General features: G+C 33.0%; 9 protein-coding genes across 21 annotated transcripts in view; 5 read left to right on the top strand and 4 right to left on the bottom strand.

The window, feature by feature from the left end:
- Positions 1–10,082: 10,082 nt before the first annotated feature.
- Positions 10,083–14,842, top strand: LOC126682257 (E3 ubiquitin-protein ligase RSL1). Of its 2 annotated transcripts, none has more exons than XM_050377864.2 (4): positions 10,083–10,265; positions 10,393–11,058; positions 11,639–12,399; positions 14,204–14,842. In XM_050377864.2, the coding sequence occupies exons 2-4, from the start codon at positions 10,645–10,647 to the stop codon at positions 14,583–14,585; spliced, it is 1,557 nt and encodes a 518-aa protein (XP_050233821.1). In that variant the 5' UTR covers positions 10,083–10,265; positions 10,393–10,644; the 3' UTR covers positions 14,586–14,842. The 2 variants fall into 2 exon arrangements, with proteins under 2 accessions (XP_050233821.1, XP_050233820.1); XM_050377863.2 differs by having other exon boundaries at positions 10,450–11,058.
- Positions 14,843–18,974: 4,132 nt separating this feature from the next.
- On the bottom strand, positions 18,975–25,110 carry LOC126682298 (uncharacterized). The gene has a single exon (XM_050377914.1). It carries the CDS (start codon positions 24,576–24,578, stop codon positions 19,191–19,193), a length of 5,388 nt encoding a protein of 1,795 aa, XP_050233871.1. The 5' UTR covers positions 24,579–25,110; the 3' UTR covers positions 18,975–19,190.
- On the top strand, positions 22,353–57,138 carry LOC126682302 (metal tolerance protein 10-like). 2 transcript variants are annotated; one of them, XM_050377935.1, is made up of 7 exons: positions 22,353–22,356; positions 53,291–53,496; positions 53,578–53,690; positions 54,476–54,721; positions 55,163–55,243; positions 55,613–55,843; positions 56,650–57,138. In XM_050377935.1, exons 2-7 carry the CDS (start codon positions 53,304–53,306, stop codon positions 56,995–56,997), a joined length of 1,212 nt encoding a protein of 403 aa, XP_050233892.1. In that variant the 5' UTR covers positions 22,353–22,356; positions 53,291–53,303; the 3' UTR covers positions 56,998–57,138. The 2 variants fall into 2 exon arrangements, with proteins under 2 accessions (XP_050233892.1, XP_055961961.1); XM_056105986.1 differs by lacking the exon at positions 22,353–22,356 and having other exon boundaries at positions 53,206–53,496.
- On the bottom strand, positions 29,017–31,129 carry LOC126682301 (O-fucosyltransferase 23-like). Of its 2 annotated transcripts, XM_050377932.2 has the most exons (3): positions 30,989–31,129; positions 30,603–30,653; positions 29,017–30,487 (listed from the first exon to the last, which is right to left on the bottom strand). In XM_050377932.2, the coding sequence occupies exons 1-3, from the start codon at positions 31,000–31,002 to the stop codon at positions 29,215–29,217; spliced, it is 1,338 nt and encodes a 445-aa protein (XP_050233889.1). In that variant the 5' UTR covers positions 31,003–31,129; the 3' UTR covers positions 29,017–29,214. The 2 variants fall into 2 exon arrangements, with proteins under 2 accessions (XP_050233889.1, XP_055961960.1); XM_056105985.1 differs by having other exon boundaries at positions 29,017–30,653.
- Positions 57,139–61,814: 4,676 nt separating the features above from the next.
- On the top strand, positions 61,815–67,572 carry LOC126682303 (metal tolerance protein 10). Of its 3 annotated transcripts, none has more exons than XM_050377936.2 (3): positions 61,815–62,051; positions 66,358–67,028; positions 67,106–67,572. In XM_050377936.2, exons 1-3 carry the CDS (start codon positions 61,874–61,876, stop codon positions 67,448–67,450), a joined length of 1,194 nt encoding a protein of 397 aa, XP_050233893.1. In that variant the 5' UTR covers positions 61,815–61,873; the 3' UTR covers positions 67,451–67,572. The 3 variants fall into 3 exon arrangements, with proteins under 3 accessions (XP_050233893.1, XP_050233895.1, XP_050233896.1); XM_050377938.2 differs by lacking the exon at positions 61,815–62,051 and adding an exon at positions 65,777–66,030; XM_050377939.2 differs by lacking the exon at positions 61,815–62,051 and adding an exon at positions 65,777–66,021.
- Positions 67,573–73,791: 6,219 nt separating this feature from the next.
- LOC126682304 (uncharacterized) lies at positions 73,792–80,720 on the top strand. Of its 3 annotated transcripts, XM_050377942.2 has the most exons (4): positions 73,792–74,218; positions 74,471–74,968; positions 75,610–75,646; positions 80,423–80,720. In XM_050377942.2, the coding sequence occupies exons 1-2, from the start codon at positions 73,917–73,919 to the stop codon at positions 74,958–74,960; spliced, it is 792 nt and encodes a 263-aa protein (XP_050233899.1). In that variant the 5' UTR covers positions 73,792–73,916; the 3' UTR covers positions 74,961–74,968; positions 75,610–75,646; positions 80,423–80,720. The 3 variants fall into 3 exon arrangements, with proteins under 3 accessions (XP_050233899.1, XP_050233898.1, XP_050233897.1); XM_050377941.2 differs by lacking the exon at positions 80,423–80,720 and having other exon boundaries at positions 75,610–76,298; XM_050377940.1 differs by lacking the exons at positions 75,610–75,646; positions 80,423–80,720 and having other exon boundaries at positions 74,471–75,258.
- Positions 80,721–99,304: 18,584 nt separating this feature from the next.
- On the bottom strand, positions 99,305–113,017 carry LOC126682299 (putative cyclin-B3-1). Of its 5 annotated transcripts, none has more exons than XM_050377919.2 (29): positions 112,690–113,015; positions 112,573–112,621; positions 112,436–112,469; positions 111,942–111,999; positions 111,792–111,822; positions 111,595–111,694; positions 111,266–111,323; positions 111,088–111,136; positions 110,904–111,003; positions 110,599–110,653; positions 110,423–110,471; positions 110,238–110,337; positions 109,617–109,674; positions 108,458–108,509; positions 108,301–108,358; positions 108,128–108,160; positions 107,987–108,038; positions 107,768–107,816; positions 107,590–107,683; positions 107,038–107,095; positions 105,659–105,952; positions 105,467–105,556; positions 102,911–103,000; positions 102,643–102,804; positions 102,457–102,516; positions 102,005–102,103; positions 101,570–101,748; positions 99,746–99,898; positions 99,305–99,676 (listed from the first exon to the last, which is right to left on the bottom strand). In XM_050377919.2, the coding sequence occupies exons 1-28, from the start codon at positions 112,702–112,704 to the stop codon at positions 99,763–99,765; spliced, it is 2,262 nt and encodes a 753-aa protein (XP_050233876.1). In that variant the 5' UTR covers positions 112,705–113,015; the 3' UTR covers positions 99,305–99,676; positions 99,746–99,762. The 5 variants fall into 5 exon arrangements, with proteins under 5 accessions (XP_050233876.1, XP_050233874.1, XP_050233873.1 ...); XM_050377917.2 differs by having other exon boundaries at positions 111,106–111,136; positions 112,436–112,496; positions 112,690–113,014; XM_050377916.2 differs by having other exon boundaries at positions 99,305–99,637; positions 112,436–112,496; positions 112,690–113,014.
- Positions 113,018–132,620: 19,603 nt separating this feature from the next.
- On the top strand, positions 132,621–136,252 carry LOC126682959 (bZIP transcription factor 12-like). Of its 2 annotated transcripts, none has more exons than XM_050378754.2 (4): positions 132,621–133,086; positions 133,360–133,431; positions 134,536–134,565; positions 134,643–134,811. In XM_050378754.2, exons 1-4 carry the CDS (start codon positions 132,667–132,669, stop codon positions 134,706–134,708), a joined length of 588 nt encoding a protein of 195 aa, XP_050234711.1. In that variant the 5' UTR covers positions 132,621–132,666; the 3' UTR covers positions 134,709–134,811. The 2 variants fall into 2 exon arrangements, with proteins under 2 accessions (XP_050234711.1, XP_050234710.1); XM_050378753.2 differs by lacking the exon at positions 134,643–134,811 and adding an exon at positions 136,053–136,252 and having other exon boundaries at positions 132,623–133,086.
- A 912-nt stretch (positions 136,253–137,164) lies between these two features.
- Positions 137,165–144,179, bottom strand: part of LOC126680935 (uncharacterized) — a 10,779-nt gene continuing 3,764 nt past the window's right edge. The window contains exons 8-14 of the mRNA XM_050376239.2: positions 142,690–142,876; positions 141,819–141,878; positions 141,435–141,689; positions 140,737–140,995; positions 140,453–140,658; positions 139,511–139,561; positions 137,165–137,907 (exon numbers count right to left, since the gene is read on the bottom strand). Of these exons, the coding sequence (XP_050232196.1) occupies positions 137,617–137,907; positions 139,511–139,561; positions 140,453–140,658; positions 140,737–140,995; positions 141,435–141,689; positions 141,819–141,878; positions 142,690–142,876 (1,309 nt within the window). The 3' untranslated portion in view covers positions 137,165–137,616. The remainder of the gene's footprint in view (positions 137,908–139,510; positions 139,562–140,452; positions 140,659–140,736; positions 140,996–141,434; positions 141,690–141,818; positions 141,879–142,689; positions 142,877–144,179) is intronic.

A 144,179-nucleotide genomic window follows, 5' to 3' on the forward strand; every position in this document is an offset into this window, starting at 1 on the left:
CACAGGACATGGTTGGCACACAAAGAAAAGTTCTGCTGCGCGTGGACGAATAATGTGATGCATTTTGGAAACACTATTACATGTAGAGTGGAGAGTGCACATGCTCAGATGAAGCAGTGGCTTAACTCTAGTACTGGTTCACTGGATACAGTGTGGACGAAGGTGGATATGGTTATAGAGTCACAGCTCAGTGAGATTCGGTATGTTATTGTTACATTTGATACTACTACTAGTGATACTTAATAATTGTAGTATTATTAACATAAATGTTATATATATTGGCAGGTTTACACTCGAGCAGTCAAGGCGGAATGTAGGCTCCCGGCGTCAGGGTTTTCCATTCAACTACTTGTCGTGCAAAGTCTCACATTATTGTCTGGATTTAATCGATAAGGAACTGAAGCGTATGATAGATTTGAGTACCGATGTTCATGATTGGTGTGGCTGTGTGCTGAGGTCGACACATCAGATTCCATGTGCATGTGAGCTAAGAGGAGTGATTGATTCAGGTGACACGAAAAACTGTTTTTCACTAATCATTAATATTTTTTATTATTAAAAGTTGAAATATTTGCGATTTATTATTATCAGATATCCCGATCAGTGTGAACAGTATCCACCCTTTTTGGATGAAGCTTGTTATTAGTAATGGGGTAGACACATCCAAACAGGCCGGGTGTGTTGTTGAGTCAAAGGATCACCACTATTTTTGAGAGATCGTTGGGGAGGTGATGACTCATGATCGCTCTGTGGTTCGCGATATATCCCTTATGATCCACGATTGACTCAGAGGAATCAAGTTACGGTGAACCCGAGGTGAAAACCGATGTCAAAGGTAGACCGGAGGGGAGTTCAGCCACCAGGCGGATCCCGAGTCGTTGGGAGTACAGTTTGAAGGGCTGTGGCCGTGGTAGTTCATCTCTAGGTCGGAGTTGCGTCACTCCTACATCAGGTGTTTTTTTATATACTAATGTTGTCAATATATTTACTTTCAACATATCTTTATATTTATGTTTAACAATATTGTTAATGTAGTTTCTTACAAATTCTATCAAGTTTTAGCACCTTATTCCGGAATTCATTTTGCCGTTCGTTACAGCTTGTACTGATGTGAGGGCGGACGAAAATTATGGCTTCCGTGTTGTGGTTGATTACATATACAAGAACCAAGAAAGTTGGGATATGGCAAGAAAGAACATTACAAACGAATTAGCTGGCCACCGTGAAATGTACAACCACGCTGGTATTTGCCTCGAAGGGATCGACCAGGCCATCGCATGTATCACGTGGGAAGGCGGTCATAACGAACCTTCACCTGCTCAAAAATTAAATAAGAAACAACAGGTAGCCACGTCCTGGGAACAGTGATAGCAGGATCGATACCAAAAGGTAGCCACGTCACCTGCTCAAAAATTAAATAGAAACAAGAAATTAGTACAACAACAACTAAGTAATTAAAATTTTTTATTTTAATTTACGTACCTCGTCCCCAGTAAGCTGGCCTAAACGAGTGCGTAATGCATAAACTCGGGTATCTTCTCTCTCAGAAGATGATACGCTCCAATCCAAGTGCTAGCTCGTGGAGAAACAGGATCGAGAATTAGTCGCTCACGGTAGGGTAGAAAGCATGGAAAGTACTCATAAATCCATGCCTGAAGTAGTGTCAAACAACCAGACAACCCCTGACAATCGCCCCTAGAAGCCACTCTTAGCTGCCGGTACAGGTGCACCATTGTAGCGGAGCCCCAAGAGTGAGAAGGCGCGTCCCCCAACCAATCCCTAACCTCCCAAAGGCATGCCGGTCTGAACCTGTGTCCACTCTTATCAACAAATAAGGTGCAAGCTAAAGTAAGCCAAATCCAAGCAATGGCCTCAGTCTCAGCCTCACCCGCAGCACCCCGACTACACAACTCGATTATCGACTCAATCAAAATCCCTCCCTGAGCCAGATGCCCCCCCAGAAGGAGCTAACAATCTATCTACACTGATACCTAAAATCTTTGCACAAGAACGCTGCAAATCTTACTTATCGGGTGTATCTTTAATCAAAGATCCCTCGACTGAAATGTGGAGTATATACCACACGTCATGTAGCGTAATAGTCATCTTCCCAAATGGCATGTGAAAGGAGCTATCAGGCTGCCAACGCTCCACAAATGTAGAAAGAAGCGGAACGTCCAGGTGAGCATACATAGTATCTGGGAGATGCGCCAAACCGGTAAGGTTTATCAGACTCCTAACCTCTTCTGAGGTTTCCTTATACCACAACACCAACTTCTGACAAACAGAGTATCTGTTCTGGCACTTCAGCATGCCTCTAAACTCCCCCTCCCATATCTTGGAAGCAACATGACAAAGAAAACTGGGAATCACAGTGCCATCACGGGGTCCACCCGACACTGGAGCACGAACGATCCATCCAATCATCAACAGGGTTTACCTAAGATCGTCTAGTCGACTCTGTAATTATGAATTCAATTATTAATACAAATTTATATTTTTATCAATATTCTCAAATTCACGTAAAAATTGAATTATACTTACCTACGGACGATGAATCAGTCCTCCGTCGGGAGGGAGGGCGGGGTGTTAGCTCCTCTAAACTCTGCGGATCATTATCACTCTGGAAGATATCGGGCCAACCATCATCTGAATCAGTAGTCCTCGTCTGGTTTCTCTCTCGTCGTTGTGAGGCGGCCACATTACGGGTCCGGATATGTCGAGCTCCCGACCCCTCAATATCCATACGTATCAGTGGACCCTTTTCTCTACTAGGCTGTCTCTGTATAGACCAATTTAAAATAATATTAGTTAAATAAAACTATTTGAGTTACATAACTAAAATTAAATTCAACTAATTAATTTATCGACTAAACTAACCTTAAAATACAAATGATACTTAATTTACCGATAAATTATATAATTTATTAACAAATTTAATACTAATAAACTATTTAATTTATTAAATATCTAATTTATAGAAAAATTATTTAATTTATTAATTATATAATTTACCAATTAATTATTTTATAATTAATTTAATTTTAGAATAATTAAAAAAAATGTTAAAAAAAAAATTTAAAAAAAAATTGAGAAAGGGACGTGCTGCAGCACGTCCCCTTCTGCTGCACTCCACTGTGAACGTGCTGCTGCACGGGTTCGTCAGCCGGAGAAGTGCGGCAGTAAGCCGCACGTCTCCGGTGGACGTGCAGTGTCCAGCCGGAGGACGCCGTCTTGCGTCCGGCTGGACACCGCACGTCCACCGGAGACGTGCGGCTTACTGCCATACTTCTCTGGCGGACGTCCGCCGCTGCGGACGCGATCTGGAGTTGTTCGGATTGCGTCCGCAGTAAAAACATTCAAAAAAAATCGAAAAAACATTAAAAAACCTGTAAAAACTAAAAACGATTACTAACTAGTTGTTGTCGTTCACTTTCCCGGTTAGAATCCGACATTTAAGCTTGATATAATGATTGTTGTTCTTCGGGTTTGAATAGAGTTGAGAGAGTTTGGTGTTTTAGTTTTTTATGTAAAGGATAAATATTTAGGGCGGTATGTAGTTAAATTGGGGTGGTATTTAGAAGACCAGATATTTTTTAGCGATTAGTGAAAAAATAATTTTAAATTCGAATCTTTGAATTTATAAGGCCGAAGGTACAAAAAAACCCTCGTAGTTTTTCAGAAAGTACAAGACAGCCCTTTAACTTTTTCTAGGTACAAATCGTCCCTTTAATTTTTTTTTTGAACAAAAAAACCCTTACGTCCAAAATCTCTGTTAACCAGTGACGTGGCACATAAGGAAAAAATTCAAAAACATTCTTAATGTTTAAACAATTTACTAATTTTATACAATTAATATTTTTTAACACATTTCACCCTCTTATTCATTTAAATATCAAAATATTTTAATATTTTATACATTATTATAAAATCATATTTATTTATCAAAAAAAATTTAAAATTTTTATTAATTTAATTAAAATTAATTAAATTTATTTAATGAGTTTTAAAATATTAAATAATTTTTTGCTCAATCCTTATTTTATCTAGAGATATATTGTTCCGAAATAATATCGTCCAAAAAATTTAGACTCCGCAATTCTTTACTCCCACTACCGCCCTCTCGCAATCCGACCCGCCGCCGGAGACACCAAGCTTCGTTTGAGATGAAGCTCGTCGTCTGAGCTTCGTCTCAGACGAAGCAGCTCATCTGAGCTTCGTTTGATGAAGCTCAACGTCTGAGACAAAGCTCAGACACAGAGCTTCGTCTCAAACAAAGCTCAGCGTCTCAGCTCTGTCTGAGACGTAGATCTGCGTCTGAGACAGAGCTCAGACGAAGAGCTTCGTCTCAGACGAAGCCCATCGTCTGAGAATCGTTTGAGACTCGTCTCAGACGATGGGCTTCGTCTGAGACGAAGCTCTTCGTCTGAGACGAAGCTCTTCGTTTGAGACGAAGCTCTTTGTCTGAGCTTTGTCTCAGACGCAAATAAGCTTGGTCTGAGACGAAGCTCAGACGTAGAGCTTCGTCTCAGACGCAGATCTGCGTCTGAGACGGAGCTCAGACGCTGAGCTGCGTCTGAGACGAAGCTCTACGTCTGAGCTTCATCTCAGACCAAGCTTATTTGCGTCTGAGACGAAGCTCCACGTCTGAGGTGCGTCTCAGACAAAGTTGCTTCGTCTGAGACGAAGCTCAGACGATAAGCTTCATTTCAGACGAAGTTTGCTGTCTCCGGCGCGTTTTCGGGAAGGGGCGGCGACAGTTCCTGACAGATGTGGGTGAAGGTGACGGCTATGGAAGTGGGTGGAAGGAGGAGAGGAGAAATTGAAAAAAAAAGATGTTCGCCGGAGAAAAGCGGAAAACATCAAAAGACCAACAATTAAGTGAAGCGGCATAGAATCAATGATGAAAAAAATTCCAAAAACAAACTTTATTTCAAAATAATAAAATTTCGAGATAAAATTCAAATATTTTTTTTAATTGTGTTTCGAAATGTTTAATTAGGTTTTGATTAATTTTATCGGATTTCGAAGTGTTTAATTAGCTCTATATTAGTTTAATTGAGTTTTAATTATTCATCAAGAAAAAATTGAGTTTAAATTGGTTTTAATTTATAATTTGATTTAATTATAGCTATTTAAATGAAGAAAAGGGTGAAAATGATTAGAAAAAAATTATAAAAATAAAATTGGTAAGTATTTTAAACATTAAGGCTGTTTTTGAACTTTTTCCTTATGTACCACGCCATCAGTTACCTGAGTTTTTGGACGGAAGGGTTTTTTTGTTCAATTTTAAAAGTTCGAGGGGCGATTTGTACCTAGAAAAAGTTAAATGGCTGTCTTATACTTTCTGAAAAACTACGAGGGTTTTTTTGTACTTTCGGCCAATTTATAATTAGTTTTTTTTTATGATTTTAATATTTTAACCAGTTCAAATTCAAAAAATAAAATATCAATTCTATTCTTAAATTAAGTTTCAAGCTTTATTTTTAAATTAATAATGTGTTAATATAAATGATAAAAAATCTTACTTACCTATAGAGCTAAAAAACCCTAATCTAGAAACATGAGATACAATCGCTTAATAACATTTTTTTTGAATTCATCTAATCTCATTAAATTAAATATGAAACTGTTACATTTATAAGAAATTCGGGATAATTTGAAAATTGAACCCGATGACCTGACATGGAACAGACAACATGCTGCCTGATTCGCAGATCTTACTTACGAAAATAAAAACAAATTACTAACTGTTTCGCGAATACCATTTTTATTTCAAGATCCCCTATTATAGGATTAATAATCACCATGACCTCTGATCTTTGAGGAACCGATCACAAAACTCTCTGATATTTAAAAACGATCACAAAACCTCCTGATGTTTGTGGGGGCTGACACAAAACCGCCTAAGTGAATAAATCGCTGGTTTTTTCAAAAAAAAAAGGTGATGTGACACGCAATTACTCGTTCCGAAAAAAAAAACGGTTGCACCTATCCCCTGCACGCATGTCTAACATGTGTTTTTGTGGTGTCAGTTGACTTTTTAAAAAAAAATTAAAAAATATCCAACCCAATTGAAACCAACCCAATTAAATAACCCAACCACCGGCCACCACCGCTGTCACCGTCCTCCGGCCACCACTATTCGACCCGGATCTGTTCTTCATCAAGAAGAACAGACCTAGAAACTTGATGTTTTAAAAACAAGTAGCCAATCTATAGAGTGTAGTTTTAGATTCTATTTACGTATAATCCCTGATAAGCAATAAAAGGTTGACTAAATGTAATCCCTGATAAGCAATAAAAATCTATTAACCCCTACGATTGAAAATTTTAAGTACCATTTTATTTTTTATTTTGGTTAAAAAACCACTTTGAAAGAAAACCACTATTTTAAACTGGCACTCTCCGAGGTGAGAGTGAGAAGAGGTGTTTTTGAGCCGAAATACGTAAGTTCAAGATATAAATGATCATGTTTTTTAATTTATGATTTTTTTGATATTTTGACACAAGTTCAGGCGTGAAAGTGATCCTTTTGAAGAGACACAAAAAAGGGTTTTTTTTACACAAATCCTCTAAAAGTGCTATGGTGTTTCACTTTTCCCTCACCATTTTGATTTTAGCAAAAATCTCTCAAAAAAAATAAAAAGTTTACAAAAATCTCATAACCCAAAATAAAAGAAAATGAGACAATATATTCCTTGGTATTTGTCAACATTTCATTGGTTTATGTTTGAATCAATCAAAATGGTGACACGTGGCAAATGTGGATTTGATTAGACAAACTAACCAACCGCCACTGACCACCGGCCAAATTCCGGTCCGACCGGCCGGACCACCGCGGTCAACGCCGGTCAACGACAGGATCACCGTGGTCAACGGCCGGACCACCGCGGTCAACGACGGTCAACCATAGTGGTGAGATTTTAAAAGGATTAAATAAAATACAAATTTGCTATTAGTAGGAATAGAACCCATGACCTCTCACTTTTTGTCCATGTGTCCAACCATCAAGACAAGACATGTTTGTTGTTTTTATTTACTCTTTAATATATATACATATACTCTTTAATAATGTATAAGAAAGCATTTAAACTAAATATAAACATATTAAAATGTTTGATTATAAATAATATATTATTATAAAATACTAATAAAATATTATGCTTGTTAAAATTTAATTTAATTTATTCTAATTAAATTAATACTAGTGTAAATTAAATATTAACTTAAAGTAAATTAAGTTAAAATAAATTTATATATTAATGTATTAGAAACACAATTAACTTAATGTCAACTCGATATAAACTTAAAATAAATTATATAAGTTAATTTAGTTGATATTAAGTTGGTTTTTAAAATTATAATAAATTACTAAAAAAATTGCTTTAAATTGACATGTAACCTTCATCAAGTTTACATTGAGTTCACATTAGGTTTACATCGAGTTGACATTAGATTTACATCGAGTTGATATTAAGTTACATTTCAAAATTAAAATAATTTACTTTTTTGGATTGACATTAAATTTATATTGAGTTGACATTAGGTTTGCATTGCATTGATATGAGATTTACAGTGAGTTGCATTAGGATTACATTGAATTGACATTAGGTTTACATTGAGTTGACATTGAGTCGTCATTAAGTTGATATTAAGTCGATGTTGAGTTGATATTAAGTTAATTTTTAAAATTATAATAATTTACTAAAACATTTACTTTGAATTGACATGTAGTTTACATCAATTTTATATTGAGTTGATATTAGATTTACATTCACTTGATATTGAGTCGACGTTGAGTTGCTATTAAGTTTAATTTATATTAAGTTTACATTGAGTTGATATTAGGTTTATATTGAGTTGACATTGAGTCATCATTGAGTTTACATTGATTCGACGTTGAGTTGACATTAAATTTATATTGGGTTGACATTGAGTCATCATTGAATTTACATTGATTCGACGTTGAGTTGACATTAATTTACACAAATCATTGCGAAAAATCTTAAATAATTTACTTTCAATATACAATTAATTTATTTTTAAAAGTATGAATTATAAAAAATAATTTTACTATTATAATAAAAAATAATTTCATTTAAAATTTATAATTATTTATCAAAATATTTACTTTGAGTTGATATTTAGTGAACATTAAATTTACATTAAGTTGACATAAATTTATATTAAGTCCACATTAAGTTTACTTTGAATTTATATTGAGTTGACATTGAGTTTAGATTAAGTTTATATTCAGTTCATATTAAGTTTATATTGAGTTGACATTGAGTCATCATTGAGTTTACATTGATTCGACGTTGAGTTGACATTAGGTTTATATTGAGTTGACATTGAGTCATCATTGATTTTACATTGATTCGACGTTGAGTTGACATTAAATTTACATAAATTATTGCGAAAAATCTTAAATAATTTACTTTCAACCTACAATTAGTTTACTTTTAAAAGCATGAATTATAAAAAAATAATTTTACTATTATAATAAAAAATAATTTCATTTAAAATTTATAATTATTTATCAAAATATTTACTTTGAGTTGATATTTAGTGAACATTAAATTTACATTAAGTTGACATAAATTTATATTAAGTTCACATTAAGTTTACTTTGAGTTTATATTGAGTTGACATTGAGTTCATATTAAGTTTATATTCAGTTCATTCATTTTAAATTTACTTTCGACTCATGTCAATAAAATCTTAGATAGTTTGCTTTTAAATTACTATTAATTTATTTGTCATTTAATAAATTATTTTTAATAGTATAAATAATAAAGTTAACATTAAGTTGTCATTGAGTTGACATTAAGTCGTTATTAGGTTCATATTGAATTTTCGCACACCACGGCGGGTCCCACCACCACGTATCCGATCACGACCACCTCGGGTCTGACCAACAAACCATTATATTGTTTAACAAGTGAAATATCTTATTAGTCTTACTCATGTATTAATAAAGAGTGTAAAATATAAATATACGTATATTTTATATTTTTACTGTGTAAATATTTATTAAATAAATTAAATTAGACTAATTTAGTAGTAAATTTAATTTAAATTGATATTTAGTTTATTTTTAAATTACACCATAAAAATAATTTCATTCTAATAAATTTATAATCAGATGTATACAATATATATACATTATAGAGCAAATGTTGACAACAATAAGTCTTTGCCTTATTGACAAAACACTTGGTCATTCTTATAAGAGGTTGGGTTCAAATCCCCTCAACCCCAATATGATGTTTTGTGTAATTTTTAATTATTTAATAAGTATTGGTCCAACCATTAAAAATGGTCAGTGGTCTGACCGGCGTTAACCGGTCTGGCTGTTGACTGCGGTGGTCCGGTCGTTGACCGGCGTTGACCGCGGTGGTTCGGCCAACAATGGTCCGGCCGGTGATGGTTCGGTTAGAAATGGTTCGGTTTATGTAAAATTAGGAGAAAATATTGAGTGGATTGCAAACACAATAGGTAAAATATATTATAGAGACAAAATAGTAATGACAACCATTAAAAGGTAGACATGAAAATAGACCTGTTCATGGGCTTGGGTACCCGGCCCGCCCGCCCAGGCCCGTCCTCTTAGGGCCGGGCTTGGACACCAATTTTTAGTCCCAAGCCGGCCAGAGCCCGAAAAAAGCCCGATTTTCTATGGGCGGGCTCGGGCTTTTAATATTATAAAAAAACAACGTAAGCCCACCCAAGCCCGGCTCGAGCCCGTAAAAATAGAGTATTAGGGCCGGGTTTGGGTAGAATATTTAAAGTCCGAATCGGGCTTGGGCGGGCTTAGGCTTGCCTTTAAAAAAGTCAAGCCCGTCTAAGCCCGGCCCGAGCCCGTCCAAGCCCGGGCCATGAACAGGTCTACATAAAAAGAATGTTTTAAAATTGAAGGATTTTTTTTAAAAAAAAATTGAGTTACTAACATAAAATTTTTGGGGATTCCATGTAATTTTCTCCACAAAAAATTGCAATGTATGATTAGAGAAGATTTTTTACTGTATTTTCAAGTAATGAGTAATTAAGAAAAATGAAGGAAGAATGCCAGCAAAGCAAACTGGACAGCGTTTGCTTTTTCTAATAATTCACTTACCAGACACATAAACACCAACAACAGTACCTTCTTCTCTCTCCTCAAATTATTTATTACTACAATTTTGTCAGATTAGGGTTTTAATACCCTTTGACTGACACCCACAAAAGAATCATCAGAGGATTAATTAGATTTCCCAGTCATGGTATGGAACCTTCATCTCCTGTCTTCAATTTATTTACTTTTTTTAATTCTACTATCTTGTAAGTTGCTGTTGCTTTAATACAAAAAATGGATTGGTGATAGAAGTAATTTTGATGTTTTTCTGGCAGATTTATTAGTTAAGTTCTAGAATTTGATTGATCTGCTTTTTGTTTGGGAATTTTTAGGGGCAATTGGGTGCTGGAATTATGAGTGTTTGATCGATTTTTCGATGGGTTTCGATTGGATTTGAGTTTTGAAGTAGCTCAAAGGAGTTCAAAGATTGGATCTTTATAAGGTGAAACTCGGAGTTGCAGGTTAATGCGTTGGCGGGTTTCGCTTAGAGTTTGATATATATCTTTTGTTATTATTAGTTGTTGAATATGGAGGATATTGCTGCTAATTGTGATGTTCCGGAAATCAAAATAGAAGACGATGAGGATGATTTTAGAAGTTGTTGTGGAGATGATTACGAGGAAGTTTTGAAGGTGTCTGAAGAGACAGTGAAAGGACTAGAAGAGCCAGTTGAAAAGCTTGATGAATTTTCCGTAAAGATGTTTTTTAAGGGGATATCTATAGCGGGAGTAGGGGACTCAGGTTCTGGCTTTTCTGGAATTGGTGTTATTATGGAAAGAGCAGCAACTTTTCCGGTAGTTCAGGTACAAAAGAAGCTGGATTTCTATGTTGACGAATCTATGGCTGATTACTTGGCCCTCATGGATGGCCTTGCACAAGCTCTACAACATAACATCTGCCGCGTCTATGCGTTCACTGATTCTCAATTGTTATATGATCAGGTGAGGTCTCATTTCAAGGGGTTTCTACATCTTTGTTATAAATTTTATGCAATTAGACGATAAGTTGAGGTGTTGTACCTGTGAAAATTTAGCTATGATCTTGCTAGCATTACAATATTGATTGTTTATTCTAGAAAAACAGTTTCAGTAGAGACCATAAGTTAATTTTTCCCTATGGAGTTTCATCTGCCCTACCTTGTCAAAGGTTGCAGGGCGATTGATGGCTGTGCAACAACTTCAAAAAGTATTTTCAAATTTGTATATATATATATCCTGCTATACATACGTGAAAACTCACTTATCTTCATAGGTATATTAATTATATATCATTTTTAATCCTTTCTTATATCAAATGCTGTTTTTCTAGTGATATTAAGTAATAAAATGATAGTATAATGATATATAAAATTCATGACAATACATCATTTTTAAGTGGGGTTCGTGCCCCATCCCTCCTCCTTCGCACGCCCCGCTATGCCTTGCATCAAAATCAACATCTTCTCTGTGTTGTAAATTTAATACCATTTATCTTCTTGATTTTTATTTTCTTAGTGGTAATAGTGATGTAAACTTTTGGTAGATAACACATGAGTATAAGGTTGAGATTCCCCTTATCGTTGCTTTGAGGCAAAGAATTCTTGAGCATGCTGGTAACCTGGAAGCCTTTGTACTAAAACTCATTCCCAGCGTTGATCTTGAGAGGGCATACCACTTAGCCCAAGTTGCAGTTGGGGTGCTTTCTTTTCCTGCCAGTGGAAGTAAATCCGTAGACAACTGTTCTATCTGTTGTGAGGAAAAGATATTGCCAATGATGATCACAATGAAATGTTCCCACAAATTCTGTTCTCATTGTATGAGAACCTATGTTGATGGAAAAGTACAGTCATCTCAAGTGCCAATCAAATGCCCTCAGTTAGGATGCAAGTATTACATTTCCAGCACTGAATGCAAAACATTTTTACCTCTCACATTGTATGATAGTTTTGAGAGAGCTCTTGCAGAAGCTGATGTTCTTCATTCAGACGGAATCTATTGCCCCTATCCAAATTGTTCTGTCCTGCTTGATCCCCGTGAGTGTCTGTCAGCTAGGGCAAGTTCATCAAGTCAATCTGATAACAGCTGTGTCGAGTGCCCAGTTTGTCAAAGGTTTATCTGTGTTGATTGTGGCGTTCCTTGGCATTCATCGTTGAGCTGTGAAGAGTTCCAGAACCTCCCACTTGATGAGAGAGACGCTGCAGATATTACCTTGCATCGCCTTGCTGAAAATAAAAGGTGGAGACGTTGTCAACAGTGTCGCAGAATGATTGAGCTCACCCAAGGTTGCTATCATATGACCTGCTGGTAGGTTGCACTTTTTCTAATTCTACACTTTTCTTTTCTTTTATTTTCTTTACATGTCCTGCTGTCTTGTGCTCTTTCTCTTTGTCCCAAATTTTTTATTTAAGCTATTTAGACAGTTAAGTCAAGAATTGATCTATTCCAGTCTTGAAAGCTTATCGGCTACGATGAAATCATTATCACTCTTAATACATTAATAACCATGGGAACTTTTTTTTTGAATTACTAACCATGTTAACCAAAATGACTTGTCAGATATGTGTTTAATTTATGTATAGGCGATATGTGAGCTATTAGTCCAATTTTTTGAAATGTAAATCATAACTTAGTAAAAGGAGGATTGATGTTACATAAGGTTTTCTCCATTATGCAGATGGAGCTGCTAACCTGAATTAATATACTAGTTTACCTTTTTTATATTGACTAAATTTCACTGCGTTCAATATGCGAGAGTTAAAAGGCAAGATAGCCTCCAAAATTAAATAGATCATTGTCCTGAAGGCATCTATCTTGATGCAGCGATTGTTACTTTTCAAGCTGCTTTGTCAATCACCATTGCGTAGCTTCTTTAGATAAATGACCTTACCCTAGAGGTTACTGTGCTGCCCTTGATATGCGCCATTTGATACAGGTGTTAATTTAAGGGTGTTGAGCTTTTGATTAGATCAAATGCGACATGATGTAAGAGTACATATCAAATTGAATCGAAAATCATAAAGATGTCTGAAAAACAGTTTGCTTAAGATTTAGTGAAGGACTTGAAGTTTTTGATTGTCTAGCTTCTCATCTGTGTAAAATAGCAGAATCTGTCAAACAAATTAGGATCAAGATGGATGACTGGCTTGTTTCTAGGGTTAGGAATGCCTGAAAAAGGGTAAAGGTGGCATAAATTAAGAGAATGTAGTGAGGTAAATTTTGAAAATCTTTAACTAGATATTTAGTGCAAGTTCAAGTATATCTAGATGAGATCTGCCTTAAAATGCCAACATTGCACGTTATGCGCAAGTGACAACCAGTTCTGGAAATTCAGTTCTATTGAATGAAATAACAGATAACTAGATAATACACTCTGGCTAAGTCATTTAATTCAAAATAAGGGTGTAGAGCATTTGAAAGTTCAGTTTCTATGACTCTAAAGGACTTCAATAGTGAAGAAGTATTCTTGCAGTAGATAGCCTTGCATGTGTTGAATCACATGCTGGCATGTTATTAGACTGAATCACATGCTGACATGTTATTGTTTGTGTCATTGCTATCAGTTTAGCAAATGGGAAATTGCATGTTACTATTAGACCAGCCTGTATGCCTCAGCAGCTGCTTGTTCATGTTCCTAGTGAAAACTAAGAATGGAATGCTGATAAATTTTCTTGGACATACATCGAACTATCTGATGATATGCCTTCACTGATTTGGATTGTGGTCTATTAATCTATAAACTTCAGTTACTGGCATAAATACACTTTAATCTTTGACTCTTTCGAGATTAATAAGTAAAGAATAGTATTATTTATGTGATTGACTTCTTATCATTTTCAATTGATCTGCCAGTGTAACGTATGTTTCACGGAAATTTTCGAGCTCTAAGTTTTCGTGTTTCGTTTCCGTTTCTGGAAATATTTTGAAACTCGAAACCCTATATTTATTGAAAATGGAATTTTTCTGTTTTTCATTTCAGCATTTTCTATTTCAAATTTTCCATTTTCGCTTTATATAGAGTGTAACAATTGCATGGACATTGATGATGATATAGTGGATAATGAAATTGTTACCCCATAGTTTGAAGGTGGTATCCTGTTTTGTTTTCCAGGTGCGGGCATGAGTTCTGTTATTCTTGTGGGGCTGAATATAGTGACGGACAACAGGGTTGTCAATGTGCATTTTGGGATGAAAATAACTCGGATGACTTGGTTAGCCAGTCGTTCCAAGAATCAGAACAATGGGCATGGGAGACTTTTAACTCACTACCCATGCTCATGGATGCTTACTCGGACCAGGAAAGATCACAGCTGGCACTGATTCAAAGATTTCTTGCCGGGGGGTTCAGTCTGAGTGATCATCACCCATATCAATCCCCTCCTCGCTGTACAGACTCATACGCAGATGCCATGAAGGATCTACATCAGCTTCCTTGGCTTGAGAGATTTGTGTCGGTAATTAGTGACGATTACTATGAAGATTTTATCCAGTGAAGGCAGCTAGTATAGTGTTGTAAGGATTAGGAAAAAGTTGCAAATCTCCACTACAATGAGAGCTTCTCGCTCTACTTACTCCATTTCTATTGATGTGGGAGTGCAGAAATCGGCACTTCTTTCCTTTGTAAGTCTCTTCTTAAAAATATGCATGAGATTGGAAGGGACTTGGTGATTGCTATGTCCTGAAAAGAAAATTAAAATAGATAAAAACACTTATCATATTGAACTGAAAGAAAATGAAACAGAGTTGTTCATCTTTGGTGTCTTTTTTGTGCTTGCATCTATGCAATAAGTAGTGATACAGGTCGATCTTTAAGGGGTCGCCTGTACTGTTTTTCCTGCACAAGTAACAAATATAAGCTCAAAGGACCTCAGGCTTGCTCAGCCTGAAAGCCACTCCGATGCTTAAGTCAGAGAGGGTTTTTTGGTAGGTAAATGAATGTAAGAGTATTTAAGTCTGATTTCTGCTTACCCTTCTCAGCATTCGGTGGCTTCCTTTTATAATGAGTTTAAGGCGGTGGTTATCTGGTAAATCGTGGGTTTGCCCCACGATTATTGATAATGGTGAAGGCACGTTCCCGATTATCCCGGGTAGTGGGTGTCAGGGAACGGAGTGGATGAGGTCGCCTAGATGGCAGACCTGGATGAGTCCGCCCGAGACAGACATGGGCGATGGGAGATTTGGAGACTCGTTGGGCGAGCATAGCATTCGTTAGGCGATGCTTGGAGTTCGAATATTATTAGGTCGGTATCAGATGTCCCCCCCTTATAATCTTGCTAAGTCAAAGACTTGAAGCGCCAATTTTCAAAATTCGAATTTCCGAAATTTTCGAAACAACTTGAATTTCAAACGTTTCCTGCAACGGTTACGAATCTGAAGCGTTTTTTGACTATAAAAGAACGCGACTTTTGGTTTTCCATTGATTATTTCGAGGAGTTTCCTGCTGTCAGGCATTCGAGTGTATAAAAGAGGTACATATTCTTTAATTAAAAGTTTTTTACTCTTAATTTTTCTCTCTGATTTTCTGTTAATTTTTCTCTCTGATTCTGTATTTCTGTTGACGTATTTCTCCAGCCAGGTTTTCTTCGAGTTACATAGCACCAGACTTTCTCTTTTAATCAGTAAGTGGCTTAGCTATTTTTGTTTGTCTTCTTGTTTCCTTCTTCTTGTTTGCCTTCAGATAGTATAGGATGTCTACATTAAGGATTTCAATGTCTTCCCCTTCTTCTTCCTCTTCTTCTGAGAGTTCTGCCAGTGACCCTACTTACCCTGCTCCTCTTGCCACCCTTGTTGAGTTGTCATCTGACGAGGAAGGGTTGTCTCAGAAGGTGATCCCTGATAGTGAGGAGGGTGTTGATGACAGAGGGCCAGAGGGCGAGGTTCCCCTTGAGGACGTTGGTGGAGATGAGGGTGGAGATGGTGAACTGGGTGATGACGAAGGAGACGAGGAGGATTTTGTTTTTAAAAGGCGTAAAGTCTCCTCTGGGACATCTTCTAGTAAGAAAAAGCCCTTGTCTGAGTGGCCTATCAGTCTGGGTCAAGAAGCCCTAGTTTGGATTAGGGCGAGGTACGAAATTCCCCCTTTCATCAGCCTTCGGATTCCATCTGAGGGTTCGGCTGTTAGCCAGGTCTTGAAGGATGATGAACAGTTGCTTTTTGTTGACGATTTTGAGGCGGGTTTGAGGCTACCACTCGACCTCTTTACCCAAGAAGTGTTCGATAATTTTAAGATCCCCTTGGGTCAACTCCATCCTAATGCCCACCGTCACTTGACCGGAGTTTTTATTCGTGGTCTCCAACTGAAGAGACAGGTGGGCTACGAGATTGTTAGGGCGATCTATTCTCTGGGGAGGAAGAAAAGCGACGAGTTCTTCTACTTGCAACCCGGGAGATCTCCCTTCACTGGCCTTCCCAATTCTTTGAAGCGGTGGAAAGGTAACTTCGTCATCGCCAAGAAGAAAGGGGGTTGGGGCTCCATTCCGAACGTTTTTGTGGAAGGGCCCCTTAAGTTGGAAAAGGCGAACCTGAGCGAGGTTGATAAAGAGACGTTGCGTTTGCTTCGAGGTGGCGCTAAGGTGCACGTAGTGAATCTGATAAATTCCTACTTCGGCTGGGACCAAAGTGTCGCCTCCAAGAGAAATAAGAGAGTGCAGGGTGAAAAAGGGGAAAAGAGGAGGAAGAGTGAGGACAAGAGGGAGACATCGCCCGATAATGGAGACGAGTTCCCTGATATGGGCGAACCACTGCTTTCTTCCCCTCTTAATATTTCTTCTATGCCTCTTAGTCCTTCTGGTACCTTGTTTGTACCATGAAGTTTTTATTCCCTTTTAATTTTTGTGAAGCGTTTTTTGAATTTTCTTTCCTTTGACTTTTCAGTGCCGAACTTCAAGGAACTTCAGCAGAAGGTCATGGAGGACAGGAGAGCTCGTCGAGAGGCTCGAGAGAGGGAGGCCCTTCCCCAAGCTGATCCCAAGCCGTCTTCTGAGGCTAAGAAGGCGCCTGCTAAGAAAGGAGGCGATGTTTCTTCCACGGCTGGAGGCAAGCCACCTTCTTCTCAGAAGGGTGATGATTCTGCTCCCACTCCTAGAGTGGTGCTGCCGGGTTTCCAGATAAAGGAACCTGTCACTGGCCCTCCTCCTCCTGCTGTTCCCTCTTACACTGGTAAGGGGAAGGATAAGATGGAGGTTCCTGCGAAGGAGAAGCTTTCCCGACCCCTTCCTCCGGCTCCCCAAACTGCCCCGGCTGCTTCGACCGGCAGCAAAAGGCGAGCTCCTTCTTCAGGGGGCGAAGATACTGAGGGGGAGGGACCTTCGATGAAAAGGCCTAAGAGGGATGTGATGGTGACTCAGGTCGACCTGCTCCTTCAGAAGTACGGGGCCGATGCCACTGTACGTTGTCCTGCCGTTGCCCACGACATCTTCCGGGGTTCCTGCTGCCCTTCGGACGTTGACTACTATTTGAAGAGGCCGGACCACGTACTGATGGACGATTGTTTTTCCAACCTGGCAAAGGTAATAATTTTCTATCTTTAGCATTTTGCCTTCTTCTTCCCGTGATGGTTATTTTCTAACTCAGTTTTATTTTATGTTTAGGTTGCCTATGCCATCCGTCAATACCGCTCCAACCGTCTTAACGACGATGAGATGCAGGTGAAGTTGAAGACGGAGTACAAGCTGCTGAAGGGAAAGTATGACTCCCTTCGCAGCGAACATGGCGGGTGCACTCAGAAGCTGGACTCTCTTCGTGCTGATGTTGATAGATTATCCAGGGAGAGGGAGAGTGCTGTGAAGCAGCAGCGTGTGCTGTCTGAGGAGGTCGCCCGCCTTAAGAAGGAAAATAAAAATCTGGCGGCAGAGGTGGTGTTGAAAAGCACTGATTATGACGATCTCAAGAAGGAGTTCGACACCACCGTCACGGCCCTTAACGATAAAGTCTCAGTTGCTGAGAAGAGGCTTTATTTGAAGCGAGGCAGGCTGATTCGTGAGAAGGAGAGGCGTCGCCGTAACACCGCCCAGCTAGCCAATGATCTGACTGACTTCACTGAAGCCATCGTGGGTACCTACTTGGAGCGTCATCCTGATGGGGACGTTGAATTCTTATATGGCTTTCCCGAGGGGGTTAACAGTGAGAGTGAGCCAGATTCTCCTCAGGACTTGTTTGTCTCCATCAAGTCTGAAAATGGTGGAGGTGCTGCTGAGGTTGCCGAACAGCCTGCCCAAGGGGTCCAGGAACCTGCCAAGGCTGGCGAGAAGCCTCTTGTTCCCGGTTTGGGGGGTAGTCCTGAGGAGAAGGACTTCGGCTTGCTTATATCTTCGGAGCGACCTTTTGCTGCTCTGGACTTATTGGATCGGCCTTCTGACCTGGAGTCTATCCTTCCAGGGTCCGATCCTCTTAGCCTTGCCGATGTCCCTTCTCCCACCCGTTCTGGCAACATTCATGTCGATGCTTCTTCTTCAGCCAGGCGGGATTCGCAGGAGGGGCTATCTGTCCCCAATATTTTGGATGGGAACAAGGAGGCTGCCCCGGAGAAGGTTGAGCCAGAGATCATCAAGCTTTAGATTCCCCTTTTTTTTTTTTTTTTTTTTTTTTTTGTATAGGAAGAACTTTCCTTTCTTCTTTTTTTTTTGTTATGCACTTTGTACACTTGTATCTTTTCTTTTGTTAGGAATTTTATTTTCCTTTGTAATTTCTGTGGGGCATTTGCCTTCTTTTTAATATATATCTTTTTTGCCTTCTTTATTTCTGAGACAGTTAGCTTCTATGTTCTCTTTATTTTAGGCGATATATATATTTGGACTGTGTATTTTCCTTTTTTGGAATGAACTCGTCAGTTCTCCTCTTTGGAAATATTTTAAGTAATCAGCAACTATGGTAAAGAGATGATATCTGTGGAAATTCCTTGTCCGAGCAAGGGTAAATTAAAATACTTGCATAAATTCAAATACATTAATGTGATGAAATATCACTTGTAGAAATTGAAATAATGCTGTGATTAAACATCACTTGGAGGAATTGAAATACAATATTGAAACTGAACACTGCTTGACTAATTATACTACTTCTTAAAGTAACTAATCATGTTTGATGGCGACCCATTGTGACTAAATTTTCCTCAAGTTGTTGGCGTTCCATGTCCTTGGTATGATTCTTCCCATGGAGTTGGTGAGTTTAAATGTTCCTTCTTTGATGACCTCGCTGATGGTGTAAGGTCCTTCCCAGTTTGGCTGCAGTTTTCCACTTCCTGCTTCTCCTTTTTTGACTTCGGTTTTTCGCATGACTAGGTCGCCTAGTTTGAATTTTCTTTTCTTTACATGGCTGTTGAAATGTTTGGCCATCTTTTGTCTGTAGGCTTCCATCCTGATGTCTGATCTGTTGATTTTTTCAACCAGGAGATCTAGATTGTTCCTGAGCTCTTCTTCGTTTTCTTCTAGGTTTAGCTGGTTGTCTTCTGTCCTTGGCGTGGGTGCGCCGATCTCTACAGGGATTACAGCCTCCGTTCCATAGGCTAGGGCGAATGGAGTTTCGCCCGTTGATTCTCTAGGGGTGGTACGGTAATTCCATAGGACACTGTAGAGTTCTTCTACCCATCTTCCTTTGCACTCGTCTAGTCTTCTTTTTAGTCCGGCCAGTAGGATTCTGTTGGCCACTTCGGTTTGCCCATTCGATTGTGGATGGTAAACCGAAGTGAACCTTAGGTCGATCTGATACTCGGCACAAAACTTTCTAAACTTTGCTGAGTCGAACTGCTTTCCGTTGTCTGTGATCAGCACCTTCGGTATTCCAAACCTGCACAAGATAGATCTAAAGAAAAAGTTAGTTATGCGTTGTTGTGTGATTTTTGCCAGTGGTTCCGCTTCTATCCACTTGGTGAAGTGGTCGATTGCCACTACTAGGAACTTCCGTTGTCCTGTGGCCAAAGGGAGAGGTCCCAGGATGTCCATACCCCACTGGGCGAACGGCCATGCACTGCCGATGGGTTTCATTTCTGAAGCTTGCTTTCTTGGTACCAAGGCATGTTGCTGGCAAGGCCAGCATCCCCTTACTAGCGTTGTAGCTTGTTCTTTCATCGTGGGCCAATAATAGCCTTGTAGCAGTGCTTTCCTGACCAGTGTTGATGCTCCGTCATGTGCTCCACAGGTCCCCTCATGTAATTCTTTCATGATGTACTCCCCTTCTTCTTTGTTCACACATCTTAGCCAGGGATGGGTGAATGACCGTTTGTACAGCTGGCCGTTGTATATTCCGAACTTTGATGAAAGTATCACTATCCTTTTGGCTTCCTTCTTATCCTCGGGGAGTATTCCATTAGCCAGGTATGCTGTGAGGGGGGACATCCAGGTTTCTTCCCCTTCTACCATCAGTACTTCGCCTTCCTCAATTTCTTCTTGAAAGCTAGGCTGTCGTTTGATTTCATGAGGAATGTTTCTCATTGAGTCGTAATTCTTTGTTGCTGCCCACTTTGCCAATTCGTCTGATCTTCCATTCATTGCTCTGGGTATTTGCTGTAGCGACCAGGATCGCCCATTATTGGCAAAGAAGGTTTTGGCCTGCTTGGCGTACTTCTTCAACGTAGCTTCCTTTACTTCGAAGTTCCCCGAGACTTGGTTCACGACCAGTTGTGAATCACTGCAGATCTGGACTTCGGAGATGTTGAGCTCTTCGCATAGTTGCAACCCTGTTATCAGCGCCTCATATTCCGCAACATTGTTGGAGGCTGGAAACTCGAGTCTTGCTGAGTATTCCATTTGGATTCTTCCTGGTCCTTTGAGCACGACTCCGATGCCTGCTCCTTCTCCGCAAACTGCTCCATCGACGTGCATCTCCCAGGGAGTCGTTTTGTCCTCCATGGGTTCTTTGAATGTTAGTTCAGCGAAGAAGTCGGCTAGTGCTTGTGCTTTCAGTGCTTTCCGAGCTTCATAGATAACGCCCAGACTTCCTATTTTGACGGCCCATTCTGCTATGCGTCCACTTGTCTCTGCCTTCTGGAGGATTTTTCGTAGTGGTTGGTCGGTCCGTACAATGACTTGGTGCCCTTCGAAGTAATGTCGGAGCTTGATGGTGGCGGTGTATACGCATAGCGCCAGCTTCTCCAACTTCGGGTATCTCAGCTCCGCATCTCTGAGTACTTTGCTGATGTAGTAGATCGGGTATTGTTCGCCTCCTTTTTCTGACACCAATACTCCTGCTATTGTTTCGTCAGAGCAAGAGATGTATAAATATAACACGTCGCCCGGATCCGGTCTCGCCAACAGTGGGGGCGAGGATAGGAAGCTTTTCAATTCTTCAAACGCCTGCTGGCATTCTGCGGTCCATGTGAAGTTCTTGATCTGTTTCAGGGTTTTGAAGAAAGGCAGGCATCGTTTTGCCGAGCAGGACATGAACCGTCCTAGAGCCGTGATCCGGCCGTTGAGCTTCTGGACTTCATGTATGCTCCGTGGCGGTGTCATCTTTAAGACCGCTTCGATTTTATCTGGGTTAGCCTCGATACCCCTCTGAGAGACCATGTACCCCAAGAACTTGCCTGCCGGTACTCCGAATACGCACTTTTCCGGATTGAGTTTTAGCTGGTATCTCTTTAGCGTCTCCAGGACTATCTTCACATCTGTTGGGTGGTCTTCAGCTCGGATGCTCTTGATAATCATGTCATCCACATAAACTTCCATGTGCTTTCCTATCTGATCTCTGAATATTGAGTTCACCAGCCGCTGATATGTGGCTCCTGCGTTCTTCAGACCGAAGGGCATCATCTTGTAACAAAATAATCCCTGGTCTGTTATGAAGGCCGTCTTCTCCTGATCTTCAGGTGCCATGGGTATCTGGTGATATCCCGCCTTGGCATCTAGGAATGTATAGAGGGCGTGACCTGCTGTGGAGTCTACTAACTGATCAATGTGTGGAAGTGGGAAACTATCTTTGGGACATGCTTTATTCAGATCTGTGAAGTCCACGCACATTCGGTAAGTGCCATTGGACTTTTTTACCATCACCACATTTGCTACCCACTTGGGGTAATAGGCGTCTTTGATCACGTTTGCTGCTTTTAACCGGGCGATCTCTTCTGCGATGGCGAGTTGTTTTTCGGGCGAGTGCCTTCTCTTTTTTTGTATTACTGCCTTCGCGTCGGTCGCTATGTTTAACCGATGACATATGACGTCCGGGTCTACTCCGATCAATTCGTCTGTTGTCCAGGCAAAGGAGTCTCCAAGCGATCTGAGGTTTTCGGTCAGAGATCGTCTGATTTCTTCTTCTAGCTCATCTCCCACTTCTATCTCCTTTCCTGGGGATAATTCGATTTTCTCAGTTCGCCCATAATGCTCCGCCCTTTCCTTCTTCTCTGGAGGTTCCATTGTTAGTACTGGCAAGGTTATATGTACTTTCCTGAGAGCTGTAAAGTATGCTTCTCTGGCTGACTTTTGGCATCCTCTGACTTCGGCATCGCCTTCTCTGGTTGGGATTTTCATTAGTAGGTACCTCATGCAAATGGATGCGCATGTATCGTGCAAGAGTGGCCTTCCGAGAATTGCATTGTATGCGAAATCCATATTGACCACCATGAATTCTGCTCGGATCTCTTTGTAGATCTCTCCATCCCCCAGTTGGATGTTTATCTCCAGTGATCCTTCCACCTGTACAGATTTGCCTCCTAGTCCCACTAGTGGAGTAGTGACATGTGTCAAATTTTCTTTCTTGAGTCCAATTCTGCCGAACACCTCCATCGTGATCATGTTTACCGAACTTCCCGTGTCTACGAGCATCCGAGATACCTCGAAATTGTTGAGTCGCCCCTTGACAACTAGGGCGTCCTCATGAGGGACTGATAAGCCATGACTATCGACCTCCGAAAAAGATACGCTTCTGAATTTCTTAGCATTCGGTGCACCTGGGCTAACCGAGTAGACTGTTCTTGCAGCTTTCTTCCTTGTAGTATTGCTGTCTCCTCCGGTCGATCCGCCCATTATTACATTAACCACGCCTGCTGGCTCTGGTCTGGGTCTTCTGGCGATTTCTTCTTTCCGCTCTTTCTTTCTCTCTGATTCCGTCTCTCTGGCTTCGGTGTCCCTTTTTACGAACTGGGAAAGGGATCCCCTTTCTATCAATTTCTCTATCTCCTCCTTCAGGTGCCAGCATTCATCTGTGGTGTGGCCGTTGTCTCTGTGAAATTCACAGTATTTGCTATTGTCTCTTTTGCTGGCTGATGCAACGTTCATCTTCCTTGGCCATCTGACCTTCTCTCGGCTGTCTTTTACCCAAAACAGTACGTTGGTTCTGGTTGTGTTCAGGGGCGTATATCGCCTATCTTCGTCTTTTTTCCTTTTGTTTCTGAAATGGTCATTGCCTTTTTCTCCGAACCTCTTTCCTATGGGCGATCTTTCCCCATTTCTTCTTTCTGCAAACGTTCGTTCTTCTACCCGTCCGAGGCGATTCTCTATTTCTCTCTGGCCATCATCCACCCTGATCTGTGTATGTGCGATGGTCATCAGTGTGGTAAATGATTTTGGTGATTTAGCCAATAATTCCTTTCGTAGGTCGGAGTTGGTAGTTCCATTGAGTAATGCTGTGTAGGCGATCTCCTGGCTCAGGTCTTCTATCTGCATCGCCTCCTTATTGAATCTTTCTACGTACTTCCTGAGTGTCTCTCCTTCCCATTGCATGATGGCCAGCAGATCTGTGGATAGCTTCTTTTGAGGGATGCATGCTACGAATCTAGCCTGGAAAAGTCCTGAGAATTGTTTGAACGTCAGCACTGATCCTGGCTTTAAACTCTGGTACCATTCCTGCGCCAGACCTTTTAAGGTAGTAGGAAAAAGTTTGCATAGTACGTGATCCAAGTTTGTCTGAACATTGATCACCGCTTGGAATTTGTGAATATGGCTCTTGGGACAGCCTGTTCCATCGTACGACTCCAAATTTGGGGGGTATCTGAACTTTGTAGGGAACTCGTGAGAGATGATGAAATCTGCGAGTGGTGAGTCACTTCGAAGAGAGATGTCCACGTCTTCACATCTTATTCCAAGCCTGCTCATGACTTGGCGGACTTTTTCCTCCAGATGCTCTTCTCCGCCTTTGAGGGTGTGTTGTTCATCCATCCAACGTTCTTCGTCTGGAATTACGATGGGGGCATTTTGTTTCCTTGCGGAATTTCCAGGGGCATCTTCCTCTCGCATTGGTTCTTTTCCCTTGTCCATGGTTGATGTTGACTTCTGTACTGGTGATTTCGCTGATCCCTGTTCTGGCGATTTTAACGAGATACTCTGTTTGATATCTTTGAGTAGACTGGTGATTTCTAGGAAAGCCTTGAACATTGCTTGGTTGTTGATTGGCCCTTCATCAGGTGCTATGGCTATCGGAGGCATCGTCTGTCTTATCGCCAGGGGGTCGCTGGTTTCTCCTTCTTCGCTGGTCGGGGGAAACAGATTTAGGGCCGGTGGTTCTGTTTCCCTGTCTTCTCGGTTGGTAGCTGGTGGAGTATTATCTTGTGGGGGATCCATTCTTGAAAAAGCAAATTCTGAAAAGTATCTAAAAGGAACGACGAAACTAATAAGTTCCACGTTCACCGCACCAAATGATACAGGTCGATCTTTAAGGGGTCGCCTGTACTGTTTTTCCTGCACAAGTAACAAATATAAGCTCAAAGGACCTCAGGCTTGCTCAGCCTGAAAGCCACTCCGATGCTTAAGTCAGAGAGGGTTTTTTGGTAGGTAAATGAATGTAAGAGTATTTAAGTCTGATTTCTGCTTACCCTTCTCAGCATTCGGTGGCTTCCTTTTATAATGAGTTTAAGGCGGTGGTTATCTGGTAAATCGTGGGTTTGCCCCACGATTATTGATAATGGTGAAGGCACGTTCCCGATTATCCCGGGTAGTGGGTGTCAGGGAACGGAGTGGATGAGGTCGCCTAGATGGCAGACCTGGATGAGTCCGCCCGAGACAGACATGGGCGATGGGAGATTTGGAGACTCGTTGGGCGAGCATAGCATTCGTTAGGCGATGCTTGGAGTTCGAATATTATTAGGTCGGTATCAAGTAGCATTTGTGATGTATCAAAATTGGATTGTGTTTTTGTTATATCCATCTCAATTTGGGTTAAAATGACCATGCGTTACTTATTAATTTTAGGCCTAATTATTTAAAAACCACCCACCTTATAACTTTTTTTCATTTATACCATGACCTAGGAAAATTTTCAGTTGTATCCTATTTTCGATTTTTATGTTTCATCTCTACCTAATGAGTTAAATTGACCTATTTTCTTTTGAAAAAGAGTTTAAATAAGTCTTTCATTTTTAACCTATATTATAATAAAACGTTAATGTTAATCATTTATGTATCTTGTTTTTAATATTTTCATCCTTAAATTAATTAAATTATCAAAATTTTTAATTTTGGGGTACAAATGAAACATAAAAAATTGAGGATATGATGCAATTGAAAATTTTTCTAGGTCAAGGTATAAATGAAAAAAAGTTATAAGGTGGGTGGTTTTTAAGTAATTAGGCCTTAATTTTAAAAAGTGGAATTTAGAAAAAACTTCTTTTGATAACTTATTTGTTATGAATACCTCATTTTTAAAAGTTTATTTTTTATCTTTTTTTTATTGTTTTTAGTTGCACTTCCAACTAAATTTAACTTATTCGCATTTTACTCTCTTTCTTTTTAAACGCTTGTAAAACATTTTCTCTCCTCTTTTTTTATGTCTGCTTTTTTTCACTGTTTTTTATCTCTTCTTTTATTCCATTCCAATAAAATTTCATTACAAATTTTATCTAACACTTCTAATAATAATACAAGCAATAAAAAATACAGGATAAAGAAGAATTTGGAAAGAGAAATTCGATATGATTCGTCTCAAAAAATTGGCATAAATAAAATTTTTCGCCATGCCATCATATATCCTCTTATTCAGAATCTTCTTTTTCCTCTTTCTATATTGTTTTGTATTGTTTTAGTATAGTTTTCTGGCAATTTTTTCAATTTTTTTAATGAAATTGTCGTTTTCTTTTTTAATTAATTTTAGAAATTGTTTGAAATTATTTTTTAAAAACTGTTTTAAACTATTTGAAGCCTTTGTAAACCGATTGAAACTATTTTTTTTGAAACTATTTGAAAGAGACTGTTTGAAATTGTTTTTAGAAATTGTTTTAAACTGTTTGAAACCTTTGTTGACTGTTTGAAACTATTTTTTTGAAACCGTTTGAAAATATTATTTTTTAGGACTGTTTTGAAACTGTTTTTAGAAACCTTTATAAACTGTTTGAAACATTTATAAAATATTTGAAATTGTTTTTAGATAAAGGTTGTAAATTGTGTTTTTGAAATTTTTTGGAACTTTTAAAATCTTTATAAATCATTTTATACCATTTGAAACTGTTTTGAAATTTTTGTAAACTATTCGAAACCATTGTATAAACTTTATTTTAAAACGGTTGTAAAACTATGTTTAAGAGACCTTTTGAAATTATTCGAAACTGTTTTTTAATAAATTTTTTATTATAGAAAATAAATTAATAGTTTACACTGATTTTTCATTTTGGAGAAGTTATGATCGTTGGTTATGAACTTGAAGCAAAATTTGAAGTGATTTAATTACGAATTAGAAATTTGAGCGGATCGGAAAATATTACTTTTTCAAAAATTATAAATTAAACATCAAAATTTAAAAATTCATAATATTCTAACTATAGAGTTGACTCTAGACGCAATCCACAATTACATATTCATTTAAACGAATAAAAAAATTATAGAAAAATAAATAAATTACCAATCTGAGCATCCACTTCTGAAATTATCTCTGAAACTCCGTCGACCAAATCCGTAGACTTTAGGTCTGACGTAAAATTTTCATTTTTTAAATTATATAAAATTTTCCTTTTTGAAACATTTACCATTTTTTACATTTCCGGTGAAGTCCATTAGTCGGGTACTATATCTTCCCGACCCAGCCTTTATATTTCAAAACATAGCACACTTCTAAAAAAAGGCCAAATGATTAAAAAAGGTCAAATCTTTCATAAATGTTTCACAAAAATCTGAACCTTTCAATTTTATCCAATTTGTTCTGAAACGCATAATTTCGTTTCAATTATATCCAACTACATGTTTTGCTTATATGGCGCTGATGTGTGGCAATGCCACATCAGTGCCACGTAGGCGCCACATGAGCAAAATTACATAATTGGACATTATTGAAATGAAATTATACGTTTCAAGACAAATTGGATAAAATTGAAAAGTTTGGACTTTTGTGAAACTTTTATGAAAAGTTTGGCCTTTTTTGGTCATTTGGTTTTTAAAAAATAATTAAACTTTAACTTCTATTGCATTTTATAAAGTTTGGAGCTCGAAATTGGTAATTATCAAATTAAACTTAGACTTTAAAACCAATAAGTCACTTCAGTAAAACTTTTAAGTTAAACTTTAATAACTCGTTTTTAACTTAATTTTTTAATAAATCTTAATATGAAATTTAAAACCATTTTAAAATTTTTACTTTTTAAAATGGTATTTTAAAATAGTTGGTTAAATTTTTAAGTTTTAACTTAATATCACTCACTTTATCGATCTATTGTAACCTTTATAACTCATTTTCCTTAATTAACTTTTAAAATTACATTTAAATTACTTTTGAAACTTATTTCGTTAATTAACTTTTAAATATCGTGTTTTTAAAACACCTTTTTTTCTATAACTTTCAAGTCGAAACAAACTACTTTCAACTTCTTTCATTCATTTTCAATGCAATTTTAATACTTATTTAAACACATAAAAACTCTAAAAAAATGGTCCTGGTCTTGAAAGCGCGAACACCGTCTTAAGCGTCGGTGTGCATATCCCACACACCAAGGCTGCTGTGCATAAGCACAGTAGGGCTGTGCACTTTGCACATAAAACCAGCATATGCTATGTTGTGCATAGTGCACTGTTTCTGCTGTGCACTTTGTACAGCTTCTGTGCTGTTCACAACAAGGCTGTGTACGAGCACAACGACGGTCTCCTGTCACCGCTCTGCCCCGACTAATCTGAGCCTAAAAACGCTCTGTTTTGACGTTCCAATTTTCCGCAATTCGCCATTTACGTGCTTAATTCTCAAATCATTTTTCTTCATTTTTGGTTGAAAGTTCATTTAAGTCCTCTATTTTCACTCACTAAGCAGGTAACCAAGTTTAGTTGCATTTAAAATTCCAGTTCTTGTTCTGTTTTTTTCATTTCCATATTCATTTAAGGAGAGTTTCTGGCAACAACAGCTATGCGATTTGAGCTATAACTGATTAGTAATTAAAAGCTTTACTAAAAGGTAAATATTCCTACCTTCCTAATGTCAACTGCGTATCTGTAAATTTTCTTGCATAGTTCATTCGTTTACATTTCTATAAATTTATTGATTAAGCATTAAGACCGAAAGGATGAGTAAACAAATTGGAACGAACACTGAGATCGATGTAACATCAAAGTCCATTTACCCTTAACAGATTATATTTCATTCAAGTTTAGTATCTAAAATATCTTCCAATCTAATCTTTGTTAACAATAATGCATTTTTTACTACGCATCTTCAAAGATTGCAAAATAATGACTCCATAAATGACAATGCATTTACAACGCAACTTCAAAGATACCGCAGAGTAAGTAGCAACCAAACTGAAATATGAAACAGAACACGTCGAAACAGGTAATAAAAAAACTGGAATTCTTACCAAGAACACATTTCAGAAGCGTTTTTTTAAAACATAAAAATGAAACTCCAAAAAGTAAGATCGAATGCAACATAGTTTATCATGCAGGTTGGGAGAAGTTTATGTATCCTTAACCCGAACACAAATCAAACTAATTCTGTATGAACATACAAAATCTATAAACTGTCACTCAACTCTATTGATTAGTTATCCATTTCATCAGCAAAAAGATCAACACAGTCGATATTACGTCCATGTCTAGAGAAAGATCAAGTGAAACCAATTAATCAATTTCATGTATGTCCTAATACACAAAAGGAAACAAAAAAAATCAATGGAAACAAAAAAAAATCAATGAAATCTGTACCTAAATTTGTGTTACCTGCTTCTTCACATTCTTTACAAACTAAAAGAACATCTTTCAGAACTAAACCAACCAAACAATTTAGCCAGGTTCAGCAAGAGATGATATTAGTTCCATAACTAATTGCTTTAAGACTCGAATCGGACATATTTGTCATCCATCTCTGAGGGCTATTTGATTCCCCTTTTATATTGTATGCATAAGAAGGCCATCTAACATCCATGCCACATGAACTTGTTACACCCATTCTAATCAATTTCTGTGTCCTTTCAAGAGCTATCAGACTCGAAAATGTCGAGAAACTGTTACCGACAAACACATCAGCCCTTGAGCACACTTCATAGTCTATTGCTGACTGAATCAGATACGGATACTTCTTGTAGATTCCATCTACACCCAGTTTTTTCTTCTCATAAGGATTAAAACCATCCTTCCAACCAGCGAGTATCGAAGGATCTTCAAGAAGACTGTCAGCCACGGCAAGATAAACAACAGTAGGAGGTTCGATGCCTGCAATGTTACCCACGTGCTCCATTATCTCTTCCTTGCTACTACAAATTTGGTTTATGTTTGATCTTCGCTCCAAATTCTTACAGTGGATCATCCAATCTATCTCAATCCTCATATGAACTGCTACGTAAGGCGCTGGCTGCACTAAACCATCTGAATCGGAACTTCTCAATTTGTTTCCAATTTCTCTAATCTTAGATACAACTCTAGATGCTTCGCTTTCTATTTCTTCAACCAAAACTAAGCATTCAAAAATCCTAGCATAGTCCTTAACTGGCCAATGATCATGCCACAAAAACGGGTTCTTCCCAACTATCCGAATCACCTCATAGCCATCATATGGCTCCTGGCTAAACTCTCTCAATTGATTCATATCTCTCTCTACCGTCCACTTCCTGCCACTTCCTTTCTGAATCTCATATAATCCAGTTCGATTTCTAATATCCGAATATCGGCCCAACTGTACGAACCCATTACAGAGGGAATTGAACCTCTGGAACTGAAAAACCTTATCAAATGAAATAGGCTGCAACTGATCTATTTCCTTATAGAACAATGAGGCACTCAAGCTGGGCATTAAAAGAGTTCGGTTGAGCATTCTAGCAGTAAGACATGATCTGGCAAATGCTATCTTTTGATTGTTCAGTCCCCAAACAATCTGAGGAACCTCTAAAAACTTATCTTTACCGATTCTACGATCCGATAGATCGCGATTACTGCAATTACGGATCAAATCATGATTCTCCTGATTGATCCTACCAAAGCTAGAGACTGAAGGAACCAATACTATCCTAAGAACCAACATAGTAAAAACCAACAAAGCAAGACATGTGCATGCTACTGAATCCAAATTTCTGCCACAGATTGAATGCTTAAATTTAAAGTGCATGTCCATTTAAGATTCAAAAGACCAAAACTATGGATCCAAACTTAAATCAGAAATTGATTATTAACAACACAATTGTAAACCTTTTCAAAAGAAGTTGTTTCCATCTGAAGCTTTCCATTAAATCCAAAGAACTGCAAAAAATACCAAAGAAAAGAAATACTCATCAGAACAAGAACTAGAATTACACATGCAACTAAATTGAAAACCCCAATTCAAAGAGCTCAGAGAAGAATTTATTGTCCATATGAAACAACAGATAAGTGAAGAACAATTAATGAATTACGGTGAAAACTGACAAGAACCAAGAAACTACCGTAAAAAAGGACAAAAAGAAAGGGATAAAGATGATCATGCATGGAGAGGCTTGAACCGAAAGAAAACCAACAACCCAACAACATCATGACGACCAATGTCCCAATCAAAATAATATTATTAAAATATCAATCACTTTTTTTAATGTAATCACCTCAGTTTGTACATTTGAAAATGAAAAAGGTGAGATGTTATTGACGGAGAAACCTAAAAGAGAGTCGAAAAAAGAAGTCAGAAATAGACAGAGAACAAAGGACACATCAGATTTTATTCGTCAGAATGATCCAGAAAGTTCAAAAAAATACGGCAAATCAACTTTATTGAATAATTGATCCTGACCATCACTGAACATTCGAGTTTTTTCATTTTAGTCATTAAACTATTTTTTTTTATTTTGATCACTAAACTTTCATTTTTTTTTATTTTAATATTTCAGGTCAAAAATGCTTAGGTGGCAGCCGGAAGTTGACATGTGACAATCGAATTTTTCAAGTTTTACTTTGAAAATTTATCACATATACATAATTTCACTTTGAAAATGAGTTTTTAGATCAAATAATGCATATATGGCAAGTTTTCAGGTTAAAAAAAATTAATTCCGGCTGCCACCTAAGCAATTTTGGCCGGAAAATACCAAAATAAAAAAATGAAAGTTCAGTGATCAAAATGAAAAAAAATAGTTTAGTGACTAAAATGAAAAAACTCGAAAGTTCAGTAGTCTTCAAGATCAATTACCCCAACTTTATTTATTATTTAGGAAATATTAAACAAGACAAATAGTCACTGAAGGGTTGGCATAATGGCCAAGTCCCTTCACCAAGTGAATGAGGTCGGGAGTTCGACCTCGATTCTCTCAAACCGTGGTTTATCTATTTTAAAAATACGTAATAGTAATAATTAATTTTCGCTAATATAGAATAAATTTATTTCTAATAAAAAAGAAGGAAAAAAAACAAGACAAATATGAAAAGGGCTTTTTGACAGTTGGGAAGAGCAGCAGTGGCATGCAGATGATGAGTAGTGCTTTTAGGTTGGCATTTAGGCAAGCCACGTTATGTAATATTTGCATTACCATAAAATGCCCCTCAATATATCTAATATTACTCAACAATACCTAAACACCTTTGATTTACCAAATGCCCCCTTTTGCCTATAATTCAAGGTTAGTTACAATTGATTCAAAATAGTAGTTAGTTAGAACTTACCAAAGTTCCGGCGAAAACTCTCTAAGGCAAGACTGTTGGTCGGACTGTTAAATAAATTATAATGTTTATCATTATGTAAGATTAATATAGCCTTTTTCTTCTTTAATTTAGCATTTAATAATTTAATATAGAAATGTTAGCAACGCAGGGCTCGCACATTCTTCATGATGACAAGTCTTTAATTACTAAGATATTAAAGGCAAGATACTTTTCGTGACACTTATTTTTCGTAGCTAAATATTCAGGTAGTAGCTACAGATAGAGAAGCAATCAAAGTGCAATTCCGTTGTACTTGATGGATAACGTTGAAGGTGAATGAAATGAGTATGTTCTTGATAATTTGTGCTCGCCAACTGATGCCTATTTTATTAAAGTATGTTCACAGCAAACCTAAAGTGAAAGATAGACTTCTCAAACATTATTCGACAAAGGAATATTTTCGGTAAAAAGTGTGTATTACCTGGATATTGACAGTGAACACAACCCATAATTCTCAAAGGTAATGGATACCAGAGTGAAGTACTCATGGAAGGCAGTCTGCCAGCTTTACATTCTCCCAAAAATCAAACATTTTGCTTAGAGATTTTTTGTCACAGTGTTTCGACGAAAGGTTCTTTGCAACACATAATCAAATTCGGAGATGGATTATATGCTTCATGTGAAATTTGAGAAACGATGGATCATGTTTTTAGGGAATGTAGCTGGGTGCGAGGCATCTGTTTTGCTTGTCATCTCGGCATGGTTAGGAAGCAACATTCAGACGTGAACTTTTTGACTTGGGCAGACCGATATTGGCAGAATTTTGAGAAAGAAGACATAATCCTTCTGGGTAATTTGTTGGTCCATATTGTTTGCGCGAATCAACCCAGTTTCAAAAAAAAAAAACGACATTCCTCACGATGTTTTCCTTCACCTAAGCCATTCAACGCACTCTAATTTAAATGTAGCAAATATGAGGGAATCTCCCCATAAGAACCCAGCCAAACAAAAACGGGTGAAGCCAAAAGAGGGATGGGTTAAGCTGAACTCTAATGCTGGCAAGGTTGTGAATAATCTCTAGGGCCTAGGAGCGATCTATAAAGACCGAGAAGGAGTTGTTCTAATGGTTTGCAACAAGACCATATCCACAGCTGGGGTTCTAGTGATAATTGCTAAAGCGGGAGCTTTAATTACTTTGGAGTTTGGACATAATATAATACGCTGTAAATTTTTCGTTATGTTTTTGACTTGGTTCAGGAAACAGGTTGGATTTAGCATTGTGACACCTAATTGAGCCTTAATTTGTATCTTGTATGTGTCACATGTGTCGTGTGAGTTTTTGATGTTGATTTGATTTGTTTCCAGGTAATTACAGAAGCATTATTCGCATGCTGTCTTGTGTTAGTAAAACGTTGATATCTCACTATTGCACCATTGGATCGAGCCCTTTTTGGATATGTTGTTCCTAAGAGTATTTACTAGCATTCGTGCGAGTGTATCGTCATTTGGAAGGTTCTAACTTTAAAAACGACTACTAAACCGTTGGGCTTTAATTGAAGCCCATGTAAAGCCTGCCAGATCCTGTAAATAGATCCCTGACTCGATGTAACCAACCCTCATTCGACTCTACAAACCCTAAAACGACTTCATACACTGAAAATACATATTTTCTTCATTCTCTCAAGTCCGGATGCGATTCTGAACGCTAAGAACATGATTTTTAGTCCTTCTCGGAAGATCTAGTGGATGTTTGCATTAATGCTCATCGTTAGTGGCTTAGAGATTGATTTCGGTCCATCCCTTTGTTCTTTGGTAAAATATATTTTAATTACTATTCATACATCATATTTGGGTAACGTCTATCATTCCTTTCCATTATATGATTTGTTCTTCGCGTTTGTTGCATATAAATGCGATTTTCATGAGTTATGATTGTTGAATCCATATGAATGCTTTGGTATGATATAGCTACTGTTTTAACATGATTAATATAGTAATTTGAGTGTTTATAATCTGATGTTACATGATTCAAATCAATGATGCATGATTAATTATGTTTAGGCAATTTCTAGTGTTTTGATGATATCGATTCATATGGCGATTGTGGAATATGTTTGGATATAAATGGTTTTTAGATATTAGGCATATGTATGGTATGTTACTGATCTAATATGTTTAGAATCGATGCCGTGTGTTGTATTTGGTTTATGTTTGTTAAAGATGCAAAACTAGCGATTTTTACGTCGAAATAGCAATTTACAACAAAATAATTATAGCTGATCAAAAACACCAAAATAGCAATTTATAACAGTTTATAGGCAAAGCAAGTTTATGGCAAACAAGCCCAAAAATCACCTGAACATGCTTTCTAAGCGTTTTAATTGACTGGGATTTTGGAATTAAACATACAAAATATATTGATCTATCTATTAACATGCTTCCTATTAATTTTCATGGTAGTTTTATTAAGAACATCAAATTTGATCAAAATAGCAATTATTAGCAAATTTTGACAAAAATAACTAATCAATCATGCATTCTAATTCAAAAATATTTAGCAAATATGAACAGAATTAAATAAAAAGTAGTATAGGAAATATAGAGGATCCTTAGAATTACCGTTTTAAGTCCTTGACTCGTTTGTTGGCGAAGAGGGTGCAGAATCCAGCTTCGAGTCTTTGCAGGACTGTGTTCTTAGAGAATTGAAGCGTATTTAGTTGTTTTAGGACTAGAATTAAGTGCGATTTGATTTTTCTGTGTGAGGGAGAGTTCGGCCAGGGTAGTACTTTTCTAAGGGGAATTCGAATTTTTGGGTTTGATTTTAGTGCTCTGGTCCGACCTCTAGTTAGGCTGTCTTAATGCTGTATTTATAGGGGAAATTAGGGTTAGGGTTTAATAAAGTTGTCTAGGCTTGAAAGAGTGTGAATTGAAAGATATTAAGGTATTAGGATTAGCTAAAAACACTACTTTTTTTAATAAAATTCGTATCTCATCTTGGTTAGGGGTGTGCAAAACCGAACCGAAACCGAAAAACCGAACCGAACCGACAAATTCGGTTCGGTTCGGTTTGAGATTTCAAAGAAATTTCGGTTGGTCGGTTCGGTTCGGTTTTGAGTTAAAAAATATTTCAGACAGATTTCTATGTAAACCGAACCGAAATAACCGAACCGAACCGAAATAACCGACCGAACCGACTGGTTCGGTTCGGTTCGGTTTGAATTTTTTTCTTTTCCTAAAATTTCGGTTCGGTTCGGTTTTTAAAAAAGACCAAAATTCGGTTCGGTTCGGTTCGGTTTGAACCGAATGCACACCCCTAATCTTGGTGGCTAAGCAAAATAGGGTTAAAAGTTTATTTTGGCGCCCGAAAGTATTAAAAACGGCTCTTGGGCCCTATGGGTTTGAATATGGTCAATTTTAGTCCGTTAAATTTGTAAATTGGCCCATAAACTTCTAAAATATTGCAATTAGTCCAATTTCTGGACTTAGACTACAATCTCTTTGGATTTTTATAGGTCATTTGCGGCTAATTATGCTATAATTCTCCAAGTTCACAGCTGTGCACTGATTATGCCTGCTCGGATTCTAGCAAGCAAATCGATAGCTCGTCACCCGGACAGATTAATCTGGAAATCATCATTGGACGCTTCAGTCCCTTATCACTTTTTACCTTTCTAGAAAATAGGTGTCTAGAATGTCAAGAACATCAATCATGGAAAAAAAAATATATGGCTAAACGTGTAATTATACCTAAAGATCCGTTCAGATCTGACCATATGTGGCATGTGAAAGTGATTTAAACATACAGAATGTCAAACCTCGCCTTACTTAGCATGAGATTGACGGTTATTTAAAATATATTTATCTCCAAATCAACATTTTAAAACGTGTTCTATAAATAATTAAGCACAAATATATGAAAAACCTTTTATACAACATTTTAATTAAACCAGTATATGAAAACTAAATATTGTTACAAACTTTTATATATATGATTCAAAATACATCTATAAGTACAAATATATTTATTATAAACCAAAACATCAAGGCATCTCAAAACTCGGAGATGTGGCCAACCTCTATGTCTCAAGCCCAAACTCTAAGCCCAACTCCCTCTCTAGTCAATTGTATTGTAGATTGCCTTGCTAACTGAAAAGGTTTTAAAACAACTAAAATGAGCGAAACCTCAGTGAATAGACATAACAAGCATAAAACATTTATATACTTAAAATAAGTATATCATATAGTAACGAATACTTACAACACAAAATACTTTTAAAGTTCATCTCAAAAGCATTTACAAATATAAACAATATCAAAACAATTTCACTTTAAATATGAAATGTAGTTTGTATTAATCATCAATTATAACATTGATATATTACCCTATAACAATAATATACACCATAGACTTGTAATCAGGAACACAACACTGATCTACAGTCTAACCAACATATCTAGGAACACTTGATGGCTAACCCTTCTCCATCATTAGCACGGCTCAGCCCTTCTCTCTTCACTGACCATCAATCAAGTGGCCAGTGTCAAATGCGCATAGACACTCATAATATCTCACATGTACATATCACTAACTCAGCACATAACCAGGTGCATATCACAACTCAGCACCTCTCAAATATGTACCATTACAGAGTAGGCATATCATATAAAAAGAAATCTCAAATCATTTCATCAAAACGCAATACAATTCAATAGTAAAACCATTTCAAATCTCATTCAAAACTTAACCAAATCAAACGACTATTGAATTGCCGAAAGGTATTACACATTCATAAACAAATACTCATTATATCAAAAGCATCAAAGCTTTACTAAAATCAAACAATTATATAGATTCAATTCAAAACTTCTTTCATTTTATACAACATTTACCAAAGGTAGTATTTGAAATATTAAAACAAGGCATTTCATCGAACACCTTTCGTGCATTCCAAAACAACCATATATGACCATTTAAAACACAATAAACCTTGACATTTTGAATATCAAAATAGCATATATATTTCAGTAGCAAGGGCTAGTATATCTACTCACCACACAACAACCAAAACTACTCCAAAATAACGTCACAAACTGCCTTACTTTCTACTTGCACCGCCGTTGCCAAAACGAGCACCTAAATGAGTAATGTACATCACAAAACACCATCACAATCACATATACATACTCATACAGATATCTAATACTAATTTAACCTAAATTCAGCCCCTACAAATGAATTTCTATATGATTTATGCATGATTATAAACTTAGTACCAAATCTGCCTTAGTAGGCAGAACATTAAGCCTCTATTCAAACATGTCCTGTGAATAGTATAGACAAAATTTTAACACACCCGTCGGTGAACTTTTATCCCTTTGAGTCTAGAATCCAAATCAAAAAGAATTTCATAATTTCAATAAATAAGCAATGAATTATTCCAGTTTTAGTGAGGTCAGGTCAAACTGCTTTCACAGTTGAAGCAATAAAATGTCGCGGTCGTGTTAGATATCAAAACGACAGAATCAGATCACACTCAAAGAATACAAGTTGTAGTAGACACTCTAAAATTTCTGTGAAATCAAGAATTACTCGATTTGGAGTTATATAACTCGACTTATGTGCAAAATACAGAAGCTAAAATTTCTGTCACAAAACAGAACAAGACCACAACTAGGTATGCTATAGTTCAAAGCATAAATAGATGAAAGAACTTACCAATTCTGTTTTCCCACACCTTATAATGACTTAAATCATTGATAATTGAGGTTTATCTTCTGAAATGAAATTAGGGATTAAAGGATTTCAAATTTGCTCTCTTAGGTTTTAGGTTTCATTATATGTAAGAATAAAGAGGCGCTTTTTAACTTACTCTAAACACTTATCCTTATATATAACATATTAAGATATTTATAATGTTTAAAATCAGAAAATGAATAATGTTGCCTTGAGTTCAATTGAAACCTTAAAGATTCAATTCGTTTCAAACTCACGAAATCAACTTAGTTACCGACGAACTCCCATTTCAATTGACATGCTAAATAAACTCTAGCGTTTTAATGCATGATAATGAATATATAATATAACATTAGAGTATGGGTGTGACACAGAACACCTTAAAACACATGTTTCTAATATAAATCTGGTATAAAGATGACATAATCATCAGAATTAACAGTTCTAATAATCATGACAATCATTAAAAACAACGGTTTAAGCAGTTTATCAATTAAAACAACAATTCTTAGGGATCTACCATGCAACATGTGAAAAAGTGATAGAGATGAATAGAGGGTCCTTAGAAGTACCTTCCTGAGTTCTTGGCAGATTTTTTGGTGATCCAAATGTGGAATCCAACTTCGGATCTATGTGCAGTCGTTCGTTCTTGAGAAATTAATGCGTATTTAGCTTAATTCTCCATTGGAATTGACTGTGAAGTGTGTGCTTTTTTGGTGTATGATTCAGCCTATAGTAGTAGATTTAGGGTTTGATTTTCAATTTTGGTACGTACTGGTTCCACTGGTCCAACCATTAGCTAGGTTATCCTTGGGTCCTATTTATAGTAATTTAGGTTGACCTACGGTTTACTACGTGTTCGTATTGCATCAGGAATGTGAGAGTGTGTGGAGTGATAGCTTTAGAAGTCAAATTATGATTAGCCTTAAGTTTAACATTTATCTAATTAATTTATTAGTTAAAATTCGAAATTAATTAAATATGCCACATAAAAAGCGGTTAAAAGATGTTTTTGGTGGTTAAAAGTTTTAAAAAGTACTTCTAAGACTATGAGTTTGGATTTGGGTCAATTTAGCCCGTCGAAATTGTAAATTGGCCCATAAACTTTTAAGGTATTATAATTAGTCCAATCTCTTAGACTTACATCTCAATTTCTTTGGATTTTATAGGCTATTTACGACTAATTACGTTTTAATCCCTCAAGTTTTACAAATACAGACATATCTAACCAGCTTGAATCTGACAAGTGGACCACAAGCTTGTCACCCGGACGAATTTCTATGGAAATCATCATTGGACGCTTTATTCCCTTATTACTTTTAACTTGTCCGGAAAATAGATGTCTACAGTCAATTATTATCTGACAATCGTTACCTGCTAGTTAGCTAGCTCGTCCACCTTGCAGCAAGTTAATGAGATGGGGCTTTGGTGGCTGACGATTGTTGGCTTGAGATTGATGATCTCTGAAATAATTGTCTAAGGCATGATGAAGCGCCTTGTTGACTTAGGGCTTACTAGTAGATATTAACCAAAGCTGACGACCGTCAACTTCTAATTTGCCAAAATGCTCATTTTTCTACATAATTAAATTGGAAACGTTAAACACATAACAACGCCAATTGATTGTATATATTAAACTTAATAGTTAAAACACATTTTGTCCAACAAAATTATTTATACAGCATTAACAATGAAATGCGGGTCTAAGGCATACTTCACTAATAAAAGATATAGGTAGAATCTTTGATATCTCCTATATAATCTCCTGCACAAGTAATAAAAAACTCAAAGGGTCTCAGACTTGATTTACTTAATAACCACTCTGGCATTGAAGTTGGTTAGGTTCTTCGGCAAAGGTTTTTTTAATGAATTATAATTATATTAACGAATACGAACCACTAGAAGTGGTTAAGAAAAAATTCCACTATTCAAAATTTTACGTACACTAATGTAATACCCCGTAAATTTTTAGCGTTTTTCCGACAACTTTTTCGATCGTTATGAATTAAAAATTTGAAGTTAATGGTCCGGTTCGAGTTGGTTCGTGATGGGTTGATGTGGTGGTTCAACCATTTAATTTTTAAAAATCAAAATAAAAAAATAATAAATTTTAACTGATTACCGTTCGAGAAATTGGATTCTCGAACGAGAATCCAGTTTCAGGGCCTGGTCTCGTTCGAGACCAGGTGGTTCTCGAACGAGAACCAAGCCCAAAAGGGCTGTTCTCGTTCGAGAACCAAGTAACCCATGAGATCCTTCCGCCTAGCCCTTTTCGAACTCATTTACGGCCCGTTTGCACTCGTTATTTAAAGTCGATTTCTAAATGAAAAACCTAGATCACGCTGCAAACAAACCCTAGCCGTCTTCCTTTTATTCTTTCGCTGAGAAATGAAGCCGAAATCATCATCCAAAGTTTGCTGTTCCGGTAAGATTTCGTATTCCCTTGATTTCAGTTTTCCTTTGAAACGTCTTTCGGTTTTCTGATTCGTTCTTGCTCGTTTCTTAATCGAAATCAGAACCGTTTGATTCCAGACGTTCTAGACTCACGTACCTTTGTTTCCCTATCTCGGTTTCGCTAAACGGTACGTAATCAATTTCGTTTCAATCGCCGTACGGTTATCGTTTTGAGTTGATTCATAACCTGTTCTTGTTTGAATAAGTTACTGCCGATGGGTTCCTTTCTTTTTTGCCATGATTTGGATTGTTTATGTTTATGAATCCCTTAGTATGTTGGTTGTAAATCGTTCTAGCTCTCGGTTTGAGTTTGTCCCATCGTTAAACGATGTTTCAGATGGGTTTTGATCAGACAATTTTGCATCGTTCTTGCTTGAGGATTTTTATTCTTTTTGTTACGGGTCCTAGTTCTTTTGATGTTGGATTATGTATGTTTGATAGTTAGGTTTGTTATGAATATTAGACTTGATTTTGCCTTTTGGTTTTGTTAAGATTTCAAGTTACAGAATGTTTAGGATTTGGGTTCAATGCTAGGCGGGTTTTTCCTTTTAAAAAGGAAGAAGAAGGTGGCTTATTAGCCACTTGAATCATTAAAGTTTTTGGTTTGAAATAATTTGATCCCTTAAGTTAATTTCTTTTTTGTTTCAATAATAACTTGATTTTAATTAGAAAATTTATTTACGTAATTGTTATAACTTAAATTAATATAATTACTCGGGTAATTATAGGTAATTTTAATTGAAATGTCTATTTTGGCTAATTAGCGATTTAGTCCCTAAAAGTTTCTGAAGCTATTTTTTTGCTAAGTTATAACTCTTGGACTTCTAATTGATTTTCTAATTAGTAAATTAAGAATGAGAAATTAATTTGATTTTATAATTGACTAAAGTACCATTTAGTCCTTAGTTGGCTATAGTACAGTTTAGTCCCTAAACTTTTATAAACTTAAAATAATTAAGTTTCGGTTGTAACTTGGGTTACTTGAATTATAAGATTTTAAATTCTATTTTAATATAGATGATTATTTTTATCAAGTATTTTAATTTATAAACTCGGGTTTATAAATTGAATAAAGTTTTAGTTCGGGTTAGACTTGGGTCGCCCAGCTAGTGGGAAGAAACTTGGTAGTTTTAAATAACTCGGCTGACTCACTGATATGAATTTTAACTTGGGTTAAATTAAGTTGTTTAATAATTACTCGAATTGTAATTTAATATATATAATTTATATGATTTATACTTTATAACTTGGGTTATATTTGGAAGGCTTAATTACTTAAAAACCTCCCACCTTTAATCTTTATTTCGTTTATACCCTGACCTAGAAAAACTGTCACATATACCCTTGACGTTGTCATTATGTTTCGCCTCTACCCCAAATTTCAAAAAAAGATGATTTCTTAAAAACAACTAAATTTAAGGGTTATTTTATACCTTTTTCTATTAAAAAATGTACAAACTAATACTTCATCTTTAAAAACGTTCAACTAAGTCCTAAAATTAATTAATTTTTTTAATTTAAATAACATAAATAAATAAAATAAAATATTTTTATTAAGTCCTATTTATAACCGTACTTCTATTTAGAAAACCGCTAATATTATTCTTTTTAATTTTTTTTATTTTTACAGAAATAAACTCCTTCCTCCATGGACTCCTCCATCCATGGAGGAAGGAGCAGCGTCCTCCTTCCTCATGGAGGAAAGAGCTACGAGCTCCTTCCTTCCATGGAAGGAAGGAGAAGCTCCTCCTCCCACGGAGGAGGAGCTATTTTTTTTTTTAATTTAAAAAATAAAAATAAAAATAGATTTTAAAATTAAAGTACGGTATTATGTTAAAATTAATTAGTCTGATGTAAAAAAATTTACGGTTTTTTATTTTTAACAAATTATTGATAACTAATATAAATTAAATTATTATTATTAGTTGAATTTTTTAAAGAAGAAGGTGTTTTTGTATAATTAATAACATTGACGTGTAATTAGAATATATGCTAAAAATGAAGGATTATTTTAAATTCTTTTTCAAATGAAAAGAGGTCAATTTAATACCTCGAGGGTAGAGGCGAAACATAATGACAACGTCAAGGGTATATGTGACAGTTTTTCTAGGTCAGGGTATAAACGAAATAAAAATTAAAGGTGGGGTTTTTTAAGTAATTAAGCCCTATTTGGAATGCATTTAATATAAGTGTTTATTTAATGTGGTTTGGTTTTGCGTTGTGCTAGTCCTACGTGGTGTCTAGTACTCTTTAGAGTTAGGGTCTGATTTTAATTATGATTTTAATATCTTATTTAGACCCGTCGACTGTTCGTACTTCAGAGGCGAACCAGAGTTAGGTGCTTGTCAGGATCACGTGGATTTAGCAAGCAGTGAGTTTATATCTCTATTTACCTCTTTATTAAGCAAATGTTATATTTTGTATATATATATGTATAAACAGCTTTTGAACTGTTTTCGGCATTGTGGATTTGATTTGGAACGTGCTACTCGATGGGCATCATCGGGACTGCGTGCGCACCGGTAATGATTATGGTATTGAGGTAGGTTTGAGATACGTCTCACCTTAGTGAGGGCACCGATGGAAGATACGTCTCCTGGGCTTACTATTTATTAAGTGATAGTCGGGGATCGGTTATTGAGATACGTCTCACCGACACGACAATGGATTTAGAATTGTGGTTTAGGGTTTCATTGATAATCCATAATGAAAATGTTTTATTAAACGTTTTAAAGGTTTTTAACTTAATAAATGTAAATGGTTATATAAACTCTACTCAGTAAATCTGACCCCGTTGTTTTCCCAAATTTTTCCAGGTTTATGATTTGAGCTTTGGTCGATCTCCGTTTCTTCATTCTCGGAGGTTCTTTATTTATTTCAGAAATAAAGTATCGAACTATTTTAAACTCCTATACCGCAGTAGTAGTAGTTTCATCTTATTCATGACTTAGTCTTACGTTTATAGTTTTGATTTTTGTATGTTGGATTGGTCCAACTATTACTTTATCGCTTTTAGCATGATTACAGTGTTTATGGTATTTTTATTATATTGCCGTACTACTGGAGTTATAATTTGAGATAAGTGTACTTTGAATATATGTTGCTTATTGTACTGCTAGATTAGGCTGAAGTCTCGGTTGCCCCCGAGCATGTGGTTTTCTGCAGGTGCTTTGTTTTAAATGTAATTAAGTCTGTTATCCGCAAGGCTTGCTACGGGTTTCGGTACAACCATACCCATACCCTAGCGCCGGTCACGATTCATGAAAATGGGTCGTGACAACTAAAAACTACGACTTTGAAAGTAAAATAATACAACTACAGACGTCAGAATAAAGTCCAGATTTCTAAAAAATCTATGTTAGAATAAGAAACTCTAGATTTATAACACATAAATAAGAAAACAGCCACAACAAAATAATGTTGAACTAGAACTGCTATGCTCATGTACCAAAGTCTAAGATTTGTTGCTGAAATGAACAGCTTATCGCTGTTGACTTAAAACCCATCAAAAGTTTGAGGAATAAGTCAAATAAGTTTTTAAGGTTTAAAAATGCATTATCCATCTCAACATAGCGGTATTTATAGTTCTGTATTAAACAGTAATCATCACGTCGTGGTGGAGACGGGGGGTTATGGTCTGATAATGGCTTAGACGGAGCTAGGATTTTTACACCAGAGGGGTCAAATAACAATATATAATGAGAAGGGCGGGTTATTTTATTAAAGGTATTACTCCCTCCGTCCCGTTTAAGAAGTCCCATATTCTATTTCGGGATGTCCCATTTAAAAAGTCCCATTACTATTTTTAGAATATTTTTGCATTGAATACCCTATTTTACCCTTATTTTAGTTATCTTAAAAGAACTCTATGGAAAATTCCACTATCATTAATATGGTAAAACATGAAAAAACATGAAAAGACAAGAATAATTAATGTTTTCTTAATCTGTGTGTAAAGTCAAATGGGACTTCTAAAGTGGGACGGAGGGAGTACTTATAAAACCCTCACCTTGAACTTTTTTTTCGTTTATACCCTAACTTTGTAAAAAAAGTCATCTGTATCAAATTTTGGGTTTTTAGGTTTCATCTCTACCCAATACAAAAATATAATTGACAATTTAATGAATTAAAGGATGAAAAAATTAAAAACAATTAAATAAAAGGTTATATTATATGTCTAATTAGTATATAAACATAAATTAAAGGATTATTTTATTTTATTTTTCAAGTGAAAAGAGGCAATTTTAGTACTTTTGGATAGAGATGAAACCTAAAACCCAAAATTGGATACAAATGACTTTTGTATAAGGTTAGGGTATAAACGAAAAAAAAGTTTAAACTGGAGTTTTTTTTTAAATAATTAAGCCTTTATTAAACTATGAGGAGCATTTTGTAAAATTAAGTTAAATCCTATACAATTTTAGTAATATTTGAAAAGTTTGGGGGGTTAAAACCCTCTGATGCCTCCCCAATACTAAAATGCTTGCTTTTAGCGACAGATTTTTCCATCGCTAAAAGCATGAAATCCGTCGGGAAAACGTTTCCCGACGGATTTGCCGACTGATTCAATCCGTCGGCAAAATCCTCGTCGCTAAATTTTTAGCGACGGACCAAAAAATTTGACGACGGATTTTTCTGAAATTGCCGACGGATTTTAGCGACGGATTTAAATCCGTCGCTAATTACCGACGGATTGTAGCGACGGATTTAAATCCGTCGCTAATTACCAAAAAATAAAAAAAATTAAATCGTAAAATAAATTATTATTATTTAATCGTTCACACACCCGTCACACTCCATCACACTCCGTCACCCACCCGCCACCCGTCGCCCTCGGTTACCCATCCGTTGCCTCCATCACCCACTCGCAATTTTTACAAACTTCCCAGTAGGTCATCCATCCTTCCCCCATTGCTCCCACTCATTGCTCTTTAATTTTGAAGTTCTCCCGCGCGTATCTCCACCTGAACCAGCTCAGCTTCTTGTTATATATATATGTATATTTATATTTAAATGTAACTAAAAAATGACAAATACTTCCTCCCACATTTTAAGATAATTATTTTTATAATTAATAGTTATTTTAAATAATTATTAATGAATAAATAAATAACAATGTTTTCAATATATATTTCATATGTATTTATGTTATATTTAAATAATATTATATATAATTAAAAAAATAATAATTATTTTTTCTTTAATAATTATTTTTCCTAAATAATCTTTTGATAAACTTTTATTTAATTTAATAATTTATTTTTACGATTTTTTTTAAAATTAGTGACGGATTTAAATCCGTCGCTAAAATCTGTCGGTAATTAGCATCGGATTTAAATCCGTCATCAAAAATAATTGGCGGGAGTGTTCCCACCAACTTTAGCGACGGATTTTCCGTCGCTAATGTTGGCGGGAACACTCCCGCCAATTTAAATGACAATTTAGCGATGGATTTTGAATCCGTCGCTAAATCCGTCGGTAAAACACAATTTTTTAGTAGTGCCCCCTAGCTCCGTCAGTGGCTTAGACCACATTCATGCAAATATTATACTTTTATATATGCTTTTCTCCGTTCGCATATTTATATTTGATATAGATACAAAGAAAGAGAGCATAGTATAGTACAATAAAGATTAATAAAAAAATGTATTAAATTTGTTTGTAATGAAAATTTTAATTTATTATTGATTGTAAATAAAATATACTACTATAATTATAATAAATTAATATAATAAATTAATGAGTCACATTATAAATCACGTGCGAAACACGTAATGCAAAACTAGTAGTATAACAAAGATTTATAATCCAAATGAACAACTTCCATCCCTATCACTCAAAAAAGGCAATGTGCATTGGTGGAGTAGTTAGTATTGATAAGCAGGATTTTGTAGTGGGTTTGGTAACCTTGTGACACTATATGCCTTCATCATTTCTTTTATTATATTCTTTTCCAACCACGAAAATCATTTTTCATGCAGTTGAAAAGCTTCAAGTGCATCTTAGATTCTCTATCATCAATTGTTTTTCTCATGAAAACTATTTTTTGAAAGGTGAAGATTTTAATTGTATGTACGTTTATCATAATATAATTAAAATTCAAAGACCTTAACTGGAACAAGTAATATCTAAATTCAAGTAGATCAAGTCGTAGACGGAGTAACGATCAGACCAATATGCGTCTAAAAGATAATCATGTGTTTTTTATATTCTTTTAAATATAGCGGAAACATACATTTTAACATCAATATAAAAATTAATTAAAAAACTGGATTCATCATTTGATTCATATATAAACAATGATTGTGGACAAACTATAATTATTATCTCTTTTTTTGTACTATTTTTCTTTTATTTTTTATCTTTTCTAACAAAACAAATTTAACTGTCATTTAATAAAAATAGTTCTCATTCATCAATAAAAAAAAAGAATTCTCTACTATTCCTTTTAATTATTTTTTTGATAGCTTGATTAAAAGTCAATGTCGATGTTTAGACTTCAAAGATTTATCTATTATAATAAATATTTTAAGGGTTTATTAAATTGTTTACTAATTAAACTATTTTAATTATTTTATTCCAAAATCGTTGATCTGAAATTGTCACCCCTAATGAATGATGAGTATTTTTTTTTTTTAAACTGAAGGATTAGTTGCTAAGAGTGTTAATACTAATATTATAATTCCGCTACTAAGATTTCATTCACACAGACAGGGCGAACCAAAAGTTATTTTAAAAGAGGGCAGACTTTATAACTTAATAAAAAAAATTAGTAGATAATAAAAATTTAATAGAAAATGTATAATTTTTGATAAATTATTTAATATATTAATATAGAGAATAAGTGGCTTTATCAGTGCTTTCACACTTCCAGATATACTAATTATATAACGCTCAGTTTCAAGAAACAAAATGTATATGAAGCTCGTCATATTACACGTGATTCATAACCATAATAATTTTTTGGCTTAATTACTTAAAAAACCTCACTTTTAATTTTGTTTTCGTTTATACTCCGATCTAGAAAAATTATCACATATACTCATGACTTTGTTTTTATGTTTCACCTCTACCCCAAATTTCCAAAAAAAAATGATTTATTGAAAACAACTAAATTTAAGGGTTATTTTATACCTTTTTTCTAATAAAAAAATTACAAACAAATACTTTATCTTTAAAAACGTTCAAATAAGTCCTAAAATTAATTATTTTTTTAATTTAAATAAAATAAAATAAATAAAATATTTTTTATTAATTACAACCTACAATTATACTCCAATTTAAAAAACCGCTAATATTATTATTTTAAAAAAAATTCAATTTTCAAAACCGACGCCTGAAAAGGAGGAGCAGCTGCTCCTCCATGGCTGCTCCTCCTTCCATGGAGGAACAGCGTGTTCCTCCACGGAAGGAGGACGACAGTTTCTCCTTCCACGGAAGGAGGACAATGGCGGTGGGTGAAATTTTTTTCTTTTATAAAAAATTAATTTAATTTTGTTTAAAGAGTTTTTTTTACGGTTTTTAATTTTGATAGCGGATTCTAAAATTAGAGTACGGTTGTAGGTCGGAAATAATTAAATAATTATGATTAATTGATTTTATTAAAGAAAAAGGTGTTTTTGTATAATTAATAATATTGACGTGTAATTAGAATATATACTAAAAATGAAGGACTATTTTAAACTTTTTTTCAAATGAAAAGAGGTAAATTTAATACCTCGAGGGTAGAGGTGAAACATAAAGACAAGGTCATGAGTATATGTGACAATTTTTCTAGGTCAGGGTATAAACAAAAAAAAAGTTAAAGGTGAGAGTTTTTTAAGTAATTAACCCTAATTTTTTTATGAATAATTTATATAATAAAAGTCACAGAAAGTGGAAAAATGTCAAATTAAAAAATTTTGAACAAAAAATGACACAGTAACACTAAAAATTACGACTTAAAGCAATGGGAGAATTACGAATCAAAAAACAAAATATAACGAGGATTCTTGAAGAAATTCTTACCTAAATAAGCAAAGTTCTTATTACAATTTTTGAACAACCAAACTTTCTTAGAAAAACAACTAAAAATTACACTTTTCTTGTTCGAAGATTTATTCTGAAAAATTCTTCTATTTTTACATTTTCATATTTTTCAAATCACTAGCATCCAAATAACCTGTCATAATTTCTAGTAAGGGCCTCTAGAAATAGTATCCCGCCATTCACATAAAATCCACAATGGAGGATGGAAAAACCCAGACCACATGTTCCAAATTATGAAGAATTACCACAACAGATACTTCTCGATAGCTACAATGAATAAAAATATGTGCGCATTTCCACTACAACACAAAAAAAAAACACATAGAATTATACAAAGTAGGTACAGAACGAATAGCCAAAAGATAAAGCGAAGGAACTCTATCATGTGATGCAAACCAAATAAAAATCATAACTCGAGGATGAGCTAGAGAATTCCAAACACTCTTGAACGGATTAAGTATATCGAGTGAAACAGCCTCGGGCAATCTCATTTGCTACAAATTCTGAGAAGCTTCAATGACCTGATTTCAAACATAACCAGCCACCGCAAAACCTTGAGTTCGATCTACCATAGTTGTTCTATTCCACCCAGTTACCGTCTCTGCAACAGACCCTGTAACTCGAGCTGCCAAACTGCCGGTTAAAGGGCGATAGAGTTTAAATTGCAATATATTATAAGTTTTATGGGCTAATTTGCAAGTTTGACAGAATAAATTGACCATACCCAAACCCTTAGAGTCCAAGAAGCCATTTCTAATACTTTCGGGCACCAAAATAAACTTTTAACCCCCTTTTTCTTAGCATGTATATATTATTACGAATTTGATTAATTAAATTTATAAGATAGATGTCAAATCTAATCCTAATCCTAATAAGACATCTAAGAAACACTTGCACAATTTCTATTCATCTCTAACGCTCATTAGCAGACTCCTAAACTAACTTATACTATAGGTAGCATTAACCCTAATATTATCTCTATAAATAGAACCTTAGCACACTTAGATCAAGGTGGCATGCATAATCCCCTAAAAAGAAAAATCAAACCCTAAAACCCTAGCATAGCCAAACCACCAGATAAGAACACAGAGACACACACCAGTCTGCCAAACAAGCTAGAGATGCTTCAATTAGTCAAGAATGCACTGATGCACATCGATCCTAAGCTGGATTCCACATCTGGATCGTCGGAAAACAAGCCAATGACAGAGAACGGTACTTTTGAGGACCCAGTACATTCTTTTATCACTTTTCATCATGTTTCAATCATAACTGTTGATTTATGTGTATTAGGATACATGTTTAGCTTATTTTGATATTTTTGTCATAAACTGCCATTAATTGCCATAACCGTTATTTGCTCTTTTCTACCATGGTTGCCATGCAAACAACTTAGAAGTATGTGTTGGACCAAATCCTTTTGATCTTTTTAGTTTTAACTTTGACAATCAATTTAAAGGTTCTAAGAATGCTTATTAGTGTATAGGAACCTATCAAAACCTTCGTGGATCGATTCACAAGTCTCTAGCAAGAATCGAAAAATCCTATCTTTCAACAATCCAGTGAGGTTTTCACTCCTGTGACACAAGTGTCACGGGCGTGACTAGAGGGCATCAGGGGCATGACATGTCTAAGGGTTTCATACCCACTTTGAGAAAGAATATCACGTGTGTGACATGAGGGTGTCACGGGCATGACACCCTCATCAGTTGGGATTACAACGGATCTATTCAATCCCCCAACGGCTACAAGACACATGGAAAGACAAGAGTGGACCACCTGTCCAGAACAGATGTCACGGGCGTGATATAGCTGGTTTTTGTAAAATTAGCCTTTTTTATTTTGAAGGCTTAGAGGAAAGTTGTTGGGTTATAAACACCCCACAACCATCACATTTATGTTGTTAGACACTCTAAAGAATAACAACTACTACAAGCATTCAATTCAACTCTTACTTTATTAATTCTGCATCTTAATCGATTGCTTTTCTTTGTTGTTGATAATCAATACCTTTATTTATTATTTAGTGTTTATGGGTTTGTGATTAGCCTTGAAAAATCACTTAGTTAGTTTGTGTTTACCTCTAGAAAAACACTCTTTGTAATTAGTCAGGTGTTAAGCTTAAAACACCCCCATTAGTGGATTTATTACAAATCTTAATATTTGATTGAGTAGGAGAGTATAATTAGTTTGTGATTCAAACCACTCTAAATCTCTTGTGTTTTTTTTTCTACGTACCTTTAAAACTCCTAACCCAAACACTAATCCATTTTAAATTTCTTAAAATAACCTTATTTACCCCCCCCCCCCCTCTCTCTCTAAGGTAGTATTTGGGATTTTAATATGCTTTTAGGCTGTTTTAATAAGTTTTTTGTATCATATATCGTATTTGATCAAGTCTGGTTCTTACTTTGTATATTAGGTTTGATTTGCCATGCTATCCATGTTCTTCGTTCTTGAAATATTTTCCATGTTTTTAAACTTTTAATATGATTATGATATTGGTTTAGAAACATGTTAATATGATATTTTCACTAGCTTTAATCATCTCATATTAATCCTATTCAAATCTGAGCTTAGAATGCATGCTTATAACTTAAATTGCCATGATTGTCATGCTTGTCATGGCCTTAGTTATTTTGCCATGATTTTCATGAAATCGGCTTAGAAACATGTGTTTAGGATGTCTTTTAATCATAATTTTCAAATTCCACTATGTTCTAGCGTGTTTTTGGTGCGTTTTGATATGTTTTTAAGTGTTTTTGCATGAAACCCGAGTCGAAAACGACCAATCCCGCAAGAAGGATACGGTGGATCTGCCGCCACCATATGGTGGAGCCAACGACACTCCATGGTGGAGCCATCGCTACTCCTAGTGGCGCCACCATGGCCTTATGTTCTTCATTCAAGATGCTTCCTAGATCTTCCAAAGGCAATTTGAATCTTCTTTTTGTGTTTCCGGATTTGTTTAAACACAGAATTGGTCCCCATTTGAGCCATGGACATGTAATTAGTTGTAGGATCTATTTTTATGCTGTAATAAGTCAAATCCAATTTATTTAGGGTCCCGAAACCTTAATTTGTAACCTGTCATGCCAATCGGGCCTTGAATCCCAAGCCCGCAAGAAATTAGAAACTTCCAGACCAGATTCAGGTTCTTTTGAACTTGGAATCAACCTCAGTTCAAACGAGTAGATTCATATTGATGAGACGAAGAACTTCCATGTTCTGACCAAGTCTAGATTCCGATCACATAGACTATCAGACAACAGACGAGTGCCAGACACTCCAGGTCTACAAGGTAAAAAGTATTCCTAACCTTGTATACATATTAACTGCCCATGGGCATGTTTATATTGTTTATACAATTTTCAAAGCATGTCCAGATCCAATATTAACATGCTAATGAACTTATTCACGTTAACATAGCATTAAACACATCAAGTCCAAAAAATCACCTATAAATCATAAGATTTCCATGAAAATGTAATAGTGGTTGTATAAGCATTCAAGAGGACTTAATAAAATCAATCTCATTTTGACATCCAGTCTAGACTTTACGCATGCACAATGGTAAAGACTCGCCACAATCTGTTACATGATAGAAACCACCATGATTAGATGATTGTTTAGGAGTACATGCAAGCACCCTAGCATAAGCGAACCTAGACCTTTCTCTAGTACATCTGTCTACAAATAAGGGTTTCCTCAGAATACTAGCTATGGAAGTTAAAGAATTAGGGCTCCAGAACTCCCACAACCGCATAGGGAATTTCACACAAACTGGCACCGAAGCTACTTCAAGTATATCGAAGCACATATTCTTCCTCCATTCCTGAAGAATTAGAGGATGTCTGTTAAAAGTGATAGGACCATCTGCCATTTCTTTCTGTTTTCCTTTCTCAGATTCAAACACAAACGCGTACAAGTTAGGTTTGATTTGATGAAAATTTGTCATTCCAATTTTTTCCCATCTGTTCTTGATAAAGTTTTGAAGCTTGTAAAACCTAGGGTTAGCCTATATACACTCCCTAAAATAGCAAATTGTCATGGTTCCTCTTACACTAGGATATCTTCTTATTCAGCTTTAGCAATCCTCATCCCATTGTTTACAATCGGGGGAATATACTTCAGAGAGCAAGATGGGTCATTAGCACAATTGGATCTTACTAAATTAATCCTTCTTTTCTCATTTTTGTTTTGCACTTTATCTGCTTCATCATCTTCCTTATCTATCTTCTCCATTGCAGTGTTAACCACAACAACTTCTTCTTCCACTTCATTAGCCCTATGGCTTACTTCTACTGTATCTACTTTCTTTTTAGTATCCATTTCAGTACTTATATACTCCGATTGAATCTTCGATTGAGTTTTCTTTCCATTCTCCTAATTCAGATTTACTTTCCTTCCTTATTTCTTTGCCATTGGAGACAGCGTATGATAGCAGATGAGAGAATAGTATGAAAGAGATAACATTATATATCTTTACATGTTTTTTGCTTAATTAATTGAATTTTCTAATCTAAAACTGGCATGCTAAAGGCATTTGATGTTGGTGTTAATTAACCACATCGTACTAATTTAAGGGATAGATTGAAATTTAAAAGAACATACTCACCTAATATTGGGGGCGAATAGCACGCGCTGGATCAGATATATTAAAAATGGAACAAATTAATAAAAATTAAATAAATATATTAAATTATTCATAAAATAAAAATACATGGTGATTGACTATTGCTTTCAAGTTTTTTTTAAAATTTATTACTAGCAAGTTGAAAGAATAAATTGTCATTTAAATATAATAAAACAAATATAACAAACTTTTGCGGAACTTGAACTTTGTTTATTCATTAATCAAATAATGTGGAACTTTGGCTAGCTCATTAGTGACGAAGCCTTGTTGTTTTTGACCCCTTGTTTTACTTTTGAGCGCATGCTACATCTCGCAAACTCATGCTATTTAACTATCTTCCTTTCATTCTACTCTACTAACTTTGCTTATTCAATTCCCACTTCTTCTAATTCTTCATCCAACTAAAGCACAAAAAACAACTCGAAATTGGAAAATGGTGACTAGTCCTCGAATAGATTCATTCGATTATCGAACGGAGCTTCTATCGCCACAGCCGCGGGGAGAAGAAGCTCCGGTGACAAGTGTGCCATCGTGGAGATTAACTATGGATAATATTGAGCTCCCTCAAAGACGTGATCATCATCAGGATTCTCGTTTTAGTATTTTTTATGTCTTGAAAACATTTAGTAAGTGTCATTTTAATTTTAGTTTTAATTATATGCAATTATATATGAGATACTGAAATCAGAACATGTGTAAAAATGAAGGGACGCAGAAAAAAATAGCAGAATATTATGAAAGGCAGGAAAATCTGCTTAAAGAGTTCAGCCAAGTGGATTCCTTTACAGAACTGGGTACACTGCCTGGGAGTTTGACAGAGGTTCGTTGTAAATTGTTCCATAATTGCAGTGTTTGAAAAATTGATCATGATATCCAAAATATCATACTTTTTTTTGTATTATTAAAATTTGGCCAAACTATTGCAGTGTTTGAGAAATTGATCATGAAGATACTCAAACTATTGTATCATTTTGGAAAGAGAAAATGCCATAAAAATTCATAAATTTTACACCTTGTTTCATTTTAATCACGCCATTTAGAAATTGTCATTTTCATACGCCAACTATCATTTTTTTTTCCAAATCATACACCGTTCGAAAATCCGACAAAAATTGCTGACGTGTCACTATCCGGTTCGTTATGGCACACTATCCGGTTGATAACTCAACAATTTTCACCGGATTTTTTGAACGGTGTATGTATTTGAGAAAAAATGGTAGTTCATATATGAAATTATGATTTTCAAATGCGCGATTAAAATGAAAAATCATATAAAGTTGGTGAATTTTTATAACATTGACGCTTTTGGAAATGCTTATTTTTATGAACGGGAATATTCCGGCAAAAAATACATACACAACAGCCGAATTCTATTTTATTTTTACTTAAAAACAAGTTATGTATGCATAATTTTACCTAAAAACTCCTCTCCAAAATAAAATTATCCATACATAACAAGTTGTGAAGGTAAAACTAATAAAATTCTATTGTCACGTGTCAAAATCTAGCAGCTATATTGGCTAGAAATGACAATTCGGTATCCTGAAAATATATTACCCGAGTGTTAGGCGTTTGAAGTTTTGTAAATGATGTGGTTGTGTTCAGGATGAGATGAAGAAGGTGGCAAGGAGAGAGCAGGCGGCAATTTATGCATCAAACATAGCAAATATGGTGCTATTTGTTGCAAAAGTGTACGCTTCAGTTGAGAGTAGATCCATGGCTGTCATTGCATCCACAGTCGACTCTCTTTTGGATCTCTTGTCTGGTTTTATTTTATGGTTTACAGATAATGCCATGAGATCTCCCAATCAGTATCGCTATCCCATTGGCAAGCAGCGGATGCAACCTGTGGTATTCATTCTTTTCAATCAAATTTTAATATATCTATGTCATTTCAACTTCAAACCTGTAATTTATATTAGAGCTAAAGACTATTTAAATCGAACCGTTTGCTTGTAATATCAATAACAACTAAATTTTTTATTTTCCTACTATATATTGTGGCTCTATGTCAAATATTGTATATTGCAATTATATCTAAAGTTGTGGATATATAACACGTAGATCCTATATGGACAAGTTTAAAGACACGTAGGAAAACCATATCATAAAAATCAAAAATATTTTAGCTATCGTAAAAGTAAATTTTCTACATAAATATAGATTCGGACAATTTTTTTTCAAATTGGAATAGAATTGCAAAATATTAAAAAGGGTTTGGATTTAAAAAGTTTATATTCCTCAATGTTATGAAATAGGCTTCCATTAATTAATTGTAAAACAAAATTGCAGGGAATAGTGGTTTTTGCATCAGTTATGGCAACTCTTGGATTACAGATTTTGTTTGAATCAGGAAGAGAACTCATCACTAAGGTAATCTTTTTAGCAAGTTTTGTGTTTACTATCTTTAGATTATATACTTTATTTACCTACGGCATATATTTCAAATGATATAAACGCTGATCAATATTCTATAAAAGTCGCAGATTTTAGTCTTCACATAAATTTTATCTTTTCCGATTATATTAAAAAAAAATATATACTTCACATGATGTGAGAATGTTTAATCATAAATTTGATATATGTAAGAAATTCATTTTTCATAAATCATATTAAGGACTATAATAGGTTAATTAACTGCATAATTGACCAATTAGATTTTATTTAAATTCCAACTTTACATTAATCATAAATTTGATGCATTATTTTTTGATATTAAAATTGTAAATATGGTACATACAGGCTCAGCCAGATAGAGATCCGAACAAGGAAAAATGGATGATTGGGATAATGGTTTCGGTGACAATAATAAAATTTGTATTAATGGTATATTGCCGCAGATTTAAAAATGAAATAGTGAGAGCATATGCTCAAGATCATCTTTTTGATGTGATTACCAACTCCATTGGTCTCGCCGCTGCCGTTTTAGCTATCAGATTCTACTGGTGGCTTGATCCTCTCGGTGCTATACTCGTAAGTTCTTTCATTTTCACTTTTCATTATGTATTTTTTATTTATTTGTTAGTTAGTTTTTGTATTTCTCTCTTTTTATTTGTTTAGTTCATATACTTCTATTTCCGTCTAAGTCTATTATAATTTTGTTATTTACTTAGTCTTTTTAAAGTTTATTTTTTTATTTATTTCGTCTCTAATCTATTTTTTAAAAAGTAAACCATTGCAAAAATGATTGTAGAGGGACCAAATAAATAAAAAATAAAACATATAAGGACTAATTAAAAAAAATAAACAGAGACCAAGTAAACAAAAAGTAAAAGATACAGGGACCTGAGGATGGATTAAAATTTAACATTAATACTAAAATAATAAATTCTTATGAGTTTAAAATAAGATTGATTTTTAAGTTTTTTTTATATAAAAAAACATATTTTCAGTTAAATATTTACAAAAATACGTTTTAATATTTTTTGTTATAAAAATACACTCTTTTGGTATTTATTGGTAAATCAGTAGTAGATTACTGATAGATTAAAAAAAGCATATTTATAGTAAAAAGAACTAAAAATATACGCGTAATTCCCTCTTGATTATTTTTGCTATTGTAGACATAGGACTGAACACGAAATTTCTTACATTTCATATTCATTAACCCACTAGTTAATTACTTGAATACTCGGTCACTATTACTTAAAGTAAAGTATATTTTATAAACATTTCTTTTCAAAAAGTAAAATTTTCAATTTTCCAGAGCATTTAAAAGTTGAAATTCAATCCTTTATTTTTTGTTAAAGCATGTGTAACTATATATAACAAAACTGCAGATAGCATTGTACACAATTCGGAATTGGTCGAGTACGGTTATGGAGAACGTATGGTCATTGATAGGGAGGACAGCTCCGCCGGAGTGTATAGCGAAGCTAACGTATATGATATGGAATCATGACGAGGAGATCCAACATATAGACACAGTTAGGGCTTATACTTTTGGATCTCATTACTTTGTAGAAGCTGACATTGTGTTGCCCGAAGATATGTCCCTCTCTAAAGCTCATAACATTGGTGAGACTCTTCAAGAGAAGCTCGAACAACTTCCTGAAGTCGAACGAGCCTTCGTTCATCTCGATTTCGAATTTACTCATCACCCCGAACATAAGCCAAAGCGAACATGATCATGACATCCTATTAAAATTGTCGATGCTTTAGGCCTCCGAGTTTCATTTTTCAGTATTTCCTTTCGATTAAGTTTTTGTACTTTATCATTCTCAAAGGACAAAATTAATTGAAAACTCGTCGGACTATGTTTTTATTTAGTTCTTGAAATTTTTAGAGGATATTAGGCGTAGCATTGTCAATTAGGAAAATAATTTAAATATTCGGTGGATATGAACTTTTTGCTAAAATGCGTTTTACGGTTTTCATGTTTGCAAATTTTCGTTTTACTCTTTGCAAAAGTATCGCTTCTAATCTAAAACAATCCGACAATTTTCATTCTTCGCATAGAAGCTCATTAGTAGTAACACCATCGTGATAAACTACATTTACATCATTGTCGGTAACTCTATCATCATCCTTGCTTCCAATAACACCTTTCCCCTCTAACAACAACAACACCTCCTCCTCCAGTAAATACCATCGTGAATTTCTTGAAATTTGATCTTTTTCATTTTAAAATACAGTCAATAAAAATAAAATTTAATACTTGAAAATTAGTCAGGACACTATAAGGAAGATTTGGTTTGAATTTGGTGAGTTTTAGTTAAATATTTTGTTGTTAATGTTAATAGTAGAAAGATTTAAAGGAAGAAGATTATATAGTACAGGGAATAAATATGAAATTTTTCTTTATGGTGATGTATACCTTATACGTAAAAGGTTCATTTCAATCCTTAAAGCTTCCACCAACATTCACTTATATCCTTAAACTTTAAACAGATTTGTATAAATTAATTTTAGCTAATTATTATTATTATTATTATTATTATTATTTTATTATTATTCATAAAGTAAATTATTTGAAATTTTATTTTGTATCTGTTTAATAAATTGTTGGTGTTTTAATTTTTCGAAGAATAAGGTTTATATTGTTATATTTTGACTATTTTTGAATCAATTGATGATCATTTCTTTGTAAATATTTGTGAGTTTACTACTAGTTTACTAATAGTTTACATCCTTATGATAAACATGTAATAGTTTATTATGTCGAAGTAAAATAATGGTAAACACGTGGTAAATGTTTTTTTTATTCATAGTATTTATTTTGTAAACTTATTTTAAACTGAAATAAATTTGGGCTTTTTACCCAAATAACCAACATTTTAATTTGATTTACTAATATACGGTATACACTTTCATATTACAAAACTAATGTACACGGAGAAAATTATGACTTTTATACGGTTTATATAAATACCCCTTATATCAAACAAACCCTCATAATTTCAATAATTTTCTCTCTCCTCAAATTCTCTCTTTTTTCTCACTCAATCACTTTTCTCACAATTCTTACATCTGTTCTTCGCGGCGTTCCGCCTCCGCCGTTCCGTCTTCGTCTCGGCGTCATCTTTCCCTTATCGTTCTAATTTCAGATCTGAAATTTTCTTCTTCTTCTTCCTCTTTTTTGTTTTCAGATTTATAATTTATTCATTATTTACTGTTTTTACATCATTAAACATGTATACATAATATCTTTAAAGAATATAATAATAATTTTATGTTATATAAAATGATTTTATGATTTTATGGAATAAATATATGTTATTTTTGTGTTTTTTACTGTGTTTTATTGTATTTCTGCAATTTCTTATTCTGCAACACGATTTGTTGATGATCGTTGCTAATATTGTGTTGACATTTTGTTGATTTTACCACTGGTGAAAAATGTAAATAATGATCTTTAATTTGACAACATTACATATTTGATTTTATGTTGATTTTATGTTGATATTATGTTTAATTTATGATGATTTTACCATTGGTGAAAACTATAAATAATGATGTTAAATTATTATAATATTACATAGTTCATTTTATGTTATTTTTAACATTGGAAAAAATGATGCATAGATTTTGATTGATTTTATTTTGATTTTTTTAAAAATAAAAACAACACTTTATTAAAAAAAACTAAAATCAAATATTGGATGAGTATGAGTAAAGAATAAAAATAAAATATATAAACAGGTAAAAATTAGTATAAAAAAGGATTCAAAAATTAGTATTACTACATTTATTAAATGTTGTTGACATTGCGTTGCTATCATGTTGATATTACGTTGAGTTTAAAATTGACGAAAAACGTCAACTGTTAAAAAAAAGTCAAAATAAAAAAAAATATGATAAACATTAAGAGAAAAAATATAGTGGTGAAAACAAATTAAAAAAAGCTGAAAGAAAATCGAAAAATTAAAAAAATCCGTATAAAAGAGATATTTGACAAAGAAAGTTAGTTTTGTTAATTTTTAAGGTGGTGAATGTAATGATTAGAGTGCAAGACGTTTTTGAAGTTTGTATGGTCCTCCTCAAAGACCTCATTCTGAAATAAGTTCAGTTTGAACTTAAAATGGAGAAGGTGAAACACAATAATAGTCATAGTTTATTGAAGAATTTTCAAGTTAAGGTAGAGATTGTCGGAGTAATGCCTAAAATTCTATTTGTACTAGGACTCTATTTGTGGAGTATTTGGGAGAAGGATAATTTTATTGTCATTAGCTAATTAAAAAATATAATCTATTAGGATTAATACTCATAATGCCATATGAATTATTTATTCACTATAAATATTCTATTTTGTTCATTGTTTTTAGAATAGAACAAAATGTACCGAACACACATTGTAGATCAAATACTGATGTGAATAAGGGGGAAAAAGTGGTGTGCAATGTAAGGAATTTAAAATAATCATAATTCTTTTGGATTACTTTTCTTAGACAGTTAAACACTTTGTGAGTTTTTTCTTTAAGGCATATTTAATAGAGATGTTCTCTATTTGTTAATTCTCCACCAATTTTATACTCATTTTAATGATTAATGGATGATTCAATTTTTTTATTTGTAGATGAAAGTAGAATTGTTGAACCACATAAATCTTTTGTGTATTTGTTATTTTGCTATATTATTAATTATTGATCAAATCCATAATTAAATATCTATCGAATGATTTCGATCCTGCTGTGCATACCAATTTGGTTACGAACCAATTATAAAAATGAGTATCTATATGTAGTATAAATGTCACAACAAATTGAGATATTTTTAGTGTGAATTTTTTTAATATTAATCAAATTTGATAAAAATTTATGTAATGTTATATAACATTAAATGTTAATATCGCGTTGAACATAATTAGAAATTATACGGGATTATTTCTAAAATACATGATTTTAAACTTTATTTACACCTTTTCCACCCATCTTTCTAATATTTTCCTCACTGCCTTGTTTACAAACATATTTACAAAAATAACCTATTATATAAGAGGTTTCACTTATTTTACGTCATTTTTTACACACATTTGCACTTCTCTCTCTCTCTCTACTTTTTTTTCCTCTTAAATTTTCCTCTTTTTTTCCTTTCGTCTCAACTTTTTTTCCCGTTCGTCTACTTGCGCCGCACATTGCTTTTTTCCATCTTGCCATCGCATCTTCTAGTGGATTTCTCGTTATTATTTTTTCGTTGTTGTGTTTTCGGTGGATTTCTCATTGCCGCGATTCTTCTATTGATTTTCTCGTCACCATATTTTTTCTGATGGATTTCTCGACATCGTTTTTAAATTTATTTTATAAATTTTTAGATTTTTTGCGATAATTTAGATTTTTTGTGAAGAGATTATTGCAAATCTATTTTTTTTTATTTATGAAATTCTTATATTGTTCATATAATTATTTTACTTTTTCTTATTCATAGATTTGTGTTTTTATTTTGATGCTACTGATTTTGTAGAAATGAATTGATATATAGTATTTGCAGTGTTTTTATGATATATTTATGTTACAGTGTATTTCTGGTGTATTTCTACTGCATTTGTAGTGTTTTGTAGATACACTATAAAAACAATACAAAGAACACTATAGTTATATTATATATGCACCATAGATACACTATAAAACATTATAGTTACACTAAAAATCCAATAAAAACACCAGAAAAATCTATAGAAAAGAGCATAAATTATTAAAAAGTGAAAAAAGGTATTTTAAAAATTGCAAAAAAGGTATTTTTGGTAATAAATAAATACGACCTGTAAATATATTTAAAAACAATGTACAGTTGAAAAGAAAATACAAAATAATATAGTCTAGGAAATTTTCTCAAATTATATTGTTAAAATGAAATAAATTAAAATTTGAATATTAATTTAATAAATTATGTAAAGTCGGATTATCACCTTTATAATTAACTCCAAAGTTAATTGTGGCTGAAGTATTGAGATTTCAAATGGTGATAGAGGAGCTGTTATTCACAGACTATCATCATTTCATGACATCAGAAATTTTGCTGTTAATGATGATATAGTTATTTGGATGATAGTTTTTTTTTAATATCCATTGGTAGTTAAACAAGCCATTTTGGATGGATGATTCTTTTTGCAATATTATCATTTATTTTTAAGCTGATTTGCTCAACTTGTTGAGAAGTTACGTATTTTTATAATTATGACGACTCTATTAATGAAGATTAGCCTTTGTTAAAAGAAATATTAACTCCAAAGTTATAATAAAATGGAAAATGCTAAGTCACCATAGAATCTTTTAGACTCGATAATAACTTTATGTTGTACAAGTTTATAACAAAGACATAGCATTAAATTAGTAGTGAAATAGAAAGTTGAAAAATAAATCAAATTTGATGTTGACAAAAGAAAGGATAAATATTAAGAAAAACAAAAATTAAACGGCATGTATAGGAAGTGCGCCCCATATATATAAGGAGGTAGTTATAATTTTGAGTTGGGAAACAATTTACTTCCACAGTTTTACATTCCAAGCAAAAACTACAACCAAAAAATACTTCACTCTCTTCATCATCTCTATTTCATTGCATAGAATGTATACATACGGCATAGAAGAAGAAAGTTGTAGTAAGACTGTTAAAGAACCATTTTCTAAGAAGACGTTATCGTCGTGGAAATTAAATCTCGACGATTTTCGAATACCACATCAAAATGCATTTGACGATCATCGTCATGGCCTTCGGCGCTTCTCTTTCCTATGCCGTGATCAAGGTACACACAAAATATATTTCAACTTTTTTGATCTTTTCTTAATCTAAATGTTATACTTAATTTTAGTTTCTTTATAAGTTCGGGTAAATTACGGAGGATTTCATTAATTGTTTCTCATTCCTTGCTTGAAAATCAATAATCACATTATTTTCTTAGTTTGATACAGATTTTCTGAGAGTTAAAATTACTTTTGAATCTGAATTTGCTATATTTTTGTATTAATTTTTTAGGCTATATGAATTAATGAATTTGTTAGAACTTTTTAATTTAAAATTAGTGATGATGAATGTTAACGGTTGTGGTGAAATATACATGTGAAGTAGTGGAACCAAACTTACTGATTTCCTTGTTTCTGTCCTACGTCTAGCCCCACGTTTCTAGCTATTATCTCCCTCAACTAAACTTTACTTCCTTTTAAAAAAAAATAAAAGAAAATTATATTTGGAACAAACAATGAATCCTAATTTAATTTAAACTTTATCGTCATAATGTTAAAAACAATATATTTTTGTTGAAGACTAAAATTGATTAATAAAAAAATAAAATGAGACAAATAATTGATTCACCTTTCCAGCTTTATTTACACCTATGCCAAAAATAGTATAAGTACAGATAGTTTTTGTTTATGAATAAATTTTACAGATAGTTTATTAAGAAAAAATATTATTTACATTTAAATCAGCTAACTTTTTTGTATTTATAATAATAAAAATTATGTTTTATGAAATATTTTATTTCATTTCATTATGTATTTACTTTTTATAGTTAGATTTTGCTAAATGTTAGACTAAAAATTGTAGTGTTCAATATTTAAATTGTTCTACATATTATAATATTCAAACTAAAGATTGTATTGTTCAATATTTAAAGAGTCGTTTTTTTACACATTTTTTAGCTTTTTTTTTTTTTTTGAAAAAACAATTATAGGCTATGCAATGGATATAAAAGAGTGAAAAAATGAGATGTGTGATCTCGCGTTTTAAGAAATTGGATGAATTCTCTATGAACGTGAAATATTATGATTTATATGCAAACAACTCTAGAATACTTTTCCTGAGTATTTATTTTTTAATTTTTTCGTCCCTCTGCTTAGTAAATGCAAACTCTAGGATAAAATAGACACAACCCGATTCAAGCTGCAATCATTCTAATAAATTTTTGAATGTTCTTGCTTGAAAAAACTCAAAGAAAAGGAAAACAAATGCTTAAGGCTGCTGACTAGGGTTTATTAAAAGCATAATATCTTCTAAGTAATACATTTTTTTTATCAAAGGGAAAGGCCAAGGCCAAAGTTAAAAAAGTCTACATATTCTCGAAATAGAGTACGATAATATATATATCTTCTGTGATAATCTGAGAGATGCCTGTAAAAGTACCCGCATAAACCACCAACCCTAGGATAAAGTCAAAGTTAGTCATCCAATCCGCATAAAGGTTTCCTTCTCTATACGTATATCTGGTAATAACACTCCAGTCTCTAGCCAAGAGGACAACAATATTAATCAGAGACCAATTTTGACTGAAAACGGTATAAAATATTAAAGAAATGAAAATTACGATAAGTGTCGAACCAGACCAACTGACCGATCTTAAATAAGGTGAGATTTCCACAACACACTCAAAGCACTTTTCATATTTTAAAACTCACTATAAAAACCAACACTTTATGAGTTGATAGGAGGAGTTTTTGTGAGCACGAGCATTATCAGATGTGTTGATGACATTAGGGAGAATAAGAAAAATTTGAGAGATAGATGAAGGGTTAATCAAAGAATTAAGTTGCCGTAAAAGATAAAATACATTCAAAATTGACATTTCGTAACTGATTAGATAATGTTGATATGGTGGTTTTCTTGAAAATACACAGACCTTTGATTCTAAAAAACAAGTGGTACAATCGTATGTGTATGGTGGGATTCTTGAAAAGTCATAATATAGTGGAAACATGATTCTTTGATCTTAAATTTAAATTTATTTTGTCAAGATTTTGTCAACAACTTTAACTGAAATAGAATCGTTATGCATTATCTCTCTCAATTAGACATAATTTCTTTTGAATATTTTTTCAAAACGATAAAAAAAAATCAGAAACACAAATTAGAAAAAAATCAAAATTAAACTCCAACATCCAAATAACACAAAAAAAACATTCATTAAACACAAAACTTACATTAAAAAAACATTGTTAATAAACCGAAAAATACCATAAAAACACTTAAAATACATAATAAAAAAAAATTACTCATTTATAAAAGCCAACAAAAGATAATAGTTCACTAGTCAATCCATATAGCACGTTTAAGTACGCTGGTCAAAAAAAATCTCGGCCCGACAGTCGAAAACTTCTCCGGCAAGAATATGATGGTGTTTTTTTGGTATTATTTTAAATACGGAGCCAATATAGGGCCAGGCAGTGCCTGAACACTACCTTAAAAAAAGTTAAAACATAACCTTTAAAAAAATAAAAAATTATATAAAAATACCCTACCTCAAATTTTTAATTATTATAATTTCTAATGTATATTTTTTTTAGTATTATATTTAATTTACTTTAAGGCAAAAGGTACAAAAAAAACCCTTGAGATTTCCCCAAAAGTACAAGACAGCCAGTTTATTATTTATAAATATTTACCAATTTATTATTTATAAATATTTTATATATTATTTTACCCTCTTTTTCGTAATTCACTCTAATAAATTAATTCTTTTATTGAAACAAATGAAAACATAATTAAACCAATCAACTAATTAAATTTAACTCATCAGAACTCAATTAATAATATCAAAACTTAATTAAACCTATCAAAACTTAATAACATCTAATTAAACAAATCAAAATCTAATTATATTATAATTTAAAAATTGAACCCATCCGATTAACTCTGGCCACTCTCGAAAAACGGTCGCCAGTACACCGCCATTATCGATCTGTTCTCAACTGAGAACAGAACCTCAACTGAGAACATTAGTTCTTAGTTGAGGATCTGTTCTCAACTGAGAACATCGGTTCTGAGTTGAGGATCTGTTCTCAACTGAGAACATCGGTTCTCAGTGAGAACAGACCCGATCTGTTCTCACCGAGAACTCCGACGACCTCCGCTCGCCGGAGGTCGTGTTTTTTTATTTATTTATTTATTTAAATTAAAAAGGAAAAAATGTGTGTTGGGTCCTTAATTTATTTTGTTTATCAATTAAATTTTTTGAATGACTAATCTGAGATACATTGTAAATATTAAGGACATTTCTGAATTTGTTTTAAGGATATTTTACGCCGTTAACGGTCATTTGTAAAAGAAGGGTTTATTTGTTCAATAAAAAAATTTAAAGGCATTTTTTTGTTCAATTTAAAAATCACAAGGACTGAGTTGTATCCCAAAAAACAAAAAGGATTGTCTTGTACTTTTAGAAAAACCTCAGGGGTTTTTTTATACCTTTTGCCTTATTTTAATTATATTATGCCCTACCTAAAATATCGGGCTGGCTTCATCACTGATTATTTTTGTTAATAAATTTTTTAAAAAAACAAATATAAATGTGATTTTTAAAATTTTATAATATTTTTGTAAATAAGTTTAAAAGATAGTAAATGGTAACATCAATTGGTCAAATTTATAAATTTTGGAAGATAAAATATTTGTTATAAAAGAAAATAATAGACCGGTGATAGGTAAAAGTAAAAGTAAAAAATGCAAAAAGTAAATGCATGAGTAAGACAATGCCACGTACTTTTTGAAACTCATTCACGAAAGTTATGAATAAGAAGATACGTAAAGAAGATTGATTAGATACACAAATATATGCAAACCAAAACAGAATCATCCAAAATTTCAAAAACATTGAACACATTTAATAGCCATAGCTATGTCGCCGATCAGTGACCGCCGTGATGGCGGTGGTGATGGCGACGCCATTCTCCACTCATGGAAATTAGATCTTGACAGGTTCCGTCTTCCTCAGGAAAGAAGCGCTGGTACTGTTAGTAAGATCATTTCTTTTTCCTTTTTTTTCTTCAAACATATCATCATGGTACTTATAATTGTTTTGATTCAATGATATTGATAGAATTAATACTAAATAAATTAAAAAATGATAAATGAATTATATGGTAAAATAATTAATCAGACGATTTTCGTCTAAGTAGCAGAGATACTTCATTTGATCAATGTTTCTCGTTTCGAAAACATGTTGGACACAAATTTTCATTTTTAACATAGAAAACCTTGAAGTAACATAGTTTCACCGTGTCCTTATCCAAGTGTCTCGTTTTTCCATGTCCGTAAAGTTGTTATACAATGGGTTGTGTCAGGAAAAAAAAGAAGGGTTAGAGAGTATTACAAGACACAAGAAAGGCTTCTGGAAGGGTACAATGAGATGGAAACAATGAGTGAATCAGGTTGCTTCCCTGAATCTGCAACTGAGGATGAAATGAAGCAGCTGGCGAAAAGCGAAAGGATGGCAGTTCATATATCAAATGCAGCAAATCTGTTGCTATTTGCAGCCAAGGTTTTTGCTTCAATGGAAAGCAGATCATTAGCCGTAATCGCCTCAACTCTCGACTCCCTCTTGGATCTGCTCTCAGGTTTCATTTTATGGTTCACTTCCAATGCCATGAGAAACCCCAATCACTTTCATTACCCCATCGGGAAGAACCGTATGCAACCTGTCGGTATCATTGTTTTCGCATCCGCCATGGCAACTCTTGGTTTACAGATTCTGCTCGAGTCTGGTCGTCAGCTTATCTCTAAGGCCGGACCAGAAATGAATAAAGAGCAGGAGAAATGGATGATCGGAATAATGGTGTCTGTGACTGTGGTGAAGTTTATGCTCATGATTTATTGCAGGAGATTCAAGAATGAAATTGTCAGAACCTATGCTCAAGACCATTTCTTTGATGTCATTACTAATTCTGTCGGTCTAGTTACCGCAGTTCTAGCTGTCCGATACTACTGGTGGATCGATCCTACGGGTGCTATTATAGTAAGTAATTAACATAATCAATCAATTAATCAATCTAGTCAGATTCTTATTTGGTAACAAAATGTGTTTGTATGCAGATAGCAGTGTACACAATTAGTACATGGGCCAGAACAGTTTTAGAGAATGTGAGATCGCTAATTGGAAGAACAGCTCCACCTGAATTTCTCGCAAAATTAACGTATCTGGTATGGAATCACCACGAAGAGATCAAACAAATCGACACAGTACGAGCTTACACTTTCGGATCTCATTACTTTGTGGAGGTTGATATAGTGTTGCCAGAAGACATGCTCTTAAACCAAGCTCATAACATTGGTGAAAATCTTCAGGAGAAGCTTGAACACCTCACGGAAGTTGAGCGTGCTTTTGTCCATATCGATTTCGAGTACACTCATCGCCCTGAACACAAATCCAGGGCCTAACAAGTCATCGAAGAAGCTCACACTTCTCATGTTTGTTCATACTGTTAACATTAACACTTTTTTGAGTTCTCTGTACTTGTCCTGTTTTTAGAATTGGATCCTTCTACTTCTATTTGTCAAAATTGAGTCCTCGCACTTTTAATTTTGTAGACCTCGGGAACCTCCGTTATAAAAGGTATTAACGGAATCAACACGAAAAAATCAGATTAAAGTTTGAATGTCGATAAATGTTAAAGTGCAAACACTAAACTTTAATAAAGTAAAAAATGAGTAAAAAATGTATTACAATCGCTAAAGGCGAGTGAAATATGCGCATTTAATTTTCATGACTGAAAAACATAAAAATATTATTAAAATTAAAAGTGTAAGACTTGATAAGAAAATACTGTAAGGATTCAATGTTAAAAGTATCGTTTCATAGTTGGAATCTGTTTAGGACACCTCATGATCAGATCAAAATATGTATTTTGCTTAATTGTAAAATAGATAGTATATACTCTCTCAAATCCTTTACTTTTCTAATTTTCTCTATACTTTGTTTTAACAACGATAGACTAAAATGGACAAAGCAACTAACTACTACATAGATCAGTTGTAGACATGCTTGACTGATCGAGTAAATTTATGAGCTTGAACATTTCCAAGCTCATAAATTAAACATTTTGATGTCGGAAGGATTATTGTAGATGCTAAATGTCTTGACAAATATCTTTAAAAGAGCTGATAGGACATTATAGGTTGGCCATTCATTAGTGTATTACAAAAGAGAGAATTTGTGAGCAAGTGTGAAGTGACGTGTGAGAGGCTAACAGTAAAAGTGAGCGGTATTGATTACATATAAGTACAAATACAAATATTTTATTCAATTTAATCCTCCTTATTTTCTACAAGTGGTAACATAGCGGTACTAAGTAGGGAACTGTTCAAGTAGAGGTCGAGCAAGTAAAACGGAATCGTGTTACGTTGAAATGCCGCTAGCACACCGTCAGTGACTATAAGAAGTTTTGGTATGGGATTGTAGGTTATTTACCGCAAGTATACGGTATCACAACTAGTAATAAGTGGATAATAGTTCGGTATCGAACTCATAAAGAATGAGGAGCAATGACGAGAATGATCAAATTAAAGCGATACTCAATTCGTTTAGCACACGAGCATATAATGTGATTAAACAAACACGCAGCAATTCACTAGCAATTAAACAATTGATAAACTCAACAAGTAGATACCAACAAACGATTAGCAATTAACGGATTAAAAACAAGAATTAAAAGGCGTTTAGAGGTTGTTAATCATGCCAAAACTATTCCTAGGTGCATTGAGTCGGTTAGAGATATTGGTTCGGGTCAAGCTATCCAATGGTAACAATTCTGCTCTCTCGAATTTAAAATTGAAAGAACCAAGCCTCAATTAATTCACCGAAATCTAAATCGCTCTCACGTAATTAGGTTTCGATAAATACTAATCAAACAAGGTTAATTCACAAACTTAACAACCACCGAAGTCTTAAACCCTTCTCGCGTGATTAAACCTTAGGCTTATGCTTAACTAGATCCGTCTAATTAAATAACTCTCATTCAATTAATTAAACGGGGATTATAGATTAGAGGAAATTACAGAAAATACTCTCTTTTCAAACTTATTTGCAAGGAGTACCTCAAATTTAAATCTTTATTTTTTTACTTTGTTTTTTTCTAAAGTTTCTAGATGTACTTCAATTAGGTTATATTTTATTTGGAAAAATACCCCTTTTTGAAAATTTGCCGCATACTCTCTTTTGTCCCTTTTCTTTCTCTTTTCTTGCTCAACAGTTTTCCTTTTCTCTCACATTCGATGGTTTTTCTCACATTCGACTCATCAAATTTAATTATTTCATATTTTAACCTATTTAATTAATCATACACCTGTCCATTTTTTGTTTGAAAAAAAAGAAGAGAAACATATTCTTCTCTCAATTTCTTCTTCTCTTCTCTAAAATTTAAATTTATGTCACTTTCTCCATTGAATAGAAGTATGATTTGAAGGATACCAATTTTATCTCTTATCACTATTATTCTAAGATTTCTTCATCTTCTATTATTTTTTAATTATCTTCTAAAATTTCATATCTATTTTCATATTCGTTTATGATATTCAAATAAATGGGTTAAGTGCTAAATGGAGAAGAAGGGAGTATTATTTTCTGGATTTTTTAATTTTTAATTTTCTTGGAAAACATTTGATTTTAATTATATGCCATAGCCAATCTTGAAGCTTCTGATGAAGATAAAGAAGAAAGAATAATAATCAAAAGAAGAGCAGTTAAGATCTGATGTTAAGACCTGGATATACAAATAATAAATTAGATGAAGTGCAAGAGTTGTTAAGATCTGCTGTCAGGAAATGTGTTTCACAAGATAAAGATTCTTTTGTTGCTTTTCAAGCCAGTACCGGAGTCGAGATTTTATGAGATTTTATTATTTTTCTTTCGTGTTCTCTAATTTTGCTTCTTTTGTTTATATGATATATGCATAAATATGTCGATTCATAATATTAAAACTAGTTATCTTTAATCTTGGTCTGTAATTTTAGTTTGGTTTTTTGAGTGGTGATGATCATGGCCAACATTTTACTTATATGAATGATTATAGGCCAAATCCATCTATAGGTCCCTGTACTTTACACTTTTTTTTCCGTTGGTTCTTATACTTCATTTTTGTATTTTCTGATCCCTCTACTTACTCATTTTTTATTTTCAGGTCCTTTTTGAGTTTTTTTCTGTCCTTTTGTGTGACCGGAGGAAAAAAAGATTGTAAGTAAAAGGACTGGAAGAAAAAAAAAATTATAAGTACAGGGACTGGAAAAAACTCAAAAAGGACCTTAAAATCAAAAATAGGTAAGTAGAAGGATCAGATAATACAAAAATGAAGTATAAAGACCTACGGAAATAAAAATTTAAAGTACAGGAACTTCTAAATGGGTTAAGCCATGATTATACCGGTAGTTTTGAATGTTTCAAAAGGATAATGATCAATTATTTATTGAAATGATAATTTTTTATGATGGCAACAACTGAAGCAAAATTCACAAGTTTGATTTGAATATTCAGACATTAAGTGAGTATTCATTTCTTTTAATCATTAATTGTTCTTTTTGGTTCTTTAAATTATTAAATTAGTAATGTTAAAATATGAAACTGTCAATGCTAAAATGTTTATTCAATAGGATATATATACAAATCGTTTGTGACATGTGATGATCCAAGTGAAGTTGTAGAATGTTATGGTTCTTTAGAAATTAAAAATATGATACGCATGACTGTTTTTTAGATGTATTTTAGATGTTTATTAGATATATCTAAAATGTATTATTTTTATATCAATGTATGTTTATGTGGTATTTATTAATCTGTTCTTTGTTTATTAATTTTTATCTTTTGTTTTTTTTTTTTAGTTTGATGATTTCGTCAATATTTTTTAAAGTTTAGACTACTTTTTTTTATTTAAAAAAATATAGCTTAGCTGATTTTGAGACGTATTTTATATTAGATGTATTTGAAATCATCCTTTAGAAATTCATGTGATTAATAAATAAAATGTATAATTTGATAGTGGAGTTAATTTTTTCTTGACTTTTTGTATTGTATGGTATTCATTAATCTATTTTTATTTAATGATTTGTTTTTTTGTTTTGCAGTTTGATGGTTTCATCAATATGTTTTAAAAGAAATTTAGACTACTTTTTTTTATTTCGAAGAATGTATCTGAGCTAGTTTTGAGACGTATCTCCGCTGTTTTTGAGATGTATTTGGAATATTTTTAAAATGTACGTGATTTGTTTTTTAGATGTACCAGAATTATTTTTGATATTTAATTTGTTATGTAAATTAGACAAATGTAAATATTTTTATTTTTAATATAAACTCGTATGTGTAAGATTAATCGCTGATACATCGTAAATACACCACTGATACATTATAGAAAAATCGTTGATACATCATAGATATACAACTAATACATCGTAGATGCATATTTTTATTTTTTTTATTATTTTAACGAAATATATTTTGTAGATACAACATAGATTATAATTTTTAAAATCATATGCTCTTATTAATAACATATTGATTGGTTTGTCTTAAACTTTTAGCTATCTCTAAGTAAAATTTAAGTTGGTTCGGTTTTATGTATACATATCAGATGCATCAACGATACATTATTTATACAACATTAATACATCATAGACACACCATTTATTGTAACTTTTAGAATCAGTTTTTGACTCATAATAATTATTTCCAACGTATAAATTTTAAAGAGACTGATACGTTGTAAATACATCGCCGATACATTATTTTCAATGAACAAAAGTAATTCAAACATCCCTATTTAAAGAATCCATTATGGCATAACCACATCCTCAACTAATCCAAGTTTTTGGATTTTGAGAGACCTGAAACAGATTCATCCAGTAATAAAAATTTAGTACAATTGTCTAATTTAGTACAACTGCCTAAATTATTTATTTATAATCAACTAAATAAAATTATAAAAACTGAAATTGAATTGCAAATATGTTTTGACATAGTAATTAATGATACATAAAAAAATACATAAATGATACATGTTTAAATAATCCTGACATGCGTTGCCGCGCTTTTCTGACACGTTAGTGACACATTGTTACAGTTGTTTAACATGTTTTTCGACTTTTTTTTTAATTTAAGTGTGTCATGTGTCTATTATTTAGTGGTTGGTTGGAAAATATAAAATTTCTCCTTATTTTGTCATGAATGTAAAGAATTTGAGTTTTGACTATTTGAATAATATTTGATTTATATTTTGAAATATTTTTGTTTTTTTGTCAAATTGTTATAATTAAATTTTGAGATAAAATGTAATATTTTTTAGTGAGATAAATATATTTTGTTAAGAAAGAGAAGAAAAATTTATAATTTATAGTTAGGGTACAGATATAAATTTTTAAAATAAAAAAATAGCAATGTATAAATAAAGATTATGTGATGTATTTTTCATTTAATTATTTGTATTGAGATATATTTTTGGAATTATTTTTCAAATATCTGTTTTGGGTAAAGTATTTGTACTATTTTGATCCATCTTTTTCTCTTATCGTACGTTACCTAGTAAGCTAACTTATTTATCAAAAATACCCACTATATAAAGAAACCATATCTCATTTTAGGTTAAACTTTTACATAACCACATTTTTTCTCTCTTTTCTCTCTCTTTTTCTCTCTTCTTTTTTTCTTATTTTCTTCTTCTTTTTTATTTAATTTTCAGTTTATCTCCTCCGATTACTTTTCCATTCGTCTTTCCGGTCACGCTTCCGTTCGTCTACTTCCGATAAATATCTCGCCGTTTTCGGTCGTTTTTCCGTTCGCGCTAGTCCGTTCGTCTCTTCCGTTCGCGCTATGGATTTCTCGACTCGTTTTTAGATTTGTGTAATTTTTTAGATTTTTTGTAATGGTTTAAATATTTTGTAAATAAATTATTGTAGATCTACAATTTTTTGTTCATAAAATTGTTCTATTATTCATATAATTATTTATTTTATCCTATCTTATTCATAGATTTGTTTATTGCTACTGATTTTGTAAGAAAAAATTGATTTATGGTGTATTTGTAGTAATTTTATAATATATTTACGTTTTAGTGTATTTTTGGTGTATTTATAGTGTATTTCTGCCATTTTTAGTATATTTAAGGTGCATTTACAGTGTTTCATGGTGTATTTGCAGTGTTTCATGGTGTATTTGCAGTGCTTCATGGTGTATTTGCAGTGTTTCATATTGTAACCCACAAAAAACACTACAAAATGTCATAAATACACTACTTATACACTATATGTACACTACTTATACGCTATATATATACTACTTATACACTAATCTTACACTATATAAACACCATAAAAACTATATATACACTACTGTTACACTATAGCAAATAAAAAAAAATTCCAGAAAGTTTTTTTATAAAAAATAAAAATTAACACTATATATACACTAATCTTACAGTATATAAAAAAACTGTCGGTCGGTTCGGTCGACCGAACTGAAAAAACCGAAAACCGAAATTAGAAACAAAAAAAAAGGTATTTTTGAAATTAAAAAAACAAAAAGATATTTTTCGTAAATAAAAAAAAAGTAAAAAAGAAAAATTAAAATTTGACAGATAAAAATGTAAATAAATTACCAAAACATGCATTTCAGAAAATTACCACTATATTTTTCTCATTTTTTCCTCAAATAAATATATAAAAAAAACTCATAATATTATATAATGCATTTTCAATTTGGGAAAGTTTAGACTATTAAACCCTTTGAATTTTTGATGGCCATGTTCAAAGCAAAGCCACTCAAATTCAATTTGTTCTTCTTCTCTTCATATCATCCATGAAAACCTTTAAAAAAATAGAAAATAAATAAAAAAAGCAAAATAAGAATAAAGAATTGCAAAAAAGTATGGCTTTTGTTCTGCCAAACCTTTCTCCTTCACTTCTCCTCACCTCAAAATCACCAAGAGAGAAGCCAATTGCTTGCCAAACTCAAACATTTGCTTCTCAAAATTGTACTTATAAATATGGATCAACAGCCACAACTGATACAAAACCCACCACTAACAACACCTCCCTATCTGCTTCTCCCTCATCACAGGATAACCACCACAAGGATGAGTTCTATGTCAATCTTGGCCTTGCTGTAAGAACCCTCCGTGAGGATTTGCCTTTGCTCTTTATCAAAGACCTCAATTATGATATTTACAGGTATTTTTCTCATCTGGGTATCTCCTATTTCCTTACGCTTAGTGGCGGACTTAGAAATATTTTATAAGACAGGGCCAGATTATACTGAAAGTTTGTAAGATTGCTAAAATTGATAAAACATTAAAGTGGATAATACTATAAATTTTAAGTTAGAAAACTACTGTCCACCGTAAACTCTTTTTAAGTCCGCCCTGCTTATGATCCTTGCTTTTCGTATTAGATTAATGGGTGTATTCTTTCGTTTGTTTTCAGGGATGACATCACTTTTCTGGACCCGTTGAACACGTTTACGGGCATTGAAAGGTACAAATTGATATTTTGGGCATTACGGTTTCATGGAAAGATTTTGTTCAGAGATATTTCTCTTGAGGTTCTTAGGATTTGGCAGCCTTCGGAGAATGTCATTTTGATCAGGTGGAATTTGAAAGGTGTCCCAAGAGTCCCTTGGGAAGCCAAGGGACAATTTCAGGGCACTTCAAGGTATAAATTGGATCGAAATGGTAGAATTTACGAGCATAAAGTCGATAATTTGGCTTTTAATTTCCCTCCCCGGCTTACACAAACTGTGTCTGTATTGGACTTGGTGGCTGCTTGCCCAGCCAGCCCTAACCCTACATTTATGTGGGGTCCTTCGGATGCCAATTCTTCGTCGTGGATCCAGTTTTATCGCGCAGTTAGAGAAACTTTGGATCAAGAACGCTACCACTTGAGCATGCATGATGGTTTATATACTTGCTCTTAGCTCCTGAGGTACTTAAAACATAATGTGTATCTCTGAAGAATTTTGATTCTCAGTACCTAGTATTATGTATTAGTAATGAACTTGCTCTATATATACTGGCAGACTCGAAATATTGTTTTCCCAGAAAGATAAAATTTGTGTATAGATAGGCAAAGGTGCTTAAGACTCTAAGGCGCCTTTTATGTTAGTCGGCTTAGAGTCAGCTCATACATGTTAGCTAAATTCATATAGGTCAAATGTGTATGTATATCTCCGGTTATTACTTCAATAATAGAGCTTTTTCTTGTTTTGCTAAGAATTTAGTTAGAACATTGTTATGTCATTTCAGAATTAGGATGTTAAATTCATTTGCTGCTTACCTTTCATGGTTCCTAAATATGACCCCTATGTATCAGTTGAGTCGCACTAGTTTTGACTTTGATTCTTGCAGAATTCTTTTATATCCTCTACTTTCTAGTTTCATGAATTTGCAGCTATGTTGCTTTGTCGTGTCGTGTTCTACATTAAACATTTTCTTTCCGTTTCTAAAACTCCAAAACTTGATATTAAAAAATAACATCTTGAGAGTTTTCGATTTCAACGTTTCCATTTTCAGTCAACGTAGGTGTGCAGAAATAGTTTTTGTAGAAGTAAAGTGATCTTTTTGCAGGACTGTATGCAGCATATGCTAATGGAAGGAGCTAGAGGTAGTGACTTTCTTCTTTTACTTGTAAGCATTTGCATACTATATGAGCTTAGCACCTTAATCATTAGAAGGTAGGTGAGGCCTGCACATAATTGTGTCTTTGTTGTATTTGATCATACATATGATCTAATGCATGAAGCAACCTTTGAATTCAAATTGACACTCTACATAAAATCTGCACAATGGAAAATGTCGCTGTAAAAGTTTGAACATCACAACTACATTTCTGATCTCCTTCATTACCTCCAATGCTCATTTTAGTCCGCCGCCATTCAACCTCCTCTCTTGAGCTTTGCATCAGGCCCTTACCTAATAACCATGTTAAGCCACCGCCTTTATACAGCTGCAAGACAATAACATTTTTCAGAGTTAAGTCACTGAATCAGGGTGTGGTTGTCATGAGGATGTCGATAAGTTATTTGGCCATTGAGTTAAGTGCCTTGACGGATAGGTATGACGGAATTCTCTTTCCGTATATGTGCAATCAGTTATTATTAAAATTCTATCATAGCATATAGTGCAACCATTCTTCAGGTAGTTCAATTATAAACTGTTGAATATATTGCATGATCAAAGATAAAGGCAAACTTTGATATAAATGCAATCATGTGGAGCTTTCTTTATTATTGGTGCAAGCAAACAGTCTAATCTCATGAAGCTGTCCTGTGGAAGATCCAAACAAAAAAATTATTTTTTCAGTTCTGTTCTGCAAAATTAATTCGAGGCAAACGTTGCCACACTAGTTATCTATCTTTTTAAGCCATTGTTTTTAAAGCTGTTTTATGCTCGGATTGGGATTCCCTCAAGTTCATTTTGAACTTGAGAGGGTCATGTTCACGATATACACCGTTCATGACGGTGTATGACGGTGTATATCGTGAACATGACCCCCTCAAGTTCATTTAAACTTGAGGGAATCCCGATCCTTTATGCTCTCTCAGGTATACAAATCACTATTTTAGAAGTTAGCTAGCATTGTGATAATGTGGGACTGTAAAGCATGACTTCAGTACTTTTTCCACCATAATTAAAGAAAAATAATGTTTCAACAATTGCATCAGTATTTATATAAGTATATAATCTCTATTCTAAGAAGAAATTTTATTTTAGATAATAATTAAACACAATTATTTATAATTTATTAATCTAGAATTTAGCTTAGTAATTATTAAACTAATTAATTTTAATATACCTACATTTTTGATATATTTTAACACTTCTCCTCGAGCTTGAACTTATATATTAACTAATTCCCAAAAATACAAAGATAATCATTTCAGAGCTCTTGTAATTATATTATTTTTCAATTGTTCTTTGGTCTTCACATATTCTGTAGACATCAAAATGAGTCGGAGGTTCGTGTTCTTGTTGTGTCGGCCACTCTATTGACACGATAAGGTGAACTCTAATCGTTTTAAAATTAGAAATTCTAACAAGATATGAATTTAAAATGGATAACACATATCATAATCCTTTTTTTATATATTTAACCATAAAATTATCTTCAAAAAAGATAATATAATAAGATAATTGTTATCTTATAAAAAATGAATTTATAACTAATTAAATAATTATATAATTAAGATGTCATGTATCTTAAAGAATAGTTAATTATATATTATAATAAGATAATTCATAATTAAATAACACTTATCTATCTATACTATATATAAAAGCATGGATGGGGGGACAGTCAAATTTACTGAATAATCATTTCCAGTTTACTACTAAATAAAGGTTTTATAACTAATTAGTTATTTAATTAATCACTATTGTAATTACAGTCCTAATTAGAATAGGTAGCTAAATTATCTCCAATTTAATTTTTAGTATGTAAAAAATAACTAAATTGTCTCCAAATTAGTAGGAATATCTATCTTTTAGTTTGATTGAACTACAAAATTAAAATATTGTATCTGGTCAATATATTATTTTTAAAGATATTATTAATAAAATTAAGTTAATTATTTAATTATGGTTATTATAAAACCAAAAGAAGAATAAATTCAGTATGTAAAAAACTTTAATAACCGAATATATTATATTTACTTTTACAAAAATTCTTAACTAATTTAATATTAATTATAAATAAAAAATTGATATAATTATAACAAATTTACTAATATATTCATTGAGAAGTTACGTTACGAGCCACGTGCATAGCACGTAATGCGAAACTAGTCTTTAAAAAGGAACCGATAATAAATCCAATTATGTAATACTCCCATTGTCCACAAAAGATAGGCTTGTTTCATTTACACACATATTAAGAAATTTAGTTTATTTAGTTAGAATGATACTAACTCTCTATAATATCCTTATTAAATAATGGACGTAGTTTTCTTTTCAATGTAATTTTATTAGTTAATAATTTAAAATCACTTATAAAGTATATAAAAAAATTCACAAAAATACCAAAAAAAAGGCCCTTCCTTTTCACCATATACAATTGTTTTATCATTTATTACAAACCTTGCCATCTTTTTTCAAAATATTTCATAAATATCTTTTTCGCTGACGTCGGCGTGCATCAAAACTGGTGCACCAAATTAAATAACACTGACTCGCGCATGATGCGCGGATTAGTGTATGAATTGGACCCAATTCATGAATTGGGTCCAGTTCATCTTATATCTAATTTTTTTTTACAAAATAAATAATTTATTTATATATTTGTTTCAATATTAAAATATTAATTTTAAAAATATAAAAATACACAAATATACTAATATACAAATATACAAATAATATAATTTTTAAAAAAATAAGTATAATTTATGAATTATTTATCAGATATATTGTTGATACAGACCGAACACAGATCTAATGTATAAACAATATATCTACCATGTATATTATGTATTAGGGATGTATCTATTAAGTATATTTACAAAATGTATATATTATGTATAAATTATTTATCAACGATATATCCATTTAATACATCTAAAAATCGTACTTATCATGTATTAATTGTACGTATCAGTGATACTTTTAAAAAAATCATGTACAAATTTAGTAAAAAACGTGTGTATCATGAATAAATTATGTATCTGAGGTGTATTAAATATGTATAAAAAATATATGTAATAAAATTAAAAAACTATTGTAAAAAAATGTATGTATAAATAATGAATTAGCGATGTATTTATTAAGTACATTTAAAAAATGTATCTATCATGTTTAATTTATTTATTTTTAATAAATATCATGTATAATTTATGTACCAGAGATGTATCACATATGTATCGGAGATGTATTACCTATGTATCTGACATGAATCAAATATGTATAAACAAATATATGTAATAATACTAATCAAATTAACTAAAATCTCTCAAAATAATTATGTATAGGAAATGTATCAAATATGTATAAAGCATTAATACAATGTACATTTTTTAATTTTTAACGTAACTTAACAATAGTCTATTAAAATGTATATTTTCTCAAACTTAAAATTAATATTTCTAAAATTTAGTATCAAATATGTACCACAGATGTATTGAATATGTATCACAGTTATATCCATTTTTAAATTACGAGATCTGAATTATATTTAAAAAACAAAGTAACATATTTAATCTTTTAAAAAAACATTTAATATAAATATTTAACATTTAATTAAACTATAAAATAATTAATTGTCAATAATTAGTCACCATAATCAATATAATTAAACAGTAAAATAATCCTTAACTATAAAAATGAAACACCTATAAAGTATTGAAGAAGAACTGTGTCTCTTCCTAACTTCTTCATCCCACCATTTCTGCAACTACTCACACATCAGTCTCTCCAATTTACAGCTTTTCAGCTCAATTCTTTTTTACTTTCTTAAATTTATTGTTAAATGATAATAACATTTTAAAAGAGATGAAGTATAAACAGATCGTGAAGTCTCCTTCTTTCAAGACCCAACCAGACGTAATATTTCTCTATCTTATCTTCTCATTTAGATCTGGTCCGAATAGAAAATTCATTAACACAAACCCACCTAAACCACCATCTAATTTATCAAACAACAAATCCAATTCATCATACTCAAGTTCAAACGACAGAAATCATAAATTTGAAGTGAGGCCTGCTAACGTGATCACCGTCATCGGCACTGGTTGTCATCAGTGATGAATCTGAGGTATCTGAAGGCTCATCGGAGAGCACCAATCAACCCCTCCATGGATCCACCATCGAACAGAGCAACGAAAAAAAATCGTAAAGCTATTATTGCAGCGAAAAAAAGGGCAATGAAGAAGAAGAAAAACGATGTAATAGACAGTGGCCCTTGCACCTCCAAAAAATCAAAATTTTATTGAGAAAATTACGGATTAATTAAGAAAGCGGATGATGTTTTCTCAAATGCCAACACACTGCAATCTTTTCTCTTATAACAGATGCATTTTACAATAAATAGCTTAGCTGGCAAAATTATTACATTTTATAATATTTTTTTGCTGTGTGGGTTTAATCAAATAAGAACAATGTCTTTTCTTCCTTTGGATTCTCCGATCAACGACGGCCTGTCATTTTCTCAAACATCTTCTCTCTAATCATCATAAAACAGGTATAAAGTCTCTTCCTTTTTCATAATATACAATCAATTTTCTTATTAAATTCATTTGGTTGATTCATTCAATTGATTTCAAAATTCCAATATCCACAAGCACGATCTGTAAAGCGATCATAGATGTAGAAGATCAAACATGCATAAGCATAGCTAAAGTGGCTGATTTTTTTGTAGTTTTGGAGTTACTTATTGATTCTTTATTTTCTTCAGGCGAAGAAAGAAGCATGGCGGAGAATAGAACAAAAGACTCAGCTAATGGGTTAGCAAAAATAAGTCCGAGTCCCCGAGACAAGCCACCAAAAATCCCACCATCTGCTCGGAAAGGAAAACTTAGTTTTTGTTGAAAAGCTTTGATCTTGGAAGAAAGTAATTGAATTAAATTTGTGGTTTAAATCTGTCCAAGTTGCTAATAAAGAAGCTGAGGAATAAGACCGTAGAGATGGGTATCTTTGTTGTGATGATTCTGCTATTTACTTTTTGGTTTAATTTTATGGCCTTAATATGCGTATGTTTGTTTGGTTAATTTTGATGATTATCGGGTTCTGGGTGGCTTAAAGTTTTGACATGAAGAATGGTAATGCTTAGTCTAATCACTGCTTTGACATTTGTTACTGCAACATAATTTGCAACTACACTTTATTTGGGTAGTTTCAGAACTATGGTTCTTTCTACTAGACTTTATTTGCAACTAGACTTTATTTGGGTAGTTTCATAGCTGTGTAGCTTTTTACACCATGATTTATTGTAGATATATTACTAAATACATTGTCGATACGCTCTAGAATCATCACTGATACACCTCTAAACTCGTAGCTGTAAGATTAATTTCATTTGATGATAAATTTAATAAAGACATTATATAACCATTGGTTCATTCTATTATGTGTATACATATTAGATACATTCATGATGTATACATCGTATATATACACCACCTATATATTGTAGATAAATCGTCGATACATCATTAATATACATGTTATTTTTTTATTATTATTTCAACGAAATGAATTTCATAGATACGCCATTGATTACAATTTTTAGAATCCATCTCCAACTCAAAATGATTATTTTCAACAAAATAATTTTCGAAATGATCGATACATGTGTGTATTATTGATATATAGATGATACATTTCTGATACATATCAGATACATTGATGATACATGTTTAAATTTTTTGAATTATTTTAACAAAAATAAATTTTAAAATGACCGATACACTATCGATACATCATAAATACACCATCGATATATTATAAATATAGAGGAGAAAAATTATACATACACCATGATTCATTGTAGATATATTATTGAATATATCATCGATACATCGTAAATACAGCACTGATACAACTCTAACATATTGTAGATATATGTTATTTTTATTATTATTTCAACGAAATGAATTTTGTTGATACACCATTGATTATAATTTTTAGAATCCATCTCCAACTCAGAATCATTATTTTTAATAAAATGATTTTCAAATTGACCGATACATGTGTGTATTAGTGATATATCGATGACACTTGTCCGATACGTAGCAGATACATAAATGATACATATTTAAATTTTTTAGATTATTTTAACGAAATAAATTTTAAAATGACTTATACATTATCGATACATCGTAATACATTACCGATACATCATAAATACACTATCGATAGATCATAAATATAGATGAGAAAAATTAATAATAAAATTTTAATATATTACCGATGTATCATCTATATCTTGCAATACACTGTAAATACATGGTCGATACATCGTAAATACATTATATATATAAACAATAAATTGAGCTAAAAAGCAGAATCTCGTGCAACATGGAAAAATAAAAGGACGGAGCAAGCATCAAATATTTAATAGGAAAACACGTTTTTTAAATACATATATTGAATATATATTAGAAACAATTTATATATATAATTTATATATAATAGATACGTATATTTTTAATCCATAATATATAATATATATACTTTTTTATAACGTAATTTATGCGTTTTTAAAGCATGTGATACATATATCTTTGAATTTAAAATATATTATACATATACACATAAATAGTACATAAATAATATGTGTGTGTATATATATACACACATAAAATTATTTATTTATATTTTTAAAAATATGAGAAAATGAACCTGTGACACATTCCGGAAACATAACAGATACATAGCTGATACATAGCCGATACATGTTTAAATTATTTTGACATGCTGAGATTCGCTGACACGCGCTGACGCGTCACTGACGCGCGTGTCAGACGCGATTCTGACGCATGTCAGACGCGTTTTTGACCGATTATAACACGTTTTTGACCTTTTTTTTTGCTTTTTGTGTGTGCCATGTGTCTCCTATTTAGTGGTTTGGTTAGAATATGTAAACTTTTATCTTTTTTTGGTATCAATGTAAATTATTAGGTTGGTGTGTATTTTTGTTATTTTCTATTTAAATATTAATATTTTTGTGGTTTTCTCAATTTTATTTAGAGTATTGAATATCTCTAAGAATAATATTCTCTTTACACAAATTTTAAAATTATAAAACTCATTCATATACTAAATTAGCAAATATAATTGTTTTAATATGATTGGTCATTTATTTAATAAAAAAATTAGTAACGTCATTAATATATTTTTATACCTAACTAGGTCTAACTCTTATTATTAAATAAAAAAAATGTGTAAAACTCCATGTTGGTAAAAAATACGCCAACTTACGTATGCCAACTTGTAATACAGATTGCGAAGTAAGGATATTGTACCCACAGAGAAAGCTTTTAAATATAACGAGTTAGGAGACTCAATTTGAATAGCCAAACAGATATTTGAATGTTGTTATTAAACTAAATAAATTGAAATAACAATTATGGCTAAAATTAACTAAAACTGTATGAAAATAATGTTTTAACAATAATGGAAAAGTAAGGATTATTAACTTTCATTATGATGTTCAATCATATTGGAATATGAATTTGGTGGTTTTATTAAGGTTCAGGCTAATCGTAAACACCTAAAATTCTTCCTCGAACAATTGCAGGCAGAAATATACAAAGATCTAAAACCAGACGAATTACTCACTCTCGCACAATGATTAACATAATTATTGATCAATTGATGTTTATTAAGAAAACCCTAGGAACATGTACTCGCCAACTCACTCTCACACAATTTAACTCCTACGTTCATAATTATATTGGTCTATTCCGGTTTTACTCTCTTAAACAAAAACCAAAACACAAGGCAATGAATAAATTGGCCAAATAAATTCAAGTGTTAAGAACAATAATTAAAACATAGTAACAACAATCCACAAATCCAATTTGTTTAAACAGACAAAAAATCCCATTAATAATCCCCAATGAAGGGTTTACCTACACATATTCAAAGATAATTCAACAATAAAGTAGTAAGAATTCATGGATGAATAAGAAATAATAAAATTAATATCTTAATAGTTATTGTACCTTGATCGACAATAATCCCAAAACAACAATAAAGAAAATCTAAGATACAAGCTAAAACGATGAACAAATATCAAAAGTTAAGCTAAACTAATGAAAAAACTAATGTCTAATGTTGCGAACCCTAGCTTTGTTGTTTAGTGCATTATTTATATGTCTTTCAGCTCAGAGAAGGATTTTGGCTCGTATCCATGTGTAATCCCAAAGTTACCCTCAAGTTTAAGTGAATTCAGGTGATGTGGTAAGATTTAAACGACCTTTTATGCCTTTTCGCTGGTGTGCGTTCGCACACTTTGACTTGTGTGTTCGCACACCTCTTGTTTCAGCTACTGGAATCAAAAAATTCTCGCACAGGGCTCGTACAGGGTGTGCGTTCTCACACCTTGACTTGTGCACTCGCACACCATTTTCTGCTGCACAACTATCAACTTTAAAACTTTATAACTCGACGCACAGACCTCAGAATGAGTTGTTTCTTGATTCTCCGGAAAGTTTAGAATGGCTACTTTATTTCTTGTGAAGAATACAAAATCATTAGAAGTATTTAAGTATTCCAAATTCTCCAATCAATACAGTGGGGTCAAATTCACAAGTAACAAATTGTGCTCTCGGCATCTATTTTCATCAGACATTCGCACAACTTTCCTCTAAACTTCAATTATGATCCCAATGGCTTGCAAATAGCTTGAATATCATGAAAAATTCCTCAATTATGCCTGAGATGCTCAAACACAAAAATGAGTACAAAGAAGCTCAAAACAAACGTTAAATGCACTTATATGAAATATAAAACACATAAAGGATAGGAGTATTTCTACTCCTATCAAACATCCTCACACTTAACTTTTGCTTGTACTCAAGCAAACATAAAATAATGCCACACTGCCAATCATAACACTTTGCCAGAATATAAAAAAACTAAAGCATTTTCAATCCCCCTTAAGTAATAAATGAATCAAAATGTACCTTTGAACTGAACAATAACCAAGAGAATAACATCAAATAACAATGCCAAATGTCAAACATGAACTAATAGCATCGAGACTACATAAATAAACTCTTTAAAACATGATTTCGAATTCACATTGGTCATAAAAGGTTGTTTATGCAATTCAAAAGCAACAACTGAAATTTCAAGAAAATGAGCAAAATCACAAATTTGTATAGTAAAATAACCAAGTACTCCTCACAAGATAGTCTCTCGCACATAAGTGTTTAAGATTTAACAATTAGACTCTCATATCAATACATGTAATCTTTCCATAAGCTTGATATAGTCCATAATTTCACTACTAAGTTAAGCTAAACAAAAATAATCAAAATGGACTTTTAAGGGGTTGTAGCGGGGGCTAGGTTAGGGTGGTAAAAGGTAAACAAAAACACGAGATAAGAATCACTTGACAAATCAAAATAAGATACAAGAAAATTAAACCATTAAGCTCATCAAAAACATTAATCTCTTTTTTTTTCGATTTTTTTTGCCTCGAGTTCATTAGCTTTTTTTTATTTTTTTCATATCTTTTCAAACTCAAATTTCTATTCTTATTTTCTTTTTCTTTTTCTTTTCTTTTTGAGCTCTTCTTTTTCTTTTTGCTCTTTTTTTGAACTTCAAAAGGCAGTAACATACATAACATCAAGAGATAGTCAATATAAAAAACATGAGGTGAGGATGTTATACATCCTCTTATTAATTCACTACATATGTCAGTCAATTTATAAAGTCAAACAAGGTGGAAAAGAAGAAAATGAAAAAAGGTAAAATGTGTAAAATGTGTGTAAATCAACAAAAATACGGCTAAGGCTCAAATTGGGTAAACTAGGGAAAAATGGGTAGAGTATTTAAAGTGGTATAAAAAATGGGTTATCCTAAATGTCATTTATCACTTTCAAATTATGCAACCTACAATGTAATTTTACCGTGGACATAAGGCAAGTTCTAAAAAATCAACATATATCGACGCACACCACAATAAAATGAGACATAAAAGTATGCTCGATAGGGCTCAAAAATCATCTCACAAAATTGAGTTAAAAATGAGGTGATTTAACATACAAACATGTTCAATTGCTCAAAATTTTAAAATTTTCAAAAGTGACCCTGTCAAGATTTTCATGCCAAAATTTGCAATATTTAAAGGAAAGACATGCTTTTCAGAGTGAAAATTTTCATCTCAGTCCTATTAATTCATGTTGGATAACAAAGTAAAGTTATTTAACCGTTATTCTCAAGATGTTGTTCAAACAAAAAGGCAAATATTAACCAACTCATTAAATAGGGGAAACTGAAACACTAAACTTTCAAGTATTCTGATATGGCACTCAACATAGCATAAGCAACAAGGAAAAAACAAAAATACAAGCGAGTCTGTCACCACCAAGCCAACAACCAAGCAAGTTTTAAAAATAAGGACCTAAACAACCTAAATAACAAACAAAAATAAAAACAAAAATAAAAAATAAAAAACTTAAAACATAATGTTTTCCCCATCCTCACACTAAAATATGCATTGTCCCCAATGCATATAAATAAATAAAGCATGAAAAACTGAAAATAAAGTGAAAGGGTGAAAGAAAAGATACTCTTGGAATTGCCTCCCAAGCGCACTTTAGTTAAAGTCTAAAACTAGACTCTTCGCATAAGGTTATTAAAAATACAACCTAACATGAGGAAGCCGTCTTGGTAGCATCTTCTCCTTCTTTTTCTTTGTTGACCCCTTCAAATATAAATCAGATAATACAGAGTATTCATTGTCCCTGTAATAAAGAACATGAGGAATGTTAAGCATATTCATATGTTTGATATTATTTACATCATACTCAGAATCAAACCCTTCTAAGAATGGATCCATGCAGTCAAAAGTTTTGTTAATTTCCTCATATAATACTGTAATACCGAATTCCTCCCCACTTTCCTCATTAAAGGTCATGGACAAAGTAAGTGGGTCAGGAACTAAAGCATCACGTTTACTACCCTCACACTGTTCTTTCTTGTCCTTTGCAGACACCTTTGAGGAATGACGTTCCACTAATGCCTTGTCACTTTCCAACTCCATGTTCATGACTTGTTCTTTTGGAGTAGCTTCCATTGTGGTTAGTAACCCGTTTTGGTTTTCAACTTGTAAAGCACTAGCAAACTGAACACATTGTACCTCAAGATTGTGAATAGATTCAGATTGAATCTTGGACATCTTATGGAACTCAGCATCACTCTTTTCCATCATATCAAGTAGCATATCCATCTTGCGAGAAAGTGACTCTTCCAGAGCTCTCTGATGCTGTTCAGACTCATATGAATACTGTAGATCATCGCCAAAGTTAAAATTAGAGTTACACTTGTCTTGATATGTATAAAAGTTCCCCCAATTGTTGTTCCAACAAAACAATTGATGGTTGTCCCACCCCAAATTGCACGTGTTGGAATAGGGAATACTAGCTTGACATTGACCACCCACAAAGTTGACATGTTCATTTGAAGCTGGAAAGTATTGGATATTCGGCCTAAGTGTAGTAGAAACTCCCACAAACCACGCAATTCTGAGTCCAAGCCATTACGCTTCTTTAAATAAGTACACCATAGAAGTACCTGGAGATAAATAAACAAAACCCACGCGTAAAACAAGAAAAAAAACTAAATAAAGCCGAGCGATCCTAACTTAGATTTTAAAGATATGCTTTCCCCAGCAACGGCGCCAAAAACTTGTTGGTAAAAATACGAAGCGTACGTAGCCAACTTGTAATACAGACTGTGACGTCTGAATATCGTACCCACAGAGAAAGCTTCTAAAGACAACCAGTTATGAGACTCGATTAGGATAGTCGAAAAGAGATTCTTGTTTGTTTGATTAAATTAAAAGACAGAATTAAAGTAATATAAATTAAATAAACTAAAGCTGTAAGTAAATTGGTGTTTTAACAATAATGGAAAAGCATGAGTTATTAATCTTTGTTATGTTGTTTACTTAATTCGGGCTGTGGATTATATTGTTCTGATATGGTTCGGACTAATCAGAAGCACCTAAAATTATCTCTCGAGCAATTGCAGACAAAATCATAAAACTAACTAACAATAGGTTAATTATTCACTCTCACACAATGATTAACCTAAGAACTAATTAATTGAATGTTTATGAAGCGAATCCAAAGAACACGCACTCGTTAATTCACTCTCGCACAATTAACTCATACGTTATTAATTATGTTGTTCTATTCCAATTTTACTCTCTCGAGTTAAAACTAAAACATATGGCATAGGCTAAGTGATCAGTTTAGGCTAAGCATTAAGCACAATAATTAAGACATATCATTAACAACAAACTCATAATTTCTAATTTAATTAGACAGACATAATTTATATTAATAATCCTCAACGAAGAGTTTAGTTACGCATAACAATAGGAAAACTTGAATAAACAATAAAGGAAATCATTCTGAGATGAAAGTAAATATCTAATATGAAATTAAAATCAACTTTTCCTTGTTCTAAAGTAATCTAATGATAATTAAAGTGATAATGCATAAAATAATTGATCCAAGAACGCAAAAGATGTATAAGCTATGATAAAATTAGGGTTTAGTCTAATACAAAATTAAGTAAACCCTTGTTCAATGTTACAATTCAGTATTTATACGGCTCCCGTCTTTGAAATCTGATATTAGGTCGATCTCTTGTGAAAACCCAGAAGTGCCCTTGTGTTTTATGGCTTCGGAAGTGATTCAGGGTTATTTTTGTCCGTTTGGTCGAAAATCTGACCACAGTATGCGAACGGGTAAGGAGTGTGCGAACCCACACTCCAGGACTCGGCCAAAACCTACTTCTCCTCAAAAACCTCTTGTAAGTTGCATTAGCTCGCACACTCCTTCAGCAAGGATGTGCAAGCGGGTAGAGGTCTGGGAACGCACACTACAGTGTGTGATCGCACACTCTCTGCCTTGGCCATTCTTCAGACTTTCTCAATTCTCTTCACAAGCTCCTGGACATCCCATTTAGCTCGCACACTCCTTTGACAAAATGTGTGCGGGCGGGTAACCATTGCCTTGAGCCAAAATCTTTACTTTTTAATTCGAAATTATGTTCTCAACCGCTATTCAACTCTGGGACTTCTAGAAAACACCAAAAACGCTCCAAAATCCAACATATTTGCATTTGTCTCCTGAAACACTCAAAACGATAATAAGATTCTAAACAACTCCAAATAGACAATTAAAATGCAAATATAAACTCGATTAACGACCTATAAATAAGGTATTTCTACTCCTATCACTCCACGACTGATATTTAATATTTTATGTTAAATTAAATTCAATTATTTTTTTAGTGGAGTAAAATTTAAAATTTTTATTTTCTATGATAATTTTTGAATGAAAATTTTTCCCTCTAAAAAGAAATTTTGGCTTCGTCACTACATAAAAATTAGGGCTTTTTACCCAAATAACCAAGATTGAGTAAAAAATTATTTTTATACGATTTCATGTTTGACATCTCAAAACTATCATACTCGGAAGATTTTATTACTTTCATATTGTTCATATAAATAGAACCCTAACAACACAAATAATCATAATTTTAGATTTTTTCTCTCTCTTCATCAATAATATTTCTCTATTCTCTCAACTCATATTTCTCTCTTATCTCTCAGCTCATTATCCTCCATCTTTTACATCATCGATGCCCTTCATCAAGTCTCAGTGACGCCGGATCATTCCTCTACCGCCTTCTTCATTCCGTTGCGTCGTCGCCATATGGCTGCCTTCATGCTTTTTTCATACTTGATATAGATAACAAGAATAAGAGAAAACTGAATTAGAGTTTTTAGCGATTTTAAGAAATATTTTGAAGACATGATTATATTTTGAGACAAAAAGATCATCGTTCTCCTTCTTCTTCGTTTTTAGATCTACAATTTTCTTTTTTATTTACTGTTTTTGTGTAACAATAATTTTCACCATTAAACACGTATGAAGGTTATCTTTAATGATATAATACTACTTTTCATGTACATAAAATAATTTTTAGATTTTATGGAATTGAATTATGTTATTTCTGCATTTTTACTTTGTTTGATTGTATTTCTGCGTTTTTTTATTCTGCAGCACAATTTGTTGATGATGATTGATTATTGAATTATAATAATATTACGATGTTGTTGATTTTATGTTGACTTTATGTTGATATTATGTTGATAATCAGTTGACATTTTCTTGATTTTAACATTGAAAAATAAGATAATATTGTCTGTAAAATAAACAAAAAAAATAACAATTCAATTGAGACTAGATACTGATAGATTAGCATTAGGAATGAAGACAAATAATGATGTTGAATTATTATAATGTTAGAGTGTTGATATTGTGTTGATTTTCGGTTCATATTATGTTAATTTTAGCATTGGTGGAGAAGACAATAATAATATTGAATTATAAAGTTACAATGTTGATCATATACTGATATTGTGTTAATTGTATGTTGATATTTGGTTGATTTTAGCATTAACGAAAAAGACCACACTGTATGTGAAATAAAATAAAAAAAAAATTACATTGAAACAGTATTGAAAAAAATAAAAATTTAGTGTAATAATAGATTTAAAAAATTAAATTAATTAGTTTATTACATGTTAATTTTTGGTTGATTTTGTGTTGATTTAATATTGATATTTGCAAAAACAAATTAAATATATGTTAAATAATAAATGTCGATTAATTATGAGCAAAAAATAAAGATAAAAAAACATAAAAACATAATTAATATAAAAAGATTTAAAAATTAATATTACCATATTTATTAAATTTTGTTGATATCATGTTGATATCAAAATTGACGAAAAACGTCAACAGTCAAAATCCAAAAAAATTAAAAAAAACAATATATATATTATAAATATTAAGTGCAGATATATAATGGTGAAAAAAAATAAAACTAATAAAAAAAATGTTGGAAAATGAGAGTTAAAATAGAAAGAAAAGTTTTTACAAATAGTATTAAAATGAAAAAAAAAAGTTGGTATGAAATGTAAATATTTGGAAGGGATAGTAAAATAGTAAATTATTGTAGAAAAGGCAGTATTTCATATAAAAATCCTACAAATTAAAACATTTTATTACTTTCTTAATTCATGTGAAATGATCAAATGCGACAAATATTATGAACCAAACGGAGGGAGTCATTAACTTATCCTAAAATCAATGATCCATTTTTGAAGATGAGAAAATAATACATGCATTAGATTTAGACAATAGTAGAAACTGGGCTAGATCGAGGTTTCATTATTGAGAAAATTACAAGATAATTTCAAAAGCGGAAAAACTTTTCACTAATACTAAATTTCTAAGATCTTTTCAGAGAGCACGTGTTTTACTTTGCAGTATTTAGTTTCTCAATAAAAAAAGCGCCATCAGTCCCTATTGTAATCAGTTGGACTGACGCGTCTGTGCGTCAGACGTGTCAGTCCAACTATTAAAGACAAAGCATCTTTTGTTTTGTTTTAAGCGGGAGATAATTACTTTTCCTTCTAATAGGTCAAATCCAAGTACTTTTTCTTTTTTTTGGACCCAATATTCATAATTTTATCTTTTATTATTAAAGGTAATGATTAATAATATAGTATATTACATACTCAATAAATAAATTAATAATTTAAAAATAAAATTGTACTATATGGTAAGATATTGTAATTAATATATTTACTAACGCTTTTAAAGTTATTTATTTAATTTATAATTTAAAATATCACAATTCAATACATTTAAAATAAATTATACTATATAGGTTAAAATTAATAATTTACTCAAATAATTGAAGTAATATAACTGAATTTTAATCAAAATTAATAATTAATTTAATGATTTTTTTATTTCATTAGATATATCAAAAAAATTATTTATATATTTATTTACAGGCTTAATCACCGAAAAATGTCAAACCTATACTTCTTGTGTCAGTTATAGCCAAACCTTTAAAAATCACCAGATTTAGCCAAATCTTATATGTTCTGGTTTTTTTAGCCATTTTTGAATCGAACAGATTTTTTGACACCATATCGTCCACGTCACCGCCAACTAAGAAATTGGCTAACATGGCATCTGATATATTTTAATTAGGTTTGGCTATAACTGACACAAAATGCATAGATTTGGTATTTTTTGGTGATTAGAGCAAATTTTAAAATTAAACTAATTTTTAAATTTAATAATTAATAAATTAATTGTATTATAATAAAATTCATATATATTTAACAAAATAATTTTTTTTATTTAACACTAATTAAAATTACTCTAAGTTTTTAATAAACTTAATTGATTCTAATAAATTTATTTTATAACATTAGATGGATATATAATTAATTTAAATTTCATTAAAAATAAAAAATGTCATATTCATCATAAAATTTATGTTTTTAAAATTTCAATCGTCGGTTCGTCGACACCGCCGTTTTAAACCCAATTGTTCGTGTTCCGGCGAACAACCTGAGAGTAATATACACAACAAACATACGACATTGTTCATAATTCAAATACACACACATAAACGGAAAAATAATTACTCAATAGATCATTGCTTATTTAAAGGACATGTGTAATTTTTTTCTCATTTTTTTCTCTATAAAGTGAAGTCGCGATATTTATAAAGCATTGACGCATATGTCATTTTAGTCTACATAGCCAAAAACTTACCTTAATTTACACGTAACAACTTTTTTTTATTATCTAGGCTCACTCATAATAAGATCTCAACAACATTGAAATAAATCAAGTTCGGAATCATCATGAACAATAAACACTTTCACCAATTAATTCCTAAGTAATACATTAATTCATTTTTTTAATTTAAATGGCTACAAATTTAATACTATCCTTTAATTTTAATTATTAATTAAATTAATTACATATTCATTAAAATATATAATAAAATAAATTTATTTGATTTAGTAAAATATTAGATTAATTGTATTTAGTATTAAATAGATTAATTGTTTAAATATAAATGAATTTTATCAATGATATAATTAATTTATTAATTATTAAATTTAAAAATTAGTTTGATTTTAGAATTTGCTCTAATCACCAAAAAATACCAAACCTATGCATTTTGTGTCAGTTATAGCCAAACCTGATTTAAATAATTCAGCTGTCATGTTACCCAATTATTTAGTTGGCAGTGACGTGGACGACATGGTGTCAAAAAAATCGGTTCGATTCAAAAATTGGCTAAAAAAGAAACAGAACATATAAGGTTGAGAAAATTACAGAAAAGGACCAAAAACACCCTCATGTTTCACGCGTTACTTTTTTCCTGAACATCTTTTCATGCGGTGTTTTTAATTTGAAATTTTTTCTTTTACCACGTGCTGACGTCAGCATGTTAGGAGGTGCACCAAAGCAGGTGCACCAGCTACACTGAATGACCCGCACCGTGATGCGCACGCGGGTCATTCCAAAAACAAAGCTCAGGTGCACTAAAGCTAGTGTACCTGATGCAATTCTTTATTTTTTTAATATAAATAATTTATTATATATTTATTTAAATTATATAAAATATTTATTTCTTATATTTTAATTTTAAAAATATTAAATTTAATTTTGAGCAATTATTTATTTATGTTAAAATAAATAATTTATTTATATATTTTATTTAAATTAAATAAAAAAATAATTTGCTATATTTAAATTTTAAAAATATTAATTTTAAAGTAATGTTAAAAATATAAATATATTAAATTTTTTATATCAATTTATAATTTATATTAGAATTAGATAATTGTCTAAATTTTATATTATAAAAATATTTTTGATACATATATGATACATTTATTATAGTTAGTTTTTATTTATTTGTCGATTTTATTTCATTTAATTTACACTGTTCTTATATTTAAAATGTAATTTATATCTCAGATACATATTTGATATTTCTCCGATACATCTTTGTCACATTTTTAATGTATCTCGAATACATATTTATACATTTCAGAGACATCTCTGATACATATTTGATACATATATAGTATATAGTTTTAGGGTAAAGGCTCAAAAATGACCCTAATGTTGCCACCTATGCTCTTGTTGCCCCCTCATATTTTTTGAGGCTCAATTATGATTCCCATGTTATTAGAACCTAAAAATTACACACTTCTTTACGACACTGTTACTTAAAATATTAATATGGGAGGGGTGTAAATTTTAAGTTTTATTAACATGAGGGTCATAATTGAGATTCAAAAAGCATGAAGGGGCTATAAGAGCCTGAGTGGCAACATTAGGATCATTTTTTAGCCTTTTCCCCATAGTTTTATTATATATACGTTTTATATATGTTTGATACATTTCCGAGACGTGTCGAAATTGTTATTACATGTATACATATTTGATACATGAGTTATACATGTTATATACATTTATTTTAAAATTAATTTTAAAAAAACAAAGAATTGCGATACATCTTTGATACATAAGTTATACATGATATATACATTTTTTTACTAAATTTATACACGATATTTAAAAAAAAAAGTATTTAATACATACATTTTTGATACATAATTTATACATGATGAATATATTTTTAAAATGTATTAAATAGATACATCGTTGATATATGATTTATGCATAATAGATATATTTTTCTTATCGCATCATATATATATATAGACACACACACACACATTTGTGATACATAACCCTGCGTTTGATATTTATCAATAATGTATCTGATATGTAATTTAGAAAATTATAGTATTTTTTTAGAATTGTATTATTTGTGTATTTTTATATTTTTAAAATTTAATAAAAATGATATATATATATATATAAAATTAAAAATAATGTTAATATTTTTAAAATTTATATATAACAAATAAAAATTTAATATAATATAATTTCATATTGATATTCAATGTTTAATTAAATAAATTTAAAAAAATATAAAAGTATAGAAAAGGGACGCATATCTTGCATTTTGCATCTTGAAAATGATAATTGTTTTAGAAAGCCAATGCTCCCCCGGGATCGTTAACGGATGCATGCGTCAGCAGGGCTGACCAGTGCGTCAGCCCTGCACTGACGCGCGTCAGGCTTGACGCGCGTCAGGTTGCTGACGCATGTAAAAAAAATGTACACAGGGACAGAGGAATACGTGTTTGTGAAGAAAAAAAAATAGAAAAATAGCACAAATGTTAAGATTCTAACAGAAAAGGTAGCGTGTGAAATTGGTGGTCCCTTTTAGGATATTTATGTGATTTTCTCTATAAGGTTTGGCTAAATTTGGTGATTTTTAAAAGTTTGGCTATAACTGAAACAAAACGTATAGGTTTGGCATTTTTTGGTGATTAAGCCTTATTTAAATTATGCCAAAAAATAGTCTGTTTTATATAAATTTAAAAAATATTAATATTAATTTTAATTTAAAAATATAAATATAAATAATTGAATTAATTAAAAAATAGTAATATTAATTTAAATAAAATAGATCCAGAAATGAATTGGATGTAGTAAATTGAACTTTAATTAACTGGATTAATTAAATTTTTAAATTGTTATTTTTTAGTTTTATCAATTTAATTGAATTAACCGATGTATATTTGATACATACAAAAGGCATTTGAAAAATATATTTGATGCATCTTCGATATATATATGATACATTTCCAATACATAGTTAATACATTTCAAATACATATTCGTTGTTCGAAACTTTTTCCTTCTTTTTATGTCTTTTTTTAAGTTTTAGTGCTAATATTTTATACATCTCAGAGATTTTATTTAAAATGAAATTTTAATTCTTAAAAATATCATTTTAAAAAATAGTAATTTATTGAATATTTTAATATAAAAAAATCTATGGTATTATATCATCACTTTTTAATTCGATAATCGTGATCAAGTATTGAATTTCCATAGGCCGGGATTTGTCTCCATTTTCATTTCTGAAATCTTGGCATTCCTATATTTAAAGATATATCTCAAATAAATATTTTATACATATCTGATACATCTCTTACAAATATTTAACACATATCAAATACAATTTGAATACGTCGTTGATAGATTTTATGAATATTTTAGATATTCTCTTTCGACTATATATTTAATTTTATGAGATGTCTATTAGATGTTTATAAAATATATTTGAATTGTTTTTTTATATCTGATTTTCTTTATGTGAAATAATCAAAATGTAAATGCATATATTTTCTAAAAGTACAAGTATGAAGTTATGATACAAATTAGATACATCATTGATATTTGATGCATACGCTTTCTAAGCATATGCTACATATTTTTAACTTTATATATGTTATAAACATTTTTTTAGCCACATTCAAATGATATTTTTGCAAATTTTTATATTTTAAATAAATAATTGTCAAACTACAATACATATTAGATACGTCTTTGATATATAATTGATACGCTTTTTGAGCATGTAATATATATATTTTAACTTGAGATATAAATATCTTTTAGATACATATTAATAATGTGCATGAGATGTCTTTTAGTTATTTTTATAATTTTGAAATGTTATTTTTTTTATATAAAATAATCGAATTTGTACATGTTTATTTAAAAAAAATACCAAACTACAATACATGTTAGATACATCTTTGATATATAATTGAAACGTTTTCTGAGCATAAGATACATATACTCTAACTTGAGATATAAATACCTTTTTAGATAAACATAAATAATGTGCATGATTTGTCTTTCTAGATATATTTTATTATCTTTAAAATGTTATTTTTTATATAAAACAATCGAATTTGTACATGTTTATTTTAAAACAAAAATTAAGTGTAAAACTATAATTAATTTTAGATACATCCTTGATAAATAATTTTACCACTCTTTTTAAATCTTTACATTTCATACCAACTTTCTTTTATTTTATACTACTTTTTGTAGAAAAAAATTACTTTTTATATTAACTCCCATTTTCCAACATTTTCTTTCATCAATTTTAAATTTTTTTTTCACCATTATATTCCTGCACTTAATATTTATCACATACTTTATTTTAAATTTTTTTTAACTTTTTTGATTTTTTTGATTTTTTTGATTTTTTTTTTTGATTTTTTGGATTTTGACTTTTTTTACTGTTAATGTGTTTCATCAGTTTTAATATTAACATGAAATCAACACGAAATCAACATATATAATAAATTAACTAATTTAAATTTTTCTATCTTTTTTTGCACTAATTTTATTTTTTTAACATTTTTTCAATTTGATTGCAATTTTTTTATTTTATTGCACATATAATGTGTTCTTTTTCGTTAATGTTAAAATCAAGTAAATATCAACATAATATCAACACAGTATCAACATAAGATCAACATTGTAATATTACAATAATTTAAAATCATTACTGTCTTCTTCACCGATGATAAAAATCAACAAAATATCAACCGAAAATCAACACAATATCAACACTGTAACATTACAATAATTCAACATCATTATATGTCTTCTCTTTGATGCTACCATATCATTATCTAGTCTCAATTTAATTTAATTTAATTTTTTTAAATGATTTCACAGACAATTATCTTATTTTTCAATGTCAAAATATAAAAAAATCAGTTGATATCAACATAATATCAACATAAAGTCAACATAAAATCAACAATATTGTAACATTATAACAATTCAGCAATCAATCATCATCAAGAAATCGTTCTGCAGAATAAAAAAAACGCAGAAACAAAAAAAAATGCAGAAATAACAGAATTTTATTCCATAAAATCACAAAATTATTCTACATAAAATGAAATGAGTATTAGATTCTTTAAAGATACTCTTTATACATGTTTAATGGTGAAAAAACAGTAATAAATAAACAAATTACAGATCTGAAAATAAAAAAAGAACAAAAAATCTCAGATCTGAAATCAAAACGATAAAAGAAAGATGACCGCGAGACGAAGGCGGAACAGCAGAAGCGGAATGGCGGAGGCGGAACGACGAAAACGGAACGACGGAGGTGGATTGATGCGAAGAATAAAAGGTGAGTTGAGAGAAAAATTTGAAGAGAGAGAAAATAATCTTATTTATGAAAGTTTGTGCTATTAGAGTTCTATTTATATGAATGGTATAAAAGTAATAAATTCTTTTTTGTATGGTAGTTTTAAAATGTCAAATATGAGTCAGTATAAAAATAAATCAAACTTGAATGTTGGTTATTTGAGTAAAAAGCCCTTTTTTTTAAGAGTGAGCGCCAATATATAACTGGTTAGGTACAAATGTAAACATTTTATATTTTTTAGTGCACGCGTAAGAAATTGGAGCGGTTATCATTTTTGTAAATTAGGAAGTATTTTCATATACTTTTGTAAATTTCCCTTCATTATTTCTCGAGTCAATTTGCAATATTTTCATCTGCAGACATATCTAAATTTGCAGAAAGTTGGAAATAGATCTCCTTCATATGAAGTGAGATTGCGGGAAGCTACAGGGAAGGAGGTCTCCTTCATATGAGTAACAATATTCCTTTTATAATAGTTGGGAGTTGGGACTCATGCTCTTGTTCGGACCGCTACTCCTGAAATGTAGCTGTTTTTCCGACTCCGGTGTGATATTATGACGCTGTTAGTATGAGCAGGCGGAACATATGACGTATTTTCTATATGAAAAACCCCGCTAGAAACATTTTCATGAGCGATAATCTCAAGACTAAAAAGGATTTGAGATTTAGCAATCTCAAATGCAGATGAAAGGCCGACTAAAAAACTCATAACATCCATCTCCTCCCGTTGAACAGTTAAATCAATACTTAAAGGAAGCGACTGTTAAACTGTCTTACAGTGATTAACCATGCGACCACCTCAATGCTAATCGAATTACAGACATGTGAAAAGAAACAAGCAAATTCTCTCATCCATGCCAATTTCATATTATTTATAGGATGATCGTCAATCAAATGAATATCCATAGCAAAATACATCTCAATAGTTTAATTCGGTCAAGATAAGTTGTGGCAATTAAACCTATGTTCTGTGAGTTTCAACATCACTGGAACCATATCAAAGACAAAAACATCATTTCAGTCAAAATTATCACAACAAACAAACAAATCAACAATAATAAATTTTGAAATTTTAAAAAATACTGAGTTGACCAAGTACACAAACTCTCAACCAACTTCAAAAATGTGCTATATGGAGTAACGTGAGTTAGACAACTAAAAAGGAATCGAATTTTAGCCAGAATTGCACCTCCATGAACCAACGAGTGGGTCTGGCGGTGAAACTTGCGGCGGCACATGAGTAACTCATTGAGCGTCTGGTGACCGAATTTCTTTAAGGTTACCAATCGGCAGCGGGCACTTTTTTGATACTGGCGTTGAGGAAAAAAATCACTCGAAGTTGATGACCAACAAAATCGACAAAGACAATTGTCGACTGCTTTGTTAGGCAGTAACGCATCACTACGTCTCTAGGCAGAATAAAATTATATTTAATGCAATTCTCAAATACCATGTTTCAAAACAATTTGAAAAGAATATGTTGTAAGTTATGTTCAACAATTACACTGATATTCATACAGGCATAAAATATGAGTATTCTAAAAATTCAAACACAATAACTCATAATCAGCAAGTATATAATGTAACTTACTAATTAATAGACTAATTGATTCCAATATATTTATATTTCAAATGTACTTCAATTGTGCTGAATGTGGCATATTCCTTCTACAATGCAATGCACTGATGTGCAGACATTACGTTATACATTGGATATGGTAGTTACTAGAGAAGATTTAGAAAATATTACCATCGATATAATATGAAGTGCTTACAAAAACGATGGATACTCCAACTAGATAGATACGTAAGATACCAAGTCCTATTGCTTCCAGATGGAACTGAGTTCTAACAATCACAGTGCACGCATTGAATGGCTCATACTCAGTAAGTAAAATCCCACATCGAACAGTTGGTAGATTCATTCCTGCCATATCAAGGATTACCCCAATTACTAGATTCGCTCCTGCCAAAAGTCGAGTACAAAATGAACTCGGGACACGCCCATGAAGAAAGGATTGAGCTGTTGTAATACCTTATAAGATAAAAACATCAAAGAGGAAGCTCATCCAAGGGCTTTAATGCAGCAACACTACTAAGGTCAGGACTCATGTACTTCTCATATGTTACTTTCAGATCTGAATTCCTTGCTGCTTTTTGAAATCCTAATACCATCTCGGCGCAGTCCCTGCAACAATTAGGTTAGGTTGAACAATTATTTACATCATTCTTTTCCTTTTGTAGTTTTAATTCTTCTCTATTTAAAGGAGATGCTTATATTCAATAAAGTAATCAATAATTCAGTCAAAAATAAAGAAAAGGAGAGTTGGTGATCTCTTGAACAAATCACCATTAACATCTCAAAAATAGGTTTATCGAAGAACAGGAAAAACAAGGGAAATCGACGAGATTTTCCGAGTAGTAAGACCTGTGACGAGTTCCTATTTGCGGGACCATATCACACCAGGCAACAACCAACCTTAGATTTCTTTATACCAAGCATGGGGCTTGCTACTAAATATACATGATGATGGATGGTTCTAATACTATTTAAACAGCGAGTCCAAGTTATAAAGTTGATAATTAATTTCTAAAAATTTATTCCTGACTACTCAGTCGTCTTGGCCAGGTTCCTATTCCGAACTTCACATAAAATCGAGGATTCAAATTCATACCATAAACATAACTGGACAATAAGGATCCAGTTCAGATTCCAAGAAGAACAAGAACCTGAACTGGAACCACCGGTTTTGAAAACTACTTGTTTTTTAAATCATTTGTTTTCATATACATTTGTTAAAGGCAAAATGCTCCCCTAAAACAAACCCAAGATAACTAATAACAAATCTAATGCAACTACAACAATTACTACAAACCCAATATACTACTTAACAACAGCAAACTCAGCACAATTAACAACAAACCCAACAAAAAGAGTAAAATTAAGAAAAGAGATGGAAAAACGCATATTTGGGTCCATGCGCTTGTCCACTTATTGATTTTGAATCTCTACACTTTTATTTATCAGCACCGAGTCCTCGCACTTTTAATTTTATAGACATTAAGTTCATCTATCGCGGAAATGAAGTGTGTGTACTTCACCCGCAGTTAGTGTGTTTGAGATAAGGCTTTTATTCGTTCGTTTACCCTTTCTAAAAAAATTTAGTCCCCTTGCTTTTTTTTTCATTGACATAAATCAGTTTAATTTTAACAGAATTGAAACCATTAATCCTTTTTGTAACGGAGGGGCCTTTATGTCTACAATATAAAAATGTAAGAATTCAATGTTGACAAATAAAGATAGAGGGATCTAATGTCAAAAACAGGACAAGTGCAGAGATCCAAAAATGTGTTAAGCCAAAAGAGACTAAAACAAGAGTAGAAAAGAATACAAATATAAGATAAGAAAAAAACAATAGAAGAAAAGAAAGAGGTATTAAAGAAAGTAATATAAAGATAAAATAGAGCCAAGGAAACCCTCACTCTACTTTGATCAAAGACTCGACTATGTCTTATAAGAATAAAAACAGGATTTAATTCAAGGATCACCGTTTTGTCCTTTCTTTTACAATTATGCATATCTTACGGGAATGGCTCAAGTTCAAATTCCCTCCATTTTCCTCAAGTCCACTTAGATTTTTAACACCTACACAAAATGACATTTAATTCCCTCCATTTTTATCATTTTGCTTAGGTGTCAAACATCTAAGTGAACTTGAAGAAAATGGAGGGAATTTTGGACTTAAGGTGATCCACTCCCATATCTTATCATTATCTTTATATAAAAAAATATTTCAAAAAGCAAAGGGACTGCATCCAGCATGTATGTTTGGCAAGTCTGAAAGTAAACATATAATACCTGATTTGGGAGACTTCATAGCGTGCATGTTTAACAAGCAGTGGCGTCCAAGCTGGAGATATTTGCAATGTAGATCGAGCAACATAGATAGCAGATGCACATAGCATCGAAGGCTTGAACTTCAAAACTTCATATTCAACCAAGCTCAGCTCAATGAGGTAGAAAGCCAAATGATCATGCTGGAAATGAAATATTCAAAATGCAAAGATTTAAATTAATTAATATAAGATGTGATGAATATAAAATGCAACACTTTCTCTCATAAGATTTATGAATACATAATATTCAAATATCAAATCCGGATCTAATTGTTCTTTCATTATCTATTGAGAAAAAGGAATTCAGTATAAATTCAAGTAATAGCAGAGGTGAATTTTGAAAGGCTCTTATCAACAAATCAAAAAAATGTAACAGTCGAAACCTCTCACCACTTACCTCAAGGTCAGATTGAGCAGCCTTGAGAAATCTTAACAAGAAGACATAAGGAGTTGGTGCATTTAGACGAAACTTCAGTTTCTTAAGAATAAGCTTCTCCTGGAAACCAAACCAACATGGACTGTTAACACCCATAATGGTCATATTTAAATTTGGACCGGCTTTCAAAGAAGGCAGATGTTAATTGAATATTTAATCTTCATACAAGTTACAATATACAGATACTGCTGTGCAGCAGAAAAATGTGCTTGGATACTTCAACAGCTACTGCCTCCTCCCCTAGCAGCCACCCCAACCCCCTCACCACAACCCCAGCCCCCTAGACCTACCCCAGAAACTGTCACTCAAAAGGAGCACACGCTCAGTCAATAAATAAAAGGATAGCAGATAAAGTTTTTATCTAGACATCACCTCGCGTCAAGAAAAAGATTTGGCTATTGGCAAAGACATACCATGAGAAGCATTTGATCTCTTGTATATGACTCGGCTGATATGCTAAGTAAATCTTTTATCTGCATTAAGAATGAAGAAAGCTGATAAGCTAGTAAATTACTCTAAAACATGTGTGCATGAGCACATGCATGTGCGTGTGTGCATGTAATTTACTTAAAACCATCCAGATTTAGCATAGCAGTTACCCTAGGAGGCCAGGAGTCCTCATATTTTGATGCCAACAATAGTGCCGTAAGACCAACCAACTGCATTTCATTCTTCTTAATTGGGATTTGACATAGATATTGATCTAAGAGTATGACCATGAGATAAAGTGTTTCTGACATTAATTCAAATCTGAGATGTACCTGTTACCAGAATGCGTAACCAACTCATTAGCCGGTATGTAAAGCAAGAAAATTGAAATTAAAAGGAGGAGAATATAGATGAATGAATTAAAACATGGATGTATACTTCAATCAGCCAGTTGATCAATATGCCCCGCATTTTAGGAGTAATTTCTGTCTGAATTGACATGTAATTTGCAAGAGATAAGTTTTCAGTCTGCAATTACGAGGAAGATTATTGCATTAATAAATGTTGTCATAAGCTAATCGGTTATATAGATCTTACAAAAAAGAGTAGAACTACGCTTTCTTGCCAAAAACCACATGAGACTGTAATCAGTACCTAACAAAAATCAAAAGGAAAATAGCAAATGAATTGCACTAAATTTAGCATGCTAGATGCCCACTAAAACCAAAGAGAAAAACAAACAAACCATAAAGGGGAAGAGAGAGACATCAGAGAAGTTGACAGCCGTTGGTAAAACAATGCAGTACAATGCAGTACATAATCATTGAAGACCTAGAATTATTTTGAGAATCAACCCAATCTTCAAGTGGTGAAAAATCAGTAAATTAATCCAAGGCACAAATGGTACAGGTTTTCAGGATGAATGAGAACTTATCAAAGTAAAATAGTGCTGCATATGCATGTGATACAAAATTCATTGACAAGATTTTCTAATGAGGAAAATTAATAGATTCAAGATTAGGAAAGAAAAAAAGAGTGCAATGAGAATGTTTTACCTCCAAGACAATAAAATAGAATAATACATGCAACTTGATAGTATAAATTTAAATTAAAGTAAAAAGGACAACAAATGAGGGACCTCAAACCCGTATTCAACTCCATAGAACCCTAAATACATCACCTACAACAACAAATCCGTCAAGATGTCACATTGATGCATCAAAGATACCCTCAAAAAATAATGCATTGAGCGCCAATGCGGCTGTGCAAGTACCATGAATGACTTTAGAATTATACTATTCTTTTGCAATTTTTTTTTTCTTTTGGGAGCGTTTTCTATTGTACATAAAGACATGTCTAAATTGCTGAGGTTTGCCTCCTGAGCTAGCTAGAAGGCTTAGTCACCTTAGCTCATACCTCAATGAAATGTGTCGGGCTTTCCCAAAATGGGTGCTCTGAACAAGAGGAATTCAGTTCCTCTTTTATAGGTTGGAACCTATAGTGGTAATGACAAATTTCTCTCCAGTCAAAAGCAAGCACTATATCCCTAGCAATTTTGAATGTTAAAATGAGCACATCAAAATTGCAAAATGCAACCTATTAAATACCGTTGTACCAAAAAATGCAAACTATGACAAATGATGGAGAAAAGAGAAGGCTATCTTAGCAACTCCAACAAAAACTACTCTTCGGTACCATATCTAGACGCATCTTTACATTCCCAATTAAATAACCATAATGAAACATTGAAACTATGCACATTCTAGTAAACGCAGGTTCAGGTTCAGGTTCAGCTATTGTTAGTGAGTGATGGTCAGTCTACGTAGCTCAAACTTAATCTCACCGCTTCAAAGGAACCATCTATACAGAACTACAATAAGCCCACAACCATAAGTGCTCGATGAAGTCCATAATATCACCATCAGAAAAAGCAAGTCATAGTTCCTTCTTTCTGAGTTTTATAACTTGACATCAAATTCATGATTTCAGCATCTATTGAACTTCCCAAGACATCTCCCAGGATCGGTGGTAAAAATCGAACTAGGTTTTTGTTAACACCCTAGTAGTGGCATGAAAGGGCTTTAACGCTAACCCAATCAAATGACATCTCACCCCTATCCTATTTTACAAGCATATGGTCATGAATATGAGCAATTGACTTGGTACAAATGTTTGCATCAGAGAAAAGCTTCCTCTTAGTTGCATGTGAATAAGTTTGAATGTACTTCCAGTTATATGTAAAATGTGGGATGCATATGCCTACACAGATGTGGAACTGTTAGGTATAAGTAGTAAGTACAATGCTCTATTTAATAAGAAGACATGTGCGCAAATCCTTTTTCTCAAAAATGTGCATTTCTGTTCTGCATTTGGTATCGCATACGTTGTATATTTCTTGTATCTCATATCTAGCTAGCAAAGTAACATTTTGCATTTAATATGCTTCATATTTCCAAATTCAGCTTTCTGGCATCACCACAAAGAAAAATCTACATATTGAACCTTAATCAGCTTCCAAAAATTAAAAAAAGCCTCCTCTTTAACCCTTGCAATGTGGTTCAAAATTTATTCCAAGTGACATTTATTAGGAAAGAATGAACTATGGATAGGACTCAATGTTAATCAACCAGTCATTCTTTTCACATAACTACAATAAATAAGTTCCAAAACCATATCCTTTGTGAAGAAGAACGCATACCCTATAGTTTTACGTATCAATGACTAAAATTCACAAATTTGTTAGGCATGCTTCATATCACTTTTCATCTAGTTGAAAAAAGATGACAAAGACTACAATACACAGAGATAGCATCTCATTCAATCAAAGCTGTAAAGTCTCCAATTCAAAAGTGTTTAAAGATCCACGGCAATAATAATAGGATGCTAATCAGTAATCCAAAAGATACACATGGATATTCAAGCCTGATCCAGCCAGTAGGGTAATGCATGATCAAACAAAAGCATAGAGCAACCATGTGTGAAAGAAATGGTCACCTCTGAAACCCAATAAAACTGATAGATCTCATCAATGTATTCAGCAACTTCCAGTTGATTACCATAATCATCTATGCATGAAACTTCTTCCTGCTTAATGACACCACCAAATTCAACTAATAACTGCAAAATATTGGAAGAAAACATATTAATTCACCAGATAGAACTTTAACAATAAAAACGGGCCCAAACCTTTGATCTTGCCATTAGTGAAGATGTATAAGATCTTCTACGACCAGATTTTCCCCGGTCAGCGGCATCCAACTTCTTTGAATGTAAATTGTTGTTGCTTTCACATCCATGTTCATGATTGGCCTCATGGGAAACCACTACAGAAAGTTTTTCCAAAAGAGAAGATCTCTCGGATTCCTTCTGTTTCTTGGAAGCCATCGCAGCAGTGGAGTTGAATTTTCCTGCAGCTAGTGTGCACTTGGATCTTAAAGTCCTATTGCCATTGGACACACTAATTGCAGTCTTTACTGTGGGCTTTATCATAAATTAAGGCAAAAGAGAAAAGATTAATAGCAAAACTAAGAGCTATCAGCAGGAAAATCCAAGTAAATTCTCAGTAATCTGCATTTCTTATTAGCATAAAAAGGTGTTTTAACTACTGAACTTGTGAAAGCAAGAGGACAAGAGATTAATGGAATGCTTTATTATGCAAATGTCGTATCACTTCTTCAAAAAGTAGCTAATGCCGTTTTAGTGAATATATCTTTGTGAACAATGCTTATAGGAAGAGCACAGTGCATAGTTTATACTACTTATTTTGGCCATATAATCCAGTGAAGCAGAAAAGCCATTACCATGAACTATTTCCAAGACAATTTCAATATTAGCATCTATAATGTATAAAATGAAAAACCTCAAGAAAATTATTAGTCGTACTGAAACCCACTAAGAAAAAAGCAAGGCACCCAACTTTTAATTCAATTTTCCCTCGCTACTCTTCCGACCTCCAGTTAAAATTACTATGGAAAATTCTTGAGAAAGCAATTTGAGCATGGAGTTCCATTAATACAAGCATTCGGGATGTCATATATCTAATTGACAAAGTAAGGACTGGCGTTCCAAATTTTACAGAAGGTTTCTATTTTTCTAGTCATTAGCTCTCCTATTATCTATATTATTTGTAATGCAACATCCAAGCATTTCCTACAGTGTTTGCTTTGTGAAACATTTCTTTCTCATCAGACTTACTAAAATGAATTTGTGTTCTTCAAGAACCTAGATATATCACGGTAGAGGTGAATAATAAGGAAAACAATTTTTGGAATTAATTGCTACTTTTGTTCCTGATCCCAGAAATTGTTCCTAAATGGCATGAGATATTCACATTGATAGACGCCTTAATAAGAGAGACTTCAAGAGTATAATATATTCTTCTGACTGCGAAACTAAAAAATCAACCAAACAAACGAAGTAGATTTAAAAAGAAACAAATGTATGCAAGGAAAGCAAACACGATTAGAACTAGTTCAAAAGGAGAAGACATAGTAGCTTTGAAAAAAAACACATACACACACACAAAAGGAAAAAGAAACAGAAGAGGTTTTAGTAATGACACATACCTTGCCAGATTTCCTAGACCAGTGATGAGATCTCACATTAGTTTGATTCTTGGCAGCCCTAGTTAAAAATAAGCAAAATATTTATTCCCAAGATTGCAGGATCAACTACACATAAAAATCAATGAAATTCATACACCTTGGATCATCCCGATAATATTGATTAAACAGATTTCGAAGAAAAAATGAAGTAGAATTACAAGCAAGTTTTATGTAAATGTCTTAATGATATTATGCTAAGCCATTGGATGTCAGGATTTTACTGTGTGAAATTCAATTTATTACAAAAAATTAACATAGAATTATTGAGGGGAAAGAAAAACTAAAGTATAAAGTGCAATAAAAAGGTCATTAATGTGACTTTTCATGCAATGGTATACTATAATTATAAGATGTAAGATTCGATTTAAAAAGAGCACAACATTATTTACTATTTGCAGAAGAATAAAGAAAGTATGTTAGAGTTTTCTAGTTTAAGCGGAAGTTAAGGAATAAGCAGCAATATCTGAAAAGAAATAAATTGCATCTAATAGATTGCAGGTCATCACTACTCACATTGATATGAAGCCATCCCTGGCTACAATAGTCAGGCTGGAGTTCCTACATGAGCTCACTTGTGGTACTACATCCTTATTCATTTTAGCCTTACCTGAAGACACATCTCAGTCAGTAGACTCAGTAAAGCGACATTCCGTAATACACAAACATATACCAGTCCGTCTTATGCACTTACCAGATAACCCCGTATTTCTCTTAGCTTTCTCTAAGCCTTTTTCGTTGTTCTACATGCAAAAAAGGAAAATAAAAAAAATAGTAAAACAAAAAGGAGTCATCAGAAAAACCCAGAATGAGGAAAGAAAATCATGATAGTTCTACAATTACATAGTGGCTGTTTGGCTCATTTTCTAATTGTCTAAAAGAATAGAATCATGCATTATAATATGAGAACAACCTTTGCATAACTAAAATTTGCCCGGTTCCCTGTCAACACTGGAAGAGACTTCCTTCAAGTACATGGATAACAAAAGCCCACATTAATAATGCGTTCGTTATAACTGTAGTAGAAACCAAAGAAATGTCCAGATTCACAAACCTCATTGATCCAAGTGAATTCTTTGCACCTCTCCTGACAGAAAACAAATGACAATTTGGCAATGAAAGAGTTGCAAAAAGTATCATTACTATTAATAGGATTTTAGGTACTACAAGAATGTCAATATTACGAGTGTATAAGAAGATAAAAACTAAAACTAAAAGTACAAGCACCTGCTATTAATAAATTCAGATCGATCACCAAGATTCTTAGTGTTGGTCCTACAATCAGCTGAAGAGGAACTTAAACATTTAACTATTGTGGAGAATCACAAGTATGTTGTTAGATAAATAATCACAAAAATATAGCAATTTATTTGTTAGAGCTTACCTTTTCTTGTAGCATGAAAGTAACTAAATCTTTGACTTGTGGTTGCTCTTCCCTAATTTGAAAAGGACAACTAACTGTCAGTATAACTTACAGGAAAATAATATAAAAAAATGAGAGCAATAGTGAATTAACTAGCCATGTCAACAATCTATTATCATCCAGTTATTGAAATGCAGAGACATTGACTAGAAAAGCTAAAAGATTTTTTAGGCGGATTAAAATTAGATATTCCCTAAACACCAAATGGGATACATCAAAGTAAAGCCTTTTGGATATCAAATAGATTAATATTTAATATAATTGAATTCTGTTCTGGCAGTTTAAATTCACATTTCAAGCGCAGTTTTAACTTCAAAATTGATGACTGATGCAACAATATTACTATGACAACAATGAGAATATGCACATCTTCATAATTACAAATAAAATACTAAATCTATCCATCATTAATATAAAAGTAAAAAACACATATTTATCTGCATATACCCATCATAACATCCCATACACACAAGTTATTAGCATTTTCACAGTAACAAATGTGACTACAACTCGAACACTGAAGTTGTATTGAAGGAAACAAACATTTCATATTTAATACATGAAAAGGAAATATTCTGGTTAAGCAATTCAGATGCGTACACGACATGACAAGTTTTACAGTTTAAAAAAAGTGATTTCCAAAATATTTTACTTAATTTCAAGTTTATGATGAGTTTGTTTCAATTACACATTTCGAACTCACATAATTTTGTGATTTCAACATACAAATTCAACATCAGATGCTTGTGTCAACTTTTCCAGCACAACTGCAAAAGTGGGCAAGGATCCAGATCGGCAGTTAAAGCATCACCTCTTCACCACAAAACATATTCTCCACCCCAAACCCCTCTTTTCCTCCCCGAATACACAAGTATAAACTTGCAAATTGTGGAAGAGAAAAACTTATTGAAACTAAGTAGAGTTGCAGCTTATGGCTACAGAAGCTGAAGCTAAGTGATACAGTCAATTGAATTCACTATTTTAACCATATACATTGGTTAGGATGTGTCCAAGAAGATTATGCCATTGTTTCCAGGTTTATTATAGAAACAGAAAAACAACATAAAAAGTTGAAATAAAAGAAGGAATCAAATTTATCCGAATGTTTGATTTTCCATACCGGTGAACATTTTCTTGATGGGATATACACAGTCCTAGAATTTGGATCCACAGCAATCCTAAAAGGATAGAAAAGTAAACGGAGAACCACACAAACATGAACCACCATAAGACATGAGAAATGATTATGAAAGAGAAACAGTAAATGAGAACAATTTTAAACCTTCATTATTCATCAAAAGTTCTTAACCTGGAAAAGGAAAATGTTCATAAAATATAGTATGCTCGAAACAAAGGAGATATTGATCTGAAAAGTAAAGAGGAGCAATAGAAAGAAATAATATGGCTCCATCCACTTAGACATAGTTTTCCAATTACTTATTCAGTTAATGGGACAAGAAGAACTGTCATCTTTCAAGAAAAATTTTATTTTCAAATTTTCTTGGAAGTCAAAGTTAGAGAAAGAAACAGAAGTTTCAGCAAATATGCATCCTTAAACATTATGTTTGCTTTTTGAGATTAATATTAACTCTTGGGAGATTGTTGACCAAACAAACTATAAAAATATCCCCTCATCATCCCTTATGAGCAATGCAAATCCAAACAGTGGACAACTGGATTGGACATAAATCCCTTTTTCAGATAAAAAAATAAGCATGACACTTCAAATATAGACACTAACATTGGTTTGGAGCCAGTAGATGTAGCATTCCTTGAGAATTCATTTTGCTTATTACTTAAAACATCCAATGACCTTCTCTTGACATTGACATCTTCAATTGCTGAAAAGATCCAATCAGAATGAAGCAGTAGTTCAAAAGACTTGATAACTGAAACTACATATTCTAGCTACAATCTAAATCATACCATAACTAACAAACTTGCCATTAATCTTCACCCCAAACTTTGAACCCTCCTAAAGATTAAGAGTTATAAAAATTAGAGTGGGTACCTAAGACGGCATAACATTTAAAGAAACCATTTTCACCCTGAAACAGAGTCATAACCAGAAAGCATCAACAAAAGCATGAAAGTATAATTACCTTTGAATTACTTGCGGCAGTAAGAGCTCCCTTTTTAAGTGGCAAACTTGTCCTCCTATGAAATTTTATTCGATGATTACATTTACAAATTACTTGATTAAGCCAATTTTAACACTAATCAGCTGCCCTCACAGACAGTTTGGAGATTAATAATAACTCTAGGAAGATTGTTGACCAAACTAACTATAAAAGTATCCCCTCATCATCCTTTATGAACAATGCAAATCGAAAGGTGGACAACTGGACATAAATCCCTTTTTCAGATAAAAAACAATAAGCATGGCACTTCAAATATAGACACTAACATTGGTTTGGAGCCAGTAGATGTATCATTCCTTGAGAGTTCAGTTTGCTTATTACTTAAATCAGCCAATGGCCTTCTTTTGACATTGACATCTTCAATTGCTGAAAAGATTCAGTCAAAATGAAGCAGCAGTTCAAAGACTTGATAACTGAAACTTCATATTCTAGCTAAAATCTAAATCATACCAGAACTAACAAACTTGCCTTTAATCTTCACTCCAAACTTTGAACCCTCCTGAAGATAACAAGTAACAGAAAACTAAAAATAAGTACCAAAGACCGCATAACATTTAAAGAAACCATTTACACCCTGAGAAACAGTCATAACCAGAAAGCATCAATGAAAGCATGAAAGCTGAATTACCTTTAAATCAGTTCGAGCAGTCAGAAGAGCTCCCTTTGTAAGTGGCAAACTTGTCCTCCTAGGGAATTTTATTCAATGATAACATTTAAAATTTAAAATTGATTAAGCCAATTTTAACATCAATCAGCTGTCCTGGTAAAAGCATGATGCTTCTAACAGACAGTTTTGATATTAATAATAACTCTAGGGAGATTGTTGACCAAACAAACTATTAAACTTTGCTCTCATCATCCCTCATGAACAATGCAAATCCAAACAGTGGAAAACTGAACATAAATATCTCTCAGATTAAAAGAGGTAAGCATGCCACTTCAAATAAAGACACTAACATTGGTTTAAAGCCAGCAGATGTAACATTCCTTGAGAATTCAGTTTGCTTATTACTTAAATCAGCCAGTGGCCTTCTTTTGATATTGACATCTTCAATTGCTGAAAAAAATCCACTCAAAATGAAGCAGTAGTTCAAAAGACTTGAAACTACATATTCTAGCCAAAATCTAAATCATACCAGAACTAACCGACTTACCTTTAATCTTCACTCCAAACTTTGAACCCTCCTGAAGATTACAAGTTATAGAAAAATAAAAGTAAGTACCAAACATTTAAAGAAACCATTTTCACTCTGAAAAAGAGTCATAACCAGAAAGCATCAACATACGCATGAAAGCAGAATTACCTTTGAATCACTTGCAGCAGTCAGAAGAGCTCCCTTTTTAGGTGGCAAAGTTTTCCTCCTAGGAAATTTTATTCAATAATAACATTTAAAAATTATAAAGCACCAAATGATAACAACTATGACATTCTTATATTTTATTAGCTATTTCAGAATAAACACTCACTACAACCAAAAAATTGTACAACTCTAATTGAGTGGTAAAATTTTCCATGCTCAAAAACATTTTACAAGAAATCCTAGGAAGCATAATTCAAGATCATTCAATTGTGCTAAACATCTCAGGGGCAACAAAACTCTGCCTTCTATTTCCAAGTATAGACCCCGAATAAGCAAAAGACTCTTTTAAGTAACCAAAAACCCCACATTTTAAGTTTTATATGTTACCTCTACATAAGAGTACTTCTAAATAAGTCATGCAAAATGCATTATATACCTTGCAGGCAGAACAACCAAAAACTAAACACATAATTAGTAGGAACTCAAGTGACACTTACAGGCTACCGACGTCAATCTTAATCTTTTCATTATCTGCGAAAACTTTAAAATTCTTAACAACTGTTTCAAAAGAAAAAGAATTAGGACAAGAAAACTATTCGAGAGTACAAAAGTCTAAAACCATATACTATGAAACCTTTCCGGGCATCCTCAGCGACTGCATTGATTCCCAATTGATGTTTTCCCTACAAATTAACACAAGTTTAATTGATTCAATTCATATAATGGGAAAACAATTAGGGTTTGTGAGTACCTTTGAAGCTACCATTTTGATCCCTTATTTCTTAACTTGTAGCTGATAACGCATATATATACACAATGCAGTTAAAACTGATTATCAAGAACGTCTCATTTGACTTAACAATTTGTCCGAAAACCCTAAATAAGTAAAATAATTCTTCAAGTAAAGATTTGTAAGGATTTGAAATACAGAGAAATGAATGAAAAATAGTGCTGATAACGAAATTAAAATTCAGTAGCAAACAACTTTAATTAAAGATCAAAATTAATAATCATTTTAGTAAAGAATTTTGAATTTTTCTCTTCGTTGCTAATCTTCACAAAGAGCGGTTTTCTTTCTTGCAATTTGTTTTCAAATATATACCGTATTTACAACTATACCCTTCATCTTTTTCTCTTGAAAAAGTTAGAAAAAATACTCTATTTATAATAAAAAAATATATAATTTATAATTTGAATTGTTGATCTAAGTAGGGGTGTGCAAAAACCGACCGAAACCGAAAAACCGAACCGAACCGAACCGAAATATCGGTTCGGTTCGGTTTTTGAAATATTCGGTTCGGGTTCGGTTTCTAAAATGGAAAAACCGAAATAACCGAACCGTCCGAAATTATCTATATATTATATATTGTACAGATTGTATAACAAGTATTGTGTGTAGTCTGTTGGTTGAGCGTGCATTACCCTTTTAATTTACCTGAGTTTGAATCCCATCTTTTGACAAAACATCTTATTTTATTTTAAATCAAGAAAGAAAGAAAAATGCAGTCAATGGGTTTCGAACCCGTGACCAAGATAAGACAGAAAGCATCTCTGCACCACTATGCTACGAACGAATTTTGTTCTATGCTGCATTATACATTATATATCGGTTACCGAAAAACCGAACCGAAATTTACTCATTATTTCGGTTCGGTTTCGGTTCGGTTTTTTCAAATAAAAAAACCGATCGGTTTGGTGAAAATGGTCGGTTCGAAAACCGAACCGACCGATGCACACCCTTAGATCTAAGCATATGCACTCATTAGGACATTTAAAAAATAAAAAGAATTAATATATGTGAGATAATACATTTTTATAGGTGGATAATAATTGAAAACAATAAAAACAAAAAAATTATTCAATAATAAAATTAATAGTTTATAATTTAATGTGTTCAGTAAAAAAAATTAAAAATTTGACTTATTATTTTAAGTGGTTTTTAACTTAATTGAATAAGTTAAGTTGAACATTTTTGAATTATCAAATCAATTTAAAACAATTAAATGCTTAATACATTAATTTAAGCAATAAGTTGGATTAAAATAAAAAACTTAAACATATGTTTTAGATTAATATATTCTTAAACTTTGATTCGGTGTGACTCATTCCGAAACTTTTAAAATTGGATAAATTAAACCTTTTCTACTGAGTCCGTCTATTTTGGACACAACATCGTCCATCCCCCGTTTCAAAAAAAAGGCAAAAGGTCTAAAAAAAACTCGAAACTTATATTTGAGGAATTAATATGTCTTTAAACTTATGACTTATTAAAATGTTTTTATACAAATACCGAAAAAAATGAAAATATTTATAAAAATACAACATGCATTTTTAAAATAGAAGTATAAAAAATAATTACAAAAATATGATTTTTATATAAAATTTCAAATTTTCCAGTTTTTGTATTCGTTTGGTATATAATACGCATATAATCTGTATATTTTTCGTATATAATTTTTTAATCCGTATATAATTCTTATATATAATACAAACTGTATACAACTTTTTTTAAAAAAAATCAGATATGAATATACATTTTGGGATAAGTAAATTAGACTTGCTTCGGTTTATATCCTTAATATCTTAACTTACATTAGACCTCCTTGACTTTAATTGTTGTAAATCAAAACACGTGGCATAACTTTAATACCTTAAAAATACGGGAGATTACAAAGACTATGTTTGAAATTAAGCTTGATGGGTTTGATGTTGTTGTTGTTTTCAGATTTGAAGAGAGCAGTAAAGAGTGTAGAGAATAGAAGGAGAGTGGCGAGATAGAAAAGAAGAAAAGAATGATAAGAAGGAGAGTTATTTGAGGTGGTGGTGAAGGAGTTATCGTCGTCGAGGCTATTCCTGGTATTGAAGTTGTGGCATTTCCATTTGTGAAAGCAAAAGTGGAGATTGAACGAAAATGAAAGAAATAGTTGGATGAAGACAAACTGAAAATCAAAAAACGAACGAAAAAGACAATTGATAATTAAATGTTAAGATTTGAAAATTCAAATTACAAATCATATATAATAAATTTCAAATCTATACATACAAAAACAAAACAAAAACTATAGATCTAGACATATAAATCACAGATCTATACATACAAATATGATTTAGTGTGCGGGGAGAGCAGCGGCGAGATCGTGAGGGAGGGCGGCGATGACGGAAGAAGAATGGTGATGGTGTAGTTTGAAGATAAAATTTGATTATGATATTAACGGAGGAAGAGAAAAAATAAAATTAGGATTTGGATGGAGAAGATGAAGAAAAGATGAAAATGGTTTTTTTTTTGTTAATAAAAGAGATAAGGTAATATTTTTAAAAATATGAAAAATATTTTTATAAAAAAAAGATAAGATAGTCTGTTTACAAATATTTTATCTTAAAGTGTTTTTTTATACTTCATCCGTCTCAAAATAATAGTACACTTTCTTCTTTTCACACAATTTAAGAAATGTAATTAATGTTCTACTCCCTCCGTCCCAATAGAGTTGTCCACTTTGCCTTTATCACATAGTTTAAGAAAAGCAATCATTGTTTATAGTTTTTGTAAAATTTTCCTTACTTTTCTTGTCATACCCCTATTTAATATAGGGTCCACTTGCAATTTACTTTTATTAGTGGACTTTAAATAGGGATAATGTAGGAAAATTAAGTGTAAAGTTAGTTACTTTTTGAAAGTGGACAAGAGTTTTGGGACAAAAAAAATTCTCAAAGTGGACAACTCTATTGGGACGGAGGGAGTAACTTTTTTACAAATTTATCTTCATTTTTCCTATCATTGCCCGCATTAAATATTATGACTAATTTACTTTTTAAGCTAATGATAATGAATAATACACTTTAAATAAGGATAATACGAAAAAAAATCAACATTTTAAATTGTGATTCACAAGAAATGTGGACAACTATTTGGAATAAAAAAATAAAAAAAGTGGACTGTTGTTTTGGAACGGATGGAATACATTTTTTTTAAATAGCTAATTTTAAATTCCAATAACTCTACTCCTTTTTAATTTATTTTTGATTTTATTTATCCATCTATTGTAAATTTTCATTTTAAAAAAATATTGACAGTTTAATATAAGATAATTAAAAAGGAAATTACAAAAAAATGCTAAAATTGGGCCCAAATTCACACGGCATTTTTTTTCTTCTATGGCTTAGATTAATACTGTTTTTTCTTGATATTTTTCATCCAACACATTCTTCTGTCTTCCAGCACTAATTGTTCCATTTTTTCCTAACTAATTATACCAGCAGTCAAATTTTTTATTTTCATACAATCGACAGTTTCAATTTCTCTCTCACCTCCTGATCTCTCAATGGCGGAGCTGCTGCGGTGGCGGGGAAGGCAAAAGCGAAGTAGGAGAAGATTGTCACGACCCAAATTCATTGGTCGAGATTGGCGCTGGGGAATAAGAGTGGTAGTTCCAAAATCCGTAGCAAGTCTAAAATCACTATAAGCGTTTCAACTTTTAAACATCAAACACATCACAAAGTATGCATGCATAACGGAAGCTCGTAATCAAAACATAACTTGTATAAAAGTCTTGTTCAAATATAACATCATATCAAAATCAAAACATATAAATCGCTTAATGCAGACTGGGTCTATCACTACTGACTACTGAAGCTTTCCATATAAATACTTTAATCTGAGACTTTTGGAACAAAGAATGGAAGCTCGATAATTTCATATGAATGTAAAACCTGAAAGGGAAATACGATTGGGAGGAGTCAATCGACACTAAGAGTTTGCATTTAAAAAAGGTATTATAATATAAATCGCATATATAGAAAACATACATCAAAACAAACCAAACATATGATCCCATCGACACCCTAGTCTTAAACTCATAATACAATACACAACCCTTTATCCGTATCAAAGCATATTAAATTGAATCAATCCAAGTGGTACAGTTCCGAGATAATTCTATCGAGTTAACAGCTACCATTGCTTAATCCCAAGTTGAGCGGTTCTTGCGGCCACGGAACGAGGAAAGGATCCTCTACTGGATTATTGCTTCCATTTGAGGTAAATTTGAGTGTTTTTTCTTTAGAATACCTAGTCACGATCTACTACCTTTCTTGTTTACTCTTATCGAGTGTTAAGCGTTCTATGCATATTACTCAATCTTCCTTATCATTACATGGTCTTTCCATGGCATGTATTCCTTTCAGGTCTTTATTCTTTCTTCCTTTCCGTTTTATATCTTCTATCTTTACCCCATCTCATTCTTAGGTAAGTACCAATCATAAGTATCTTGCCGATATTTCTTGTGTCTCGTATTGATTAGTTCGACAATATTTGAATATCTTTGGAGCTCAATGCTTATATTGGAGTGTATTTATCACCTATGTTTATTCTTGTTTATCAAGAATCTTTTATTATTGTCGCAGGGTTTTACATCTGAGTTTCTTACAAAACAAATACCTTTCAAACATCTTTGATTGATCGGTCTTTCAATCTTTTTCTTTAGTTGAAATCTTTTGAAAATATCAGTACAATTGTAGCTCAGAGTGATGACATCTCTCATCACTAAAGAGTTGCTTGATAAAATCAAAATGTTTCTTTCGATTTTTGTACAAATATGATGCATGACCTATATTTTTTTTAAATCATGTTTTGCATACATTTCTAATGTGATCATGATAGGCCTTATACGATGTTTGAGCACAATCGTACCATTTAAAATATCAAGATCTTTCGAATCTTGGAAAAATAGTAAGTCCCTCCAGATTACACACTTTGCGACATTATGGCTTTTCGTTATTCTTTATTGAGGTTTATTATGATTTTGATTATTGGAAATTGCATGATCCTTTAACACTTCTCGAAGTATTTAATAGCTAATGTTATCTCTTTTTAGCATTGCTAAACGAATATTCCATTTCCCGTATTCCAATAATTGTCTTTATCGTTCATCGTCCCGATCACAATCTTATATCATATAGCTTATGGGGCACACATATCGATCTTTCACAATTATCCTTCTTTCATATCATTTACCATCCTTGTGGTAATTGAAACATAATATAAGGGATTACATTTCACGTCATATGTACATCATGTATTTTATGTGTTCTTTGTTCAATTTCTCATATAAGCCACTATGTACAGGATAAAGCCTATAAGCGCGGGTTTCTCTCCATCTATCTCTATTGGCAATATCTCAACAATATACATTTCATCAATGCACATCTTTATCAATCGATCACATATTCAATGAATCAATACAAACATATCATATATTCCAATCACACAAACATGTATGGCACATAAATACACTAATCATATAAGCATGTATGGCACACAACACAGAACTCGTGTCGTAACCTGTAGTGCCTGACTAGACTCGTCCCTCTTTTGAGTCACGATGCCACGTTCGCGCTTTCTAACGCATCTAGTACTACCTTTGCCTCTTTGCACGAGTGTAGGGTTATGCTAAGTATTATTGGCATGATTACTAAACACAGGGTATTCTTCACGTCTGAAGAAAGTTCGGATCGAGTTACCGTTCCATTCACAGTGGCTGGATATCTATATAGCCCTAGAGGATAATGACCCATAATGTTCAAGCGTATCTTGGCACAGTTCTACAAACTCGGGTAGTTGACTGCGTCGTTGTCCTTATTATACTCAGGAACTATTCTTACCATGCGTAGAAACTCCTTGGTATATGCTTCAATAGCTAGCATGCTCCTTGAATGAGAATCTATATGCTTCAACAGTTTTCAAAGGTTATATTGCCGATTGTTTCGGGAATACGTATTTGTATAAACGCTCGACTATAATGATAGTTTATTGTATGATTGTTTTTGCGAAAAAGTTTTAGTGTCTTTTAGGCTTTCTACGGGTTTCAGAACTACCATTCACATTCCCTAGCGTCGGTCTCGGCTCGAGATTTTGGGTCGTGACACACATATAGAAGGCACTTTCCAATTTTTTTTTTAAATTCAACCAAATCTCAACAATCCTCCACTTTGAATTTTATAAGTATTTTCTCAAGCAATTCTCGTGTCCTTATGTATAAACAAAGGTATCTTTTTATTTGAACCTTTGCATAGTGAGTAAGATTCTGATTCAACAAGAGTAACTCGTAGCCTTGAACTCTATCTCGGACATCAAACCACGCATAACCTTTTTAAGGGTGTATTCATAATCTCGTGCATTAAACGTCATGCACGTCTATCCCAGTTTAGTGAACGCTTTAGAAAATTTTGCCCCCAAATTTCATAAAAAGCGGGCGCCACTTCCATATTCGCAAGGTGAAGCTATCAAGAGTACACATGTATCTTGGTACCCTACTCCATAGGGAGTATCGACTTTATTAAGAGATTCAATTAAATCATCCTCAATTGCTTCAGGTATCATGCTTCAATATTTCGTGTTGTGGCTCCTATCATTTATAACATGTTATTACCCATTGAACCTATTTCTTGAGATCTCCAGTTAGTTAGGTCAGGTTCCCACCATGAATGAATCAATCTATAAGCAATAGTCCCATTCCTTTATGTCACGACCCAAAATATTTGAGCCGCAACCGGCGCTAGGGAACGGGAGTGGTAGCTCCGGAACCCGTAGCAAGCCTAAAATCACAATTTATTTTTCGCAAATATAATATAAACAAATAACAACAAACAACGGAAGCAAATATACATATATATATAACATATAACCAAATATATACACTAACTGTTTCAAAACCTCGCGGGCTCTAGTTACCGTACCCTGTACGAACTGGCCTCGCGGTACTATATACATCAGTTAGTGTTTCAAACATCTCACCGGCATCTGGGGCCGTGGATCATATACTAAACACGTAGCCTATCAAAATGTATATAAAACAATAACAGCAGTTAATATATACAATCAAAATGAACTGCTGACTAGGCTACTATACTACTGACACAGGACCACTACTGCAGCATTCACAGAAGTCAGAAACTAACATATACAGCTGACTTCTGGACTTCAAAATTGGCCTCTAGCTAGGTCCACCAACTAAGCACCTGAAAGACATCAAAGGTGAGAGGTCAATATTTGGGGAAATACTGAGTGAGTTGACATTTACTAACAGTATTAATATAGAAACATAGCATCGCATCTCAAGAAAATATTAATATAAACATATAAACATGTATTTGATCCGTACGAAACTAATATCCTAGCATGCGACACATCTCTCGAATAATCATATATCATTCAACCCAATCGTAAATATCAATTGCGAGTCCAACTCGCTGGTGGCCCAGCCACTAGATACGGGGACTTCCAGGCTACACCGTAGCCGAGTTCACTCTGCGTATCGAAATCATAACCCAATCGTAAATATCATATTCATCAACAGCTCCCAGCTGTGTCAAGTCATTTCTCAATGCAAACATACTAGACTGACTCGATACTGGTGATCACACAGCCTATTGACACCCAATAGGTAGCTAGTTTCTTCGGATCGCATACTAGTTCTCGCATATAGAAATTAAATAAACATATAACATCCAACCAAATATATATAGTGCGATGCGTGAAAACAATGTATATAATTTCATAAAATAATTTCAATATATATAATACATGAAAGTAAAAGTACAACTCACAGTGACCGCTATCCAATCAATAACGAAGTCAATATGATAATATGCCCGTGCTAGACCACGTCGGCTGACCCCACCGTTTGCTGACACGTCTGATACATATAGATCAAATACACGTTTAATACATAAACGTGAACCTTAAAAACCTAAAACCTTAGGTTATAGATTTAAGTTATCACCCCTTTCATTTCGTATTCGTTTCTCTCAATTTTGATAACTTCTTAATCGGATTCTTACTTAATCGATGTACTTATCTTGACTATTTATTATGTTAATGTTCATTTATATAATGTTTTATATCTATTTCAAAACATTTCACTGAGTTTCACACTCAAATCAAGCTATCGGAGGTCCTTATTCACTCCCGGAAGTCCCATGGAGATCTGGGTCGAGTTAGGGCACGTCGTGTCACCTTGGCACGTCGTGTCACCTTGGCACGTCGTGTCACCTTGGCACGTCGTGCCCTTCAATTTTTGTGAAGGGCACGTCGTGCCCTTCATGGTGCACGTCGTGCCCCCCCTTGGTGCACGTCGTGCACCCTTGTGGTGCACGTCGTGCGCCTGCACGACGTGCTGAAGTGCAGCACGTCGTGCACCGACGTGTGCAGCGTTTTCCGGCATTCCTGGATCATTTCCGGAGCTCCAAAACTCCTACAACTTGTACCAATTCATACCCACTTCATTTATACACAAAATCTATCAAGAATCCTTACAAAAACGATGAAAAACGACTTGATTCTTGACGTATCGATTCAAACTTAATTTCTTAACAAAACAGCCTATAAAACACCATTTTCACCACCAAAAACCGAAATCTTACCTTGATATGATGCTTATAGAACATTCAATTCCGAAGAGATTGCCGCGAGAATCGTTCGAAACGGACGCCGAACGGAGAAACGGCGGCGAAACGAAATCGATCGGCGATTTTTTTCACTTTCTAGAGCCTTCTTCTTCTTTCTTTCTGATTTCTTCATTTCAAAGGAAATCCATATATATCATGGCTAAATTCTCTTTTTCATCCTTGTTTTCTTTAATGAATACAATCTATCCTTTAAACTTTTCTTTCGTACGATTTAGTCCATAGCTAAATCGTTAAACTCTTTTATTACGACTTATACGTATTACTTATATCCGATAAATAATACGAAGCTCGATATTAACACTTTCCCGTCAAACTTATAAATTTCCATTTTTGAGACGTAGTGGCTAAATTACCACTTTGGTCCCTGAACTTCATTTTGGGCTTTCCTTGACATTTTTCCTTTTAATTCCAATTCTAACTTTAGAATTGAAATATAACCTTGATTTCCGCATAACTAATTTCCCAAAACCGACCTACTAATACTTAATTATCTTAATTTTATCGGATAACTTTCCGATGTCGCCACTCTGGCGACTCAAAATTGGACACGTGGTCCAATTAGCTAATTTATTATTTTGGGGTATTACACTTTAGAAGTTTAAGAACTCTCTCTCTAGCTAATCCTTTCGTGAAAGGATATGCTAATCCTTAATAACCATAGCTTGCTGCAAAGTCAATTTCTTATCTTGTTTCTTCGTCATAGGAAAACAACATAGGTTGGCAAGGGAATGCTAAATGTGCACTAAGAGAGAATAAGAGAGTGAATATCATACTCCTTTAGTCCCATAAAAGATGGAAAAGTAGTGGTTTTACAGCAATTAAGAAACTCATTGATTATAGTTGATATACTCAAATATTCCTACAATGCCTTTAATTTTTTTTAAGAGTTCAGCAATATGAAACTACTACATTTAATAGTTATACAATAAAATTATGAGTATAGTTTGATAATTTTTTTATAAATTATCAATAAATGTGGTTATTTTTTTTATCTTTATGGGACAAAAAAATATCTACTTTTTCTATCTTTCTGGTTCGGAGTGAGTATTTATTTCTATTAAAATTACAAATTATAATAATTTATATATTTTTATATAGGTGTTACTGGCGCTTTGCGATTTGTGTGAATAACCGTAACAAGTGTGTGAAAATTGCGGGGGTGCCAGGAAGCGGATTTTAAATTGTGTAACTTGACTTCGTAAACAAGCAATTGGGGCTTGGTTAACCTTAAAACAAGTACTCCAAAAGTTTGCTAAGAACTTGAATGAAAATATTAAGATATAACCGTAAATGTGTTTACTGATTGAAGAAAATTGAAAATACAAGGTGTTTGTGTGTTATAGCCTTGGGCGTTTTTTTGGATGATTGATCGGGGGCCAAAAATCTTCCTGCTCCTCTCTAATTTATAGCCGTTAGCGCTTCTAGAAACTGTCGCTCATCTTCAACTGCACACGTTCTCACATCCTTCCCCACTTCTAAGAAACTGCAGACGTGTTTATCTGAACTGTCGCTTTAAAAAGCATGTGATTTCTAGCTTTATTCTTCTGTCAAATTTTTTTGGGCTTCTGGCCAATTAAACGTAATTTAACTGGCCAAATATAATCATGGACTTACTCTTCTGAAGATGGACTTGGGCCTTGTGGACCTTCTAAAGAAATATTTCTAGTTTCTGGACTTTTTAGCCAACCTCTGACAAAACCTCTGGCCAAACCTCTGAATTCAGCTTCTGCCCAAACCTCTGGAGTCGGCTTCTGGCCAAACCTCTAGAGTCAGCTTCTTGCCAAACCTCCAAAGAATTATCTCTGGCCAATTAATCATGGTCTAATGGCCTTTCTGTGGACTTATGGGCCTTGGCCCATAATTTTTAATTTTGGTGTAAACAATGACCCTATATAATTAGCTTTTAAAAGTAAAGCCATTTATATATATTATTTTAGCCAAAATTATTTTAGTTTTCACCATGGTTAGACCTAAAGTTTTATTTTCTGAATTTGATAAAAAATTTAGAGAGTTGACAATCCAAAATTAATGCTTCAAAATCATCTAGAAGTTGAGGCATAATTATCTCAAAGAACTCACCAAAAAAATTCAAAAATAAATAAATGCCCAATTAATGTAGAGATTCTAGAAGCTCAAAAGAGTCCAAATCCTTCTTCTTCCCCAAAAACCATGGCACAAAATCCTAATTCAAAAATTAAAATCAATTTTTCTTCTATTCCACCAAACATTAACTCCCAAAATTTATCAACAATAGAGAAAAAGAGACCCAACTGCCGGCCACCATCAAGGCAGCGACGACATCACCAGCGGCAGCAACTCCTCCGCTCGACAGCTCCTCTCCCCAACCGGTCTTCACGTCGTCAACCCTTCTCCACCAACAGCTCGGCAGCTCGGCAATTCCAGCAGCGGTGGCGAGGTCCTCCTCACCAGAAACGGCAGCGGGTGACTTCTAACTCAGAAGCTGTAACGCGCGACTCCATCCAGCTGTTCGACAGCAGCTTGCCATCTCCATCAACTGCATGTCACTTGCCTTTGGCGGCAGCAGGTGGCTCGCCTTCGTCAGCGGCAACAGCTCCTACCTCTTCTCAAGCGACGGCTATTGTCCTTCCAAAAAACCACCACGGCAGAAGTTGTTTTTCACAAATGGCGGCAATAGTTCCCCCTTTTAGAAACACCACAGCAACAGCTTCTCCAAGTCCATTGGTTGGTTTTTTTTAAACTCAGTAATCTTTCCTCCAAGAAGCAAGGCGGTGGCAATTTACTAAGGCTTCTCGGCGGCATCCCCATCATCTCCAACGGCAGCAGCTTCAACGCCCACCATGGAAACTGCTCAGAAGCCAAAAACGGTGTACCTACACTAAAATATAATACCAGTGGCTGCTCTTCGTTCCAGTGGTAGCGGCAGCAACTCCTAGCGGCCATTAGAACTCCTATACAATCAACAAACAAACTTTCCAAACACCTTGTGTTCAATTGTACAGGTATGTCGTCTTTGTTCAGTTAGATTTTGGAATTGGTATATCAAGAGTTTAATTTTTAGAAACTCTACCCATGAATGTTTTGTATGCTAGAAATTCATGTTCTGCCAATGCATTTCTTGTATAAAATTGAAATTATAAACTATGCCGAAATCAATCTCAGAATCATTAAAAATATTAATATTTGGTTCAAATTTATGAATTGGTTCCTTTGTATCGGCAACATCAAATTTACAAAAAATTAAATTTTGGGTTAATTCCATATAAAATCACCACCTATACACGTCTTTTCATTTTAATCACGTCCTTTAAAAAGTGTCAAATAAAATCACCACCTTTCATTTTTTTGCAAATCTATCATCAATGAGTAAAATTTGATGTCTTTTTTCATCCCAAATAAATGTTTTAATCTGACTAATGCCCTATTAACACACAAAATACATTCCTCTTACTCTTTTCTTATTGATTCTGGTTGTCGAGTAAATAAAGATACACCGAATTTTCACATTCGTGATAGATTTGCAAAAAAAATGAAAGGTGGTGATTTTATCTGACACTTTTTAAAGGACGTGATTAAAATGAAAAAATATGTAAAGGTGGTGATTTTATATGGAATTAACCCTTAAATTTTGTTAACTTTGCGACTAACAAGCCAATTTTCAATCTTAGCCGCAAAACTTCAACCCGACTCAACAAAAATATAATAATTGAAAGTAATATTTGGCTTTTCACTTGTTTCTATTATTATATTATGTGTCTGAGTGGTTTGGATATAAAATATTTGGTGTATTGGCATAAATCTTTTAAGTGAATCATTATGTGCAATTTTGCTCAAATGGTTGAAATTTGCTTTGTCATTAGAGATTCCGTAAGATCTTTTGAATCATGTATCTCTATCAAATCGGCTAATTTTCTTAAGCCGTTTTGGAGTTAAGGAACTTTCCAAATGATTTAATAATGAAATAGCATATTCAGGCTATATTTGTGTTTTAGCCTAAACTTATCATTTTCATTGGAGCAACAGTAAAAATATAAATTGGCTATGTAGTTAGATTATACGTTTATATGTATTACCATTGAAAATTCCAACTGCACTGCTTTCTTAGCCAATCTAAATTTTGAAATTTATGCACATAGTTGATTATATGAAATGAATTTGGACTTACAAGATGAAGTAAATGGCATTGTTGACTCTAGATATCCTGTCTTTTTCAAATTTCATCCTTTGCATGTCGCAATCCAAGAGAAACATCATGACATGGAGTTATAATCTGTTTGCCCAGAGTTTGTGAAAGTGAAGTCTACTTGTCAATCAGAATTAGATGAGCTGAAGTTGCAGCATATCTTTTCAGATTCTCCTCCATCTCACTTGATGCATGCTGCTAGGGGTGCGTAAACGGTGTTTTAGTTCGGAAGTCAAATTAATAAAACCGGTCGGTTATCAGTACTTGTAAAGTTAAACCGAACCGTCATTTTTTCACTCAAAACCGATATTTTTTACTACCGAAATTCATAGTCGGTTTGGTGCGGTTTTTGGTTTTATAAATCGGTTTAGGGCCTTGTAATGGGCTTTCGTAATTAATGACATTTTAAAGTATAATTAAAATAGGAACTGATAAAAAGAATTGGAGCACTATTTGAAGATGGTTGGAGCTTAAAATCGCCATTAATAACATTATCAAGCTTTTGTTAAAGAAGAACAGAAAGTCAAAACCAACTGAAATCATTATCCTTTTCATTTGAAGTATCATTTAAGAGAATAAGAGCATATAGAATATGTGGCTGGAATGACAGATGGTTGAGAGGAAGAAATAACTAGAGTTTATTTTAAGAAGAAATGATTTGAGAGGATAGAAAAAAAGTGGTGGCTGCTAGGTTAAAGTTTAAGAAGTGAAGTGGAGTGGGTATGTGTTCTACTAGGGTTAAATGACAAGGTGGTATTTATAATACATGTAATATTAGGGTTACACACAAATAGCGAACGGCGTTCTCTGATCTCTCACTTAAAAAAACAAAGTTAGTTTTATTTAAGGCTTAATTGCACCAAAAATCACCAACTTTCGCGTGTTTTTGGTATTTAACATAATCTTTTTTTCTTGGCATAAAAAATCATCAACTTTCATTTTTTGGCATATTCGTCCACATGATCGTTTCCTTTGAAAAATTAAGCGCAAAACGACGCCGTTTTAGCGCAAAACGGCGCCGTTTTACATTCAAAACGGCGTCGTTTCACAACTCGTGTACTAATATGCCAAAAAATGAAAGTTGGTGATTTTTTATGCCAAGAAAAAAAGATTATGTTAAATACCACAAACACGCGAAAGTTGGTGATTTTTTTATGCAATTAAGCCTTTATTTAATCGGTATTTCGGTTTTATCGGTTTTCAAATTTTCAAAACCGACCCTAAAATCAAAAACCGTTTTCCCCCAATTTTTCCAACCGAACCGCTGAATTCGACTTCAATTATCGGTTCGGTTTTGGTCCGGAATATCGGTTCAGTTCGGTTCCTGCACACCCCTACATGGTGCTCAAAACTCTTCCAACAACTTTGATACTATTTAGCAGTATTTGTATATCGAACTAATTAAGTAGTTGATAATTGTAATACTTTAGTACTTTTAAAAGTTGTTGGATGATGTTCCTTGTATTTATTTCAGAGGACGTTTTTCTCCCACAACCTAAAGGCCACTACTTGCTTGTTGTGACACGTATACTTTCACATATTCCACTTGTTCATGCATTGCATTACAAGGACGCCATACATGTACCTTCTAAATTCTAAATGTTTTGGTGGAAAGATGGCTTTCCCGCCATTTGTTTGCTTTCTGTGTTCAACACCAAGATTCACTTACAGGTACAACCATGCATTGCATTACACTATGTGTTTATGTTTCTGGTATGAAGATGGCTTTTGCCATATACTTGTGTAGTGATGTGATGTACATACCAGGACTTGCTCCACGAACAATACACATGTGTCACTTACAACCATGCATTTGTATTAATTTGGCCGTTTTCATTTCTGTTGGATTTTCTTTTCAAACTTTTTGTTTAGGTAGCCAAATAGTATCTAGATTTTTTTAGGAAAGAACAAGAGAGAAACAAATAGAAAGTGGCTAGCTAGCCTACTTTTTATTTAGGGAATTCATAACAAACATTACAATATTTACAACACAATACATAAAGAAATAAAATTAAACAAACAGACACACATGAGCCATAGGTTGGCCAATTTCTTGAACAATTACTCTTTTTCCGCTCTTTTTCAAGTGATATTCCTTTCATTGGTGGCTCTAGCATTTTTCAAGTCGAAAGGTCTAGCCAACCATTCAGAAGTTCTAATAGCCACTAGGATGTTTGAAACTGTCTTCAAGGTATCTTCTTTTACCTTTAATTCAACTTCTTTGGAAACTCTTCTCAGAGGTTGGCGGTATGGCTAAAAATCAAGCTTAATGGGAAGCCGATGTTCTACTAACGTCCTGCTTAATCCTGGCATGTCAGAATATTGCCAAGCAAAAGAATTTTTATATTTCTGCAAGAGCGTGTTAATTTTGATTTTAAACCAACCTCTAGGTTTTTACTAACATAAGTTACCTGAGGTTCCTCGTTCCAAGGTTCACTTCTAATTTCTCTCTGACATGGATGGCTTCATCATCTATCCACAGAGGTGCTTGTTATAGCTTTTCCAAGCCAATATCATGTTCTTTAAAAACTTCTTCTAATTAAAATACTACTTCGGCATCAAGAACCTCTGCCAAATTGCTCTCCTCCATAATTTCTTACATAATATGCTGCATACTTTCCCTCAAAATTGCAGATGCAGCTGCTGCAAACTCACCAGAGGTAAGCTTAATCATGGATTTCTTCAATAGTGATGGAGGAGCACGGCTTGTTGTATGGAACAATAGCCGTTGATTCCAATATTTCCTCTGCTTTCTTTTTAACCTCTTGATGCATTTTTAGAGGTTTTTCCCTTTCAACCAGTTTCTCTCCTTTGACCCTTTGAGCATGTTCTTTAATTCAGAGTTTTCTTTTAATATCCAACAACAACCGTAAGTCAAACTATGAAACATCACTTGCATTTACGGAAGCTACATCAGGGAAATGATCTTCATCTATCACAAGTGCCTCCTTTTCTCTGGGAATTTCAAAACTCCCTTGGTGATCTGATCCTGAATAATATTTTTGAACCCCCAATATGAGTTGGTTGAGTGGTTCCAAGAGTTATGAAATTTTCAATACTCTTTGCCACTCACTTCCTCCTTTGATGGCATTTTATGGTTAGGAGGCAGGGTAACAAACTTCTCTCTCAGCAAAACGTCGAAGATTTCCTCTGTTTTCAGCACTTCAAAAGTGTACAGAGGTTGGGCATTAGCATTTTATTATTTCTTCCAGCCATCAGGGGCCTTTTTAATCAACATAGGACCGATGCATGAACATGTGGCCGTGAGGTCGGCTACCGCTATTTCATATGACCCAACCTCTTAGTAGTAGGTGCCCATAGACACTTTTTTCTTATGACTCTCCTCACGCAGAAGTTCCTCATACTCAGAGACCTTTGCAGCCAATTCATAAAAGTCTCTGAGCTCCATTCCTTGAAACTTCTTTTGAAATTCAATATCTAAGCCTCTCTGAGCCATTTTGACATACTCAGTCTTTGAGAGGACAATTTTGCACCTGCTTCTCATCTTTTTGAAGCGGTGGATATACATGTTAGCATCTTCTCTATTTTGTTGAGAAATTCTGGATAATTTTGCAATACAAATCTCTGGCTCAATACGGTAGAACTGGGTATGAAACAATCTTTCCATCTCCCGCTATGTTAACATTGAGTTCCTTGGTAGGGTGGCATACCAGGTGAAAGCCGTACTTGTCAAGAAATTAGGAAACAACCGTAACTTGAAATTATCAATATTATCAAGATTGGCCAGAGCCCCCACATTGAATGGTAAATTTTGCAACATGTTCAATGGTGGAGTGACCATCCTCTCCGAAAAACAAAGAAAAATTTGGGATCTTATATCCCCTAGGATAAGGATTTTCCCTGTCAATATGATCTGGATACAATTTGTGAAATAGTCGGTCGATTTGTCTCAGACCTGGACCATATAACTCCTAGACGACTTCTCTCACAGTCTCCATGTTAAGTGACCTCCCCAAAGGTTGGAGTGGCACCTGAGGTGGGTTCCTCCCTTGGGGAAGGTAGTTGCCCCCTATGCCCTGAGGTTGGACATAATTATGATTAACCTTTGGATCATCCATGGAAGGATGATTGACAGCACTAGCATTATGAAACGGTCTAGAATTCCGGCCAGTTTGATTATTAGTTTTAAAAGAGTTAACTTGAACAGGTTCATCTCTTTTATGTGGAGGTACATACATTTCTTCAGGGGGTGATGGGTTTGAGATTGGTACATGGCTAGTACTTCCAATCTCCTGGACTCCTCTAGATGATTACCCCCCCCCCCCCCCCCGAGTCGGTTAGAATCTTGTTTAGCCGTATTAATTGCCTTTGGTAAATCACCATGGGATGATAATTTCACAACAACTATTAATTCGACCAAGTAGCGTTCCATGTCGAACTGCTTCTTATCCATCACCTCATGCTTCATTCATCTCAGCCTAAGTATGGTTGAAACTGGCCTGAGTCTGTTTCATCTCAACCATGTCCTTTGACAACATGTCTAAGGCTTCCGCCAATCTCGGCTCAGAATTTCGCCGAGTTGGTGTTTGTTTCCATTTGAAAACAAGTGGTATATCATCACTCACCTCTCCATGGAGAGGTAAACTTTCTTTCTCGATGTTTCTGACCATGTGAGCCACATAGTCTCCATGTCCTACATTTGCAGAACTAGGATCATCCACTGTATCTTGAGCTACAATTACATCTTTTCCTTTTTTACTTCGAGTTCTCGGCATAACTCTAGTGTCCCACTGGGCGTGCCAAAAATTGTTACTGGTGTTTTACGATTTGTGTGAATAACTGTAACAAGTGTGTAAAAATTGTGGGCGTCCCAGGAAGCAGATTCCAAATTGAGTAACTTGACTTCGTAAACAAGCTATTGGGGCATGGTTAACCTTATAACAAGTACACCAAAATATTGATAAAAACTTAATAAAAATATTAAGATTCAACCGTAAATGTGTTTACTGATTGAAGAAAATTGAAAATATAGAGTGTTTGTGTGTTTTAGCCTTTGAAGTGTTTTTTGGATTATTGATCGGGGGCCAAAAATCTTCCTGCTCCTCTCTTATTTATAGCCTTTAGCGCTTCTGAAAACTGTCGCTCATCTTCAACTGCACATGTTCTCACATCCTTCCCCACTTTTAAGAAACTGCAGATGTGGTTATCTGAACTATCACTTTTAAAAGCACGTGATTTGTAGCTTTATTCTTATAACAAAATGTTTTTGGAATTCTGGCTAATTAAACGTAATTTAACTGGTCAAATCTAATCATGGGCTTACTCTTCTGAAGATGGACTTGGGCCTTATGGACCTTTTGAAGAAATATTTCTGGTTTCTTGACTTCTTGGCCAACCTCTGAAGTCAACCTCTGACAAAACCTCTGGATTCAGCTTCTGACCAAACCTCTGGAGTCAGCTTCTGCCCAAACCTCTGAAGAATTATCTTTACCAATTAATCACGATCTAATGGCCTTTCTGTGGACGTATGGGCCTTGAGCCATATTTTTAATTTTGGTGTAAACAATAGGATAATAGACTCAAAAATCACCGACCTTTACTTTGTTTTTTCAATATCAACTCGGCCTTGTAAAACAGTCAATTTTAGCCTCTTTCGTATTTTGACTTTCAATAGCACCCTAAGCATCAAATTAAACTCTTCACTTGGATAATATTAAAAAAAACATCTGTTATATTTATCAAAAAACGGTGTCGGACCCGCTGCCGAAAGACGAGCTCCTCGTCTTCGAGCTGATCTGCTCGTCTTCCTTGGTAAGACGAGTCTGTTTCTCACATGGGAGACGAGCTCTGTTCTTCGTCTCCCACGTGGGAGACGAACATATCTATTCGTCTTCCATGGAGAAGACGAGCAGCTCGTCCTCCTATGGAGAACGAGCGGCGGCGGGTCGATGAAGGTGGTGGATTACGTGTCCGACGAATGCAGGGGTAGATTTAGAATATTATTTTTTAATTTATTTTTTTTAACAAAATTTTAAAATTAGTTATATATCTATTATTTTAACTTTCTTTATTTAGAACTTATTTGAATTGTTTTTAAGTTAAATAAATTGTTTGATTTGCCCAAAAAAAAGTATAATATGGTTCTCAAATTTATATGTTTTGAAAATTATCATTCTATGAATAATAATATTTTTTATTTTATTCAATTTAAGGTGCTAGTGAAAATCAAAATACGAAATAGGGTAAAATTGTATGTTGACAAGGTCAGGGTTCTATTAAAAAAATTCGATGGTTTTTGAGTCTATTAACCTTTTATATAAAATGTTAAGAAATATATATAAAAATTAAATATAAAAAGCTGAATGGAATACATATAATAGGTAAAAAAAATGAAAATAATTCCTAAAACAACTTTAAATAATAGAGGAATAGCATTGATAGTTCATTGCAGCAGAAATGGTGACGATGGTTGTTGATTTTTTTTTAAAAAAAAAGTGTAAAAAAGTTTCTAATTTTTATTTTGAATTTAAAATAATTTATTTTTCTTTAAATTTTATCCACATATGCATAATTAAATTTTAAGGATATAATTATAATATAAAATTATTAAGTATAAACATAAAAAATGAGAACAATATTAATAATTTGGTACCCCTTGTATCAAAAGTCTATTTAATGGTCTTCCAGTTTTAATTCCGTTAACTATTAGGTCCCTCAATTAATTTCGACACTTATTTTCAAACGATTTGGTACCCCACTTTTAATTTTGTGAACAATTTGGTACCTCACTTTTAATTTTATCAAACGATTTGGTCCTTCACTTTTAAACGATTTAGTATCCGAATTTCAATCTGTTAAACGATTTGGTCCCTCAAATTAATAAAAGGATCTCTCAGTTAACGGAATTAAAAATAAGAAACCATTAAATAGACATTTGAAATAAAAGGTACCAAACTGTTAATTATGGTATACCTCAGAGGCCTCTAAGTAATTTGCTCAAAAAAATATAAAGTTTTTGGGATATTTTGACCAATTGTTTTGAAAACCACTTTTTTAATATTTCGTACTAAGTTGAGGGGTAAATTGATCTTTTATTCCTATATATGTTCTCACACCAGAAAAGAGTGAAAAGAAACAAGGCCAATGGCGTCGCCTAACGTGATGCCGACCGCCTCGACGACGGGAAATAACTCCGATCTTCCGCATCAGCCCTCCTTATGTTCGTCTCTTTCTACTCTACTCACCGATCTCCAAAACCAGAACATACTGCCATTTTCACCGCCATACTTGAACGAAAGCAGTAGCATTGAAGGAGCGGGGGCGACACGCGCCGCTGATGACGAGGTGTGGGCAGAAGAAGAAGAAGCAGGGATGAGTTTAGAGGATTATTTAACGAAGGCAGGCGCCGTTAGAGAGGAAGATGTTATGATTAATAATAAAAGAAGCAGAAGACGGAGAAGAGGTGGAGAAGAGGGTTTTCCGGTGGATAAGGCGACGCAACAGAAACGGAGACGGATGATCAAAAATCGCGAGTCTGCTGCACGCTCTAGGGAACGCAAACAGGTAACTCATAATTCACACTTTGATATCTCCTAATCAAACAATTTACTATCTTACTTTTAATTATTGCAAACTATTACGATTATATTTTTATCAAATTATGTGTGAAAATTAAATCAAATCGTTAACGGAATTAACAGAAGCCCGTAATTGTTCATGGAATTGAAAGTAAGAAAACAGAGGTAAATGTGAATTATGACATATGTGGACCTCATAGTAATTTTCTGTAATATTTATGCTTTGGGTTTTTCTTATTTGTTTTAGTTTATGATTTAGGCTTATATGATTGAGCTGGAATCATTGGTCTCACAGCTTGAAGAGGAGAATGCTCGCCTTCGAACTGAACAGGTCATCTTCGTTGGTTCTTTACTCAACTCCTATTATAGGAATCAGTCACCGATTAGTAGTGTGTTGATGCTAATTATGCCCAATTTTTTTATCGTTTCTTTACTTTCTGAAGAGTATCACTTGACTTTAGTGATTTAGATTTACCCTTTTTGCATTCGTTTTATTATGATCACAATCAAATCTCGAATCAATTTTTCTTTTTCTCTGCGAGATTTAATCTAACCATATAACATATACATCTTTTCAAACCCATCTGATTTTGTCAAGTTTTAGACTACCTTTTGATTTCAGTATTCGACTGACTTGTTAATCAACTCCTTATCTTTTGAGGTTTGTCGAAAAATGGAAGAATTAATCTTCTCTAGGTTAGTAAAGACTCCAAAATTCTGTTGCTTTTCCTAGGTGCCTTAACATTTTCCTTTGCTTTTCCGCAACAAAAATAGCAGATGTTAAACTTCAAGTAGCAGAGAACTATGTACATAGAACATTATGACGCAAAGTTTAAGTGGTTAACACCATTTACAGAGCGGTACATATAGTATGCAGCACGTAATTGAATTGCATAATTTGTTGAGGTAAAATAGTTCAATTGTATGATTTTATTAGAGATGTAAAATTCTTACTCGGGATCTCAATGTTATGTCAGATAGTGATACCATGCTTTTCCAAAGTAGACATGGTTGTCAAGACTAATTTTATGCTGTCCTAAACTGAAAGTTAATATTTGATGCTAAGCATCGTTAGGTAGTGAAAAGATTTAAAACTAGTCCAAATTACTTATTATTCGACTTGACATAAATATGCTATAAATGGGGAAATTGCTGAGATGCAACAACTTTTCAGTAATTTCTCTAAATTGTATTATCATTTTGAAGAACTATACCAATATGAAAACTTGAAGTATAGCTAAAAGAACTTATAAGTTACATCAATGCATAATAAAGTTTAGGTATCTGGTGGAAAGAAAATTAATTTTCACAATAGCCCCAAGGGAGTGCTGCTTGGGAGTTATTTTTTCTTTTAACTTTTACAATTATTCTTGTAATTTTCATATTTAATTTTTGCATAGAGGAGTTATATGATAAATCAAAATTGTAATTGCAGGTTCAGCAGAGCAAGGAGAGATTTAAGGAGGTATGTTCCATATTCATGTGTTTCTTACAGTTTTTACAAATTTTTGGGCTTAAAATTGAAATCAAACCCTGACGCAGATGTCCATATACCTAATTGCTGATTTAATATATGTGATCAATCAATCAAGAAAACATGTTCATTGAATTAAGCCTGAAAAGGTCAGTCAAGTTGTGGGTTAACGCAAACTGGAGCAATTGCATGTATTGTGGTTTAAGCAAAGTTAATGAGGATCGCCTTTTTTTTCTTCATCTCATATTTGTTTTTGCTTCTCCATCTTATTCGTTGCATATAGGAAAAAAACTCTAAAGAGTGCCATAAGAACGGAATGAAAGAAATAGACCAAATCACTGAACTTGCGTAATTTACACTACCCCCTTAAAACATGAAAAGATAGTTTAAGTTGCTTTTTATATTTTGAGAGACAAATAGAGAGCATATTTGTTTATGGGAGCTTTATTTCACATTGTCTTTCGTAATCTGGACAATAATGTTTTTATATTTACCTTTTTAGGAAAGAGGCTCTTAAGAAGTTTCAAAAAAAAAAAGAGGCTCTTAAGAGTAAAAGTCTCCCATAGTGGTTTGCATACTTGCGTTCCTCAAGTATCAGTATCTTACAGATAGCTCTATGATTATACTGAGTTTTATAAATGTCTAATAGCTTTGTATTTTTACTTGTTTCTACACCCCATTTTTGTGCACCCGCGTCTGCAACCATATGCTAATTGAGCCTAATATGTCGAGCTAATCTTTTTGCCTGCAAAATATTTCATTATTATTGACTGAACTATTAAAATGATGTAATTGAATTTATAATTCTAATTTTTTTTTGTGTGTGTTTGTGTGTGATGTAATTAGGGATGAGCAAAACCGGCCGGCCGAATTAACCAACCGAACTGATGATTTTTGGTTGGTTTGGTTCGGTTAAAACTTTATATTTGGTCGGTTCGGTTTTAATAATAAAAAACTTTTGGTTTTCGGTTATTGGTTCGGTTTGAATTTTAAATTAGCCGAACCGACCAATTAACAAAAAATTTGATTTTTTTAATTTTTGATTTTTTTGCTTTTCTATTCGGTTGGTTTGGTTTTCAGTTAAAATTTCTTATTTGGTCAGTTCAGTTTTGGCTATTTGGTCGAACGGTTAATTCGTTTAAGGGTTTGTTGGCTTGATTTCAACCAAACCGACCGAATGCTCACCACTAGATGTAATAGGCAAATGATTTTAATTGCTCACCCCTAGATGTAATAGGCAAATGAATTTTATTTTATTTTTCTGGTGCAACTAATTTATTGATTTGATGACATGTCCAGTTAACACCATTTGACAAATTAATGTGTTAGATGTCATGGTGTTTCTGAAGAGGTCGCCCAAAATCGTACTGAATAAAGATTCGAGTTGAATTATGTTGAGTTATTTATGTGATCATGAATGAGGAGTTTATATTCAAGCCCTTTGTTAACTGTTCTTGTCTGCTTTTAAAAAAATGCAGCTTACAGAGAACCTCATTCCAGTAGTTGACGAGCGAAGACCACGGCGTGTTCTTCGTAGAGTAAATTCTGTGCAGTGGTAGCTATAAGGTTGTTAAATAAATATGTTTATTTGGTTTGGTTGTCAGCAAATATATAAAAGGTGTATAGTGATTATTTCATGGATGTCATTCAATTTCTGGTAAATCTCATTTCATAGTCATCCAACTTTATACCATTTGTGGGTTGCACATACAACCCTAATTAGTTGGACCTTTTAACAAAATTTCCAGTATTCTGACATCACTAAATTTCCAGTTTTTCATTTCAGTCAGTAAACTATTTTTTTTTCTTTTCGATAATTAAACTTTCATTTTTTTTTCATTTTAGTATTTTCGGCCAAAAATGCTTAAGTGGCAGTCGGAAATTGACATATAGTAACCGGATTTTATTAGTTTTACTTTGAAAATTTGTCACATGTATATAATCACTTTAAAAATGAGTTTTTAGGTCAAATTATGCGTGTATGGCAAGTTTTCAGGTAAAAAAAATTAGTTTAGGCGGCACCTAAGCATTTTTTGCTGGAAAATATCAAAATGAAAAAAATTGAAAGTTCAGTGATTAAAAAGAAAAAAATAATAATTTAGTGACTGAAATAAAAAAAACTCGAAAGTTCAATTACCCTAAATTTCCGATTAAACTAGTTCAACGGCAAAAACATTTAAAACTTACTAGCTTTTTATATTTTTATATTTGTAAACACATTAATAAATTACAATGTAATTTCAACGCTTCGCATTTTAATATAATTTTAAAATACATATCTTGAGGTTAGCCAAACTTACAAATGACTTTTTATTTAGTCAAGTTCAACATTTTACATCGAAATTCACTTTCTGACACGCACACAATTCAGAATTTATTGTTTAGTTCTCACTAAAATGATCAACAATTAGTTGATATGTAGTTATTATACTTGCGTTGAACTTTAAAATAGTTTAAGCTTCAAACTATTTAATAATTAAATTAAAATCATTTATGTAAATTAAATTGTTAAATTAAGTGAACTAATCCAAATTTAATGATGAGCGGAAACAGTCTGAGGATGTAATAAACAGAAAGAAAAAAGAATCAATTGAAGGAGCTCATAAAACTTGTGCTATAAAAAAAAGTCCCTTTCTACTGCTTTGTCCAACTCATAATCTTACAAGTCCTGAAGTCTACATTATGAAGCCTCCATGATTCTATTTAACTGTTTTCACTGTAATGTAATTAAATACTACTAAAAAGGATACAAGGTTAGATGATTGAATAAATACTGAATGCTATATATACATATTCCTTCTGCTTCTAAAATTCTTGTTACAACAATAGCCGAACTTTGTCACTGCGTATCTCCCTGATTTTTACGAGCATCAGTCAGCATTTGTGCGCCAGATTTGAAGATCACTACTTTTAGAAACCTGGCAAACCGGCTCCAGACATTTACTTCTGGGAGTGAGAATTTTCCATCACTCGGATATGCCCAAGTCGGAAGCCGGAGTTGAGAAGTTGGAAGCCACTGTGAGAATGGATTCTTCATTCAGGTTAACGAAAGAGTTGTGGAAAAGACCACATTATCAACCTTGCAAAAATGTCGGATTCCAGGAACTCAACATGAGCAGTTCTTCCAATTATGGTGTTAAGATTTCTGCCATGAGAAGAAGTATCAAAGTTGACATCGCATCGCATGAAGATACGCTGATCAGTAGAAGGTGCTTGTAATTGCGACAAGCAATTATTGAGCATTTCCCAGAACACTTTACCCCTTTTTGAGTAGTCTAAGAAAGATGCCGGACACATTTCAATTCTGGCAGAGTGATAGGGAACATAACCGTCCTGACAAACAAGTCATAACTAAGATAGTTAGGGATACCTGGAACATCAAATCCATTGCTTACCCCTAATACCCTTTACATTATCACCTGAATTTTAAGAGTTTATGTTTCCCCTATTTTAAGGTACAAGAGGACTTCAGCTATCTAATACTAAAAGTCAGGGGAAATGATTCGATCTTAAAATTCCAAGGGAAATCAACAATTTGGACCTAACATCAAGGGGCGATAGTAATTTCCGGTTACAACTGAAGACCAATATATTTCATACAATAAGAACTTTACGTGTATCAAGGCAGAGAATTGCAGTAGGACATTATTTTGTGAACTTATTAAATATAATGAATCTTTAAAGACTATGCATTAGGCAGACACGAATTTGAAACGAAATGTAAATACCGGTCCAATCCATCAACACAATTAGGCAAGGAAATGGAGAACTGCATTAAGATTTATTTTAGAATTGCTCCTCTGAAAAGGAAATACAGCCTCTCTTTTGCACTCTCCTCTTCACTACCACTTCTGTGGCATGCAACTGTTAGTGCAGCTACCATGTTGCTGCTGTTGTTTGCAACATCTCCTATGTACTAAGTTTTCCTAGATTATTTCCAATTTTCTTTTCAAGTAATAACAGCGACAAAGTTTTTCAGAACATCTTTTTACCAATCATAATATAAATCTGTCATCTACATTTCAGAAGAAAATGGTTATGACAAATTGACAAATGATTGTTAATGACTGATCACTTTTCTACATGTTTGTAGTGGTTGTAACTTGTAAGAAGTTTCTATTATTTTCGGTACTTTATCTAGACTTGAGACCCATGAGGAAAATAGAATGGTTATCAAAAAATTTAAATCTTACCCAAACATAAAACTCATGCACAAGCCAGGTAATGAGAGGGGCAAAAGGAAAATACATTCCGACACTTTTCAACCTGAAGCACATAAATTTTAAGAAAGCTGTGTTTCCGTTTCCCGAAACGTTTTGGAAACCGAAAACTTTAGCAATCTCATACGAAACATTTTGGGCCGTTTCAGTAAATTTAAAATTTATATATCCATTCCTGAAAAAGATCTAGTGAAGTACCCACCAATTTAAATATTCATATCACCCACAATAAACCTTATCTTCTTCTTTTTGTTGAAATATATTAAATTTTATAATATTTGTAAGACTTTAAAATTTAAATTTCAATTATAATTATAAAATTTGTCGGAATTTAGAATTTGTTTCGAACTTTATTTTTTAGTATATTTAAATGATTTATTTCATTTAATATCATAAATGTATAAACAAAACAAATATATATATATATATACTTTGAAATTTTGAATTTTTTTAAATATATCCTTATAGTTTTCTTATTGACACGTCTTTTCCACGTATCATTTCCATTGTTTTTGAAAAATGCTGTTTCCCAGTGTCCGTCACTTTTCATTACTGTTTACCGTTTTCATTTCTGCTTCCGTGCTAATTAGCTTTTCAATCAAGGAAGCCAAACAAGAGACAAATGGGAAGCCATATGTTCTTTATTAACAAGATGAAATGCAAAATAATCTGAACGACAACAAGTATCTAAAAATGCTTCAAGAAAAGAAGAATACCTGTGGCGAAGATACCAGGATGACATTTTTGAAGTTCTCTAGCGTTTTCTCCTGAAAAAGAATATAGGAAAAAAATCATAAAAAGCTTTAGCACTTCAAACGATGAAAATAATTCTCATTTCCATGTTTTCCTTCGAAAAAGCCAAATACATTAAGCATAATTTAACTTGCATTTGACTGACTTCTCACTGTCAAAGAAAGTAAATGACTTTGTAAAGAGCACAGAGGAAAACAGTTATGATTCTGTTCTGATCAAGGTAGAGAAAAGAGAAAGCTACACACAAGGTAATAACCATAGGTCCTTTTATCGCCCAAGGCACATTACACCAAAGAAGCACTAGCCCAGGTGAAATGAAGTGCACATTTGTAAATTGTAATCATAAATTGATTATCTCGTAGATAATTGAAAAGTTCAAAACAGCATGAAAAATAATATTGGTCTTCGTCCCTTAGTATAATGTTATTGAAGTACTCCAGAGAAGAAATTTAGATAAAATAAACAATAATGTAATGAGAAACAAAAAAATAAATGTCAAAACGTTGGAAGGAGAAAAAATGGTACATTTTCCATAGAAGACATTAAAAGGGAAAACAACAGTTGACTGGCAACAAAAGAACATAAAAAGGGGAAGAAACAATTTTGAAATACAATCGAAGAAGCAAGAAGCACAGATCTAATAGATATATATGCTAACGACTACTATTACTCTTCTTTCTATGTGGTATAGAGGAACTTTTAGGTGAACCACAACTTTTGCAGGAGGTACGGGCCTTAAGTCTTATCATATCTAGCCCCAAGTATTTCATTGTTGCACCTAGGAGCGCCCCAAACACTCGAGTGCATTAAACGTCTCTATTTCCATGTATTAGAGATGAGACAAGCAGGAACAGAGGAAAAGTTAGACCACTTTAAATAAACTGCAAAGTCCTTTTATGTAATACCTTACTAAGTTTGTATAAGAATGTGTTCATAAGATCTGGATCATCTGAGAAAGTAAGCTGATGAATACACTGTGTACCCTTAAGCTTCTTCAAGAGCCACAACCCAGAGTTAAATAACGAGTTTGAACAGTACATATACCCCAGGTGTGGACCAGACAAAGAAAAATACGTGTATAAGAATCTCCGATATGGTTCCATGATGCTCTCTGCCAATGAAAAGCACACGTCTAGCGTTAAGTTAGAATAAATGCATTTTTAAAGCCTCTATACTCACATTTACGTACCTGTCAGTGCAGCTCTTATAATTATATTTCCAATGGAATGTCCAACAAAGCTAAGCTTTATGCTATTTAAGTTTCCAGTTCTGGAGGCCTTGTCCATCTTCCTCTTCGTGAAAGCTACCACTTCCTGTGCCAATCTTAGCCCCATTTCTCTAAAATCACCATATGTTTTGTCTTCATTTGCCTCTGACATGAGAAAATGTATCTTGGGATCTATTAACAGCCATTGATTACGAATAAGCCGCAAATCCAGATGATTACCCTGTTATGTTTGAATTATGTGTCCCTTGTTATTCTATTAATCTTAAACTCTTTGACTATAACAACATCAAAATTCTGTAGTAAAAATTATCCAGGCACTCATTACCTTAGAAATGCTTGTGATGCAGAACCATGAAGGCAAACACATATAAAATTGGAAAGCACAAAGTTTAAACTTTTAAATTATTTTTAGTCACTCGAAAATTGACAGGGATAAGTTATGGCCATTAGAAATGTCATTTATGGTGGTCTAATTATCACTTTTCAATCCTTTTCTGCCTTCACTTGATAGAAGGCTCTACACTGCTTGCAGTATATGTTACTCATCACTAATGCGGGTATGAATAAAAAATACAGAAAACTAGCTAGCAAAAAAGCACACATAACCATCATGGAAATCAAAGATCAATATACATCAATTATGGAAAATCACTATGTACCTGGAAACCATGTACAAACACAACAATTTTTAGAACAAGTCCATGCAGTTGCAAGCTTCTGCCAGTTGATTGTTTCACAGCTCCAAATTTAGTTGCAGCAGGGATATCATGCATATGTTTCTCGTTCAAATGGCTGATGCATGGATTCCCATTGTGATTATGCAATGGTGCATCACTGACATGCTCCACAATTATGATAGGAACGCATAAAGGGTCTCCATACATATGCATGTCTTGAAGTGACCGACTGTTAATCTGTGTAAAACCCATTTTTATGAATTTCAATGCACAACTTAAGGACAATCAATCACTGCAAATAAATAGATTAATCGCGTCTTCCCTCTTCTGTTTACACATTCTATATACGTGTAAGCACATACTAACCCTCATTTTTGCAATACTTTGCCGGTGAAGTTCCGCGCGGATACTTGCAGTCTGAACAGGCTGTAAAATTGCATGTAGATCATTAAAAGGAGAAGCATAAAATGGAATTAAAAAGTAATGATAAGGATTTACACAAAAGGAAAAGTCTAACAAGTTCATCTACTGTGAAGCTAAATGAGCACAATGAAAAAAATGAAAGAAATTAACCTTGTTTATAAACATTATAAATGAGACAGATGCCACTTATTTTAACTTCATAGAAGGTCATACTTCACCAGCTTTTAGTCATAAGAGATTTGTTTTTTTATAGCAATAGATTTGATGTAGTACATATAAATAATAGAATTACATAATGAGACGGTAGCAAAGGTACACAATATGACCAAGTTAAATGGCTTTACTAAAGATAGAAAGGAAAACAGAAAAGAATAAAATGGGAGAAAATTGTAAAACATCGTCCCAAATTAACCATAACAAGCATACAAATTAAAGACAAGAGCCTCTTCAACAATAAAGAGAGATTATACAACTCTTGCATTTGCACTTAAATACATGCGAGCCCTTGTAGGTGGATATACTGGTTTTATTTATGTAACATAATAATAGTAAATTAATTATTCAACTGGGTAAAACATACATTTAGGTTCATGGTATGGATCTACGGTTGAATAGTAAAAATTGACCCCGGGCTTTACGTAAATGAAGCAAACAAAGCCAACGTACTATGATCTGCAGCCAAATTGATAAGCAATTTATTTAAAGCTGCTCAGCATTAATAAGTTAATTTTTAAGTGTAGCATATGAAACACTAGCATTTTCAACACACACACACACACACAAAAGAGGAGACTTGAGTAATTGTTATATTTACATCGCCAGAGAAGTTCCAGTGACTCAATGATTTTCCATGGAGATTAAAGGAAGGTGCGTCAATCCGACTGTTCAAATAATCAAGTGGCATCTCAACCTTGGAATGAATCATCCATATTGACCATTCAGCTCGCCGACCATCAGCCCAACCATCACGAAGAAATTCTAAAATCTTTGTCTTGTTAGCCCTAGAATGGAGTAAAATATCAACAAAGGATATGTATAACAGTAAAATCTAAGAATTACAACCACAATAAAAGATACGGAAGCATATTGATAAAATAAGGTGCTCCGAGCATGACACCACAAGGCTCCATGATCAAAAAATTGATATTAATACATGCCATGATATCCATAACAGAAAGCCTTTTTTTATTTTCTTTAAGAAAACCACTGACATTTGTCATTAACAATCATCAAGCCATTAGCTATACTTTAATGCATTTCTGTTACTATTGTGAGATGGAAACCAAATACAAAGACATCATTTATATGACAAACAGAAATTAAAATATGGCTATTACAAATAAGCATGAAGGACGGGAAAGAGAAGAGAACGACAACGAGAGATTACAATCCCAACCAATCAAATTCAACCTTTTTAAAACTCCAGTCAAACGACAAGGGATAAGTAATGATAATATTTGAACTTATGCATATAGCATTAATGGTTTTGGCTGCGACACTCAGTAATATAAGTACTGTAGAGTTATTCATCAATCAAGGCAGTGCCATGAAATGCATATTGAACTTTGATTGAGCTTCAAAGTGATCCAGCTACTTTTCTCTGATATTCATGCTGAACTGGAATAATTAATCTTAGTTTGATGCACACCCAGTCTCTCTTTTATTAATGTTATCTCTGTTTTACTGGTTGAGAGGATTACATTGCTGGCACAATAACGTCTCTGTGATTTTTTTCAACAAGGACTACATTTCCCAACTAAAATTTTACTACAAAAACGTTTTCATGAAAATGAACAGACATAAGAAGAGCTTTATTAGTAACATAGTTTCTTTTTCATACACTTGATAGAAAAATAAAAGTCGGGAGTACTTAGAGAAGTAAATGTTCAAGGACTTTTAATGTCACTTTCCCTATTTGATGAGGATTTGATAAATATCATAGTTATACTATTGGGTTATGCTAAATTATGATTTCAATGATTAGATAAAATAAGCTTTGTGCTTTTCTTCAATCAACTTATCTAATTATTTGTAGCATGTTCAATTTCTGATACAGCGCAATATAACTCCTTTTTCATGCTTGTAAGTGCGGGTCGTGCCTAAAGCAAAAAATGGGAATTTGACATGAATATGCGGAAACTAAAGGACCTAGCATAACATTATTAAAGAAAAAATGGATATCTAGGAAAGAAGTACAGAAATATATAGAAAAAACTAAGCTAAAATTGTATGCATCTGGATAACTTAACTTTAGAGGACAGTTGCTAGAAGATGTCCATTCTAGACTGACAAATACACTACTGA

Source organism: Mercurialis annua, linkage group LG5 (genome assembly GCF_937616625.2).
Source record: "Mercurialis annua linkage group LG5, ddMerAnnu1.2, whole genome shotgun sequence".
NCBI lineage: Eukaryota > Viridiplantae > Streptophyta > Magnoliopsida > Malpighiales > Euphorbiaceae > Mercurialis > Mercurialis annua.

Bases quoted from the DNA above. Each gene is read 5' to 3' on its own strand.
- LOC126682257 (XM_050377864.2), top strand. From the start codon at position 10,645: ATGGAGGATATTGCTGCTAATTGTGATGTTCCGGAAATCAAAATAGAA. The intron at 11,059-11,638 runs GTGAGGTCTCAT...AACTTTTGGTAG, and splicing joins CTCAATTGTTATATGATCAG to ATAACACATGAGTATAAGGT. The intron at 12,400-14,203 runs GTAGGTTGCACT...TTTGTTTTCCAG, and splicing joins TGCTATCATATGACCTGCTG to GTGCGGGCATGAGTTCTGTT.
- LOC126682298 (XM_050377914.1), bottom strand. From the start codon at position 24,578: ATGGATCCCCCACAAGATAATACTCCACCAGCTACCAACCGAGAAGAC.
- LOC126682301 (XM_050377932.2), bottom strand. The intron at 30,488-30,602 runs GTTTACAATTGT...AATCTGTGGCAG, and splicing joins AAACAACTTCTTTTGAAAAG to AAATTTGGATTCAGTAGCAT.
- LOC126682302 (XM_050377935.1), top strand. From the start codon at position 53,304: ATGGTGACTAGTCCTCGAATAGATTCATTCGATTATCGAACGGAGCTT. The intron at 54,722-55,162 runs GTATTCATTCTT...ACAAAATTGCAG, and splicing joins AGCAGCGGATGCAACCTGTG to GGAATAGTGGTTTTTGCATC. The intron at 55,844-56,649 runs GTAAGTTCTTTC...ACAAAACTGCAG, and splicing joins ATCCTCTCGGTGCTATACTC to ATAGCATTGTACACAATTCG.
- LOC126682303 (XM_050377936.2), top strand. From the start codon at position 61,874: ATGTATACATACGGCATAGAAGAAGAAAGTTGTAGTAAGACTGTTAAA. The intron at 62,052-66,357 runs GTACACACAAAA...GGGTTGTGTCAG, and splicing joins TTTCCTATGCCGTGATCAAG to GAAAAAAAAGAAGGGTTAGA. The intron at 67,029-67,105 runs GTAAGTAATTAA...GTTTGTATGCAG, and splicing joins ATCCTACGGGTGCTATTATA to ATAGCAGTGTACACAATTAG.
- LOC126682304 (XM_050377942.2), top strand. From the start codon at position 73,917: ATGGCTTTTGTTCTGCCAAACCTTTCTCCTTCACTTCTCCTCACCTCA. The intron at 74,219-74,470 runs GTATTTTTCTCA...GTTTGTTTTCAG, and splicing joins CTCAATTATGATATTTACAG to GGATGACATCACTTTTCTGG.
- LOC126682299 (XM_050377916.2), bottom strand. The intron at 111,004-111,087 runs GTATGATTTAGA...GAATCTTTTCAG, and splicing joins AGGCAAGTTTGTTAGTTCTG to CAATTGAAGATGTCAATGTC. The intron at 108,510-109,616 runs GTATGGAAAATC...TTTTCAAATTAG, and splicing joins CATCAAGAAAATGTTCACCG to GGAAGAGCAACCACAAGTCA.
- LOC126682959 (XM_050378753.2), top strand. From the start codon at position 132,667: ATGGCGTCGCCTAACGTGATGCCGACCGCCTCGACGACGGGAAATAAC. The intron at 133,087-133,359 runs GTAACTCATAAT...TTTATGATTTAG, and splicing joins GCTCTAGGGAACGCAAACAG to GCTTATATGATTGAGCTGGA. The intron at 133,432-134,535 runs GTCATCTTCGTT...TTGTAATTGCAG, and splicing joins CTCGCCTTCGAACTGAACAG to GTTCAGCAGAGCAAGGAGAG.